Below are 144,179 nucleotides of genomic sequence, written 5' to 3'. Positions count from 1 at the left end.
AAAACTAAAATAAAGACAACCCCTACCCCCAAAGAGTTTACAAATATTTGAGGTTGTCCCTTTCATGAGGTCACTGAGGATACATTTGAAATAAACAGTGGATTGATTTCGATCCTTATCGGAGATCTCTGTCTGACTTGTATCTTTAAAGACATTGGGATAATTTCAGCAATGTGATATCTTGGCATCTTCTTGCAGTCCTTGGCAGTTTGACCATCCAGTGCTAATCTGTGATATAAAGAGATTCAAGATTCAAAAAGAGGAGGTAGAAGCAGGTCACGTTGCTGATCTTTGTGATGAAGTTCTAAAGAGCCTTTCTGGAAATAACCTGGGATGACTCTTTCCCTGTCATAATTTGCTAGTGTTTCCTCTCTCAACTGTTTGAGGCCTGTAATACTATGCAGTACAATGGCAACTGGAGTAGCTTGAAATGATATAATCCCATTAGAGAAGGAAGGCTAACAAAAAAAAACAAAAAAAAAAAAAGTAGTCAAGTATCTGAATATGTGTCAGGAAGAAATTTCAGCATCTTTCAACTGAGGTTTTAGAAACTTTTTCCTCCCCTGGAGAGAGGCCCTTTGCACTATTGAATAGTAAAGACTGATGACATTAAAGAGATTCTAAGTATTAAAAATATCAAAGGAGTTCATCTTCAAAGTTACCACACAAAAAATCAGATTCACATCTCCTTACAGTTTTCTTAGGCTAGGAAGGCTCACTCCATAGTGTAATAAATAACCTTTGCTGGGAGGCTTGAGACATTACATTTTTATTCCTTGGTGGCTTCCTGACAACATAGTGCTAGCTTTAGCTTATCAACATTGGTTTCTACTAAGTAATAAAAAGAAAAGATTGCATGATATTCTTCTCCTCCAATAGGTCTGATTCTTATTGATGTTTAATGCCCCATTTTGTACTTCTGTATTCACCACTCTTTAATGTGTGGTGATTTCATGAGAGTAATACCAAAATAAACTTGAAATCAGCAATAAATAAAAGCTAGACTCTTTGACTTCCTCATATGGGGACTGAGGTAAAAGGATATGACAGTTCTAAATTATTGTTTTTCTTTAATATTTCCAGATCGTATCCTACCTAGACTGTAAGCAATGTCATGAGCATTAAACTCATGCAAAAATTATAGAAGTGGGGGGGAGAGAAGAAATTACGGTACGGAAGTGAAAAGCATTCAAACATTTTTGAGTGAGTGTAAGTCTGCAACCCATAGGTATAGTTTGATGTTTTTTGTTAACTCTTGCTCACAAGTGTTTGAACATTTCATTACCAACTGACTAATTTCACTAATAATCCAGAAGATAAGAAAATGTTCATCTTGTTTATGAGTTTGGGGAAACTGAAATGTGCAGAAGTACCTGAATTCCTGAAAACATCTGAAACATCTTTCTTTGACCCATATATCATTGTATTGCAATGATATTATGATTGAATATAAAGGCTCACATGCAGTTGTGGAGGACAGAAGGAACTACTGGACAACAAAAGGCCATTTGGTCCAACATACCATTTATTCTATTCATATTTACTTTAATCCCTTTTCTCTCCTCCTTTTTCAATGTACCTTCAATTCTCTCTCTCCCATATAAAATGTCTTGCTACCTGTTAAACTCACTTATGTTATCTTCTTTCATGGACTTTCTTGGCAACTAATTTTATATATTCCTTTATGAACACCATGTTGATTTTTCACATGTATGACAATAATAAGCAACTGCAATTGTATTTTTTCAATCAAATGTACTGTCCCTCTGGCCTTCCTGGTGTTGTCTGAATGTCAGCTATAAGAAGTGGGATAAATAGGTAAATTCTTGAGAGACAGAAGCTTTTGCAATTGGGCTCATCAGCTGGTATCATTTTGTTTCTTGCCATTCTTTAGTTTTCTGGAACTCAATTAAGTCTTGCAATTCTTATTCAGAATTCAGACCTGATTCTTAAACCTAGTCAGTTTTGAATACATCACATTTTACTTAGACATATAGTAAGACCAATCCTGCAATCCCTTACTAATGTGCATGGTCTTTACTCTCATGAGTCACTGGGGTCACTTACATGAGAAAGGGGCTACTTGTGTGATTAGGAGTTTCAACGACTGGGTCATTTTCTATTTATGTGACCTCTGTTTATAGATACTGTGAGGCAGATTCATGGTTGTGTTCAGGTCAGTTTATCCCACGTTAAGGAAAGTTTACGCTAGTAAACTTGATTTAGCAACTTGACGGTGATAAGTGTGTACTGAATCAATCTCCACCTCTAAAGACCACCCTTGGTATGGTCTACACTATGGGGCAGTGCGGCAGATAATACTGCCAAGACAAGGGGCATGACCAAAGGGAAAGGAGACATTGCAAGCAGGGCCAACCCTAGACCAAATGACACCCCCAGGCAAGGAGTGTCTTCAGCACCCTCCCTCCATTTGTTAAACTTTTGAATACCTTATTTTTATTGCATTTGTAGCCCATTTCATGACTTTGATGCACAATTTGCATGCATGATTTACCCATCATACAAGACAATTTGCATGCTAGGATTTGTACATCTGTATTTATCCATGCCATATATAAGCAAATAAAAAAATGTTTCCTTTAAGCTTATAGAAACTTTTTAAATTTTAAGAATAATTGAAATGTACTAACGTCAAGAAGTTGAACTGTGCACCAACATTGGGTAAAAAGAAGAACAGGAGTACTTGTGGCACCTTAGAGACTAACAAATTTATTAGAGCATAAGCTTTCGTGGACTACAGCCCACTTCTTCGGATGCACTTCGAAGAAGTGGGCTGTAGTCCACGAAAGCTTATGCTCCAATAAATTTGTTAGTCTCTAAGGTGCCACAAGTACTCCTGTTCTTCTTTTTGCGGATACAGACTAACACGGCTGCTACTCTGAAACCAACATTGGGTGTTACAGTAGGTGACAGCCTTAGAATCCTGAGCCTAGTCCTTCAGTTCAAAACATCACTTTTCTCCCCTTTGCCCTTGCGATCTGAAGCACAGCATCAGAGAGTTCCAAAGACTGGTCTTTATCATTGACATATGGGGAATGTTTGGATGTCAGCATCTGGTGAAGTCCGTACAATTGTTCGAGAGAGTTTTCCTGTCCTTCGGCAGTTTACTAAGGTCATACAAAAAACACCAGGTCTTTTTGCGGTGCTTCATTTATCCGAACCTTTCTTTGATGGACCCTCGAGCAGTGTCAATGAGCAAGCAAAAAACCTCCCTCTTGAATTTTTCTTCTGAACTTCCCATCACCTCATCTTTGCCCTCATAACCAAACTGTCTCTTCTTCCGATGAATGAGTTTCCTTGAAGACTGACTCACCTCCTAAGTTTTTTATCATTTCTTTGGCAACAGTGATGATGTCTTCAAATCTGCTGTCTCTGTAGGCCACAACAAAATCAAGGCAGCTTTTTATCAAAGTAGTAGCAGTTGCGATGTCCATCAACTGAGTTTGTAATGCCTTGCTTACAATGTTTACGTGGAACAGGTTATCGTGCCAAACTACAATTGAGACCAGAAATTTGAAGTCAGCAGGTTTTGTGCCTCGTATCGACTTCCGGCCTTGGCACTGCCCAAGTCCAGCACGGAGGTGGTCACCTGCCCTAAATCCAGCCAGGGTCTCTCTTAAGTTATGGAAAACCTGGTCATTGATCTGCCCATAATCAAGGTGTAGAATAGAGTACCCAAAAGCTTCTTGGTGTGGCTACAGAGAAGGCTCTGATGGAAGGCAGTCAGACAGATAGGGAGTGAGCACCCATGACATAAGAAAATTGTTATTCCTTTTTTTACCTGAATGGCTAGTCAAAGTTTGGGGCTTTGAGGGTGTTCCAATTGATGGTAGAAATTGACAATGGAAATTGCAGAGTTGTCTATTTACAGGGAGTGTAAAAAGACCTGCTTCTCAGAATGCAGGGGAAATTGAAACAAAATGAGATAATGTATTTGCTTATAGCTGCATGCCTGTTCAGCCAGCAGCAGATCCAAACACCCCATATTTAGCTTTTTCCAGAATCATACACCATGCTTGTCCAATCTGTCTCAGCCTGTCCCTTTCAGTATGTCTTGTTTCAGAGTGTCATCATTTAAATACAAGGTGGAACAAATTGTTAAGCATAAGGAGTTAATACATGTTGCAACAGGCCATTCAAGGTGAAGTGGGCAGTTAACCCCCTGTAGTCCTAGGGCAAAGGATGGCTAGTAGATTATAGATTATTGTAATGAGCCATACATCCAGTGTCTTTTCTGAGTCAATGATTTTTAGTGTTTAGCAAAGTTCTGAATTTAAGTTCCCAGACCTGTCTTTCAAAGCTATTGTGCAGGTTTTTCTTTAAGGCTGAGGACTGAGTGGTCAGATATGGAGTGCCCATTTTGTGAAAAGTGTTCTCCCACAGATATGTTTTTTATCGTTGATCATTTTACTATGTGAGTTCATCTGAGAGCGTAGGACACGGATACTACATGGCGCCCCAACATCATCCACTTATCAAGACTGCCCCTAATCAGAGCCTAATCTGTATTCTCTAAGAGACTGAACTTCTACCATAGTAATATGTGGAGATCCTCAAAGAATTCTTTCACAACACCACCCATAACTACCACATCCCCCCGTCACACAACAGTCATACAAAAAAGAATCATCTGGCTGGACACTCCACAGTGGATAAAACTATGCACTCGATCATTACATTATTACTTCAGGAAAAATACTGAGTGAAAACCTTGACAAATATCCTATCCACCACACTCTCTCCAGCACTAAAAAGGACAACTATTCAGTCCCTGAAATTCAACCACAGATAGAGATCAAACTAGCAGACAAAGGGGGCACCATCATAGTCCTCAGCAGGGATGACTGTCAACAAGGCCAACTGACAACTCTGCAATACCACCTACTATAAATATACTTCTACTACAAAGAAGACCCTACACCACAATTCACCCAAGAATTTAGGGTGATTCAAAATCCTTCCCCAAACAACTGCAAGAGAAACTCTACAAATTCATCCTCCCCCGAGCCTACCCCAGGGACCTTCTACATGCTTCCCAAGATGCACAAACAAGGGAGCCCAGGAAGACACACACTATCTGGCCACTGCATTCTTACTAAAGGAATATTGGGACTCACAGAAACAATCCTCAAACCACTCACCACACAAAGGGCCGGTTTCCTCGAGGACCACAATGACTTTCTCAAGAAACTCTGCTACATTAACAACCTCTCTCAGAATACCATCCTTGATACCATGCATGTCACTTCCCTATACACCAACATCCCTCCCATTTATGGAATTGCTGCCTAGATCAAATATTTACAAGATGATGGACAATACTCAGATAACCATCCCAAACACATTTTCAAACTCATCCATTTCATCTTCACCCAGAACAGTTTTACATTCAACAACACTGTCCAAATCATGGGAACAGCCATGGGTACTAGGATGGATCCCCAATATGCCAACCCCTTCTTGGGCTACCTTGAGGAAAAATTTCTGAACAAATGCACCCCAATGCCAATGATGTATCTGAGATGCATTTTTTTTTAATTCTCTGGACAGATGATTTAAACTTCCTTTATAGATTTCCACCACAACTTCAATAACCACTACCCATCCATCAAACCCTCTCTAAAACATTCCCACACTAGTATCAACTTCCCGGACACCACAATCAACTTCAACAATGGAACCCTACAGACAACTATATACAAGAAACCCGCTGATCACCCACACCTACCTTCATAGATCCAGCAACCACCCCAAACACAGCAGGCACACAAACACCACAGAATATGCTCCAGGGAGAATGTCCGGGCTACACACCTTAACACACTTAAAACTACTTTCACAAAACAAGGACACTCCACCAGCAAAGCAGAACCCAAATATTCTGAGAGACCCTGCTGTAGTACAGAGAAGAAGGGAGGGGGGAAATCTGACTCCACATCCCTTGTCACCCATTGATCAAAGTGGCAGCAGACCCTGCAATGACAGTTGCAAAACCTGCAGACATAGCTTCTCTGCTACAATGATCAATATTTCCTACAACATACCTTTCATGGTCCTACACATGCCCATCACAACATGCAGTGTATCTCATCCAGTGCACTAAATGTCCCAATAACTCTGGGGGTGAAACCAGACAGTCACTATGCTCTCAGAATAACTCACACAGGAAAATAACAGACAAAAAACACCACATTGCCCCGGGTGAACACTTTTCACAAAGAGGTCTCTCTGTATCTGACCTCTCAGCCCTCATCCTCAAAGGAAACACCTACAAAAGCCAAGCCTGGGAGCTTAAATTCATAACTCTCTGTGAGACAGCAAAATTCATGGACTCAGTACAGACTCTGGTTTTATGGCTTATTACAACAAGCTGTAATCCTCCTTTGACCTAACACCTGCAGAGGTGGTAACTGCCCATTTCACTTTGAATGATCTCTTGCAACATGTTGCAACTCCTTATGCTAAACAAGGTAGAACAGATTGTATTTAGCTGTGATACTCTGAGTACATTTCCCTGACCCAATTAAGAGCTCTGTGTGGCTCCAAAGCTTGTCTCTTTCACCAACAAGTGAGTGTTAGTCTAATAAAAGATATTACCTCACCTACCTTGGCTCTCAAATATCCTGGGACCAACACAGCTACAACACTGCAAACGTACTAATTGGCACTAATTGACTCCTTTGTTGCTAAGCAGAGAGGTCAAGAAGTGGCTTGGGTGTGGAGAATACACTACCCTTTGTCCCCCCCCCCCCATTCCCAAAGAGTAACTTAGGGTTAAGGAACATCCCCAATGCATCATATGACATCTGGAACTGCTGCTGTCCATGCTATATTTAGCGTGCGGATAAATGGAAGATTTTTGTGTCCATTGGTGACACTCTGACACACTTGAAGTGAGGTTCTTACCCATGAAAGCTTATGCGCCCAATACTTCTGTTAGTCTCAAAGGTGCCACAGGACCCTCTGTTGCTTTTTACAGATTCAGACTAACACAGCTACCCCTCTGATATCTGACACACTTGAAGCACAATTCAAACAAAAAGTTTAAAACTTAAAGAAATAAGTCCCCAAACCGTATCATTATCCTATACCTTGACTTGTGTCATTCAGTGCTTAGGCACAACAGAGTGAGAGTGCCATTAACGCGGAGTCTTTGGAACGTTCAGTTTATTTCACATGGTTCTATTTAACTGTTCAAGTTTGTTACTGGCATGCGACACTAGCACTGAAAGAATCATTCACTGCTGAATACAATGAGAGAGAAGCATGCTTAATCGTATTTTCAAGAAAACCTCTCCTTTGGTAAGTCTTCTCTTCTCCTAGTCCTCCTCTTCTTTCCAAACAAAGACAAAGATTTTAGAGAAAAAACATGTATGTATTTCACCTGCCAACTCTCCTGCTGTCAAGAAGACAAAAGACTCTCTCACAGGGAGTAAATATTGTCTAAAAAATGTCTTTTAAAAAAATAAACTTGTTTTAAAAAAAGCACATTCTGCACAGTTTGGCCTTTTGTTTGTTTGCTGTCTTCCCACAAGAGTTCCCCTTGGCATCTCCCTAATCACCAGCATTAGTTTCTCCTTGTGCCACACTGGAATGCAGACCTGCAAGTCAGACAAGGTTAATCTGGCCAGCTGCCTCTGTGTCAATGCTCATTCGATGACAGTTAGCTTGCATCAGCCCAATTTAAGGCATTCAACTGCAACCAAAATACCCTTCCTCTGTTTTTCTTTTTCATTCCTTTCTGCTCTTTTTCCTCCTTTTGTTTCCTTTGGAAAGATGCTACTAGTTACCCATTTTTGATGACACAATTGTCATGTTTTGCAGATTTGGAGGCGGAGAACTGATATAAGCAGCCATGCACCCCATACACAATTGCATGCTATGTTTTAGTTCCAGGGAGAATAGTTCTCATGACATACGCTCCTGGCAGGGATTCTTCAGTTTTCATCAGTCTTCTTATTAACACGCTGCTGGTGGGTAAGCAGTAAAATAATACCTGCTGGAATCCACTGAAGAATTGTCTGCTGGCACTTCAGTTATCATGGTTCTAGCTGATGTTGGTGTGTATCATGTATATTATGGTTGCAGCTAGAATTGAGCCAGTTTGCACACCCTTTGTGCTATGCTCTGTACAAACACCATAGAAAATGACAATCCTTGCCCCAAAGAGCTTGCAGTGCCTTAGACCAGCTAACAGGTGGCGGAGAGTAACAAGAAGCTCAGGGTGGAGGAGGTGGAGACAGGGTAATAAAAATAATAGTGTGTGTGTAATTAGTAGCTAGGCAGTAATCACAATTCACTATCTAACTGGCCATGATTGGGTTGCAGTTTACTGTATTCATTGTGGGGGGGGGAAAGTGAATTTGAAGAAGGATAAGGTGATGGTGTTACAGGTTTTTGATTTGGAGTTCTTCCTCTAATAAGGAGTGGGATGGGAGAAAGGGCAAAATGTGTTTGTGGCCGTTATATTGGGGGTGGGGGGTGAGGTTGTGTAGCATAGATCTTGGGTGATCAAGGCTGCCATTACCCATGACCTTGCAATAAAGTAAGAGAACACATAGGTAGGGAGGAACGAAACTGTGGAGGGCTTTGAAAGTCAGGGAAAGAAGTTTGTGTTTAATGAGGTGGAAAAATAAGAGCTTCTGCAGAGACTTAAAAAGGGGGGAGGGAGGGTGACATAGTGAGAATGATGAGCCAGGAAGATGCTCTTAGCCGCAGCAGTTTGAATGGATGTGAGCAGGGTGAGATTAAAGGCACCAAGGACAGAAAGGAGAAGATTATAGTAGTCTAGGTACAAAATCAGTTTGACTGTCCTGTCTCTGTGCAAAAAACAAGACACGCAGGTAGAGATTATAAGAACATGATCAGAGAGCAAATGAGAGCCCTCATCGAACCTGATAGGAAGAGGGAACAAGAGGAAGGGACATTACATAACTGGCTAGCAGAAAAAAGACAAGATAGATCCAGATGAGAAAGGAAGAGGGAAGGCAATGTAGAACCTGAGGCGAAGGGAAGACAACTCAAAGATGAGGAGTAGGATCTCTAAAGTCCAAAATTTTCAAATGTGACCCCTGATTTTGCCTGAACTTGCTCATCACCTCTGAAAATCAGGTCCAAGGCATCTCAGGCTGGGCACCCAAAAACTAAGTGATCAAAAATATAAGGCTTGAGTACTAACTGTCAGAGAGACAGGTTTTTTTCTCCATGTGACATCATAGCAGTTCAAAGAAAGAATGAGGAGTACTTGTGGCACCTTAGAGACTAACAAATTTATTTGAGCATAAGCTTTCGTGGGCTACAGCCCACTTCATCGAATGCATGTAGTGGAAAATACAGTTCAGTTCAGCTGGGACACCTGAGTTAACAGCCCTGAGATGCAGACAGCTGAAGGAGAGTAGAATGATGTTTTAGGTGGAGACCTTCCTTCCCCTGGTGTTTCAGCAAAGTCTGAGATTGTTGATGTTTAGGTCACAGCAGAGGGTCAATCTCTCTTTTCAAGGGGTTGTTGAATTGGAGATCTTAGGGTTGTCCTAATCTTTTGCTTTTATTGAAGGAGCATCCAAACATGACTTTAGTTAAATTCTGTGTATGTGAACTAAAATATGTACATAAGGGGCACCTGATGCAAATGATTCAAAAGGTATTATGTCATCACTTTGAATTCCCTCATCTAAGATAAGGGTTATTAAGTATTTAAGCTTTTTCTTGCTATATACTGCTCCTTTGAGGGAACTGAATAGCTCAGCAGATTGGCAAGGGGCTATATATGCCCTTTCACCACTAGGTCACTGGTTTGAATCCTAGAATGATGGCAACTGGAAATCATTACCATTTGTTAGGTATGCTGTAGCCAACATGTCATGAGTTAATGGTTTCAGTCCAGGTTCCCCTGTACAAGTGTCTACATTATAAAAGACACCATTGCTGTTAGTCTTTGCTGGCAGCCTTAGCAGAGAGCTCCACTATGAAAGTGTGAATTACCATTTCATCCTGTGATCGGGTTTACAAACCCCACACGAAGCCAGGGCAGGGCTGGAGTAGTACTGGGCCTGGAAGGCCCTGCTGAGCATACACCTGCAGAGAAATCCAGAGTAAAGGGAGCTTCAGCAGCCCTAGGCACGGAGGGAAGAGGCCATTTCCTGGAAGAGCACTGCTGTACAGCAACAGGGGCAGAAGCTTCTACTGAAAGGGTCAAGCTGTGTGTGTGTCTCTCTCTCTCTTTCTTTCTTTCTCACCCCCTCCCCCCCAACACTCCCCAAGAGGGAGAGAGAACCATGGGCTAGGGGCAAAAGAAGGCTTCAGGAATTGGCCATAGACTGGGGGCGGGGGGATCATGTAAAGACTTGAAGTCAACTACAAACATACCCTAAACTGAGATGCAGGGTGTGGTAGGAAGTGGCCCAGCCCAGGGGAAGGTGAGCAAGGGGCTGGCCAAACCTAGACTGTCTCACAGTGTTGCATTTTAAGGGCCGTAGGCCAAACCAAACAACCTCGCTACACACCCCTAGAGGGCTTCTGTCTGGGGGATGACTGCACTGCTGCTGCTCATGCTATACCACATCTGTAGATACTTAGGAGATGTCAGACACCAGGCCTGTCAGGCTGGTCTCCTACATCAACAGTAAATTACTTTTAAATTATTTTAAGACATAATAATAAAATGCCTATTTGTATATTGCCTTTTATGAGCATAGCTAATACTTTTCCAAGCGAAGCTCTTGAAAACGTAGAAGAAGGCCACAGAGGATTTGTGTGTAAGATAGTCTGCAGATGGCTCAACTGTGGTAATTGTACAGCTGTGCAGAGCTGACAATGCAGGCTCTAGATTTTCCATTTGTGGTGGGGAGGGGGAGTTGTAGCAGAAATAGAGAAAGGAAGACGTTGCAGTGGACTATACTAGCCTTATTCCTTAACAGAAACAACACTTAAACCAGAGCTACTCTTGCTTCCCCTCCTTAACCCATCATTCATGATCCCTCTGAATAAAACTATGCACATCTCCAGAGAAGATCGTTTTCACTGGATTTAAATACCACTGCCATTAATTTAACACTACAAGTAGTTTAGCAGGCTGCCTCCTTTACTTGGGCCCTATTGTCTGTAGTTGCTGCTTATGTGAATGTGAGCACCAAGGACTGCAGGGTGGGCTGAGAATTCCATTCCTCTGCCCTGGGCCTTTGGAGCGCTGGTGTCTGAGTACACTGCCCATGTACCAAGTCTGTGCACTCTTTCCCAGAATCTGGCCTCGTGTGCTGCGTGGTGTACATTTTATTAGCAGGTGCACTTAAGCAGGTATTTATTTGTTTCTGTTGCTCACAAAATCTCTTCTTTTTCCCTCCTGAATGGTCAAAGATATAAACATTAAAATAAATCTCAAAAGAATAGTACTTTTAAAGTAGCCTTTTAGAGTTTAGTCTGTATTCCCATTCTTTACTTTACATTCTGGCTCTATGTTCATAGGGTAAGGATAAGGGGTCAGAGAGACACTAAAAGAATACTGTAGTGGCAGGGCCGGCTCCAGGGTTTTGGCCGCCCCAAGCAGCCACCAAAAAAAAAAAAAAAAAAAGTCGCAATCGCGATCTGCGGCAGCAATTCAGCGGAAGGTCCTTCGCTCCTAGCGGGAGTGAAGGACCGTCTGCCGAATTGCCGCCGAATAGCTGGACCTGCCGCCCCTCTCCGGAGTGGCTGCCCTAAGCACCAGCTTGCCAAGCTGGTGCCTGGAGCCGGCCCTGTGTAGTGGTGAATGATCCCTGCCCTCTTTCTCTGTTGCTGAAACACCAGCTTCATTTCTCTCTCTCTCTCTCTCTCTCATACATACACTCACTATCCTAGGTTGTCTTCTTCAGATCTGTAAGTTTCTGTGTTTGAATCTGTTGGGATATTGCTATAGCTTGAGACTTTTGTACTCTGCTGTCCCTAAGTGACAGCAGCGGTGTACAGTATCACTCTAGTTACAATGGTTGTGTACAGTAGTGAATAATCCTAGTAATAGTGGTGGTGTACAGATTGTATTTTCCTGTTGCTTCGGGATAGTGGCTTCGGTTTTGCTTAGTGAGGGGCAAATCTGAAATTGTTTGAATGTGTATTTCAATCTGGATAGGCACCCCAAAATCAGATTGCTCATCCAACTACACAAACTAATTTGGTCTTCATTGTTGAGCTGTGAATCATAGGGAACAGATTTTCTCTTGGGATTTCATATGCTTTCTGTCAATCCAGAAATATTACGAGCTGGGTGAACAATGGATTTAGTGGTTCACAGGCAGTTCTGAAAAAAAATGTTTTGGGTCAACCCACAAGCAACATTTTTCTGAATTTTTGGCAAATCAAAAAGTTGGGGAAAAATCAAAGAACAGTCGGGTCACACAAAATGTCTTGTTCGACCTGAAACAAAACACTTTGTTTTGATTTTTGAGCTTGTTTTCATTTTTAAATTTAAAATATCAAATTACATTAAGGTAATTTTTAAATGAAAAGTTGTTTCAAATCAAAGTTGAAACGTTTCATTTCAATAATGTCAAAGTGAAATATTAAAGTTCTTTTGGAACTTATTTTTTTAAACCCAAAACAATTTGCAGAAATCAACATAAATCTGTGAAATATTTAAATCAATTTGCATCTGCATTTTTCACTAGAGAAAAAAAAATTGGTCAAAAATTTCACCCAGCTCTAAATATGGGTGCAGCCTTTTCTCAGTGATACATGTCTCTAGTCTTGGCCCAAACTAGGAAGTATGGAGTCGTGAAAATTTAAAAATAACAGGGAAAAACTGTTAGTTGAACAATTTCAAATATCCAAAAAAAAAAAATCTGTTCAAACTTAAGTGAAGTTCTGATTGATTTTTATTTTATTCTAGCCTGTTTGCCCATCTCTAGTTTTGATCAGTATTTTTGACAAGCTATATTTAGAGTATCAGGTGAATGACTCATTGAAAATTGAGTGTATGAGCTTAGGGGGAAAACTCCATAGCCAGCAAGCTTGGCTGTGGCTCTGTTAAAACCATCTCACTTCATACTTGCAATGAAATGTTAATATAAAGAGAAGCACTGACATTTTTTACCCTATCATGCTCTCATTTTCTAAGTTTCCTTCAGAACTGAACATGCTGAGGGTGACAGCATGTTCTAAAGAAATTGTTTAGAATGGAGTTCAGCGTAAGGGCACAATAAGCAGTAGTATTCTTTATTGACGATAACCTTATACAAGGGAATTTAATAGCAACAGTGCAGAATCTTTTATTTTTTAAATGGGTCCTCTTCAGCCGTACAGCATAATAAATGGCAAATGGCAGTGATAACATTCAGGATTTGTGTCAAATCGATGTCATTTCTTGGACCGGAGGAATAAGTACTATTTCTTGGAATAGGACCTTGAAGCTATTTGGGCTTCAAAAATCTAAATATCTGAAGTATATAAAATGCACACTTTGCGCTTTTGAATGAATCCTCTTTCTCTGATGTGAACTGCCATCCCTCCATTATCAATTTTATGGCTTCCTATAAAATAGAAGCCTGTCAGCAGCATGCATAATACTCCTGTGGTTACTTAAATGCTACCTAACAACCGCACTATATAGATAAGTATAGTAATGTTTGTTGTCTAAGCTAAATAATGGGCCAAATCTCGATGCCCTTAATCAGTTATTTTTTTTATTTAAGACTTACATAGGCAAAACTGCCACTGGCTTCATTAGAAGTTATCTGCATAAGGAATAAGTAACAAATGAATAAGGATGTTTTAATTTGTCTCCACTGATTTTTGTTAAAAAAAATTAACTTGGCTGTGGTGTGATTGTCTTACATTGTCTGCCTGCACAAAGTGGTCCTAAGAACACTGCAGGAACCCCCCCTCACTCCTCCCCCCACACACAGAGTGTAGGGAAGATAGGTAGGTGTCTAAATGAGTCAGCTGGGGATGAGCTTAAAGGAGTTTAGAAGGCATCATGGCCCTGTGAAGAAGACACTAGATTGAGACTCAGGGTTCTATTCCTGGATCTGCTATTGACCTGCTGTATAACTCTGGGCAAGACATTTCTGTTGTGATTTTGCTTTCCCTTTCACCTTCAGTCTGTCTTGTCTTTTTAGACTGGGTCTTTGGGGAAGGGACTGTCTACCTACATATGAAAACTCATATGACTGTTTTCAGGCAGTTGTGAGCCAGAATTTTTTGCATCAAAACTTATATTTGTTATGCTTATATTTGTTAAGTCTTTGACAAATGTCTTCAGTGTCCCATGAGTGATGCTGGAAACTTGTGGGGCCTTGACTACAGCAGGAGAGAATTAAGTTCCAGCATAGAACGGATGAAAGCTGGCATTATTCCTAACACTCTACTTGGGATGTAGTGTTCCAGGATAGAGTGGGTCCCTGTTGGCACTAAGCCTAGCTCTCTTATGCGTTGTTTAGAAATAGCTTAAGGCCTTAGACCTTCTGGACCTGTGCTCCGTAGGTTTGCTTGTTTATTTGACTGTTTGCTTTGCCTGAACTTTTATAAAAAAAAATTAACACTGCTTTGGAATAAAACAAAGGACTCATGAGGATTTTTGGCTATATTCTGATGGTATTTTATTTTTAGCAATACTGTTAAATAAAGAGCTGATTAACACGTTTCATGGCACTTTGGTCATATGGAGACTACAGAACCCTACCAGCAAAGCTCAGTAGCAGTGGAAGGGTCACTATATTCTTTACATTTTTCTGCTTCAGGTGGAAAGCCTTTTGTGTTGGCAGTCCTGAAGTTGGAAAGTCAAAGTTGTATTTAAATAGTAAACAAGTTAACTGCAGAAATCTGTACGTGGAAGCAATCATAATATTATTTTTGGAGGCAAATTACATGTTGAATTGCGTGTTTGCTGGCATGATAGAGTGTGCAATGGCCTTCAAAGTTGTGTTTATATAAATCAGAAGCATTACAGGTTTCTCCATACTATTTTTACCATAACATCATATATTTACATAACAGTCCTATCAGTACCAACTCTGCCAGGAGGTAACTGCTACAATTGTACCCCAAACCTATGAGAAGGGAAGTCAAAGTCTGTTATTGAAGGTGGTGTAGTGGGTTAGGGCAGTAGTCCTTGGAGAGCTGTCATACACTCAAATTTGAGTTTTGGTGAAAATAGGTTTGGGGGCCTTTCAACCCAGTCCCATGCTCATAATTAGAATAGAAGATGTGTTGAAAATTAAGCAAGAAGTATATAGGCAGAGAAACTTGCACGGAAAATGCAAAATACACCACTACCCCGATATAATGCAACCCGATATAACATGAATTCGGATATAACGCGATAAAGCAGCATTCCGGGGGGGAGGGGTGGCGCTGCGCACTCTGGCGGATCAAAGCAAGTTCGATAGAACACGGTTTCACCTATAACGTGGTAAGATTTTTTGGCTCCCGAGGACAGCGTTATATCGGGGTAGAGGTGTACTCTGCTTTCACAGTACCTTGTCTCTCACTTTCATGAGTACTAAATTCAGCCATATTTTTGTTTGTTTTGTTTTGTCACTTATTGTAGGGTGTAATGCCTACAGCAAAAAGAAAGGACTATTGTTCTGATTATTATAGACAAGGCTGGTAGAACCATCTGTCATTAAGGTTGCTTGACACTTCCCATTTTAAGCCATAGTTTTCCTTTAATAGTTTGGGCTACAAATGTTTATATTATTGTCTGCCTCAGACAGAACATTTTTGGAAAATTTCATCCAAAGTGGTTCAGCTATTTCTGAGAATGAAACTAAGGGTATGTCTACACTACGGGATTAATCCGAATTTATATAATTCGGATTTGAAAAACAGGTTGTATAAAGTCGAAATGTATGCGGCCACACTAAGCACATTAATTCGGTGGTGTGCGTCCAAGTACCGGGGCTAGCGTCGATTTCTGCACCGTTGCACTGTGGGTAGCTATCCCATAGCTATCCCATAGTTCCCGCAGTCTCCCGCGCCCATTGGGATTGTGGGTTAAGATCCCAGTGCCTGATGGGACAAAAAACATTGTCGCAGGTGGTTCTGGGTACAGCCTCACCTCCTCCCTCCCTGCATGAAAGCAACGGACGGCAGACAACCATTTTCGCGCCTTTTTTCCTGGGTGAGTGAACACTGCAGACTCCATACCACGGCAAGCATGGAGCCCGCTGAGCTCAAGACAGCAGTCATGAACATTGTAAACACCTCGCGCGTTCTCGTGGAGTTTATGCTCAGCCAGGACCAGAAAAACGAGGCGAGGAGGCAGCGGCGGCGGCAACGCAGCGACAAGCATGATGAGGACATTGACATGGACATGGACACGGACACGGATACAGAATTCTGTGAAACCACGGGCCCCGGTGCTTTGGAGATCATGTTGTTAATGGGGCAGATTCTATCCATGGAACGCCGATTCTGGGCAAGGGAAACAAGCACAGACTGGTGGGACCGCATAGTGTTGCAGGTCTGGGACGATTCCCAGTGGCTGCGGAACTTTCGCATGCGTAAGGGCACTTTCATGGAACTTTGTGACTTGCTGTCCCCTGCCCTGAAATGACAGAATACCAAGATGAGAGAAGCCCTCACAGTTGAGAAGCGCGTGGCGATAGCCCTGTGGAAGCTTGCAACGCCAGACAGCTACCGGTCAGTCGGGAATCAATTTGGAGTGGGCAAATCTACAGTGGGGGCTGCTGTGATGCAAGTAGCCAAAGCAATCACTCAGGTGCTGCTACGAAAGTTAGTGACTCTGGGAAATGTGCAGGCTATAGTGGATGGTTTTGCTGCAATGGGATTCCCTAACTGTGGTGGGGCGATAGACGGAACCCATATCCCTATCTTGGCACCGGAGCACCAAGCCACCGAGTACATAAACCGCAAGGGGTACTTTTCAATGGTGCTGCAAGCACTTGTGGATCACAAGGGACGTTTCACTAACATCAACGTGGGCTGGGCGGGAAGGGTTCATGACGCTCGCGTTTTCAGGAACACTACTCTGTTTAAAGGGCTGCAGCAAGGGACTTACTTTCCGGACCAGAAAATAACCGTTGGGGATGTTGAAATGCCAATAGTTATTCTTGGGGACCCCGCCTACCCCTTAATGCCATGGCTCATGAAGCCGTACACAGGCAGCCTGGACAGGAGTCAGGAGCTGTTTAACTACAGGCTAAGCAAGTGCAGAATGGTGGCAGAATGTGCATTTGGCCGTTTAAAAGGTCGCTGGCGATCATTATTGACTCGCTCTGACCTCAGCCAAAGAAATCTCCCCATTGTTATTTCTGCTTGCTGTGTGCTCCACAATCTCTGTGAAAGTAAGGGGGAGACCTTTATGGCGGGGTGGGAGGCTGAGGCAAATCGCCTGGCTGCTGATTACGCGCAGCCAGATACCAGGGCGATTAGAAGAGCACACCAGGAAGCGCTGTGCATCAGAGAAGCTTTAAAAACCAGTTTCATGACTGGCCAGGCTACAGTGTGAAATATCTGTTTGTTTCTCCTTCATGAAAACCCGCCCCCTTTATTGACTCATTTTCTGTAAGGAACCCACCCTCCCCCTTCCCCCAGCTTTCTTTCAAACCAAATAAAGTCACTATCATTTAAAAATCATTTATTCTTTATTAATAGATTAGAAAAAGAGGGAGGGAACCCGGGTGGTATTTGGGAGGAGGATTGCTGGGAAGGAAAAAGCCACAAAGAAAAGGTTAAAAAAACGACAGCATTTTGCTTGGGCTGTCTACTGGGGTGGAATGGGAAGGTGTACGGAGCCTCCCCTCCCGTGTTCTTACACGTCTGGGTGAGGAGGATACGGAACATGGGGAGGGTGGAGGGTGGAACAGGGGCTGAAGCGGCAGTCTGTTTTCCAGCAGCCGTTCCTGAAGCTCCACCAGACGCCGGAGCATGTCTGTTTGCTCACGCAGCAGCCCCAGGATTGCATCCTGCCTCCTCTGGTCTTCCTGCCGCCACCTCTCATCTCGAGCGTCCCTCCTGTCCTCACGTTGGTCCCTCCTGTCCTCACGTTGGTCCCTCCTGTCCTCACATTCACTGGCTTCTTTCCTATACTTTGAAACTGTTTCCTTCCACTCATTCAGATGAGCTCTGTCACTGCGGCTGGATTCCATAATTTCAGAAAACATCTCGTCTCGCGTTCTCTTCTTACGACGCCTTATCTGTGATAACCTTCGGGATGGAGGAGGGAGGCTTGAGGAATTTGCAGCTGCTGTAGGGAGGGGAAAAAAGAGAGAATTGTTTAAAAAGCTACATTTTGCAGAACAATGCTTATACTCTTTCACGGTGACCAACACTATTCACATTACATAGCACATGTGATTTCTGTGCAAGGTCGCATTTTGCCTCTTAATGCTGAGTGCCTGTGGCTTTGCTGCTAGAGATCACAGGTCTGGGCAACAGAATTCGGCTTGCATGCGGCCATGGTAAGCCATTGTCTTACAGCTTCTGCGCCCTCCTTTCCCACATACCAAGCATAGCCTGTAGAGTGCTGCGGTTTTTCTGTTAACATTCAGCAGCAGCAGCAGAAAACAAACTAACCACCCCCCCTCTCGCCATGAATTCTCTGGGATGATCGCTGTACCCCTCCCCCCCACCGCGTGGCTGGTATCAGGGAAGATCCCTGCAGGCACCAAACTAACCACCCCCCCCCACCGCCGCCCCCCTCCCGCCATGAATTCTCTGGGATGATCGCTGTACCCCTCCCCCCCACCACGTGGCTGGTATCAGGGAAGATCCCTGCAGGCACCAAACTAACCCCCCCCCCGCCGCCGCCCCCCTCCCGCCATGAATTCTCTGGGATGATCACGGTACCCCCCCCCCACCGCGTGGCTGGTAACAGGGAAGATCCCTGCTAGCCAAACGCGAAAAACTCAGGGCCAATTTCCCATCTGCGCTTGGCTAACTGCAGGGAAGGATTTATTTTCCGCCACAGGCAAACAGCCCAGTAGGAACGGCCACCTCTGTCCCCTTAATTAAGTTCCCGTATTTCAACCAGGTTACCAGGAGTGATATCACTCTCCTAAGGATTACACAACAAGATAAAGAACGGATGTTGCTTGAATGCCAGCAAACACCGGGACCATACGCTGCCAGGCTTTGTCAGGCAATGATACCAGATTACTTGCTGCAAGCATGGCGTGGTCAAGTGTCCTACCATGGAGGAGGGAATAAGGATGCACTGCCCAGAAACCTTCTGGCAAGGCTTTCGGAGTACCTCCAGGAGAGCTTCATGGAGATGTCCCTGGAGGATTTCCGCTCCATCCCCAGACACGTTAACAGACTTTTCCAGTAGCTGAACTGACCGCGAATGCATCCCAAGTCCTCAGGGCAAAGTAATCATTAAAAACCGTTTGCTTTTACAACAAGTTTTATATTTTAAAAGGTAAACTCACCTGGGGTCCCTTCCATGGGGTCAGAGTCTTGGGTACTGGCTTGGGAGGCTTGGGAGGGTACTTCAGTCAGGGTGAGAAAAAGATCCTGGCTGTTGGGGAGAATGGAGTGCTGTGTGCTCTCTGCAAGCTCATCTTCATCCTCCTCCTCCTCCTCTCCCCCATCGGCAGAATCCTCAGGCGTCGCTGATGAGACTATCCCTGACCCAGAATCCACGATCACAGGTGGGGTAGTGGTGGCAGCCCTCCCTAGAATTGCATGCAGCTCGGCGTAGAAGCGGCATGTCCGCGGCTCTGACCCGGAGCGACCGTTTGCCTCCTTTGTTTTTTGATACACTTGTCTGAGCTCCTTGACTTTCACGCGGCACTGCTCAGAGTCCCTATTGTGGCCTCTCTCCATCATGCCCTTGGAGATTTTTTCAAAAGTTTTGGCATTTCGTCTTTTAGAACGAAGTTCTGCAAGCACTGAATCCTCTCCCCATACAGCGATCAGATCCAGTACCTCCCTCACGGTCCATGCTGGTGCTCTTTTTTGATTATCAGCCTGCATGGTTACCTGTGCTGATGAGCTATCTGTGGTCACCTGTGCTCTCCACGCTGGGCAAACAGGAAATGAAATTCAAATGTTCGCGGGGCTTTTCCTGTCTACCTGGCCAGTGCATCCGAGTTTAGATTGCTGTCCAGAGCGGTCACAATGATGCACTGTGGGATAGCTCCCGGAGGCCAATACCATCGAATTGCGGCCACACTATCCCTAATTCGAAATGTTAAAATCGATTTTGGCGCTACTCCGCTCGTCGGGGTGGAGTACAGAAATCGATTTAAAGGGTCCTTTACATCGAAATAAATAGCGTCGTTGTGTGGACGGTTACAGGGTAAATTCGAATTAAAGCTGATAAATCCGAATTAAAGTCGTAGTGTAGACCAGGCCTAAGGCTACAGCTCTACTAGGCACTTGGTGTGTGATTTCCAGCTTGAGGAAACATACTTGTGCCAGCTCTCATCAAGCTAGCGCACTAAAAATAATAGTGTAGCCATGGTAGCACGGGCAGTAGCAGGAGTGTTGTAAGCAAGACACAAGAAGTAATTCTTCTGATCTCCTCCACACTGATTAGGTTTTAACTGGAGTACTGTGTCCAGTTCTGGGCGCCACATTTCAGGAAAGATGTGTACAAATTGGAGAAAGTCCAGAGAAGAGCCACAAAAATATTTAAAGGTCTAGAAAATGTGACCTATGAGGAAAGACTGAAAAAAATGGGTTTGTTTAGTCTGGAGAAGAGAAGACTGAGAGGGGACATGATAACAGTTTTCAAATACATAAAAGGTTGTTACAAGGAGGAGGGAGGATAGAACAAGAAGTAATGGGCTTAAATTGCAGCAAGGGAGGTTTAGGTTCCCTAAGGGTGGTTAAGCACTGGAATAAATTGCCTAGGGAGGTTGTGGAATCTCCATCATTGGAGATTTTTAAGAGCAGGTTGGACAAACACCTGTCAGGGATGGTCTAGATAATACCTAGTCCTGCCATGAGTGCAGAGGACTGGACTAGATGACCTCTCAAGGTCCCTTCCAGTCCTATGATTCTGTGAAATGGCAGAAGGGGCTCGCTGACCCATACACCCTGACTGGACCCTTTGGGCACATACTCAGGAGAGTAGCCCAAGCTCTTGCCCATGCTAATGCAGGTACACTACTATTTGTAGCACACTAGTTTGTTGCGAGCAGCCATGAGTATGTCTCCTTGAGCTAGGAATCATACCTAGATTATATGTCAAAGGAAATTACACTAAATAAAAATACACTGTTTTGTCTGTCTGCGTTAAAACATTCTAGTGATCTTTTCTTTGAAAAGCTCTATTGCCCTCCCATGCTTTGGAGTAGGGACTTCAAATTTGACAGAGGCTGGCTTTGTATCATGAATGCCCCTTTTGCTGTCCCTGTGACAGTAAATTAAACACCTTTTAATAAAAGTGTAGTTCTCACATGCTCAGTAGAGGTTTCTTAGTTTTTAACAGCTCAAAATCTCCAAAGATTCCATCCTCTCTAATCACGCTTGAGCTTCTTACAGCTCCTATGTGTGATCAAACTGCACACGCACCATGACCACCGAGTGACTGAGCATGCTGCAGTCCAGGGCTACATTGGCGAAGCTGGACTTTCCCTGTAATGTCTGCTCCAAGTCAGACTGGGGCTGGCATCAGGCATAATAGAGGTGGAAGTTGTCTGATTCAAATGCATAGGGAACAAAAGCCAGACCATGGGATGGGGTGAGGGGAATAAAAAGTAGACTGGGACAAGCATTTTGGTGAGAATGGGACTAAAGTGTGTGTGGGGGAGGGGGGACTGACTGGGAGTTGGAGGAGGAGTGACTGGGACTGACTGGGCAAGGAGACTAGGATTCTTTCTTCATTCAGTGCATAGGATGGGCCTGCTCTGGGGATGAATCAGGGTTGTGCTCTAAAAGGAGCTTGGTTTCTGTTGCATAGGTTGGAAGATTTGTAGTCAATGAGGCAGGTGCTTACATGAAACGAAATGACTGTCTGAGGGTTAAGGCAGTTGAACTGGATTGTATCTTTGCCTGTGCTATAGTGTTCTTATGTGATGCTGGACAAGTCACTTAAACAAAACTTTTCTCAGGTGGTCATGAATTGTGTGTTCCTCATTTTCTGGGTGCCTAACTTGAGACCCTGGGGTCTGATTTGCAGAAGTGCTGAATAATCACAGCTGCAACTGAAATCAATAGAGCTGGCTGGAGAAAAACAGTTCTGTTTTGCAACAACTTTTGAGGTTTCAAAATGTTATTGTTCCACATTGGAATGAAAACACAACCTTTCAAACATTTTTGTAAATCAGAAAGGTATCAAAACATCTCAAAACACCTTTCTGAACTGCAAAAAAAGGTCAGGTTTTCAATTTGAGCATTTCTTTCTCTCTGTCAGCCTGTCTGTCTGTCTCTAACTGGAGAGTCAACCCTAGACCTCAAAAACCTTACTGGCAAAATTGGAACGTTTCCATGAAATATTTCAGCTTTGACAAAAGCATTGCTAAGCATGTGCTATACAACGCTAAGTACTCTGGAAAATCAGGTCCTAGGTATCTCAAATTGGTCACCCAAAATCAGTGAAAACATTTAATCTTAATTTTCCTGTGTCTCAGTTCCTCATCTGTACAATGGGGATAATACCACTCCCTCACCTCCCAGAGTGTTATGAAAATAAATGCATTAACATTTCTGAAGCACTCAGATACTAAAGTGAGGAGTGCCATAGAAATTTATAATTCTGTATCAGAGCAGGATTTCAGTAGTGTACAGTAAATAAAACCTGATGCCATATATTGAACAAGGAGGATAGAACAAAATATTGAATAGCTGCTCATTAAATGAACACCATCCATCCTGTGCACTGACTGAAACAGGGGTTCTGTGGGAAAATATGTGATCATGTCATTAAAGATTGTATCATAATGTGCAGAAAGGTGCTGAATTAATGTTGCCCAGGAAAATATTGACTTGCAACCTTAATAATCTTTTCATGTGAGGGGGTAGGGCAGAGAGGGTTATCTGTAAATACAGTAGAACCTCAGAGTTACAAACACCAGAGTTACAAACTGACCAGTAAGCCACACACCTCATTTGGAACCAGAAGTAAACAATCAGGCAGCAACATGGACAAAAAACACAAAAACAGAGTACAGTACTGTGTTAAACATAAACTACTAAAAAAAGGGGAAAGCAGCATTTTTCTTCTGCAGAGTAAAGTTTAAAAGCTGTATTAAGTCAATGATGAGTTGTAAATTTTTGAAAGAACAACCATAATGTTTGGTTCAGAGTTACAAACATTTCAGAGTTACAAACAACCTCCATTCCCAAGGTGTTTGTAACTCTGAGGTTCTACTGTAATTTAAATTTAATTACTGTTATAACCTTTTCATAGAAGGTTTGCCTTTAGAAAATATAGATATCATAAACAGATTTTAAATGGCCATCAGTGCTGAGTAATAATCTAAGGAGAGGGAAAGCTATAAACATATCTATCAAATTTTCCTTTCATCAGGGTTCCGTGATGAGATACAGGTCACTGGAAAGGAAATGTGATTGGGTTTATTTTCTCTGAAAGCATATTATGCTACCTCCTCCATATTATGCTCACACTTTCATCCATTCATTCATTTATTACCACTCCCACCTCCGCTAGTCTATAATCTTTACACGGTTTTTAGAATGTCCTGTGTGAAAAATCATGCTGACCCGGAAACAGATTGATTCTTTATAGTCTCACTCCCCATCAAACATAGCCATTCTATTTCTAGGGCTTTATTTATAAATCCTGGTTTTCCATTAAAGATACCCAGGAAGGGGAGTAGAGAACACATTTTCCATTTCAAAGTGTAGAACTGAGTGAGTCCCTTGAGTCTCTGAACTGATTTCCATCCCAACGCAGGTGTTAAAACCATTTCTGTAGGTAGTGACTTGGGTAAAATCAAAGGCAATGCCTACTAGCTCTTAATCCCAAAGCTGACATCTTTCTTCGAAATGAAGCTCTGATGTGCTGCCGGGTGTGAAACCTCAGTAAGGAATTATATGAATTATTCTCACTGGAAAAGAATAGTCGTTCTGGATTTGTTTTCAGTAGATGACCTGTTCTCTCTTAGACAGCATCTGTACTGAGGCATAGTGTCTGCTGAGCTGATTTATAGCTCCTAAAGAGACACGAGTCAACAAGGAAATACGGAATTCACCATCAAAGAAAATATTCTCAGCCATGAACACACATAAAAAGCTGATGAAAGCCAGGCTTAACAGTTTGCTAGAGTAGTCTGGGATATTAAAAAAGGAAAAGAAGAAAAAAACTTTTGTAAGTACAGCGTAAAACAACAGACAAAAGCTAAGGAATGTCAGGCTTCACTGAGAGTTTATGCAACCCACAGTGTGGGATAATCAATGTTTGGATCTTGTATGTCCTAAGTAATGAGTAACACAGCCTAAATGACAGTGTTTTCCAGATTTGTGTCATGCATGGATGTAAAAAAACCTTTAAAATATAGCAAGCAATAATAATAATAAATAAATAAAGTACAACAGGCCACATTACGAGAGCTGGTAAAACACAGGAACACGAAACAAGTGGTGGCAGAAAATTAGCCATTGAATTGAAACAATTTTGATCATCTGAGAGCTCTAGGAGGTAATCAACCCATAGCACAATCAGGTGTGGTCTGTGACTTGAGCTCCTAAGTGCTAATATAGTACAAATAATGATCATTGTGAATATTTCATCTGATTTCCCCTCCATTTTTTAATCAAATTTCACCCATAGACAATTAAAAAGTAATGAAATACCTGTCAATAAGCTGTTGATAAAAAGCAGCTAAGATTATACATTAAAGAAACTGAACATCAGCAAGTCTGGCTGATATGTCTGAAGGACTTCAGAGAACAGCTAACAAATTTAGGGAGACACTTGCAGTTATATTTTTAAAGTCAGATAGGATGGGGAAGTACCCAACCATTGGGGGGAAATTGTGAAAATGCTCTTCAGAAAGGGGGGAGAGAGGGAAAACACCAGGGATTGCAGTCTTGTAAATCTAACTTTAAAACTGTATAAAAATGGAACAAATGTAACTCAATACTATATATGTAACTTGATCTATCGGTCTGCCCCTCTGCTGCAACAGGATTTACATAAGATTCTAAAAGATAAGAAACCATCACCATCATGATCAATGAACTGCATGTCTTTGTAAAGAACAATTTAGGTCAGGCAAGTATGATTAACATTTGTCAATGAATTATGAATTAGGACCCAATCCTTGGAATTCCCAACCATCTTCAACACCACTTGATATGCCCCCCAAATCAATTGAGGGTGCTCATCACCTCTAAGTGCTCAGATCTTTACGGAGTTTGGTACTTCATCAGTGAAGAGAATGCATCAGATTAACTATCTAGACTCTACTAAATTGTTTTATATAATGTTTAACAACGTGTTACATTAAAAAATAATTCAAATAGCTTTGGAAATGACTGAGCACAGTCAGATGGATTGAAAACCAGCTGAAGGACTGTAAGCACAGTGTAGTAATAAATAGCAATGTGCGTGTTTGTTAGGTATCTAGCAGATGCTGCAGCGATTGATTTGAAGCCCAGTTTTATTTAATATCCATATTAGAGGTAAAGAAGAGGTAAACAGAATATTAAATTAAATTCACTAAATTGGAAAGTGTAGTAAACCATGACATTGGAAAGGTACTAGAAGGGTCCCTAGAAAGGTTACAATTATGGAAAAGATGTTTTTAAAAATGCAGGCTGGCTGGGGAATAACCATCTGAAATAGATACTTAATGGGAGAGAGATATTTCAACAGCAGTAATACTGACGGAGATTGGGGAGGAGTTGTGAACAGCAAATTACCTATGCACTTCCTGTTTTGCCACCCTATTGCATTGCACTATGAGTTTTGGCCAGTTTAAATGAATGTCTTGCAAATGACAGGAAGAATGATTAAAGGACTAAAAACACTGACATATGAGGAGAGATTTAATATAATGTCACTCGTGGCCAAAAAATAGATGATGACTGGTTACAAGGATTTAAAGAGTATAAACATCAAGAAAGGCAGGAATTGTTTAGGTTGGTTTAAGAAAAAGAAATATGTAGGCTGAACACTAGAAAATGTTTCTAACAGTATTAGATTACAGTCTCACAAAGGAAAGGGTAGAATCCCCATTGCTTGAGCTTTATAAACCTAGCCTGGACAAATCACTGAAAGATGCACCAAAAGGAATAGCAGCATGTTGGACTATGGAATGAAATTGTTCTTTTCTAGCGCTGGTCAAAAGTTTTACACCCAATTGAAAAATGGCCTTTTTTTAAAAACGAAACTTGTCATTAAATTGTCACCATTATTGAACTTAAAAAAAATTGTGGAAAATAAGCATATTTTCAACCAAAATTATCACAATTTTTTGTTTATTGAACACTGAGATTTCTTACTGAAAACCCAGTTTTCAGTAAAGGAAAATTTTCTGTAATTTCAATTTAAAAAATTATATTAAAAAGTTTGGTGAAAATATCATGGCAAATGGACACATTTCAAAGCTGGCAACATGGACACAACTTCAAATTTTCTAAATTTGTTGCCAAACTGCATTTTATGACTACTTCTTTTCTTGTCCCTCTATAAGTTCTGTGATCCTCCACAGTATTCTTCATTTATAAGGCCAAATGGGGATCAGTGTGGAAACCACAACATGACTCTTGACCCAGTACTTTATGAATTTATTTATTTGATTTGATTTTTGTAAATCTCTAAGATGGCCAATGACTTCATGAGCCATGAAAGTTCTTTGAGCTTTCCCCAGTAAAAATGAGAAGTGGCATAGGGCTTGTAATCAAGTGAAGCTCACATCTTATTTTGAACAGAGTGCAACACACCATGTATATAATCCAATTTATCCCCTTCCTTGGGTATGACTTTATTGGTAAGTTTAAATAACAAAATGTAAACCTCTCCCAAAACTTGGCTGCTGTTAGGGATTCTTTGCAACACTTCCTGTGCCCTAGGACCTAGTAACTTGTGTCCCATTTCTTTCAATTAATTTAGGAACTATATGGTCCTCTGATTGAACCAAAAATATAGAGTTCTTCTTGCCCACTCCATCTTGATCATGATATAAATACAGCTGTGCATATTTTAAAAAGTACACTGATATATGGGATAGTGTAAACAACAACAGTATCTCAGTGTGAGGTATTCTGCCTCTCTGCACCCTGGTAGACTACCGAGTAAACTGGCATGGGTCACCCAAGTACTGTAGGTCCAAAGCCCACAACCCAGTTTTCCTGATAAATCTGCAGGGGTTGAGGACCAGATCAGGAAGGATTAAGTGGCAACAACTGGGGGTCATTAACTACAGGGCCTACTGCCAAGAATAGAAAGGACAAACGGGGCAAAAAGGATTTGGTTGTGAAGGAAAGTCTGGTCTCCATCTGAGGAGATGTTGATCTTCTATTTTTCTACCTGTTTATACACTGGATATGGAGGAAAAATCTGTGGTTTTATTTTTGTTTGTTCATTCAGTGACCACTGGAGAGGGAGAGTCCATCCAGTGACATGCAGCCACTAGTCTGCTTACCCACCTATCATATCCTACATACCCATTTCCTGGATATGAGGGACAGTATATTGGACCAAGTATCAGAGGGTAGCCGTGTTAGTCTGTATCTACAAAAACAACAAGGAGTCCGGTGGCACCTTAAAGACTAACAGATTTATTTGGGCATAAGCTTTCGTGGGTAAAAACCTCCTTCGGATGCATAGAGTGAAAGTTACAGATGCAGGCATTATATACTGACACGTGGAGAGCAGTATATAATGCTCTCCATGTGTCTGTATATAATGCCTGCATCTGTAACTTTCACTCTATGCATCCGAAGAAGTGAGGTTTTTACCCACGAAAGCTTATGCCCAAATAAATCTGTTAGTCTTTAAGGTGCCACCAGACTCCTTGTTGTTTTTATATTGGACCAGATGCTCAGCTGCTGTAAATCAACGTAGCTCCAATGAAACCTATGCACCATTGTATTTACATGATGTTTTATATCCTGCATAAATGTCCTAGATACTTACTGTTCTGAAAACTAGTTAGAATAGAAAGTGCATCTAAATGTATTTCCTGAGCTATTACAAATAACAAGGTAAACTATCTGTAGAGAGTTTCCAGGCTGTAGTAAAGATACTGCACACCCCACGCATAGTAACAGTCCTGAGCATAGTCCAGGCACAAGCTAGGCATCATCAGAGCCCTGAGGTAGAAGAACTTTAGTGGTTCCATTTACCTGATGAAGTGCTTGGTTTTAATTTGTTTTGTTCATGTGTCTTTTCTTCTCTTGTCAGTATTTTAACATTTTTAATATTAATGTTTTAAAAAATAAGAACATCAGAATGGCCATACTGAGTCAGACCAATGGTCCATCTAGCCCAGTATCCTGTCTTCTGACAGTAGCCAGTGCCCGATGCTTCGGAGGGAATGAACAGAATAGGGCAATTTTGAGTGATCCATTCCCTGTCATCCTGTCCCAGCTCTGGCAAATAGAGGTTTGGGAAGGTGTATTACTCGATAAATTGTCCTGTTCTGATCACTCCTTCTGAAGCATCTGACACCAGCTTCTCTCAGAAGACAGGATACTGGGCTAGATGGACCTTTGGTCTGACCCAGTATGGCCATTCTTATATTCTGAAAGTCCAAGTACACTATATTGACTGGAATTCACCCTTGTCCACATGCTTGTTGACACCCTCCACAAAGAATTCTAATAGAGTGGTTAGGCATGATTCCCTTTTCAAAAGTCATGTTGACTCTTCCCCAACATATCATATTTATGTGTGTGAAAATTCTGTTCTTTACTATAGTTTTGACCTATTTCCACATAAGAATGGCCCTACTGAGTCAGACCAAAGGTCCATCTAGCCCAGTATCCTGTCTTCTGACAGTGGCTAGTGCCAGATGTCCCAGAGGGAATGAACAGGACAGGTAATCATCAAATGATCCATCCCCTGTCACTCATTCCCAGCTTCTGGCAAACAGAGGCTAGGGACACCATTCCTGCCCATCCTGGCTAATAGGTCCAACAGTGGCTATCCTCCATGAATTTATCTAGTTCTAGTTCTGGGATTTATCTAGTTCGGTACTGAAGTAAGGCTTACAGGCCTGTAATTGCCAGAAGCACCTCTGCAGCTTTTTTATTTTATTTTTTATTGGCATTACATTAGCTACTCTCCAGTCATCTAGTAGAGAGGATGATTTAAGATAGATGATTTATATACCTACTACTTCCTGTTTTGAGATTCCAACAATGCCTGACCACAACATAATAGTGTACCTACTATGTGTTTACAAATTAACACAATTATTGAATCACATATATCACACAAGCTAGTAGCCAGAATCAGAATTCTTATGCTATAGGTCTGAAAATACAGGCCTCTTCAATTTAATTGTAAGATATGGCAAGATCATAGCTAAGGTGGCATAGCTGTAAAAATTTGAAATAAATTGTCCTACATTTTCATTGTTGTTTCTTCACAGATATGAAAAATTTCCTCCCCAATTTTCATACGTTTGTTTTCTCACCAGAAACATTTAAACTCAAAGGAAAGTCAAGTACAGAAATGAAAAACTATTTTTCTTTATTTGTACATGAGCCAATCAAAATTCACAGATGTTGGTTCCCAGGGAAAGACTACTATGAATCAGATGATTCAGTAAATTTCAAGCACTTTTTTCCATAGGGGTTGGTTAAAACTTAATGGGTTATGAAAGATCATCACCTTGTGTTCCAGATGTCCAGCAAATCATTTTCAAATATTATAACAGTGCTTGGTTGGAACCCTTCACATGTGCTCTGGCAAAAGATTCTATGAAAAGCTTTTGAAAAGTCAGTTGTGATTCATGGGAAAGTTTTAGTCCAGAAGCAGAGAAGTCAGTGTGGTGACAATGAAGTGGTGCAGGCAGCATTTTCCACTCTTGGTGGAAAAATTTACTAGGGGAGTGACCAAGAGAGATTGATGGCATGAAAAGGGGTAGGTGCTTACGGTCCTGACTGATTTGATGTGGAAAACGATCCACCTCACAGTGAAACAATTTTTTGTGTGTTTTCCAGCCAAAAATCAACAAAAACTGGACAAGCTTCCATGAAATTCAAGGCACTAATAGGCTCCATGTTGAGAACACACATGTACATTTATAAATAAATACTAAGTCTTTTTTAAGCTTTAAAATAACACATTGTTCAATTAAGCAATAACTACATAGCCTCACTGCCTCCTCCAAACATTATCACTTCACAATTATTAACTCTTCCTCCCCCCACCCGTTCATCCACTCAAAGGATGACAAAAAAACAATAAAAAACTAAAAATGTAGGACTTGCAGATGAAATAGATATTACAGTGCAGCAGAAAGAGAAACAGAAGGAAAGCAAGGGAAAGGACACATAAGCCTTAAAGCCAACATTTACATATATAAGTGTCCAAATTTAGGTACCTGCATCCATATGTAGGTAGCTAACTAAGCAGCCTGATTTTTCTGAGATGCTGAAGACTGACGGTTCCCATCAATTGCATACATGATATTTAGATTGAGACCTAGTTTCACAGCCAGCTATCAAGGTAAACTTTTAGCACAACCTCTATTTTGTGTTTTGTTACTTACTATGAGTTTACATCTGTGCCTATTGAAGGCAATGGTCAAATTCCTGCCAACCTCAGTGGGAGCAGAATTGGGCTTCTTTAGGCTCTGTGTATATGACAACTTTTAACCAATTGTAATCAGTTATTAACACTGCTTGCTGTCAATATATGTTGCATCCGCACATTATATGATAAGAGCTTGTTTAGTAACTGTGGTGGCTGACCGTGTGTTGCCACAGCCAGAGGCCTAGGCTGCCACATGGACATCTTCCTCGAAATAGTTCAACACACTGCTTTTTTTTTTGCTGAGCAGACAGGATCCCATAACCATGTTTGTGTAACTGGTTTGGCCAGTCCTGTTTTCTCAGAGCAGTCTGTCTGGTAGGGTATTCCAGAGTGCATCACTGCACATGCTCTTGTTGCAAGTTCTCTGTTCTATCCTCTACTAAGGCAGTGTGAGAGAGCTGCCCAGGTTTTCCCAGTATACACTGATAAAACCACTTTTAGGCTGCATAGTAACAATGGTTGCAATGGCAGAAAAGCTACTATGTGGACACAAATTGAAGCATGTTACTTATAACTGATTAAGGTGATCACACATCCTACCAGTTATAAATTTGTGATTAAAAATTGTAATCAGGACAGGGTCTTAAAGTAAACAAACTTAGTACTTAGAAAGATGTTGTGTCAAAGCTTCTTGAATTTTTGAAACTAAGGATTTTGGATTATTTTTCATTGCCAATGGAGTTTTCAATTAAAATTGTCATAGAAAACTCAAAATTTGTAAAGCTCTAGTGTCAAAATGGCAGTCAAAAGAGGAGACTGCACTTCTGGATTTACCTATAGAATGGGCACGTTATGGCAGCAGCATTATCAGTATCACTACACCCTCTTGCCCATGTGTCTCAAACCTGGCCTACAGAGACCACTGCTGGAGTTAAGAAAGCAGTTTAGTCTCCATGCCTAATAGGGTCCCTGCTGAGGGAGCCAGGGAGACTGTCAATTATGGTGGTGTGTTTTGTGATTCAAACAACTGTCCACAAGGTATTGGACAGAGACCACCCACTCTTTTCTGATAGGCCTCCAAACAGTCATTTGGTGGCAGTGTGTTTCAGCCAATTAGAGTAGGTATTTATTTTATTTATTTCATTTACTCCCTTCTTGATTTTCTAGTGAGCTTAAAGCATTTGGAATAAGATTGCCACCAACTTTGCAGTGGATGCTATTTGCTTAGGGTTGCCAACCCTGACTGAAGCTATTCTGGGAGATATCCTATTAAAATCTCCTGGATTGTTTTCAATAGTCACCAGGAGATTGATGCCAATTCCAGGAGACTCCAGGCCAATCCTGGAGGGTTAGCAACCGTTTTTTTTGCTTCTTGTGCCATGGACTGGAAAGGGGGAGCCCTTTCTCTTGAAGCTTCAGTACCTAGCAGTGGGGAATATGTGCAAGATCCCCTTGAGTGAGAAATTACAGACAAGAAAAGCTTATTGTATAAAAGAAAGAGGGATAATTTCCTATTCTAATGTGGCACAACACTCACAAATGCTGCTGAATTATTTTAAAACAAACAACACACATTGAATCGTTCCCTTTTATGCAGGAGCACTTTTGGCCATAAGTGATACCCAGATGATGAACGAATAATCAAGCTGTGATGAGGTACAACAAAAGGTGTGTGATTGTCATGAAATAAACCCTTCCCAGGGGTTTTTAAAGCATCAGCTGCAGATGAGGCCCCCAGTCAATCAGACGTGTGATTGCATCATGTAAATGACACCCTCTAGACTTGCCTTATTTGCTCTTATAAAATTCCTGTCAGTTTTTGCAATAAATAATTCAGGTAAATGGCTCTGGTCACTGCAAGCTGCCAATTATTACAATGCCACCACTCGCCATCACTCATTACCATGGTGTCAGCTATGCTATTATAAGTCTTCCCACTTCCAGATGAGGAAAAGATTACTCAGGTTTTAGCTTGGGGGAGGGCACTAATTTTCCAAATTTCCCCCTTTGTCCCAAAATAAATGAATGAATGAATTTAATTGAAATAAATACATTGATTTGGGTCTCTTAAATTTATAGAAATTTTAAAATATCTGGAAGTCTATAACTGAAGATGCTTTTTATGGGCCCAATCCTCAGGTGTAAATTGACAACTGAAGCCAATTGAGTTACGCCAGTTTATACCAGCAGAGGATCTTTCTATACTTCTGTAGAGCAAGTGTTCACATTTTAATGAGATTAAATTAAATTTGGCTTCTGGTTATTATTATTAATTTGTATTGTGGTACCCACCTAGGGAACACTAGATCAGGACCCCAGACACTGTACAGACACAAAACAAAAAGATTTGTCCCTGCCCCAATGAGGTTACAATGTATAGAGACAACCTATTTATCTACCATGGGTACTTATAAGGACCCAATCGCTATAGTGTCTGAGCAGCTCACACTCTTTAATGTTTTTACCCCACAACACCCCTGTCAGGTAGGTAATATTATTATCCTCATTTAACAAATGGAAACTGAGGCACAGAAAAGCTAAGTGACCTACCGAAGGACATGCAAGGTAGTCTGTGGCCGAGCAGGTTCTTGAACCCAGCTCTCCCAACTAGAGCCTTAATGACTGTGCAACCCTTCCTCTCAAAAGCATTCTGGAATAAGCCATGTCTGATATTTTGTATTTTAATCTTTGATTTTCAGAGAATGATAAATGCTCTTTGAATACTGGAGGGCTCATGGAAATTGCCTCCTTTAACTCAGAAGTGAAATGATCTGGCATTTCCATTTTAAAGGAATTCATCCAACAAGATCGTGTAGATTAAATGAAAGCAGACAGTGGCTAGAAGAGCTGTATTTTGGGAGTGAACATGGTGGTTTTGCCTGAAGACTAAAGTCAGCTTTGATAGACCTAAAAGCTGCATGACATGTTGCTAAGTCATGTTGCTGACATTGAGCTAGTCCCCCGGCCACGAGCAGTGAGCATAAACAGTGGCATTAGTGCAGTTTCACCAGTTTGATATACAGCTCATTTCATGTTATACCAGCTCTCTCTCTCTCTCTTCCCCACTACATGCATTCTGATATTGAGACAAGCTTTTAAAATAATAATCAGGAAGCATTTCTTTTAAGACTCTCTTGTTTCTGCACACACCGCTGGTGGCTTAAAGTGTTGATCTTTATGGAAAAGTTCAGTGTAAATTATTGGCTTTAATAAACCTTATTGGATGAATTGTACCGTTTCTGTTATTAAAACACCTGGGTACAATAATCCTGAATCTTTGTTTCACTTTGTGCGCCTTTGTGGAAAAGAAAGAGTTCTGGGCTCTGAATTAGTCATTGACCTTTGTTCGGTAGCTTGAATGGCTATTCTTTGGTGATTAAATGATGCTTCACGGACTACTCAGCCAGAGCCAGTCAATAAGCTATTAGTTCCATCATCACTATTGTGTCACAGCTCAGACCTGAATAGTGTGATTAGTTCTATTATCAAAGCCTTAGCAACCCCATGGTAAAAGCACACTCAGTGGTTTTGAAAAATTTACATGGTATTCAAAAGAATCATGGAGCCTTCCCAGTGTCCAATGTGTAGAAATCTGGCAACCTTGCCACACCGGTTCAAGACTTTAGGTTTTTCATCTGTTGGATGAACTGTACATTGAAATCAATACGTCCAGCGGGGGAGGAGCGGGGGGAAGGGGCGGAGGAGAGGAGAGATTGTAGTGGGGCAAGAAGGTCACTTTGCTAGGAAAAGCAAAATTGTGGAGTGACTGATCCCTGGGCAGAGTGATGAAAAAGAACAACAAAGGTCTTGGCAGTGCTGATTTGTCCCATGCTGGTGGAAGCATGATTGGTTATTAGCAGAATATTGCTTTGAAGCGGCCTTGTGGCTCCCCATATTAGTGTTTTGTCAAAGGATTAATGATGTGGTACAGGAAGATGAGTGGAATGAAGGGACTGTAAAATATTGCCATTCACTTAGTTGTATACTTATCCATAGTCCATCTGCTATCTTCAGTTTGATTACTGCTTATAACAATACAATAGCCATTAGAACTGTAAAGCTAAATCATAGAAAGATACCAGAATTTGTGTTATAAGGTGGGCATCCTCACTGAGAAGAACCTTCTATGTCTCTTCAAACTAGGAGTTTCTTTGTCAGAACATTCTTGTTTGCTGTATCACAGTGAAATACAAACTGTGCTTGCAAACTCAGTGAGTTCCTCTCCAGTGACTTCTCTGGAAGTGCCCCTAGCAATAAGCTACATTGTGTCTCATGTAAGACAACTTTAAAATAAGATGCCTGGAGAAAAAAAAAACTTGGCTAACGTGTATTGCTTTATGGATTTGAAATACTGAAAAGTCACGTAAGGAATCTCTGAGATTTTTTGAGGGCAGGATGTGGTGATGTTCTTTGAATTATGCTGGAATGTTCTTGTTGTTGTTTCCTTTATACTTTTGCTTTCATTTCAGTAACTGACAGTTTGACAGGGCAGTTTTGACAGGGAAGCTGTCCAAAAAAATTATGAAGAAAGGACATTTACCTTGAGGACAGTGAGTGCAGTTATTTTTTTGATATGTGTGATTAAGCATACCTGCCACATGGGCTAAAAGTCTTTGGGATTGCCATTTTCTGCAAATGTAATCGGTTGTCATGGCCAACTGTTTATGTGCGCGCACGTGTTCAGACACACTGAATCTTAAGAGAATGCAAACAATATATTAATGCACCCATCAGAAACATCAGGTTTGCCACCAAGCCAGCTGATATATAATAATTGTAAACTTTGCTATATTAAAAAACATTGATTTTACTTTTGAAGTTGATTTCCTAGCAAAAACTTCATCTCTTTGATCCACAGGACCTTGAAAACAGTACATGGCTCATGTATCCAGCTATATTTCCTCCAGATATAAAGGTCTATTGTTATTCCTTTTGAATCTGTTGTTAGTAAAAATACTGAATTCAAAAATACAATGTTGCTTTTTTTATCCAATTCACTAATCGTATGATTCATCATCCATACTGAACATATGGAAGTATGCCACTAAAGAATATATACTTCCCTTGATCTTTTTATAAAATTCTCATTGGCATGAGTGTTCCTGTGTGTCTTTTTCTCATCTTTCCATTCTTAAACAAATGCATGTTTTTTTTTTAATTGTAACACTGAAACAAAGAACTAAGATTAAAAAGAAAGTAAAGTGTAGAGGAAGAAAGGCCTTGTCAGAAGGCAATTTAACATGAAGAAAAACATTGTTAGAAAGATTTGCAACTACACTGGCTCTTCAATGGAAAGGATGGCACAGAACAACATGTACTGTTTTGCAGTCCCACCCATCCACTGCCAGCCTTCTACAGTATGCAAACCTTTGTTCTCTCAATGAGAAAGGGGTCAAAGCAATGTCATTTCAGAAAATGGCCAGTATTGAACTGTCTGTTCCTGATAGAATCATGGTGATTTGGAATCTGTCTGGGCTTGATTCAGCTATCAATAAATATGTTGCCATCTGCACATCTAATTTAGAAATTAAGTCCATATAATAGTGCAATACATTTTCTGCATCCAGGTTATAACCAGACATGCCAACCCCCCCACCCCCACCCCCCCCAAAAAAACAACGCAGAAATTGGGCTTGTTTTTGGCTTAATTGGCTTGTGAGTTGCTTGTTGGCTAGTTTTTGTCTTGTAGTTTGTTGCTTGTTTGGCTTGTTGCTTGTTATAGCTTGTTGCTTTTTTTTTTTTTTTTTAAATCAGCTTCCGGCAAGCAGGGGCAAGGGGGGGAGAGAGTCAGGGGTACACAGCGGGCCCACCACAGTCCCAAACTACATGCCAGGGGGATCTAGTCACATAAAGTATTGGGGTTCTTAGGGATTGGCTTGTTTTGGCCTTGTTTTGAAATGGGATTAGCTTGATTTTTGGCTTATTGTGAAAGTCGGGGTGCTTATTTACTGCGCGAAAGTTGGCAACTGTGGTTATAACTGGCGGTGGCCCTTCAGTTTAAAATAAATAAATAAACAAAATCTGAAGAAGGGTTGCATAAAATACTGCAGCAACCAGATAAAGAAGAGATCCAACCTGTGCTGTGAAAAACCGTTGCAGGAAGAAAAAGAGGATTCGGGGCTGGGGAGGGGTGGCATGGGAGGGGGAAATCCCAGTGAGGATTTTCTGATTTGTTGGGATTTGTTGATGGGATTTTTTTAAACTTTTTTCCCCCAATTTTTGAACTGTATGTCACAACATCAGTGATGGAATCTATATTTGAAAATTTCATCCTAGAAACATTAGGTTCTAATTGCAACATGTAAATAAAAAATTTGGAACATAAAATGATGAGAACATCAACATGCTTGTTATGCATATTAAGTCTATTAGGAAACCACAAGAAATGTTTAGAACTCTCTCTAGAGTGGAACTATCTATTGACATAGAAGAGCTGAATATTGATGGCCCTACAACTGAGACAATGTCAATGCTATTGCCATCATCAAAGCACAAACTTCAGAGATCATCCCTGTTCCGGACCTTCCAGTAGCTCTTTAGCATCAGTTTCGTTCAAAGACATCCAAAAATGCCAACGTTCAGTCTGTGATAGTGTCATAAATACAAATGGAAAGCATATATTTGAATTTGAAAGTTGCAGCCTTCTTTTATGTGAACATCATTTTCAACATAGCACAAAATGAACAAATTAAAGAAATTATTCCAATTTGCCCTGGTAATACTCTTCCAGACAGGTTTAAACTCACAGGTCCACTACTACATGCTGCAAATGCAGAAAGAGAGGAAAAAATAAATGAATGATAGTAATACAAGATGCTTTATTAAACCAAACAACAGTTACAGGCATCTATGCAGGCAAAATTCATTTCCACTTAATGCAATTAAATCTGCATTTCAAAGGAAACCTGCAAAGTAATGCAAGTTGCTGAAGATGCCATCCAAGAAGGAAGATTAATGTATGGCAATGAGATCTTTGTCATGTGCTCAGACAGCAAAGACACAATGAAAAAGATGGGAGAACTACTCAAGTGTAATCAGCCTAAACTTCTGACAAATGGATAGCTCACAATTAGATCTTGTTTAGAAAGAAGTTAATACATAACAAAGTCCTAAAGTAGATCATGGGAATTCAAAAACATCTCCACAATTACCATCATGATTGGTTCAAAAAAGAGGAGTGATGCCCCAGCTTTCCAATGGCATTCAGGGGAACTCTCAAAGATTTTTGTCCAGGTCCTGGACTGTGCTGCAGCTGCTTTGTGCTGCCAGTGCAAAGAAGCCATACAATTAGTGCAGCTAGCCACAGGTAGATCACGCGAGTCTAGAGTGATGATCTGAAGCTAAAGTATCAGCCTCTGCACCATCCCCTCTCTCTGAGGACACATAGAGGGCATGGCCAGGGTTCCCTGTGCCATGCTGAGTGATTGCCACCCTCTCAAGCTCTAGCAGCCAGTTCAAATTAGAACAGCTTGAGAGCTGCTCTTAACTTACCCAAGGGAACTGTCTCAGTACACAGCCAGATCAATAAAGCACAAAGATGGCTTACATCTACCATTCTACTGAACTGCATTGTGCCATTCTTGGACAAAGCTGAGAACCTGGGTCTGAGTCTTCGTTTGTACCCAGCTTCCATAAGAATGCTGAAATTTGTACTGAGCATGAGGAGAAAGTTGACCTAAACAAGGAACACATTACCCATAACAAGGAACGGTGCGAAAGCTCTAAACTTACAAAAGCAATTGAAGGAAGCTTCACAGGAACTTCATAGATTCTAGTCTGGTTAGTAGAGCTGGTTGGGAATTGCAGATTCATCAAAAATGAAAACATTTGTGGAAATGTGTTGATTTTTATTTATTTTATTTATTTATTTTAGGGGTGGGGAGGAAACTTCTTGGAACAGAATGTTCCAATTTTCCATTTCAAAATTGACTTTTAATTTCAATTTTTAAATGTTAACTTTTATTTTATATTATATAAATATGAAATTGGAATGAGAGATTTCGATCAACTCTGAACAATTTTGGGGGAGGGGATTTTGTTTCATGGGATATTTTGGATTTTTTTTTTTTTTTGGTCTGCACTCCATTTTGGCATGGATTTGTTTTTTCAAAATTACAGAATTTCCCATGAAATAGAAAATCCGATTCTCACCCAACTTTACTGGTGAAAGTATTGTTGCAGCCTCAGTGGGAATCTGGATTGATCTAATTAACTACAAAGAACTAGACCCACGCAAAGAAAAAATCTAAAATTAATTCAGAGAGGGTATGGCACATTAGGCATCATGACTGATCCTAAATACAAAGGTTATTCATTAGTTGTATCTAGAATGGGAAAGAGAAGCTGAACCTGTCTAATTATATGTAATCCTGAGTGCCTTTCATCTCTTCTGTTTGTAGCATTGGGCCCAGGATATGAGAGAAAGAGAAGGTAGGTGAGGTAATGTCTTTTATTGAACCAACTTCTGTTGGTGGAAGGGACAAGCTTTCAAGCTTCACACAGTTCAGCGCAGATCTGAGGAAGAGCTCTGTGAAGCTCGAAAGCTTGTCCCTTCCACCAACAGAAGTTGGTCCAATAAAAAGTGTTACCTACCTACCCTGTCTCTTTCCTTCTCTTCTAGCATTTAAAACTGAAGATCCAGATTTCTACCTCAAATCTGTGTTTGTGAAGTGGATTGTATCACAGTTTGTTGCATCAGAATGGTGGGAAATTGCACAAGAAAAACAGAGAAAACAAAATAGTTCAATTCATCCTTTTGTCCATTTTAAAAAGACCTGGGCTGCCCCCCAGAAAAATCAGCATCAATTGAGTGTGTTTTTATCAAAGTTATATTAGTTGGGTAGAACTTCATAATAGTATCTAGGTTCTAAAAAAGCAATACATTGGTATGTGTATTGGTGTTTATGGGCAAATACAAAGGGGTGTTAGGCCTAACTAGTTTAATATGTAGAGAGAAAACTCAATTGTGTTCTTGTGTTTTATTTGTAGAACCAGACAAAATAAACCAGGTCAGCATTAATTAACATTAATTGCCACTCTCTGTACAATGAATCCCCAACACTAAGAGGGCTGTAAGTGTCCAGTGGAGGTATCTTGAGATCGTGGCTCCTAATGGATCATACTGTCATGGGAGGAAGAAGTGGTGCAGGAAGGTGTGGGGAGGCACTGGGCTCCTGTGCAGACCACTCTGTCCCTGAGCGCGTATGCGTCTTTGGAGGGCTTAACCCTATCTCATCCCTGTCCTCCCAATAGAAAGATTAGATGGAAACTCTGCAATTTGAGGTGTGTGCAGTTTCCTGCCTATACACAGGTTTCCTGCTTTGTAGGGGAGCATCTGGCCCTGTGTTGTTGTTTTTTTACTTAACAATATATATAATAAAACTTGCATCTGGCCTGACCACTTTTATGCCAAGTTTCAAAATGGTGTGAGTTGAAAAGGGTTAATTTACATGGTCAAATTCTGGCCTTTGAAATACATCAAGAACTTTGAGGACAGTATTTAACCTTATATCCCATAAAATGTAGGATCAATTCAATGTTTGATATACTTTCTCTAGCAGTTGACTATGTTATTCTGCCAGTGGGGTGGGCTCTGATCTAAATAGGTCTTTTTTCATCTTCTATGCTAAGTGAATGTGTAAATGGGGGAATACATTCATGTTATTTTTCACACATCTGTTATTAGCTTGTTCTTTAAATAATGCCAGGTGAACAGAGCTGAATTTCACAAAATTGTTGGAGAGACCTATAAATAGGCATTAGCTTCCCATCATTACTGTTTTTTAAATCAGGCAGAGACTAAAATGCCTGGAATATAATTACAGTAACTCCCCACTTAATGTCCTCTCGCTTAACGTTGTTTCAATCATACGTCCCTGCTCAATTACAGAACATTCTCCATTTAAAGTTGTGCAATGCTTCGCTATAACGTCATTTGGCTGCCTCCTTTGTCCACAGCTGGCAGCCCCCCTATCAGCTCCTTGACACCCTCCCCAGTGCCTCCCACCTGCCAGCAGACCCCGCAGATCAGCGCCTTCACCCTCTTCCCCTCGCCTCTTGCCCATGGCAATCAGCTGGCTTGCAGCGTTCAGGACGGAGGGGGGAGGAGTGAGGACTCAGCGTGCAGGCTCCCCCTCCCTCCCCTGCCTCCCGAATGCCACAAACCAGCTGATTGCCGCAGGCAGGAGGCATGGGAGGGAGGGGAAAGCCTGCGCACCGAGTCCTCACTCCTCCCCCCTCACTCCTGCGCCCTGAACATCGCAAGCCCGCTGATTGCCACGGCAGGAGGCGGGGGGGGGGGGAGAAGGGAGGAGCAAGGATGAGGTATGCGGAGTAAATGGGGAGGAGGGGGAAAGAAGAGGCGGGTGAAGGGATGGCGTGGGTGAGCCGAGGGTTGAGACCCTTGCCCCTGGTACTTGCAGAATAGGGGAAGCTGCCGCTGCTACTGCACAACATGCTTCTCCTAGCCTACAGCACCTTCAGCCTTCTTGCGTGCCTCATTGTCCCCCTGCGCCAGTGGGCTGTGCCTGTGTGGGATAAGGCGGGGGCACCTCCCAACTATTGTACTGTACTGTATGGCAAAAAAAAAAATTCCCTGGAACCTAACCCCCCTCCATTTACATTCATTCTTATGGGGAAATTGGATTTGCTTAACATCGTTTCGCTTAAAGTCGCATTTTTCAGGAACATAACTACAATGTTAGGTGAGGAGTTTCTGTATATTTTACTGTTCCCAGAAAGGAATTTTAAACAGCAAACTGCACACAAATACTTTTATAGCAGATTTGTAACACTATCATAAACAAAGCCAGAAGAACTGATGTACAGATGTCAAAGAGCAAAGTGGCAACCCATGTGGGAAAAAAAAGTCTTGGTTCTATTAATCTAAGGTGAATGAATTGTTCTTAAAAGCAAAGGTTTTAAAATGCTACCTGATAGCCATTACAAGTGATTCTATTTGAATGCAATGTTTATGATACAAGAGGATGTAATGTAATTTGATCATTTGGGGGTAATGTGCCAGAAGAAGAGCTTTAAAGTTTTAATTATGGTCTTAATTAAATTGAGTGGTGGGGGGTTCATCTCTAAAGCCCCTATCCTGAAAGCTTATTTACACTGAAGGAACCCTGTGCCCAAATGGGGTTCTACTGAAGTCGATAGAGCTTTGATGAAGATCTGGCCCACCATTTAGATCTCGCCCACCAGTGTCCCTTTAAGGCATAAAGCCATATAAAGACATTTGGAGTTATAGGTCAGAATATTGATTTCAGATATGATTGTGAAAATTCACAGTAATTGAGATTTTGGCCCATGGCGTAGTTGTGGTTGGAAAAGTATATTTGTATCAATGACAGCATAGTGCCCCATATATCAGTTGATTCTTAGCAAATGTACTCAGATTACAGTATGCTTTTGAAGCTAAACCATAGGACTGAGAGGTCGACACAAATCACAGCTCTGTCACAGACTTCCTTTGTAACTGCTGTGTGCCTCAGTTTTCTCACCTGTAGAATGGAAATATTAATCATATTGTCACCTTGCAGGGGTGAGGTGAGGTTTAATTACTGGATTTTTTAAAGCACTTTGAGATGAATCGTTAGAAGAAGCTCTAGAAGGGTTAATAGTAGAGATGAAGACAAGATTTTTCTAACTACCAGCCATGCCAGATCAATCTGACAATCAAGCTCAGTAAAAACCTGGGCATAGAAGCTCAGGATTTGTCATTATTATAAAATAATAATAATCATAATTAGCTTTTTATATTGCTCTATTTTCAAAGCCAAACACAAACTTTAGCTACAATAATTAAGTCAAACAACTACAAAAAAGGATGAAGGTTTTGAAAGAAGAAAGTCCGCTAGAAAACGATGTGAGTAAATTTTCATTTAAAACATTTCCTACTGTGTTTGGTTTTTCAAAATTTCTTTCCACCATCACAGTGACTCTTGCACATGAAGTGTGTGGCAAGGCTTTTATCCTGAACCTATCACAGCATTCTGCTCTTATTCTGTTGACAAGTAGCAAAGGTGTAACCAGTATTGTTTGGTAAGCTATTTAATGTCTGCTATGATATTGTAAATGATCTCACTTGAGGTACAAGTTCTTTAAAAATTGATTGATGTGTATTCTTTATGCATTATGTCCCTCCTTCTAACTAGTCCCTATGGACCATTTGATGGTGGCCCTTTGAACAGCTGGAGAGACTTAGAACAAAGCTGTTGTCTGATCCCTAACTTGAATGAAAATCTGTTTATAGAATTAGTCTAATTAAATAGGAGATTATAAGTGATGAAATACAGGGAAGTCCTGCTGCATGGAAAGCCATCGGTATTGAATACTAATAGCAGCATTGCACACAGTTAAAACGTTGATGTTAATTGTATTTGAGGTTTCCTCATTAACCCTAAAAATAATCTCAAAAAAGTTTGGGAAATATTTTTCTACTTCCCCTTTTGTATATAAAATAGAATTTTATAAGGAACTTGGACAATATAATTTTTAGAGGGACACAGAAGGATAACTATGGTTCTGATCCTGCAAAGACCTTACACAAATGATTACATGCATGTACTGTGAGTAGTCCCACTGTTTTTGATGTCACTATTCAGTGTGTAAAGTTAAGCACATATAAGTCTTTGGAAGGCCTCAGCTAGTATCACATTTCACAAAATAAAACTCAGTTTTGCAAATCTAACAAGACTTCCTGGTGTTCCAGAGGAATTTGTTCAAAGTTAATTTAATGCATGTAGGAAAGGAATAAATGTGGGCTCATGTTTTAGATCTAAGGAACTTGGACAATAATGTGTTACATTTCCAGTGTAAATGGAAAATGGTAATTTGTAGTAGAGAAAACCTTTTAATGAGAACATGACACACAGAAATGCATTTAAAATCAGAGGTTCGTGTTCCAAGGAGGGAGGTGTCTCCTTTTCACATCACTTAAGGAGATTGAAGTTGGACATTTTCAGGTTGATAGACCATTGGTCAGATCCTTGCTTCCCCTGTGGCCACTTTATGGCAGGTAAAAGAGCCAAGGTAGCATAAATTGGCTCTAAAAAAAAGTCCCAGATCCAAGAGAGGGAGGATTCCCCCAAGGCACTGATGCAGATAGCTGTAAGACTTTCCTCTGAAGACTCTTCAGATGGGACACCCTAGGGGCAGGAAGGCATGTTGGGAGTGGGGGAGCTGCATCATGTAGTACTGCAGAAATTCTGGGTGGTGCCAAAGTCTGTAGGGCAGCTGCAGGTGGCTGCGATAACTTAGACTGGGCCCCCACCGCTTGAGCCTTCTCAGGCCTTGGAGAAGCCCAGGAATGGGAGGCTGCAAAGATAGCTTAAAACCCTTTACCGAAGGGGTGCCCAATCTACGGCCCACAGGCTGTACACAGCCCACCAGAACATTTCATAAATCCTGCGGCCTGCTTCAGCACAATATACTAATGGCCGATTCATTTGCGTTTTGTCATCATGTTTACATCATTTTAGTTCACAGAAGTGTGTACATAGAAACAACCTATGTACAGTATTGTCTATCTAAATACATACAAACTAAACTGACCTTAAAATATAAGTCAATGTCTTATTAAAATATGTAGAATCTGTTTGGCCCACACAAGGTTGTGCTTAGGTCAGGTGGCCCTTCTGTGTAATAAGGTTGGGCACCATTGCTTTACTGTATGTCAGCACTGCAATAAAACATCTGGGGCTGGCCTGGGTCAGCTGACTCAGGCTTGTGGCGCTCAGGCTGCAGAACTATAAAAGTGCAGTATACACATTTGGGCCCAGGCTAGGAGATCGCATGAGGAGAGAGGTTCCCAGAGCCTGGGCTCCAGCCCTAGCTCAAACATTTACATGGGGGCCACAATCACCTAATTCAGTAAGGGGCTGAATATTGGCAATGTTAATTATCACACACACTGGGGGCACAAATACACTCAAGGGAGGGACGAGCACACACACAGCTTGTGGGAGGGAATGACAGACAAACACTGGGCAAAGGAGTGGTGCGCGTGCACACACACATACACCCTGGAGGGAGAAGCAGGGAGCGTTCAAAATCAAGACACCCCCACCCCCCACCAGCCTCCAGGCCCAGAAGAGAGGAGGGGTCCCTGTTCCAGCCCCACAGTCCCACAAGGGGGAGAGGGACAAGGCACCTCTGTACCCCACAGTCCCACAAGGGGGAGAGGGACAAGGCACCTCTGGGCAAGAGAGAGGGAGAGGGGACACCTGGAGGGAGGAGCAGGGAGTTTCCAAAATCAAAAGATGCCCCTCCACACCCAAAAAAAGGCAAAAGATTTCGGCCCAATCTCCTAGTTTTGGGTCTGGCTCACGGTATTTGAACCCTCAGCAGGGAGATGCAGGCATCAGGGCTAACCCCTGCGGAATCAGCGGGGCCAGCACTTGGGTCCCCCTTTACAGCGGGCATGGGCGGTGGTAATGGACCCGCTCTCCTTCTGCTAGGTGGTCATGGGGTATGTGGCCAGGGGAGCCCCTGGGCTCAGAAACTCCTCCCTGTGCAGCCTGAGCGGGCTCTGGGGCCAGCAACTGGTCCTCGCGCCCTGCACCCCACACTGCTGTTCTCAAACTCCAAAAAAGGGCACCAGAATACAAGTTCACCCAGGGTGACATTTTCCCTAAGGCCAGCCCTTTCAGTGTAGACACAACCTTAGAGATGCAGCATAGAACCGCACTCTGATCTTTAAAAGTTTTCATGGAAAATGTCACCATATTAATTAGTGAGTTTAACCATTAGAATAACAATAAAACAAAACCTGTTAGTGTGTCTTATTTCCACCCTGCTGGATTGAGAATCATCACAAAATGTTGGTGTGCACGAGATCTAAGTTTAGGTGCTGAGGTCATTCCCTTCGCATTTGGACCAACAGGAGCTAAGAATGCTGCCAGGCCCCAGTTCACCAAAGCACTTAAGAATGTGCTTAAATCCCATAGGAATTAAGCATGTGCTTAAGTGCTTTATTGAATCAGAACACAGAGGCAAAGAACATTCAGTCTTTGAAGAGAAAATATTTTGCTTTGCTCTCAGATAACTTCCACCACACCCACCATGTGGCACCACCCAGAATTTCTGCAGTACTATATGATGCAGCTCCCCCACTCCCCTGGGGGAGGGATAGCTCAGTGGTTTGAGCATTGGCCTGTTAAATCCAGGGTTGTAAGTTCAATCCTCAAGGGGGCTGTTTAGGGATCTGGGGCAAAAATCTGTCTAGGGATTGATCCTGCTCTGAGCAGGGGGTTGGACTAGATGACCTCCTGAGGTCCCTTCCAACCCTGATATTCTATGAATTCTATGTTCAATGCTGCTTAGCCACATGGAGCATTGCTGTGAGGAGTGGCCTTTCAGTATGGGGTGGGGAAGAAAAATAAGCATGCAGGAGTGACATTCTATACCTTGGGGGAGCGTACTGTAACCCCCATATTCTTCATTCTCATATAATTGTGATCTTGTATATAAAGCATGACGGAAATTCCTAGGGTTGTGTCTGGGACCACAATACAAGGAGCAGCTTATATGCCAGAGGCTGTGCATGAACAGCCCAGTAGTGGGGGCTCTCACAGCAGAGCAGGGTAAGGCTGCTCCCAGAGTCAAGGATTGGCATGACCTAGCAGATCACTGGTCCAGATAACACCAGGGGAACATCACAGGGGGTCATGATGGACCACCAACACTCAAAAGTGAAAGGTGTTGAGAAAAGCTATTATAGACTCATAGACTTTAAGGTCAGAAGGGACCAGTATGATCATCTAGTCTGACCTCCCGCATGATGCAGGCCACAAAAGCTGATCCACCCCCTTTCCCTTGACTCAGCTGTTGAAGTCCCCAAATCCTGTGATTTAAAGACTTCAAGTCGCAGAGAATCCTCCAGCTAGCGACCCCTGCCCCATGCTGCGGAGGAAGGCGAAAAACCTCCAGGTCCTCTGCCAATCTACCCTGGAGGAAAATTCCTTCTCGACCCCAAATATGGCGATCAGTAGAACCCCGAGCATGCAGGCAAGATTCTCCAGCCAGACCCTCATTGACCATTGATACTATTTACCAGCGACAGCACGCTGTTGATTAATTGACTAAAATCACTTTATCCCATCAAACCATTCCCTCCATAAACTTATCAAGCTTAATCCTAAAGCAAGAGAGGTCTTTCGCCCCCACTGTGAAGAAGATCTAACATCTACTATTTTATTTATTTATTGTCATCTCTTATTGTTATGCCTAACATAGATCCTAACCACTTTGTTAGATCAACCCGTGTTACTATCGTTACAACATAGTGGTCCCCTGACGTAGTGAAAAACATGATTCAGTTTGGAGGTACAAATGGGTCTGAAACATGTTTAACCATGTTACAGACTTAGTATCCCTAGCTACAGCGTAGTTCAGGGATATGTTTAAATCATGGTTTACTCCTATTCAAGCTATGAGACTGAACCCCATTTTCAACACGTCTTGAAAACTACAGTTTTTAACAGCGTTCCCTGACATAGCTGATTTCATCATGTTGTTAGGAGTTTATCTTGTAATTTATTTAAGTCAAGGACCTGTCACTTTCATTTATCTATAAAGTGATATACCCACTTGTAGCACAGTATGAAAAATAACAGGTATGAATGGAGAAGAAAAAATTGAATTTTAAAAGACAGCAATGAGAATCAATATCACTATTATGCTATAACTTACATTGTTAGGAAATAAAATTACACCTCCTGATTCCTTACAGCTCCTGGATAAAAGGACTTTCTCTAAGTTTAAGCTAAGAATTATAGTTGCTATATGTTACTGTGTAAAATTTCTTTTCCTTTGAAAGACTTACTCTTTTGATTCCTGCTGGAAACCGTAACTTTTAAAAATCAATCCTTCAAGTGGTGATGAATTTTTAAAAACATATCTGATTTTTCTAGGTCCTAGCATAAACAATATTGTGCATGCATGCTCTAACAAAAAAGAGCACATGTAGCTGTATTTATCCTAAGAACTAAATAAAGTCAGGTCTTTGCTTTTAAAATAGAAATTACACTGGTCTACAATTTTTGAGAAGTCGTCTGCTTCAGAGATAAAATGTGCTATTTATTATGTATTTTGATGTGTTGAATTCAAATATGACAATTAAAACAACTGATTGGCTATTGTTTCTAAGATATTTAAGTTTTTACATTTTATGTCTATGTATATTGTGTAGATAGTAGAGTTTTAAACATAAATTGTAAACCTAGGTCTTTTCATGTGTTTATGTTGCTTTACATGATAATATTTCACCTGTCCTGTTTATGTAACACTTTAAAAATCAGCAAAAGGGTTATATAAATAAAATGTATTATGAAACAAAAGGCAAAAAACTATTATGTACTTAGTTTAGTCCTATTCAGTGTCTACTCGGCGCTTCTTGGCTTGTCTCTTGTATTCATTAAATGGAGCATCTCTTGTCACTGTCCAGCAATAGTCTGCAAGCATTGATGGGCTCCATTTGCCCTGATAGCGTTTCTCCACTGTTGCAATGTCCTGGTGAAATCGCTCGCTGTGCTCGTCGCTCACTGCTCCACAGTTCGGTGGAAAAAAATCTAGATGAGAGTGCAAAAAATTTATCTTTAGTGACATGTTGCAACCAAGGCTTTTGTATGCCTTGAGGAGGTTTTCCACCAACAACCTGTAGTTGTCTGCCTTGTTGTTTCTGAGAAAATGTATTGCCACTAACTGGAAGGCTTTCCATGCCGTCTTTTCCTTGCCAAGCAGTGCATGGTCGAATGCATCATCTCGAAGAAGTTCACGAATCTGAGGACCAACAAAGACACCTTCCTTTATCTTAGGTTCACTTAATCTTGGAAATTTTCCACGGAGGTACAGAGTGATGTAAGCTTCATTATGATTACATCATCCATGACTTCTAGGAATAACATGATGCAATTCATATCATGTATGATGCAATACCAGCTTCAGATTGCATCATTCATTGTTTTGCCTAAAAAGCAAGTACTGTCCAAACCCAGTCATAGATTTATTCATAGATCCAGTCAAAGATGTATTTTAGTCATTTCTGGTTTTAATTGAGATCCCTTCCATTTATATGATTAGTTCCAGCAATCCAATGTATAGAGATACCAGCGAGAGTTATTTCTATAAGTGGTTATCTGTGAGTAAACAGAAATCTTGAATCTTACTCTGAAGTTTATGTATTTGTGTTGTTGGGGGTGACACTGTTACAAGCATCTCACCCTGTTGTAATAAAATCATCAAGAGCTAAATACACAAATACTTCCCTCCATGCTGTGTTGTTGAAGAAGGGAGCTGGCAGACACTAGGTCAGCTCACACTAGGTAAGCATGGTCTATAGTAGGGGTCGGCAACCTTTCAGAAGTGGTGTGCCGAGTCTTCATTTATTCACAAAAAGAAGAACAGGAGTACTTGTGGCACCTTAGAGACTAACAAATTTATAAGGTGCCACAAGTACTCCTGTTCTTCTTTTTGCGGATACAGACTAACACGGCTGTTACTCTGAAACTTGTCATTTATTCACACTAATTTAAGGTTTCGCGTGCCAGTAATACATTTGAACGTTTTTAGAAGGTCTTTCTATATGTCTGTAATATATAACTAAACTATTGTATGTAAAGTAAATAAGGTTTTTAAAATGTTTAAGAAGCTTCATTTAAAATTAAATTAAAATGCAGAGCCCCCAGTGTGAGTGCCACTGAAAATCAGCTCGCGTGCCGCCTTTGGCACGTGTGCCATAGGATGCCTACCCCTGGTCTATAGAATAGGGATCTGTTTCAGGAGAAAGGGAGAAAATATCCAGGAAGATCAGCCAGATCTGATCAAGAAGTGAAGTCCTGTTCCCATTAATTCTAAGTTTTGGTGTCTTTAGTATATTATCATTTGCTAGCCCTGATGCTGTTGCAGTTCAAGAGAACGCCAGACTCTTCTGCGGACATCAGTCATTTGGAAGGCTTGAGAGTTCCCTCATCATACAGATGGTCAAAGGCACTGAGGATTAGTGCTGTATTTGGGAGAGTTTATTCCTGATTTTTGGTGGGGGGTTTTCCCTTCAAACTCCAAGTAACAACTGGAACTTGTGTTGCACTTTGTTTCTTTTCTTTAAAGAAACCATATCTCCTTCTTTCTGTGTTCAATATGGTGTTATGTATAGTGTTAAAGAGGTGATTTACCATTAGGGCTCAGTATTCCTACTAATCGTTGAGAGTTTATTTAAGGCATTATAGTGGCTGTGATCTGCAAAGCAAGATTTGTTCCATATCAAAGGGAAACACATTAACCAAGATATTGAATGAACCAAGAAAGGTTGTATAAAATAATCTTCAGCTCCGTTATATTTGTGGCACCCGCAGGCATGACAACAGGCACAGTGGGTGTATGCATGGCAAAAAAAAAAAGGGCTAGTGTGATCCTTGGATGTATAAACAGGGGAGTGAGTTGGAGTAGGGAGATGATTTTACTTCAGTCTATACCATTGCTGAGACTGATACTGGAATACTGCATCCAGTTCTGATATTCACATTTTGAAAAAGATGTTAAAAATTGGAGAGAGTGCAGAAAAGAATCACAAAAATGACTGGATGGTTGGAAGAAATACCTTACATTGAGAGACTTAAAGTTCTCAATCTTTTTATGTGTATCAAAAAGAAGATTGAGGTGTGATCTGATTTCAATGCATAAATCCTTCATGGGGAGAAAACACTGGACTCTAAAGGGCTGTTTATTCCAGTGGAGAAAGGCAAAACAAGAACCAATGGCTGGAAGCTGGGGCCAGACAAATACAAATTGTAAATAAATCACACTTTTTTAACAGTGAGGGTCATTAATCTTTGGAACAAACTATCAGCTAAAGTGGCTTCTCTGTCTCTTGATGTTTTCGTATAAAGACTGGATGCCTTTCTGGAAGTTATGCTTTAGTCAAACTCAAGTTATTTGGCTTAAAATAGGGGTATAACAGAGTAAAATGTAAGGGCCTGATGACGAGAAGGCAAAATTGGCTTTAAACCACCTTGGTGAACCCATATACTGGGGCCAGACAAGCACTTACCCTGCCCCAGTGAAGCTATTCTAACTTATGTTCTACTTCCTACAGCCCTGCAAAGTATAGAATAGCTCTAGTGAAGTGCACTCTGGTCAAATGCCCAATCCACCTGCTGTGGTGATGGCTGTGAGCAGAGGCATTATAGAGCCCTTGTGCCAGCTCTACACAAATCAGAAAGGCCCCTTCATGAAGGGTCCTTTCAGTGTCATAATGTGCCTTAGCATAACTGAGGATGGGCTGACAATATCTTTGGGAAATAGGTATTTCTGCTTGGTGATACAGATTCTCTGGAATCCAAACTTGCAAATCAATTTGCAGAAGTTGGTTTGGTGCCAGCCCATGCAAATACTCACAGAGTGAGACAACTTAGTGGAGTACACATACTCCTAGTTGGATGCATATATTTGCTTCAGATCATTGGAAACAATTGGTAACTTTGGTATGTAATGTAACTCATAAATTGATAGACTTTAAGGTCAGAAGGAACCATCATGATCATCTAGTCTGACACATTGCAGGCCACAGAACCTCACCCACCCACTCCTGTAATAGACCCATAACCTCTGGCTGAGTTACTGAAGTCAGTAAACATGTCATTTAAATGAACTTCTGTACCAGAAGCTATGAATGGATGGTGATTGCCTCTTCTGTTCATTCCCTCTGAAGTACCTGGCATTGGTCAGTGTCAGAAGACAGGATACTAGGTTAGATGGACCTTTGATCTGACCCAGTATGGCAGTTTCTGTGTTCCAGTTGGAAAGATTTGTCTAGTCTTTAGAATTGTGTTGTTGGGATTGGGGCAGGGAGAGAATTGTTTGCCATCTGGTATGCTGGTAGAATAGACCTTTTCTCAGGGACAATAAAGACAATGTCCAAACTTTCAAAAGTGATTAGCGAGGTTAAGTGCTTTGGTGTTTTGGGTGCCCAACTTATGACACCTTGAGGGGGCCTGAAGGTCAGTCCCATTCAAGGTATCTCCAGTTGGACACCCGAAATATTAGACACCCCCCGCCCCAATCACTGGCCATTTTGGAAAATGTAGCTATTGATTGAAAGATGCAGATTGTTTGGGCCTTAACTGAACAGACAGTAAACTCGAGCCTTATGCCCATTGCTTTAATATTGGCAGGAGGTTGGGGGAGAAGGAGGAATGGCAGACACAAAGCTGACTGTTTTCTTCTTCTTCCTAGATTACTTTTGTAACACCTGTAGTAGTAACTCTCATGATATTTGTTTGGTAATTGGGTAGCATGCAGCACTGAATCCATAATGGTTCAACAATGTGCTTGACAGTGTTGCCTTGAAGTAACACGTCACATTTGACAGAAACTGTTCTTTAGCTTGGATGAGCACATTTGTGATGCTTCTTTAGGCTTGTTTTTAATTCAGAACTATGCTGTTCAACTCTGAAGAGAAAGTCTCATCTCTGGTGCAGACAGTGAATATTCGGTCCTTACCACCAGCACTTTCACATGAGTTCATGACCATCAGCATTAACTGGCTCACTTGTTATCTGGAGCCTCACTTAAAAGCTTGAAAGCGTGCAAAGTTTTATCTGTAGATTACGAATGTACAAGGACTTTGGTATTTGACTGGGTTGCCTCCACAGCCTTAACAGTGGTGCGAATATGTTTCAAAATCTGTTAAAACATGATAAGCAAAATGTATTCTTTCATTTTGAAGGGAAAAATAAATTTACTTTTGTATCTGAGATAGCTGCTTTCCTAGACCGGCCTTTCAGGCAATGCTGATATGGTGGTGCTACAATTCTAGCGCTGTTCATGTAAAGGCTTGATGTGTAAAACAACAATTAGTTTTGTGTAAAGACCTAGGTGACAGGAATAGCAAGGTATGAAATGCCTTTACCTACCCCTTGTTTGCTCATGTCCTGGAGGATGGCAGTTTTGATGAAGACTAATCATTGTTTGTTCTTCCCCTTCACTTCCACAGCAGGTACATTTCTGCATTCTGAGGCTGTGTAGTGGCTGCAGCACCCATGTAAAGGAAAGGGACAGAAAGAAAGACTGAATCATTTCCAATGTGGGATAAGGGCCTAAAAGGAGAGAGCCACCAAAAGCCCAGGGTGAAATCCTGCCCCATTGAAGTCAATGGGAATTTGCGATTGACTTTAGTGGGGCCAGGATTTCACTCCCTTGTTAAAGACATATCATGATGTCTACATTGCTTTTAATACATTGGTATTAACGAGCTTCTCTTTAGCCCAAATTTCACTGCTTTTCTACTGACAAAGCCATGACCATTGTCAGTCCATGTAAGAGTTTTAAAATTATTCTAAATGATGTCCTCCCTCTCCCTCTCGCCCAGTATGTCTTGCCTTATTTCTCTCTCTTTTGGAACCTGATCTTACTCAGACTGAAGTCAATGATGAAATTCCCCATTACTTCAGTGGGAACAAGACCTTGTAATCTCCTTTGTGTAGAATGTCTCTATTCTTTGTCTTTTACAGTGCCATCCATTTTACCAAATAAATAAAAATCATAGTAATTAACTGTGGCATTTTTCTCAGGGATCAGCTGCAGTGTGAGGTGCAAACACACACAGAGCCAGTCTTGAACTAACTTTGCTAACAACAACCAGGAAGAGCAATACACACGAACATCCTTTAGCTTACTATCTGCAGAGAAACATCATTAGGGGGAGCTCTAATATGCATTTCAGTGCGTCACATTAATAACAAAATGTATTAGTGAAGTGAGCATTCAAAATGAGGGGCAGTTTTACATAATGGAAAAGATTTATAAATCATGATCAGTGCACATTTAAAAAGTTGGGGAGAGGTGTTTATTTTTCAAAGCAAGACTGTCAGTATAAATATTTTGGCAATTTCCCTTCACGGGATAATTATTGCATCTGACTTGAAAATATTGCATTTCTAGTGTAAAAATAAATAAATAAAATAAAAATGGGGGGAAGCAATTTACTACATATTCCGTTTCCAATTAAAAAAGAATATGGAATAAAGTATGAAATATGGAACAAAGTATGTTCTTGGCAGGCTTTCAAACTTTAAAAAGAGTATTTTATTGTTTCTAAGCAACACAGTAAAATTTGCTATTTGTATTTATGGCCTATTGCTTTTCTAGATGCATAACTTAGGAGGATATGAGCCTGTATGATCTGAAAATATGCTAGATATCTTTTATCTGTCTAAAGCTTTTTACTGATGTTTATGGCCCATCCAAGACTGACCAGGTTCTTATAAAACATGCCTTATACATATTTAGTTGAAGTTTTTAAGCTGAAAGAAAGACTCTTATGACTAGATATGATACTGGAAGCGGGTATATAAAGAAAATATTGTTTAAATCATAGGGTTTAAATATTTTACCAGGCAGATTGGGTCTGAACATAGATATACTGTGTAGTCTACTCTCAGATACAAAGGAGTATATTTTGGGGAGGAAGGAGAAAAAGAGAGGTTTTAAAAAAAAGACAAGAAAGGGTTTACCTTGCATGGTGGCTTTTAAACTGAGGTCTACGGAATCACTGGTAGGCTGCATTCCACTTGTGGGTGGTCCATAGGAAAGTGGCAGGTCACGCTGGCTCCTCTGACTTGTTTCCAGATGCTTCTACAGATGTTCAGGCTCTTCTTTGCAATGTTTACTACAAATGTGAATTGCATATCTATTGTGTCTCAATTATTTCCAGATCAAATTTGCTCTCTTCACAAGTAGTGGTAGTTTTTCCAATTCCCAGCAGGACAAACTCATCCTGGGAACTGAAAGTCAAGCTGGGCTATTTCCTTCTCACGCATCATTACTTGTCATTAAAAGTTGTGCATGACAAATTGTATACACAGTTATAGCTGCAGAACTTCATTGTCTTCCATCAGCTATACTCATACAAGCTCCCATTCTACTCAAGGAGCACCTCCATTGAGTAAGGTTTTGCCATTTATTTTTTAAATAAATTTAAATACATTTAGTGTTCATGAAAGGTGCAATTGTGACAGCCCTAGAAAGGCAATACAAGTGTCCCTGACTCTCCCTTACCCATATTCTTCAACCATGATCTGTAGTGGCCACCCCTGTTGAATCAGATGGTTCAGTGTGACCTCAATCGTCTCCACTGAGCCCAGCCTCTTCTGTTGACCCATTAGGACAGTGGTTTTCAACTTGTGGTCTGCAGAGCCCTGGGAGTCCGCAGACTATGTGTAAGATTTCTGAGGGGATCTGACCTCCATTCAAAATATTTTAGGGGTCTGAAAATGAAAAAGGATTGAAAACCACTGAGTTAGGAGATAGATTGTCATCCTCTCTCTCTCTCTCTCTCTGAGGAGGCTAGTGTCAGCAGCAGTACTAACCTGCACTCCCCATCCGAAAAGCTGACTGATTGTCCTTTTGAATTCCATCCTTAAAACTTTCTTTTGCAATGAGGCCTACAAAAAGAACTGACACTAGTTAGGCAGCTGGTGTGCTGAAACCACTGCCTATCATGCTGACCAAAACTGTCTCATATTTTGCTTATGCTCCTCTGTCTGTCTGTATCCCCGTCTGTCTCTTGTCTTATATGTAGATGGTAGATGTCTTTGGGACAGACACCATCTTTTTGTTCTGTGTTTGTACAGTGCCTAGCACAATGGAGTCCTGGTCAATGACTGGAGTTCCTAATACAACTATGATAATATTTAATTAATTAGTCTTGCGCACACTAGAGGAATTCACATTTGTAGGGGTGGGGGTTGAAAATGTTCCCATCTTTTCTAACTGAACCAAAGCTAGCAACACTGGGGGCCAAATACAGTAAACAAGAACTCAGTTAATGCACTGCTCAGTGATATGAAATAGTTCTACAACAGAAATCTGTAAGTGGAGAAAAAAACACCACTGAAATACTTGCCAGAAATTTTGCTGTGTTCTACAAAATCTAAGCTGAGGGTGAATAGCATGTGGCCCCTGAAGACATAAAACGCAAACAATAGCTACCCTCTCCCAGTAACTGCAGGGGGAGGACAAAGCAGATTAATTTCAGGCGTTTATTGCTTTTGAACTCAAAGAACAAGCAATTTCTATTTGACTATTAAGGAAGCAAATACAAGCAAATAGTATGGTTGTGTGCATTTATCTCTGAAAAACATTATGTACATTAACATGCAAATTAAGAGCAGCCCTTGGTTTCACTAAGACTGAGCAGCACTATCAGAGTTTTCATTGAAATGAAAACAAAGAAGCATTTTCCTGTCCTTCTGGTTGTGAAGATATAGATGATTTCATACTGTAAATCACTGTATTGTACTGCTGTTTTGTTTGCTCTGCAGCAATGCAGAATGAAATATGTATCACCAGCAATGGTATGAACTACTCTTCCCTGCGCCCTTTGTCTAAAGTGAGCATTAACTTCTTAGCCTGTTTTTTGACCAGAATGTTTTTACACTTTTAAACGAAATCAGAAACACCAGCTCTAGTCACTGGAACATAATTATAAAATAATTCATGTTATTAAATTATGATATAGGGCCAATTTCCATGTTAAAAAATTACACATGATAGTATTTGAGCAGAAAAATTAACTAGAGAAATATTTAGCTTGCACATGGATATGTGGTTTGCAGTTTCTAACCTCTTCACTAGTGTGTTCTTTGTTGTGAAGCACGCTAGGGCATTGTTCCACTGTAACCCAGAGTGGCATGCTGTACTTAGCTGGGGAGACAGCTCCTGACATGAAGCCAGGTTTTCATCACATACCTGGTTTGTGAGGCATCAGAGGATGAGGATCTAGAGTTGAAGGTAGTTCAGACTATCCACCTGAATTCCTCACATATATGTCAGCAAAAGGAGTTGTAAAGCGATCCCTTTTGAAAGCACAGCTGAATGTTCTGCAGGTTCTCTAGAATTTTCTAGACTTCTTGCTTGCTTTTTTGTGGTTTTGGAGTGGGAAAGTTTGCAGATTTTCTTGGTTTTCCATATATTTTTATTGACTCATGGTGTTATGGGCAAGATCTGGGCTTGCTCTGAGCATCAGCCTCCGGGAGTAAGGAGACATGAAGTGTTCTGTGTGGGCTACCTGCATCGCAAGACATAGCACTGAGAGAGAGCATCCTCTCTGCGGGGCTTCTACTCCCACCTCCATGCAGGTGGGTTGGGATGGTTAGAGCCTTGACTTCACCCCAAAAAGTACCAGCTAACACAGCTGAGCCAGTACAGAGGAGGAAGTAATCTGAACCAGGTAAATGGCTGGAGCCCCTTACTTTTCCCTTGAATGAAGGGAAAACCAGAGACTAAATTACAAATTTTTAAATCACAGCTCGGTCCTATGTCTGTTCCTGAGGCAGCATGGCCCTTTACAAATGCTTCTAAATGACCCTCATTTGGCCTTTCAAATGATTTCTGGTACTAAAGAAGAATAGAAAGCAAAAAGAAACATCTGCCCAGAAACCTCCCTGGTGTAAGATAAATACTTTAATAATTTGCATAGATTTGAATAGCCATTCTTCCTAGATTTTTGGCAAAATTGCTTATAGATTTATATTGTCTTTAGTCCTAAAAATGTTCATCTATCAAAACCAACTGATTTCTTTTCAACAATAAAGTTGGTTGACTTTCATGGGCTTGGATTTGAGGCTGCAGGTCACAAAAGTTGCGCTAGAGGGTTTAAGAAGCTCTTTCTATCCTATTTTTCCAATTCTCTTTTGAGCACTGGGTACCCTGGCATTGCCAGGCCTCTTCTGTATTAAAGCTAGCTTCACAGCCAGATTTTCAAAGGTGGATACCCACAATACTTTCACACCTAACAGCAACATATACAGCTACATAAATGTTATCTTGCATATTCAAACTTCGCTCCTTCTTCCATGTTGAACGCTTGACTCAGTGTTTCTGCCTGGCTCTGTCCCCTCTATTCTGCTAATTCCCTCTCTCCCATTCTTCTTTGCCCTGACATCAATCCCATCTCCCTGGCTGATCTTTCTATCAACTTGCTCTCTAGCATTGTGACTCCTTTATTTTTACAGAGGAAGGATGAGCTTTCAGATTTCCTATATCACCTTGTCTGAGTTGCTTAATCTCTCAGTGACTCTGTTCCCAATCTGTAAATGGGGAAAATATCTCACAGGGTTGCTGTGAGGACCAATTAATTAATTAATAATGTCTATCAGATCAGTACCATAGAAAAGTCTCTCTCTCTCTCTCTTTCTGTTTATATATATATATGTATATATAAGGATAGCATTGGTGGGCTGACCAGTCTTCAAACAGCACTGGAAACTGGTCCCCGTATCATAGCAATCTCCTCCCTGAATATTAGCACAACATCTGTTTCCTTTCACAGCTTGGACAGATCAGATTGAGGCAACAGTTCTGGATAAAGCACACAATTGGCAATTGTTCTTATGGCAACCCTAGAGAGCCCAGGAATAGTAAAAAGCAGTGGCAGAGATGTGTGTGTACACGTTTCTCATCCCAATCTAACAACTGTAAGGAGAATTTCCCATTGTGGCTTCAAATCTGCTGATAACAAATGAGTCTTTGTTTAACGCCATGGTTCTCAAATGGTGGTCTGTGGAGCACTGCCAAGTAATTTGCACATCTGCTTCTGTCACAGTGATGAAGCATCTTCCAATATAAAAGCACTGAAGATTCCTTCCAGTTGTAGCCCAGTCCAGGCTTCTATTAGGTTTCCAGAGGCATTTGGGGGCTGATTGACCTCATATAACAAGTTTCTCCCTGAACCTTGCACGTTTCTTTCTCGTGTGTGTGTGTGTGTATATTTGCATTTGGTGTGAATTCAACCATGATAAAACATATGGCCCATGCTGCTGGAGGCACAGCAAACATAGGAAAAGAGAAACAAACTGCAGAGGGAGCTGGAGAGAGTAGAAGCAATAGAAAGTACAGAAAACAATGAGGGGAGACTCCGTCCTGGTAAATGTGAAGTTCTACTTTGAGGAGAGGAAATATAGATACAGTTCGGCGGTGCAGAGGGGAGAGAGAAGTGACAAAGAGTCACATCCATCACATAAAAGCAAGTTTAATTTCATTTTGACTTCTTAAAATTGACCTACCTTCACTCGTGGATAAGACCCCTAGATTGAACTCTTCCACTAAGAGCAGCAGTGAAGTGGGTGCTGTATCAATCCGTGCTAGCAAAGTGGGAGCTGAGTTTTTGGACAAAGTTCTTGGTTTACAAGTCGATCTACATCCCCATCCTCACCTATGGTCATGAACTTTGGATAATGACCAAAAGAACAAGATTGTGGGTGCAAGTAGTGGAAATGAGGTTTCTCTGCAGGGTGGCTGGGCTTACTCTCTCAGACAGGGTGAGCGGTATTGGCTATTCAGGAGGGCCTTGGAGTAGAGCTGCTACTCTTCTGGATCAAAAGGCGCCAACTGAGGTGGATCAGACACTTGATAAGGATGCCCCTGGGAGGCTTCCGTTGAACTCTACCAGGAACATTCCACTGGGCGGAGGCCCTGAGGCTGACCCAGGACATGCTGGAGGGATTATATCTCCTGGCTGGCCCGGGAACACTGGGGAATCCCCCAGGAAAAGCTGGAACCTGTTGCAAAGGAAAGGGAGATCTGGTCCTCCCTATTCTCTGTTCTGCCACTGCAACCCTCATCAGGAAAAGTGGCATAAAGGGGAAAGAAAGAAGAAAAAGGACCTAATATTTTTTCATATATCCAAGCACTCTCCATGCTTGGAAGGTTCTCCAAAGGGAATTTGAATCCAAATGAAAGATGGCCCACAAGAAAACATCTATTTTAAGTAGTCCACAGTATGGTTTAGTGTCATGATATTATAAGAAAAAAACCTCAGCCCTACTAATTAATCTCTTGGATCTAGAATTCTTAGAAAATTACACTCAGTGATGGACTAATGAAAAAGTTTGTCCTTGCAACATTTTGGTTTTGAGACAGGTTGAAGTTTGCAAATCACTGTAATGGGTTAAAGTACAATTGAAAAGTGATATTTGCTGCCATCACACATTTGATAAAGAGCTCAAAAGACTGCCATGAGAATTCAGAAGTGTATTGTTTTTCCTCTAATGTTTTCAGATTAGGATTTTTTTTTAAATTTGAAACAGTTGTCTCTGCAGCAAGAAATACAATGCATGCTATACTTCCTTTTCTATCAATCACTGCACCTCCAGGTGCATCTGATTTGAATCAAATTTATTGAGTAGGTTCTCAATAAATTTGATTCAAATCAGATTTCTCAATGATCAAAATAGCAATTTTTGGCTTTCTGGACAATAAAAGTGTTATCAGAAGCCTGTTGGAGTCAGTTGAAGTCTTTCCATTGATTGCAGTGGATTTTGAATCAGGCCCTAGTCTATATAAAATGAGGAATTACCTCTGCCCCACTCACAGCCTGGCACAACCAGCTAAGTACATTATAGAGAGGGAAAGTATTTACATTTCTCTGAAGTATCAGGTGTTGACCATTATCAGAGGCAGATTTGATGGATTAGTTGTTGAATGCATTGTGTCAAATCCTATATTTCTAAGAAGAAGATCTTAAACTGTCTCAGATATTGATGGAATTATGGTGACTAATCTCCTTTCCCCTAAATGTTAACAAGATTTACATGCATACATTTTCAAGAGAAGATGGCTTTCATATTAGGGACTGTGATGGAGCATGTATCCCACACAAGCTCTGAAAGGAAATGAGGGCTTGAGAAGCCAGTTATGTTACTTGGCTGCACCTGAAGGGAGAAGCAAATGGAATTGAATATGAATCCCAGCTGGGGAGGGAAGGAAGGAGGAAGGTGGGTGGTTACTCTAAAGGAAGATCAGAGCAGAAGGGGGTTATTTAGGTAAAAACATGGCTAGAATGGTAATAGAGAGAGATTAGTACCACACCTAGAAAGAAAGAAATTCATAGATGGAATACGAAGTGGGTTCAGAAGAGATAGAATGTGATTGACCATATTGTAAGGATAGAGACAGAAGCATACACACACAAAAATCATGAGAACCAAAGAATTCATGATAGTAACATTTCTGGACATAGAAAAAGTCTACAGTGTGTTATGCAGAGAGGCGCTACTTCATAAAATGGCCTTGTGGCAGGGCAGGGGTAAAGTCCCCTTTAAAGCCCTGCCAAAATGCTGACTACAGCCTGATCTCTGGCCAGAAGGCCAGGTGTAGCGATGCAGGTACTCAGCAGGGAGCCCAGCGGCAAGCCCTAACGAGTGCTTGAGAACATGCTGAGCCAAGTAGTGACAGCTGGGCTGGAGCAGGAGAGGGCTATAAAAGCCCTGGGCAAACCTCACTGGGGAGGCTAGACTGGGAGGAGACAGGAAGGCAGGATCACTGTCTCTTTACCAAAGAGGGAAGCCTCAAAGGCAGGAGACCCTGGGAAGGGTCTGTGGGGCACTAGCTGTTGGGAGATTGGGGAACTGCATGAACACTGTAAATAAAGACACTTGGGTGATCTACCAAAAGAAGGCGTAGAAGACTCTTTATTATGCCAGCCTAAACACAGGGTGCAGGCACAAAAGTGGGAGAGCCTGCACCGACCCTGTGACAGGCCTCCATGGGTATTATAGGAAAAATGTACAGACGGATAAGAGAGTTCATAAGCTAAAGAACTATAAAAGTCTGAAGAGGGAAAGTTTTTTCCAGCATATATTCAATTGCAAATGGAACTGCACAGGGGAGTGTAATTAGCCCATCGCTCTTTAATATCATGATAAATGACTTCCCTACAGAAATGAGTACAGGAATAGGATTTCTGATAACTGTGCCATATGGACCAAAAGCCGAAACCTTGAAAGCACCACCAAAAGAATCAATGCTGCACTTAAGGGCAGAATGGGGAAACAGGTGGAGCTTTAAATTCTCCATAGACAAAAGTAAGGGAATGATCTGCACATGGAGGAAAATCCAGAAAGATGTAAAGTTATGTCTATATAACCAATAGATAAATATAGTGGAAAAATTACAAATTCTTACAAGTAATATTTGATTGCAAGATCACTTGAAACTATTAAAGTTAATGGCAAAGGTAAAATTAACTTACTTAAAAGTATTTCTGGAACATCCTGGGGAGTGGATAAGAAAATGGTGGTAATGCTAAACAGAGTACCAATTACACCAATTAGTGAGTATGTGTGCCAGGCTTTTAGCTTAGCAGTGATCACAAATCTGAGAAAACTAAACTATATCCAAGCACAGGCATTATGTATTACATATGATGCCTTCATTCGTATGTCTCTGTGTGTACTACAGATAACAGCTAGTGAAAGACCTATGACTCTTAATGAAGCTCCTAAATGCAACCTTCTGGGCCAAAGTACTAGGTAATAGCAAAAAGGACAACATGAAGCTAGTATATAATGATTGTTGGGAATTAAGTGGAAGCTGGATAGGACAAAAAAATCAAAATTCCCCATGTATGTTGGGTTCAGAGGTGGCTAAAGGATTTTAATTAAAAGAAAGGATTGAAAGAGACCAAAATCTATAGCTATGGGAAAATATCACTGGAAACCATCCCCCCCCCGATATAGACATGGAATTATATAATGAAATAAATAAAAGGAGAAGACTGATAAATCTACAAGATATCACAAATCATTATATTTGTGAGAAGTGGGGAGACTATTGCCATATATGTACAGATGGCTCCAAAGAGGAAGGAACAGGAAGAGTGGGAACAGATTTCTAGGTGCCCTGGTTCAGACTCAAGAAAGCCATAACGCTACTAACTTTGTATCCATCTTTACAGCTAAGCTAACAATGATTATGCTATTGCTAAATTGAGCTTTGGTATGGAGCCAGTTGCCATGGCCATCCTCTCTGACTCCTTATCAGGGCTGCAGGGAATTTACAGTGGTAAGTCTGATAACAGAAATGAAATTCCTAATGAAATATTACTGCTAGCATCTGAACAGGTGCAATTGGATATAACCATAGTAATAGCAGGGATGCTGGCCCATGTAGGGATAGCAGGCAACAAACTGGTGCACAAACAGGCAAAAAGTGCTATTAATCATGAACAAGTTGACCTAGGAATTTCCTTAGGTATTTAAATTCTAGTTTGCTTAATCAAAAATGAGCTCAGGAAGGAATGGCAAGAACTGTGGGGAAATGAAACAAAGAGGAAAAAATCTGAGAAGTATGCCCTACAGTTGATCATGTCAATATAATCCACGGCCCTGAGAGGAAGAGTGAAGTGGCTGTATTTAGAATTCTAATAGGACATTGTGGATTAAATAGCAATTTATTTTTAATTAACATGAACAAAGATGGATTATCTGTGTAACATATAAATTCCAGGAAATGATAGCTCATATCCTTTGAGATTGTAAAGACTCTATCAGCGAAAAGAGGTGTTTACATAGAAAATGTAGAGGCCTTAACGTAACAAATTTTCCTTGTAACATCTATCAAGAATACAAGGACAATAGGGCCCAATAAAAAGAGCTCTTTGGCAATTCTTTAAGAATACTAGGAAAGGTGAAAGACTCTAAGTCACGAACAAGATATAAAGTGATCATAAACTCAGGAAGCGATTGTGCTATGCTACAAAACCAAAGAAGAAGAAGGGGGCTACAGATAGAGACTGAAGAAATCTATATTCACTCTCTGGAACTAGAGGGGTTATGGGAAAAAAGCTCCGGGGGAAAGTTGGCCCTGGGATCCTCTCCTAATTAAGGAAGCCTGACAAGAGTCCAGGAGAGATGAGGCAGCCACTGGGAGTGGAGCGGGTTCTGGTGGTAAGCTCTGATAAATGGACAGGATCTGGAACATCGGGGGGAAAGAGCCCTGGGAGGTGCTCACTTGAGGTACAGAGCAGCAGAGAAGGATGAAAGGTCAAGCCTAAGTAGGGCAGAAATTGGTTTGAGTTTAGACTTTTAGCTTTGGATTTTTGTTAGGGACTCCAATGGAAAGCCCTGAGCATCTTGGCCCAGAGAGAAGGGTAAGCCTAAAGAGGCTGCTGGGGAGAGGGCATAAGAAGGGTCACAGTAGGAAGAAGTCCAGGGAAGCAGCAGCAAATCGAAGGACCTGACCTTGGCTGCTGGTTGTAGGGTCCCTATGCTGGAACCTGGTGTAGTGGGAGGGCCTGGGTTCCCCTTCCAAACATCAAAGAAGAGGCTGAAAGGCCCCTAAGAAGGAGTTATGCCAGCTGGAACACCTGAGGCAAGGGTGTGCAAGGACCATGAGGTCCAGAGTTGGGGCTGGACACCTGATATAAGGACATTGGACTTTTATCTGTGGAACTCTATTATCCTAGAAGAGGTGGATTTAAATCATGACCTGGCTGGAGGGCCAAGTCACAGATTGAGGCAAGCCATCAGGGGACAAGAGTGGCCATTGGCAAGGGACACCAGATGAGGAGAGAACCGCTACACCATACCTGGCCACAAAGAGGTGTTTGAGCAGGGACCTGTCTATATACTATTTCTTGGAAACAAGGAAAAGTAAGAACTACTATATGTATCATTTTCCTTCATTTACTAATGAAAATGTTCTCATATTTAGTTCTAGTTGGTAGAGATGTGATAAGCCATATGGCAAAAGCCATATTGTGTATGCCAGTCAATAATTAGGTTAGAGGCTTTTTCATCGGTACAATATAGACTAAAGATGATTGTAACAACACAGCAATTGAGATAGTAAGCTAATATTCTCATATTTCTTCTACTGACCTGCCTTAGAATAATTGATGAGCATCTTGATTTATATTTGATTTCAATCTGAGCAATGCATTTTGAATCTCCCATTTTTAAAAGAATCTCTTCTTTCTCAGACAATGAGTTGCTAAAAAAAGTTTTTGAAGCAATTCTTCAGTACCCAAGGACCATTCCATTATGAATACTTACTTATTAAAAGCACAGTTTCACATTTGTAGAAGTTCTAACCTTTTAGCTATATCCACTCTGTATTTTAGGCAACAAAGAATGGCCTTTGGTTTTTTTTTTTTCCCCCAAGGATTGACCGGTGATGATCCTGCCGGTAATAGAAAATAAGCAGGATTTCACTGTGTCTGTTGTTGCTATGCAGCAGGCTACAGGCTTGTCACTGGTATGGCACTTCAATGTTTGTCTAACGAATATTCATAAGCAATTATGTCTTTGATATAATTCATTTATATTCACATCCTCTTGCAGATACAGCCAGAAAAGGCAGAGCATGCCCAGAATTTCCTGAATGAATATCATAGCTAGTGATTGGCAATATATTTTATTGTGGTTGAATTTCCACCATACACGCATACTGCTAGTATGATGGGAAAGCATAAGTAAGATGTCAATGGGAGCAAGGCTAAGAGTCAGAAGCAACTTGCATTCTAATCCCAGCTCTGATACTAACTCCCTCAGTAGCATTGGAAAAATCTATTAACTCTAAATTGGAAGACCACTCTTGTCTTCGGAAAGCCATGCAGTAGATAAGGTCGTAGCTGAGTCAGGAATAGAAATTCATCCTTAACTGAGGAAATGTTTGCCTTTGTCATTCTGCACTAATGTGTAATTCTAACTTTACATTAAACCACTGATATTATTAAATGGAGATGTTTGTACTTAATCATGTGCTAGTTGAACTAAGAAACACAAAGTTTCTTTTTTTTCCCATACAAGAAAGTTGACACAAACAGCTGAGAACAGCAGGTCAGTCTCCTAAATGCAGTAAATCAAGTGTTCGCCAGTATACTGATAAATCACTTATGACAGCTCTGGGTTTTGCTGAGCAGAACAGGGTGGAAGTATTAGGCTGATGGAGCAAACATAATCCAGTACCATGTGTAATCCCATCATCTCTGAGAAACTCAGTACAGACAACCAGATTCCTGCATTGTAATGGATAGTTATGGCATTGGAGAAGGCAACAGTCTGCTACCTCCAATGTATATTTTTTTCATAAGTTTGTTCTCATTATTTTTAGTAGTTCAAACTTGAAAATAAACTATATCAAAAGTTTTGGTCAATTATCTACACCAAACAAGACACTAGGGGCAGAAGTGCTGGAACTAGGGGTGCTGCCACACCCCCTGCCTTGAAGTGGGGTTTCCATCATATACAGGGTTTGGTTCAATGGCTCTCAGCACCTCCACTATAAAAATTGTTCCAGAACCACTGTTGGGGGCGGGGGGTCGAGTAATATCTGAGATATGTATTTCATGACCTTAAGCAGCAGTTTGAAAACTTTTTCATACTTCATAAAATATTTTCCGCATGTATCAACTTCCCTTACAGACTCTCACATTAGGACATGTAAGGGAACATGGTGACTATAATCTCACTAATGCAATGGATGCAGTTGTTTGAAACATCCTCGACACCCGCCCTCCCCCATTCCCTACCCACACATTTTGTAACCACCATCATGCATAAGGGTGACATAAACTGGCCCTTTCAAACTGATGGCAATACTTGTAGAGTATTCACTTTTCAGTATTAATAAGGAGAGTCCTTAGTACCCTGCTCCTTGAGTCCTCTCACTCACTTCATTGGGAAAACCCAGTAAAAGGGTAGCAGAAACAGCTCCTAAGAAAAAGGAGAGCTGCTATGCCCACTTCAGCGAAATGGATAAATGATATTTATGGAGTAAACTGGTGAAAATATAAACTGAAGTCTGATCCTTTCTTATGGGTGGCACCCATATGTGGAACTTTCTAACAAAGTGGAGTTAATAAAGGTGAGAAGCACCACAGTTTTATTTATTATTAGTAGTCTCTAGTAGCACTCATAACATATTAGGAACTGTACAAACATAAATGAAGGCAAGAGCTGCCTTATAACAGAGAAATGCTTGAGGTGTTAATGCACTCTTTTTTAAGAGCACCAAAAGGCAAGGACCAGGATATGTTGTCAGGACTACAGAGTGCTGCCTCATGAAGAAAGCCAAATATTTTCTCTACTGTGTCATAACAATTTACTTTTATTCTAAATCATATTAAAGCTTGTTTTTGATTTTTGTGACACACAAGACAGTTTTGACAGTGTATGTAACACTTCCAGTAAATACTACTATAAAACAAGACACAGCAACAGGTTGATAAACAAGGATCCTTTTTTCAATATAATATTTTTCTGTTTGGCTTTCCTGGCACAGGAGACATGTCACTGGATTGTAGAGGAAAGGCAGCTGGATTAATGTTTCTTGCCACTCTGGAGGTTCATGAAGTTTTTCCCATGGACCCAAACATTCTCACAAATATCTCTATAGGATGAATCAAATATAGAATAAGCATTAAGGGTGTAATTTACCCCAGTGTGGCCCACACAAGCACTTAATCCTGATTTCAGAGCATAAATGGGGTTTAAATGATACATAGGGCTCTCTGCACTAACAGGAGTCTTACCCTAAAAAAGTATGAGGTAGCTTCCCAGTCACTACTTGCAGTGAGTGATGCTCTCTGCTTTATGTCACACACAATCACTGCAAAAATGTAATCCATCAGATTTATTCCATTTGTGATTTAAATGAAATTTATAGAAATCCCAAATCAAGCAAGAATCTCGATATTTACTTTTCTTGTTATCTCTGATATTTGTTCTTTTCCACTAATATGATCATGTTATCAATAGTACTTTAACCTTTTAAATAGGAGTTTATTTTCAAAAGTTTTGGTCAATTACACATTACAAACAAAACATTGGTGGGAGGGTGGGTAGAGAGAAAGCTCAAAATGATGAGCGGATAGAATGATGAGCGGGCAGACTTCCAGGCATATCCATATATATAAAGACAGAGTCAGAAAATTGCTAAGCTGATCTAATGGAAGGCAGCAAAGATAACACTCATGTCTGAACTGTCTGACAATCTTGTCTGATCCCAGCAACATGAAGTATGTTTGCTAATGCTTTTTCTTGGGGGGCAGGAGGGAGACCCATCAAAGTACACTAGTCTATGTCAAATTAAAAGTTATTTTTAACCTTTTCACTAAGAGTTGCAATAGCAGTTGTCAAAGTCTCTTACACTCACACAAACACAGAGAGAGAGAGAGAGAGTGAGTTCTGCCTCCACATCTTGGTAATAAAATAATTTTAATCCTACTTCATCATTGTGTCAAGGTATAGGAAGGGCACACTGTAGTACTTTTCTGGCATGAAAGTATTATCCATCCATATTCATTATTTAGGCATTTTCAGTATAAATAGAAAATTGCGCCACATACACACTTCCCCCAAACAATTTTCAGTGGAGTAAATATATCTCTGAGGACAAAGTCAACAATGAAGAAGTCAATTCATTTGGAACAATGAGAGAAAGTAAACATATTGTAGCAAAATGCTAACTTCCATGCAAACTAATTTTACATATAAAGAGGCATGTGAAATTTGAAAGTTTCACAATGTGGACAAAAGTTTTTACTTTTCACATGATGCCAGCTGTTGACTTGAAAGAGCTTTTTTTTTTTTTTTTCTTTCTTTTTCCCCGTCAGGAGAACGAAAATTTACACAAATGTCTATTAGGGGAGCAACATGAGAAACAAGCAAGCTAGTCCAATACAGTATTTTTACCTAAATTTGAGATGGGCAGATGGGCTATGTATTCCTTCTGGAAGCATCTCAATGACAGGTGGAGTCTTGGGAAAATTTGCCTTTGGAAATTCAACAAATTCCCTGACATGACAGAAGTGATCTTACCTTGCAGATAGTCTTCTTAATTCTATTCCTCCAGGGATGAGTTAAGCATAACCTCTGTTCCAGAAAGTTCTGAAATTTTCCAGATCACACAACATCCATGTGCTATCAAATCCCCATTAAACCAAATTATTCAAAATGGAAAATCCTCAAAGAGCCAGTTGTAAGTGTTTGCCAAAGGGAATTTCATGGGAAAATATAAAAGAAGATATTTTTCAGCATGCACACTCAACAAAAGTACAATAGGGCTTCAAATGTAAATATGACCTATTCGAAGAGGAGCATTTCAGGTTCCTCAATAACTTTCACTACACTGTTTTACTGAGCAGCGATGTTAATTGATCAGCTTAGACCATTTCAAAGTGTTATTTACTGACTGTTTTACGGAGAAAAATTTTTTTTCTTTCAAGTCAGGCTATGTTGCACAGAGATGTACAGTACTTTACAATTCCAGTGATCTCAGTTTTAAAATGAATTTTTTTTTGTTTATTTGCATATTGTGCATTCATGTTGTACACATAAAAGAAGCTTCAGTATGTGGCAATAGCTCCTGTCAAACATTTAAAATCCTAAATATTATTCTGAAACTCTTTCATAATGAAAGCAGAACTTGTTCTGTTGCACATGTACATTTCTTGCAGATTAACTATTGAATAGCTGATATGTGCTACCATTAGTGAAACTTGATAAATCACAGTAAAAGAGAAAGAATGAATATAAAATACCATTAAATGCTATAAATTTACTAGCCAGAGACCAAATCTGGCTTGAAGTTACATGAGTGTAAATTCAAAGAGTGAAATTCTGGCTCCAGTAAAGTCCATGGCAAAATTCCCATTGACTTCAGTGGGATCAGGATTTCAGCCAAGATTTATTCCATTGACTTTATGGGAGTTACTGTGAGCTTACACAGATGTAACTGAAGAAAAAAATTGACCTTAAAGCGGGTTATTAGTCATATTGGTTGAGTAAGGTGAGGGCTTTCAGCAATTAAACCATATACATTGGTTTACCTCTTTAGCCCAGGGATTTCCTGACATCATCAACATTATTAGAGCAAGGTGAAAAACAGAATTTTCTTTATTTTTGTTTTTCATTGAAATTCAATATTTTTATTTTGACATTTTTTTCAGCCAGTTTTGTTATTTATTTGTGTTACAGCAGTGCCTGGAAGTTGCCAATCAAGATTGGGATTCCACTATCCTGTTATACAAGTATACAAAAAGGCAATCTGCCCAATTTTTTATTCAGTAGTTCTGACCTAAGGATGTGGTGGAGCCATTTTTTGTAGGACAATGCTCACTATTTGGCAGCTGTGAACCATGAGGAGTAAAATGCTTAAATGAGGTAGATTCCTAGATCTGTAGGAGTTAATATGAAGTAGTGATCAACAAAAATGAGGTGTGATCAACTAACCTATAGTAACACAAGCGGTAGCTACTATCCACAACAGTATAGCATTTGACTGCATGGCTATAGGTTAAGATAATAAATATTACCTGACCTGCTAAATTTTCCATTATATTGTCTTCGCCAGACAGTTAAGCTGTAGCAAATTTAAACCCTGATTCAGCAAGTTACTTAAGCCTGTGCCTAACCAAGTATGTGAGTAGTCCCAGTGGCTTCCAGGAACCTACTCGCCCTCCTTTAACCATGTATGTGCTTAAATACTCTCCTGAAATGGGTGCCTTATATATTAAAGCCCCTATCCTGCAGAGACTTATGCGTGTGCTTTGATTTTGATACACGTTGATTTCAATGGGACTACTCACAAGTGCATAAAGTTAAGCTTGTGCCTATGGGCCCATGACTACATTCCTTATTCCAGAAAATCTCCCGTTGACTTCAGTGGGAATTTTGTCATGGTAGGGACTGCAGACTTGGGCCCATCATGGAGGAGACCATGATATAAGGTAAATCAATACATGTTTTTATTGACAGTTAGATGACCATTAAAATGAAAGAAATGGGATATGGAGAGGCTCTGAAGGCCTCACACACCCTAGTGCAGCATGGATCACTGTTCTAGGAGAGCTCCCTGCATGCTGTTACATATGGGACATTGACTGAAGGTCAAGGGTTGGCAGAGAATCAAGAGTCACGATTACATGGCTCCACTGGGTGTGGCCTCCAAGGAGCAGAAGTGCAGTGACCTTAGAAATTACTGCAACTTCAGGACTGCAGTGAACTGTGGAGGGCTCCAGAAACGCTCCACTACTAGGGAAAGGAGATTGTTTTATCCCCCCCGTCCCAGAGGAGAATCTTGCCTGTGCACTGCTTTCCAAAATGCTTGTGTGAGGTTTCCCTACAGGGGAAGAGAAAGAGGGAGGGAATTGAAAAGCTTCTCCTCATTATTAGATGGATGAATATCACATAGACTTCAGGCATATGTGCATTCAAGCTGCGCAGATAGGAGGAAAGATTGTTGAATGGTTAGGGAACTAGCCTTGGACTTGGGAGACCTGGGTTTAATTCCTTGTTCTGCCACAGACTTCCTGAACATGACCTTGGGAAAGTCACTTTAGTCTCTCTGTTCTTAGGTTTCCCAAATGGGGATGATAGGAGTGTCGTGAGGCAAAATATACTAAACCTATTGTGAGATGCTCAGATACAACAGTGAAGAGGAACCTAAGATAGACAGGTGTAAGTGAAGATGGAATTTTGGCTTCCTGATATCAAAAGGAAGGCTAGGCTGACTGCTTAAAAGTAAACCTGGGTTGGGATCAGTGGCATTACATCAAAACTGAATTTGCCCTCAGATTCCATCACAAACTGGTGTGCTTGCTCTCTGTTTGCTCCCCTGTGGTCTTTAAATGGTCAGCCAGACTTGATCTTTTTAACACTTTTTTTTTTTTTTAAAAGGACATTTTTAAAATATTTTTTAGTGTTGCAATTTTCAGTGTCTCCCAAATTGCTGAGCTAGATCGCTGTTTGATTTAGTTGCAAACTGACATTTAGGTCTGAAAAAAATAGGACACTCCAGTGACTTGAAATATCTCTCTGCTATGCTATGATTACTGGAGTTCTTCAGATGCTTGTAAGTGCTTGACTCTGAAAAGCATAGGAGTTCTGGGGATGTACCATAGGTCGAGTTAAATGTACTGAGCTACTGCTTCAACTTTTTAATCAGTTCTTTAGTTAAGTGATGAGGATCCTCTGGGCTTGACCATGGCAGAATGATCTAAAATTATGTGAGAGATAGGATGATTTAAAATCCAAGGAGTTTCTCATTCCCAAAAATGTGGTTACAGTTACAGTGCCACAGTATTTAAAAAGTCTGGGAATGATTAGAACTCAGATGGAATTTTATTTTCTTTACTTAAAACTGTTTTATCCCTACATCTATAATAATGATAAACAAACAGCGTTTGCTGTCTACTGTTTGCACTGTAGATACTGGAAGAATAAACATTACAATAGTAACACGCACCAATGCAGTTTATTAATAAACCAATGAGGAGACTAACACTTAAGGCCACGGGAAAAAATGTAAAGGAATGAGCAAATACAGATTCTGGGTTTTTTTTTTTTTAAAGGAAGTACTGTGTAACTATCTGTTCATGTTTGGAACTAATACTGAATTATGCATGAATACCATATGCTATCTTAGCTATCCAACTTTATTTAGGTGTAGGACCTACAGTAAGTGTCATATTTGGTTTTTCTTTGTTAATATTATCTCAATTTTAAAATTAAAACACTGAAAGATAAGCTCATTGAGCTTAAATGACACAGCAAAATGACACAGCTCTACTGAAGTCAAGGCAGCTATGTTGATTTACACTACTGAGGGCCTGCCTGGACCACTTTTTCTTATTTTAATATAAATGAATACCTGTGTGGGCTATCTTTAATAAATTGTAGTGTTGTGACATCAGTGATGCACACGTGAGGCACACCAAACCAAGCGGAGTTCTTCCAGCAGCCATACCTATAAAGGGAAGGCAATTTTAGGCCAGACCTTCAGCTCATGTAAATTATTATACCACTGAGGATGTGGCTCTTTAAGAAATAACTCCTAGCAGTGAGTATTAACTTATTACAAACCATCCAGTTCTTTTATGAGTTAATGTATATTACACCAGAAGACAAACAGCTTGCCTCTTCATTAGTCAGCCACAGTTGCCCATCGTTCCGAGATCTGCGCAAGATGACTCTGTTTTCTCTTCCAAGCACAGGAGGAAAACACTTGCATCAGATTCTCTGTAGAACTTGGAGAGCTGCATTTCCAACACAGCATTCCCATTCCTGAGTGGGTTTGGCAGCGACAGAATGTACGCAGGGTGGAGTCAGGGCCTCCTTCACTAGTGTAGGCCAAAAATTTGTAGGGGAGTGGATGAGACCAAATGTGACCCTAGCACTGTGAATCTGCAGGCCAAGGGGCAAAGATAGTCACTGGTTCTGGCCTTGACCTTGCTCCTTTTTCCACTCCACCATGGCAATGCACTTAGCACACTGCTGGAACTCCTCAAAGGTTGACTCCAATGGGAACAGAGTTAGGCTCATTCTGAATGACTGGTCTTGAAAATCCCACCTGAAGAGATTAGCTAATTCTGCTGCAAGCACCATTGACAAATCCCTTTTAGGACTGCAGACGTGAGGCCACAGAGGAAGGGGATCATTCCAAGGAAAGTGGCTTTTACTCACCTCCTCCCCCAACCTAGCCACTACTTCATTTCCTCTGGTCGCTGAGCCATGTGAATATTTGCTGAGAGGCTTCCATAAAAGCAGAAGTGTGAGGCTCCCACCGGGGTTATGTAAGATTTGCAGATTCATTATTTAAGGTTTAAATGCAAGGGACCGCAAGGATGATTAAGGTCTCATTTAAAAATTCCCTGTGTGCCAACCCCTGTCTCCTTTGCCTGTCTTGTCTATTTAGATTGAAGATCTTTGGGGCAGCATCTGTCTCTTAGTATGGGTTTGTAAAATGCTTAGCACAATGGGGCTCCAATCTTGATTGGGGCCTCTCATCACGCCTGTAACAGAAACTAATAATGATTGTCATATCCTTGCAAATATTCATGTGTGACCCTTTTGCCAACATGAGCTGCAAGTGGCCAAAGGAAGGGAGCATATAGTTCACTCTTCGAAAAATAAGAATGCGTCAGAACATTAGGGATCCTGAACCCTGACTGGCTGCTGGGGGAGTAATGACTTCTAACACACTAGAAAGCAGACTAGGAAAAAAACGTAGTGCCCAGCGCACAGAGACAAATAAAACTGCTCTGGGTCAGTGGTAAAATGCATGAGGAAGGGGCAACTGGTATGCTGTGTGCGTGACAGCTGCACATACCTCATCAGATGCACCTGGCATCCCAGTTTCCAGTCACAGCAGCATCACAGCTGAAGGAATTTGAAACTGAGAAGATTCCAAGCAGCCGCTGCTGCTCTGAGATCATAGTGTAGAGGCTTGTCAATTTCCAGCCAGTTCAGCAATTGTGCTGTGATCGGATACATCTGGTTTATGTGTGGGATGACACAAGTGGGAAAGGGAGGCCACAGAGACAGAGGAGTAGTTCAGAGGAAAAGAGAGAGAGAACTGCTGAAAGGAAAAGAGTAGGAAATAGAGAAATCAAAGGACACTTGAGAAAGAAAGGCAAAAGGAGTCTGCAAGGAACGGAGAAAAGAAAAGAGAGAGGATATCAGAAAATGGGGTGAAATGGACACAATGAGAGAGAGACAGACAGGGACAGAAATGGAAGAAACAGTAAAGAAATGCAAAGCAAAAATTGAATGGATACCATAACAAAAGAGAGAGGAAATATTTGGGGAAACAAGAATAAAATAGGGCCACTTCAATACTTTTTGAAATTTTGAAGAAAAAAAAATAAAAAATGAAATAATTCCCACAGAATTTTGATACTGTTTTTTTTTTCCAACCAGCTTTACTGCTTACATAATGTTTACAACAACAATGTGTCAAGTCTTATGAGTCTGTTTTCTTAGCTACATATAAAACCACACCTGGTTACTTATCTGGAACTTTACCTATTAACCATAAAAAAAAAAAAACACCAAAGAAAAAAACAACCACAAAAACCCAACCCCCCTGATGTTGACATGAAAATAATGAGGCACGGGCACCATAACATGGTTAAATGCAGAAGCTACAACTTAATTTAAAACTTTAGCTGGTGTAGCCATCCCAAACTATCCAGCAGGGTTGTTCCAGTGCAGTTCTCAGTGTTCACTAATAGCCTCAGTAGACTATAAACCTGAGGAGGGATGTGAAAGTCATGCCCCCTCTACACCCTCAGGACTGGCCAAGGAACCCTGACTGGAAGCCAGATTCCTACACAACTCCCCTCTTTTATGCCAGAGGTAGGAGAGCTAAGGGATGCTACAAGTTGCATGAGATGCAGAGATGTTCCCCACCCTCATCATGCAGGGTCATGCCCAGGGCCAGTTTCCAGGCAGCACATTGGGTTCAGGGACCTCAGTCAGACACTTTCTAATGCCCTAACGACAATGGAACCCACCACATTTGTGACCATTGTAACTTAATCCTCTAAAATCAGACCTCCTTGATTCCAGTTGGGAGGTGAAAAAAATCCAGGTGGGGGAAGGGTAAAGAGAAGACTAGCCCCTGTACACAGAAAGGAAAGGGGGCATATTAAACACTGCATCAATTGTTCCCCATCAAGATCACTTTCCACCAGCCCTGTCCAAAAGGGTAGTTCCACTGCCTGCAGTGTGACCAAAGCCCCACCCGTTTAGCATAATAAAGCATTATTTTTAGGAAAAAAATGTATTTTACAGTTAAATTGTGCCTTTTTGCATTCTCCCCGTCATTGTGTACTTATGAACAGTAAATTAAGCCTTGTAATAAAGAAATGAGGCCACTATATTTTGCTAAACTTTTTTTGGTTTTCATGTTGTAAAGAAACACTAGCAGATGAAGAGTCCCGTTTTATTTCTCTCTCTGAAGACGGCTAGTTTTCATGAGCCATATGAGAGCAGAAATAGTTAATGTACCTTTTATTCCTGACTTTAAAAAAAAAAAGTCAAGTAAAATTTCAAGCTTCACACCCAATTAGTATAGCAGCTGGTGTTTTGCTCTGTAGGACACAGACAGGTGTATGTGTGAAAGTTTGGGGCTAGAGGTGTGTGACGCTGGCAGATACCAGCCGAGCACTGACAAATTCATTGCTGAAAACCAGTCTGTTTCACCTGTCTGTTAATATGGTTATAACAATGAAATGCTTGTAAGTTTGCATTAAGCTCCCTTATAGTATCTTTATCACATGCTATAGGTAATTTTTAAGTTTTTGCTTTATGACTGTAAAAAATGTTTGCTCTGAAATTGTGAACCAGACAGGAGGGATGGACTTCTAACCATCAAGAAGGCCCATCAAAACTAAATAGGCCATTGTAGGCCATCACAATACTTGTTAATTTCCCCTTCACATCCATAGGAGGCTATGTGCAAAAAGGCTTGTACGGTCAGCTTGAATTCTGGAAGAAGGAAATAAAAACAGCTGACAAGAAAATTTTTCTTCTCTCACTTTTGCTACTTGGACTCCCATGAGGCTGGAGCAGGGCCGCCCGGGGGGGGACAGGGGGCAAGTGGGGCAATTTGCCCCAGGCCCCGCAGGGGCCCCGCGAGCCCTGGCCAAGAATCCCTTTCCTCACCCGACGGTGGTCCAGGTCTTCGATGGCACTTCGGCGGCAGGGGAGCCCTTCAGTCGCTCTGGGTCTTCAGCGGCATTTCAACAGCAAGTCCTTTAGTGCTGCCGAAGATGCGACGCGACTGAAGGACCCACTGAAGACAACTCAGAGTGCTGCCCTGTGAGTACAAGTGCTCCCCCACTTTGCCCCAGACCCCTGAATCCTCTGGGCGGCCCTGGGCGGGAGCTATGAAACAGAAGCAGAGATCCCCAGGGTTTGCCTGAGTTAGCCCTAAAAGCTATTCAGAGCTGAGATTATTACAACTCTATTACCCCTAGAACCATAGACTGCAAGTCATTTGTGTGTATACGTTTTCTTGCTTTAACCTTGTAATAACTCATTTAGTTTTCCTAGTTAATAAATCTTTAGTTAGTTTATTACAGGATTGGCTACAGCATTGTCTCTGGTGAGAGATCTAAGGTACATATTGACCTAAGATAAGTCCCTTGGGACTGGAAGCAACCTGAATCTGTTTGTGATCTGTGGTGTATAGCAACAAGCTATCACTAAGTCCAGCTTGCCTGGTGGCAAGATAGACTGGAATGCCCAAGAGGACTGTCTGTGACTCCATGGTAAGACTGTTACAGTGCTTTAGGAGTTCACACTTATTACTGGGCTGGAGAAATCGAATTATAGAACATACAGTCAGTTTGGGGTCTCTGTCCTTCTTCTTGACAGTCTGCCCTGAGGTTGCCACTCACGGTGGTGAACCACTTCAGACAGCTTGACAGGGTGCATCTAGCACATCTGTGTGTGCACTGAATAGCATCAGAGAACATACATTATTTGCTCATAAATTACCAATGGAGGTTTTTCTTGGTAAGTGTTTATCAAAAGTAGAGCTCAGATGTTAAAGACCATCTCTGCAAAAACCTCACAAGTTTGGCAACATATGTGACATATTCATGGTCAGTCTACTTAAGGGTAACAGTTTTAGGAAAAGCATCTTAATTTGCTTGAAAAGTGAGGCCAATTTGAGGCTTAACGGTGGCCTGTAAAAGGAAAAAAATGGGTTTGTGCCACCTTTTGTGCTTCTTTATGTGATATAAATTGTGATGGGTTTTTTGTGTGTGTGTTTATTTTTTACATTAGAAACTCAGGGTTTGGCTAGCCTGGGAGACCGTCTCATGCTGAAATGCTGACATCACAAGAATCAAGAGATTGAAAGTTGACTGTTTAAAACTCATTGGTTTTTGTGTGGTAACTTCAGCGACTAATGAACATTTTGGAGAAAAGATATTTTCACTAAAGACACAGCACCCTCACACCTGCAATTAAGATGCAATTAATCAAAACACATACCTGAGATATCCAGCAAAATCAAAGATCAGACTTCACATTCCTGATATTACCAAGGCATTAAGCAAGAAGGAAAAAAGCAAACAACACAACTTCTCAGGCCTTCTCTGTACTTTACAAAGAAGGTGTGGGGAGAACAAAGATTTTAATACTTTTCTGGTCACTATTTAGGCCTCAGTCCAGCAAGATACTTAAGTAACTTTAAACATTAGTAGTCCCACTGACCACAATGGTACTGCTCACATGCGTAACTATACACATGTGCTTAAGTGCTTTATTGGATCAGAGCCAGAGTGTTCAGCACCTTGCAGGGCTGAGGGTTTAGACCAGTATCCACTGATTCTATCTCAAAATTCAAAATGGTGCTGATCATCCCCAGACACTTATTTGGTTATACTGTTTGATTCACGGTGCATGTTGAGCCTATGGATGACAAGCAATCTAACTAGAATACTTAATTTAAAATAACCATAGAAGTCAAAATTCTCTGTAGATCCCATGGGATTTATGCAGATCTCATGTGATCCTTTGACTGCAGGAGCTGAAACTCCTACCTTTCCCCCAGGAGAAGCAAACCCTTACTCAAAGGGAAAACACGAAGGAGACAAATCAAGACTGGGTGCCTTCCTGAAAGAAGATACACTTTAGTCAAACACAAGTTACTGGGGGTCAGACTCACTACAGAGTAACTGGGTGAAATTTAATGGTCTGTATTATGCAGGAGCTCAGACTGTTTGGTCTAATGGTCCCCTTAAAATATCTGCAAAACACCAGAGAGGGAATTTCATGGCATAGTCACATAGGGGATGATGTGATTCAGAGTGACTGTGAAGAAAGCATCTGAGTTTGGAGAGGGGACCCAGTTCTCGGCAGCCTAGCTTTCAGAGTGGGAGGTTAATCTCTCCAGGGGAGATTTTCAACGGCAGTGGCAGTTATTATTTGTATTACCATAGCACCTAGGAGCCCTAGTTGTGGACCAGGATCCCATTGTGTTAGGGGTTGTATAAATCCACAACAAAAAAGACAATTCCTGCCCCAAAGAGCTTATAGTCTAAGTATAAGATGAGAATGGATGTTGACAGATTGGGGAGTACAAGGAAAAACTGAGACAACATTGTATAAATAGATAAAACAGAAACAAGGTGGTGGAAAGGCTATATAACACACCAGTTGAATGAATAGTGGGAAACGCCATGGTAGTGCCATTTTTTTTTTTAATTTATTTAGGGTGGATTTACTTAGATGATCAGCTACATAGGAAGGGATGTGAGGCAGGAGAGGAGTGGGTAAGAGGAGCAGGTGTGGCAAGAAGCTGGTATGAAGAGCTTGAGGGAGAAGGGGGGTTGCAGCAAACAGCCAGTCCTCACAGGGCAGAGAAAGTCAAGAGAACATTCTAGTTTTGACTGGAGTTTCTAAAGGTGCCTAACTCCCATTGAAAGTTAATGGAAGTTCGACACTTACCTGCTATGTGTGCCTTAGAAAATTTCCCCCTCTCTGAAAGACAAAGATTTGACTTTAGCTATAAAAACATTTTTTTAACTAAAATCATCCTTCAGAAATAATGAAAATATGGATTTATATGACAGGTGAACCACGATCAAAAACAATAATCTAAGGTTCAAAACACACCCAAAACAGCTAGAAAATCTTGAGGTTCACCCATCTCCTGCAGCCTGGAACTCTTAGATGGAAAAGTTCACCCATCCGTGCTCCTGAAAAATGTTTCTACAACAATGCTGATTAGCATGTCAGTCTTCATATGCCATTCACTTGCTCTACATAGCTGCTGTAATATTACACAACTTTCTTCCATCATAGCCTGAAAAGGAAGTTAATAAAGTAGATTTATTAATAACTGTTTGTTTTAGAATACTAGGCTAGGAACTATATTTTCTTTTTCTTTTTTTTTTTTAATTTTTAAATGAATGTTTCTTGGCAGCAAGCAGTGCAAAGCAATCAAAGGTAAAGTGTCTGCTAAAGCTCAGGTATGCATACTAGCACTGAGCACAGTGTGTCGCTATATGAAACAATAATTCATAATGTTATGGTATAATCAAAAGCCTTTTTATGTATCTCATAACAATTATGGCATAATCCAGCTAAAAAATAGACCGGAAATTCTGTGACACTAAATTACAATATAGAGATAAAAATGGAACACTCATCAAGCTAATAACAGGAGGATGATTGGAAGCTCCAAGCATTTTATCAGCTGCCTGCTGTTCTTGGAACAAAGGCCAATAATAAAAGGAACATGACTGCAACACAGAAGCCGTCTTTCCCCTTGCATTCTAAGTGTAAGATTGCTTAGGCTTTTAATTTACCTGATCAAAAACAATTTTTTTTGTTTCATTTTCCCCTGAAAATGTTTTTACTTTCAGATTTTTAAAAAAACATAAGTGTTTTCAAAAATGTTATATAGAAGGCAATCTTAAACCCCATTCTCTTAATTTCCTAGCATCTACGTTTAGCTAGTCTTGGAACAGAGCATTCAGATAATAGTGATGGGTGTGGTATAAGAATTTAGATATACAGATTATTTGTCTAAACTAAGATTTTTATAAATAGCTGGATTTAAAAATATAAAGAAGAATTGCAGTTTTGTTATTTTTAAGTATCATTGTCATCCTTTTCCTCATGCAAATAGCCCAGAAATTATCACTGATGGCTCAGTTTACAAGTTTGGTACTGATTTTTCTTAAAAATCACAGATTATTTGGTGTTCCATTCAGCCACGTATGACTGGCCTTTGAGGCTTGTGAAAATCCTGACCACACAGGTTCCTTGATTTCTGGAAGCACCATAGATCAGTTTGTGGGTGGGGCAGGGAGGGGAATGGCTGTGCTGCTCAGACTGCTTGTGATGGCCATGGGGCTGACACATATTCCTTCCTAATCAGTTGCCTGCAGCTCAGCCACTCTGCTGGGCAGACTAGTCAGCACAACCTCTGCTCACAGGAGGGACAGTTCAGTAGCATGAGAAGGAAATACTAGGAACACAGCTATGTGACTGAATGCAAAGGGTTCCTGCATTCTAAATCTAGTGCTGACACTGATTCCCTCTGTGCCCTTGATCAAATCAATGAAGCTTTCTGCTTCATATTCTCCAGCCGCAATTAAGAAGTTAGGTTTCAGAGTAGCAGCCGTGTTAGTCTGTATCTGCAAAAAGAACAGGAGTACTTGTGGCACCTTAGAGACTAACAAATTTATTAGAGCATAAGCTTTCGTGGACTACAGCCCACTTCTTCGGATGCATATAGAATGGAACATATATTGAGGAGATATATATACACACAAACAGAGAGCATAAACAGGTGGGAGTTGCCTTACCAATTCTGAGAGGCCAATTAAGTAAAAGAAAAAAAACTTTTGAAGTGATAATCAAGATAGCCCAGTACAGACTGTTTGATAAGAAGTGTGAGAATACTTACAAGGGGAGATAGATTCAATGTTTGTAATGGCTCAGCCATTCCCAGTCCTTATTCAATCCTTTGTTGATTGTGTCAAGTTTGCATATCAATTCCAGCTCAGCAGTCTCTGATTGGAGTCTGTTTTTGAAGTTTTTCTGTTGTAATATAGCCACCCGCAGGTCTGTCATTGAATGACCAGACAGGTTAAAGTGTTCTCCCACTGGTTTTTGAGTATTATGATTCCTGATGTCAGATTTGTATCCATTAATTCTTTTGCAGAGAGACTGTCCGGTTTGGCCAATGTACATGGCAGAGGGGCATTGCTGGCACATGATGGCATATATCACATTGGTAGATGTGCAGGTGAACGAGCCCCTGATGGTATGGCTGATGTGATTAGGTCCTATGATGATGTCACTTGAATAGATATGTGGACAGAGTTGGCATCGGGCTTTGTTACAAGGATAGGTACCTGGGTCAGTGGTTTTGTTCAGTGATGTGTGGTTGCTGGTGAGTATTTGCTTTAGGTTGGGGGGTTGTCTGTCTCCCAAGATCTGTGAGAGTAAAGGATCATCTTTCAGGATAGGTTGTAGATCTCTGATGATGCGCTGGAGAAGTTTTAGTTGGGGGCTGAAGGTGACAGCTAGTGGTGTTCTGTTATTTTCTTTGTTGGGCCTGTCTTGTAGGAGGTGACTTCTGGGTACTCGTCTGGCTCTGTCAATCTGTTTTTTCACTTCAGCAGGTGGGTATTGTAGTTTTAAGAATGCTTGATAGAGATCTTGTAGGTGCTTGTCTCTATCTGAGGGATTGGGGCAAATGCGGTTATATCTTAGAGCTTGGCTGTAGACAATGGATCGTGTGGTGTGTACTGGATGGAAGCTGGAGGCATGTAGGTAAGTGTAGTGGTCAGTAGGTTTCCGGTATAGGGTGGTATTTATGTGACCATCGCTTATTAGCACAGTAGCGTCCAGGAAATGGACCGCTTGTGTGGATTGATCTAGGCTGAGGTTGATGGTGGGATGGAAATTATTGAAATCATGGTGAAATTCCTCAAGAGCTTCTTTTCCATGGGTCCAGATGATGAAGATGTCATCAATGTAGCGCAAGTAGAGTAGGGGTGTTAGGGGACGAGAGCTAAGAAAGCGTTGTTCTAAGTCAGCCATAAAAATGTTGGCATATTGTGGGGCCATGCGGGTACCCATAGCAGTGCCGCTGACTTGAAGGTATATATTGTCCCCAAATGTGAAATAGTGTGGGTGAGGACAAAATCACAAAGTTCAGCCACCAGGTTAGCTGTGACATTATCGGGGATACTGTTCCTGATAGCTTGTAGTCCATCTTTGTGTGGAATATTGGTGTAGAGGGCTTCTACGTCCATAGTGGCCAGGATGGTGTTTTCTGGAAGATCACCGATGGATTGTAGTTTCCTCAGGAAGTCAGTGGTGTCTCGAAGATAGCTGGGAGTGCTGGTAGCGTAGGGTCTGAGGAGAGAGTCCAATTAAGAAGTTAGTTTCCTAATACTTTTTGAGGATCTGGGCCTAACTCCCATTTAAATGAATGAGAGTTAAGCATCTGAATACCTTTGAGTATCTGGGACTTAATGTTGATAAAGTAATGTATGTGCTAAAATTTACTAGAATGCCGCACAAAATCCTCCAGTGGAGGGAGTGAGGAGCGAGCTGTGGAGAACAGAATGGGGACTAAAGCCATCCAAGTCCCACTTTATTTAGATAATAACCCTAGCAAAATATTTTTAAAATTTGGCTGGCACCTATGCACAGGCCCCAGTTCTGCAGCAAAAGGCTGTGTGAATACAAGGACAAACTTGAAGATGTAAGATACTCAGCTATATTTGGAATATGTCCCAAAGAATACTTCTCATCCACAGCCTGGTCCTCTGCCTAATGATGTGATGATCATTATGAGCAGAAGTCACTCACAGAAGCTGGCTCTACCAACAGACCTATATAAGTATCATGACACAACACACCCACTAACGAGATAACACAATGTACCTCCAGTCCAAGTTTTAGCTTTCATTTACTCAGTATGAAATTTGTTTATAAGGTAAATTGCTCACAAACCATATTAATTTAATGTTGTATTTAAAACTTTTACCTATGAAATAATTAACATTGCTGTAATTACTATTCACTGCAGCACAAAACAATGGAAAGGAAAAAAAAACCCTCACAATCCTTACACTGCCCTTTTGTATAATGGAAAAGTAAGATTGACAATATTAACATTTATAAACAATGTCACATTAGTTTGCACATTTGTCAGACACTCATTTACTGTTCAAATTATCAAATAGGACACGTAGTGTTGCTGTTTATCAACACAATACAATGATAAAATGTTTAAAAATGTATGCAAAGTTACAGATCAGTTATTGGTCAGTCAGAGGCGGATTTACAATGAAACACACAGTTCCCTGGCACGGGGGCCCTCCAACCGCTGCAGGGTCAGAAGCTGTGGGGGAGAGCAGGGAGGGAGCCATTTAAGAGCGATGCTGGAGGCACAGCGTGCAGTGAGCTCTCCCAGCTGGTGAGCCACGCTCCTGCTGCTGGTTGGTGCTGGCAGCCAGGTGAGGCAGGCTGGTGAGGGCCTGGCTGGGGGCGCGCTCCCCTGGTGGGGCGTTCGTCCGCACCTGTCCTGCTGCCCTGCTCCTCTAGACGCCAGGCAGCACAGGTGCAATCCCTGGTGTGTACTGCTGCTGGCAGACCTTGGATAAAGGCCAGGGGGGCTCAGCTCTCACGTGCTGCTGCCGCCACAGCTCCCTTTGGCAGCGAACAGGAGCAGTGGCGGCAGGGCAGGGACATGTCCACCAGCCAAGAAGGTAAGGGAACCCAGCGGCTGCGACTGGGAGTGCCCCAGCCCCGAGCCCCCCGTCACTGCCCCCTACACACACACCAGCCCCTCCCCTCACCCCTGCACTCCCCCCCCACACACACAACCCCACACACACCTCCGCTCTGAGCACCAAACGGGAGCTCCTATACCACTCCCCCATCCCCACCTGCACTCCTCACACCAAACAGAAGTTGCCCCAGGTAAGTGCTCCACACCCCAACTCTCTGCTCCAGCCCTGAGCCCCCTTCCACATCCTAACTCCTGGCCAGACCCCAGACCCCAATGTTTTTTTACTTTTTTTTTTTCTTTTTTTTTTATAAAGCGCTCTTATCCAAAGAACTTTACAATAGTTAGCTAACAGTACAAACAATATTTGGAAAGATCATTAAGTGATCCGCTAAGACTCTTAGCAATTTTCAAGTGGTCGGGGGTGGGGGAGTTAAACTACAAAAACAATCAAGGTACCTCACTTTATTTTCATTTACTTCCTATTACTTATAATACAGTAGGAGGATGAAGAAAAAGAGAATGAAAAACAGGGAGGGAGAGATAAGAGAAAAAGTTCTTTTTCTTAGCTGGGTCCCGAGAGGGGGCCCAAAAAAATGAAGCTGAATGAAAAAATGAAAAAAATGGAGCACAGGGCTCCACTAATTCTAAATCTGCCACTGTGGACAGTGGAGGGACAGAGTAGAAATATAACATTTTACCATACATCTGAGCAGTGGTACTGACTAATAATTACAACTGCTTGGCTAATTTACTTTCAAGCAATAATTCAGTGAGTTTAGTCCTTTGTGCAGAGGCTGATTTTTTTTTTTTTTAACACCACAAATGTATTTGTTGTTTGATGGACAGTTCATGCAGTAGTAGCTTTGGAGAGGCTCATACATTGCACTGTAATTTCAATGATGATTTCATCCCTTCCACGCCATATAGCTCTTTCCCCCCAGTAGTCAGGTTTTGGCACTAAAGTTGCCCCTCAGCCCTGCAAACTGATCCACACAGGTAGACCCTTGTGCTCACACACAGCCCCATTAAAGTCAGAGACATGGATCAACCCCTGTTGAAGTAGCTTGCAGGATCAGGGCCTTACTGAATGAAAATCAGTGTAGCAGATTTAGTGTGTCTTAATGATAGCAAGACACTTAATATGGTTCCACTGCACAGTCTCTCAGGAAAACAACAAAAAGAATCTACTATGAAAGGAGAATACAATTAGCTACTGAAAACCAAACACTGAGAATAATTATTAATGGCAATGTGGTCTGGGGTTGAGGGCATTAGAGGGAAGTTAGGAGATCTGCCTTCTGTTCCTGGCTCTACCAGTGTCCTGCTTTGCAACCTTAAGTAGATCACTTCACTTGTCTGTGCGCCTGTCTCCCCTCTCACCCTTTGTCATGTCTATTTAGATTGTAAGCTCTGGGGCAGGGATGTTTTCTTGCTATGTGTTTGTACAGTGTCTGTCACAATGAAGCCCTGATCTTGGGGGCTCTGAGCACTACTGCAATACAAATGGTTCACTGTCAGATTAGAGAGGTAATTATTCTGGACCCAGATACTTAAACAACTTAAAGGGGAGAATGCGCTAATCAAATTTAGGGCTGTTATGGAGCCAGGAAGGGTTACAATTCAATTAATACAATATAGTCTTGAGAAACCGGAGACAAGATTTAAATCGATAAAGTCAAGGTAAGCAGGAGATTTCCTCAACTTTATTATAGAGGAGATTATTCTGCCCAGAAGCAAGAACCTGGATGATATTGTCCCCCTGGGAACTTCTACAAAATTTCAGACCTTAGCCTAAAAATCTCACCTGCTGAAGATCATCTATATCATTTCTCCCGGGATGGCCATGCTCTACCCTTTCACTCTTTTTTCCTACTCCCACCCCTTCTTCCAAGCCTCCCCTCTCTTTCTTCTTGCTACTCTTTTACTTAACCTAAAGCACAAAGGGGCCCATAGGTGCCACAGCAATATAAATAAATAAATAAATAAATAAATAGAGCATTCACTTCAATAACCTCACTGAACTGAAAAGTGAACACATCCAAACTGTGGCTACGTTCCATTGCATCAATGTAACTCCAATGAAGCCAATTAAATTATACTAGGATAAAACTGGTGTAATAGAGAGGATGATCTGATCCATGGTGCCAGATCTCTTATCCACAGGTTTAACACCATTATGGTCTGTGTGCAAGTGAGATCAGAATCAGGTGTGATATGTAATCACCTTGTCTATTTTGTATTAATGGCTTTATTAATGGCCTTGGTGGAAGTAGTTCAAATAGTGGCCGAACTGGCTAGGAAATACCAAAGAAGGATCTGAGTTTTGTATGGATGATAAATAAACATGAATCAACAATATGATTTGGTCATAAAAGAAAGCAATAGAACCCAATATGACATTTAACAGGAGAATCAGGAGTAGACAAGAGTAATTATTTTGCTTTACTTGTTACTACATAGAGCTCACTTGAAGCAGAACAATTAGTTTTGGGTACCTCATTTTTAAAAACACAGACAAATTGGAAAGAATTCAGAGAGCAACAAAACTGATCAAAGCTTTGGAAAATACAAGTTATGAGGAAAGGTTATTCTGGGCACTGGGCATCACCAATCCAAAGAAAAGATGAGGAATGAGGTAATATACGTTAATAATCAACCTATCCATCAAAAGATGCTAATAAGAAATTAGGGATCAGTTATTCCTTCAGTCAATGAGGACAGAAGTTATGGGATTACGGTAAATACTGAGAGAGAAACAATGAAAATAGGAACAGTTATTCAATGGAGCCAGCTGCCAAAGGAGGCTGTGGAATTGCTGTCAGTGCACATATTCAAGGTTAGTCCTGACACTCATTAATTAAAAAAGGTTTAAGAACAATTAAATTAATCCTGCCACAGAGAGATGGACTAGATGTCTGTTCCTTACCAAAAGGATTCTGTGAACTATTTGAGCCAAAATTAATGACATGCTAACATTGTTGCACAGAAAGTATTAATATTCATTGCTTATCTGACATTCACAAACTAGAGAGAAAGAGAGAGAGACTCTCCTTTCAAGCAGACAATCAATCTGCCCAGGTGTCTGAAGTACAAAGAACATCTGCAATATAATTTGGATAAGAAAAAGAAAGTAAACATGGAAAGTGCTAAATGGAAGTTGCACAGTATGTGATTCATCCTGCCAGGTCAGCTGTCACCAAGCAGCTTGAGACACAAGAATTATGTCTCCCAAAAAGAGACAGTTATTTCCATCCTATTGGAAATACCTCATTTGGCAAAACAGAAGAAGCCAGAATTGTTTATCCTCCGGTTGTGCAACTCCTGTACCTTTTTGGGCAGCCTTAGAGTTTTCTGCACTGCCATGTACCCAAGCTGTGATTCAAAAGAGTGTTATCCCTTTTGGCCTGAGCAATTAGCCAGTATCCAAGGTCTCGTGGGTTGTTTTCAGTAGGAGGAGAAATTGATGATAGATATTTTTCTGATGCAATTCTGTTGATTTCCAAAGAATATACATAAAGTCCTGTTTCTCTGAACACAGTAGGATCAAACAAAAGGAGGCAGGTTGCTCACAATTCTACACTTGCCTTTCAAGCCAGAACTCTGCCCAAAATGCTCTCTCCTGGTTTTCTCTCAAGGCCACACTACAAATGCTTCTCTTGCTGTCTCCTGGTTTCTGCTTGCCTCTTTTTTACCAACACACAGAAAGACGGTTACAAGCAAAAAGAAGAACAGGAGTACTTGTGGCACCTTAGAGACTAACAAATTTATTAGAGCATAAGCTTTCGTGGACTACAGCCCACTTCTTCGGTTGCATCCGAAGAAGTGGGCTGTAGTCCACGAAAGCTTATGCTCTAATAAATTTGTTAGTCTCTAAGGTGCCACAAGTACTCCTGTTCTTCTTTGTGGGCTGTAGTCCACGAAAGCTTATGCTCTAATAAATTTGTTAGTCTCTAAGGTGCCACAAGTACTCCTGTTCTTCTTTTTGCGGATACAGACTAACACGGCTGTTACTCTGAAACTTGTCGGTTACAAGCAAGACAATCCCCAGTCCCTGCATTTGTAATCAATCTAGTCTTTGGGTGGTGGACTCCATTGTTTCAGCTACAAAGGGTCATTGTTCTTTCATTTGACCTGAATGGAAGGTGCTAACATGCCCATCAGCTGAATGAGTTCTGTGACAACCCATATAGATCAAAAAGAAGAACAGGAGTACTTGTGGCACCTTAGAGACTAACAAATTTTAGTCTGTGTGATATGTAGATTGTAAAAGAAAGCCACCCAGCTTTTAGCATAACAACAGCATGTGGAAAAGGCTAATGCTTCAACTGCCTTCTTCCTTTTTTGACAGCCAAGGCATGAAAAACAAGTTACCCACAAACAAACAAAACTGATATAAACATGGCTCAAGCAGTGGCTTCTTCCACATCCTGATTTGTAAATCTTTGGCACAACAGTGTAGTAATCTATATGCTTGGCTTGGCTGGTAAAATGTATAAACAAACTTGTCCACTGATGTGCTCAGTACCCACAGCTTGAATGACTCCACAATAGCTGTATCCTGCAGGAGGCACTCAACCCCTTGTAAGTGTCATTTACTTGGGGACTTTTCCCTGGTCTAGAATGTGTATTCAAACTAACAACAACAAAAACTCTGTACAAATTGTATAGCTACATGTAATGCAAAGGATTGCGAATGTGTTATAATATATAGCTGCTAAGTGGTAAAAATGTCTGTCATCTCATGATAAATATACTGTCATATGACACAGGAAATACTTTGTAGCAAATAGCAGGCCAGGTTCTCAGCTGCTGTACATTGGCATAGTTCCATTGACCTCAGTGGAATTACACTGATTTCCACCAGCTGAGAATGTTTCATTCTGTGAGGTAGTGAGTAATTATCCATGTACGCCTCATACTGCTTTCTCTCCTCAAGCCAGAAAAATCTCTTTTCCTCCCAAAGCCTAGTTAGAGTCTGTAGTTTTGAAGTTTACTAGTCTAGTATCCTAATGTTTTTATTAAAAAGCATGTGAAATCTACAGCTTTGACATTCTAGGATGTGGGTGGATGTAGTATATTTGTTTTGACTGGATGGATATAATTTTTAAAGGCAGAGGCAATTCTAAGACAAACAGAAGGTCTGTTTCTTACCTTACACCAGTGTAAATCAGAAAGTAACTCAGCTGAAGTAAATAGAGTTACACCAATGCAAAATCAATGGAAAAAGAAATTAGAATCAAACTCAGGGTGAAGGCTCAGACTCCCCTCTATCTGGAAAGACTGACTTTAAGGGTCCGATTCTGATTTCACTTTATATTGGTTTTACACCAGTGTAACTGCTTTTCTGACTATAGTAATTCCTGATTTACATCATTGTGAGATCAGGCTCAGAGGACATAACAGAAAGTTTAAGGCCTGATTCTCCTGTTACTTACAGCAGCATACATCAGGAGTAACGCCAATGAAGAGATTTGCAGAAATGGATGGATTCTAAGTCCATAGGTAGGCCTCTAAACAAATGGCATGATGACTACCTAAGAGCCACCCGTTTCTGAAAATCTGAGCTCACAGCAGCTCCCACTGAAATCATTGAACACCAGTAGTCTGGTAAATTACAGTGTAGGTAAAGCAGTAACTGCGGTTTTGTTGATAACTCTAACTGTGTGTGGATGAAGGATGCCTATCCTCCTCCTTTAACAATATCCCACTTTCTTTTGTCATCCTCCATCACCTCCTTTTGAATTTAAACAAAAATAGTATTTTCCTAAAATCAATATTTGTAAAAGATTTTAGAAATGTATTGCATTTTATTGGGAGTATATATGTAATTAGAGGTGTCACCCTTACTGTAGTAATGATTCATATTTGCTTGTGAAGATGAACTAAATGGAGTAATAACAAAACACTATATAATATGGATAGCATGTCAGTTAATAGTGAATGCCCTTCCTCTTGAAGTCACAAATGCTCTTCTGCATATCAAAAGGGAGCTTAATGTGTCACAATACAGAGTAGGTTATATAAAAAAAGCCATTAAGCATTTTTTTCTGTATAAAATCCTTGAAAGTCTGGCAGGAAAAAAGTGAAAACATTTTATGAATGGGTTATCTTGCTTGAAATATTGATTATCTGGTTTTAGATGAGACACAGTCCAGCTCTATTTAGAGCAATTTCCATAATCAAATGTGGACACAGTGTTTTTTATCAGGCTAGGTATTTATACTCTACCTTTCACTGCAGTATGTGAGGCCCTGTCTACAGTAAGGAAATTTACATTGGTGTAACTGATGTAGTCTATGGTGATGGCATGGATGTCACCCCGGCCCTGCTTCAGTTTCCCTTCACTCAGGTTATAAACAAGTCTAGACAGACTTTTTCATCAAAGGCCACCCATTAACAACAATCATAAGCATAAGTAGGACCTTACTCAGATACACCCAGGGATATTCATCATCTCAGGCTCAGTCCAACTAGCAGTCTCAGGGTACTCTTCTTTTCTGCACCTGGAAAGAGTCTTTCCTTCTGGGACCCTTTCCAGTTCCTTCTCTGGGTTACTCCTTTTCAGTCCTTCCTTAACCAGGAATCTCCAGCTCTTGCCTTTGGAATGGGACTATATTAGTTTGTCCCACACTCTCTTTTTAACCAGGAGTCATCCCCTTCAAAGTGGGTTTTGTTAATCAGCTCCTCTGGTTCTTTTTAAGTAGGAGCCCTCAGTTCTCCTTTCTGTAGCTGAGTTGTGGGTTATCCAGCTGAGGGGTCTTTGCCATGCCAGCAGGGCTGGCTCTGGCTTTTTGGCCGCCCCAGGCAAAAAAAAAAAAAAACAACAACGGGGCATCCAGAGCGCAGGTGCAGGGGGACTGGCTGGGGGGGAAGGAAGAGGGAGCAGGCAGGAGAGAGAGAGAGAAGGGGGCGGCCAGGGCTACATCAGGGGCGCTGCCACACGGCCCCTCCCGCTGCCCTGCCTTCTGCCGCGAGGGCTCCGCTCCGGTCCGCGGGGAGGGAAGGAAGAGGACTGCCCTGCAGGGCGCTCTGGTTCTCTGTGCCACCACCCCCTACAGGGCAGCCAGAGTGGAACAAGAACAAAACAAAAAAAAGCGGCCGTGCCGCCCTAGGATTGGGCGGAATGCCGCCTAGAACAGTCTGCCGCCCCAAGCACCAGCTTGCTCAGCTGGTGCCTGGAGCCGGCCCTGATGACAGATTCTCCCTCAGTCAGCCTTTTCCTTTATTAGCCATCAGGCTTCAGCATGCAAGCCAGCCTTTCCCCGCTGTTATCTTCTAGGTCTACCCAGCTCTGAGGAAGGAAGGAAGCTTTATACTGGTCCTCTTCTCCAAGTTCATTCCCAGTTGGTTGTGTGAGCGGGGATCCTGGCCCTCTGTAATGCTACTGGCCCCAGGCCCTTAAAGATATAGCAACAGGATTTGCTTCCAAGCAGTACTCATTCGCAGGACTGCTTCCTCTCTATCTATAGCCCTTAGGTCCTTACAGTTATATTGATCTATATCTATGTAGATATATGGGACCTTTCAAACCCTTAGGAGGCCATGCCACATAGCTGGCTGGGCTGATCACTAGGAACTATTGCCCCTAAGGGCCAGACTGCCCTATCACATTTCCCCTAAGTAGATGTGAGGCACTGGCACAAATTGGGGGTTACAGTTGTGCAGTTTACGCTGGTAACATGGCAAAGAAAGCTGCACTGATTAAACTTTGCTTTGTACCAGTGCAGCACATCAATATGAAGGGTCTGTGCAAATTCCCTAAATATAGGTCAGGCCTGAGGCTCTTGCAAAATACATTCTTTCCATGTGAGTAGCCAACACCTAGGCTTGAGCATGTCTGGGTCTCCTGTTGTATGCAAGGGAAGATAGTCTCTTCTATCAGGGCAGAGGGTGGGGAGACAAGACAAAAGCTGGTTGGAATTTTTCATCTGAAACTGTTTTTAAAGTGAAAGGTGGCCTTTTTCAGAAAACTTTTTTCAACATTTTTAACTTTTTAATCAGAACAATGAAAACCCCAAAATCCCATGTTCTATTTTTCAGTATTGTTTCCCCTTTCCTCTCCACGTGTCCTCCTTTCCCCTTTTTCCCCTGGTCAAAGGGAAAGGGTGAAGGAGGGCATAAGAAAAGAGGAAAGAACAAGTTCTGAGAAACTGGAAAAAAAAAACCTTTGGTATTGTTTTGATTTTTGTTTTTGTCAAAAATTCAGAAAATTTTCAAAATTTTCATGAAAATTTTGGAGAAAATTTTAAAAGAACAAACAAAAAAGCAAACCATTTTTGACAAGGACATGCCATTCTTCCTTCAGTGCTCCTACCTATAAAATGGGTAATGTTTACTAGGTCAGCTGGGAGTGGGAATGCCTACTGAATGTGGACCTTATGCTTTCCAGCATCTAATGATCTCTCTTCAGTCTTGTGTTTTGCAATACTGTGGGTGCTGCAGTGCTTTTACCACATGAAAATGTGTAGGAGAAAATATACTTGTCTGACTCCTATGGGTGTTGTGAGGCTTAATTAGTGTTTGGAAAGTAGCACATGGATGGAAGTTGTGATATAAATGTAAAATATTAACGACCTTAATGTTGGATCACAGCGTTAACAGCAAACTTCAATTTGTGACTAATAAAGAGCACTGTGAATGTACAGAACATTTCAGGTGCCTGTTTATTAACAGTGCAAATGTAATTGGGGGGTGTATGCCTTTTCTGGTTCCCCAGAGCCTAAGGAAACTCCCATGTGAATAATTCACCTAGGTCGGTGTCAGAAGTGCTGTAAATCAGACAAAAATTGTAGGAGGGGCAGCTGCCTTAACCAAGTTGGGTTGGCAATGAGCTAAGGGATCTATTCTAGACCAAATTTTAAAAGTATTTATTTAATTGTATTTATTTAAGTCCTGACTTCTAAGGTAATTGCTAAGACATATTGACTAATGTTTCTGGAAAGAAGAAAAGAAGCATGCCTTGCTCGATTATCTTTGTTGTGTTGCACTGGCAAAAGCCCACGAAAGAGAGAGAATAGTTAAGGGCTGGGATTGCATTAGAAAATATCCTCTCAAAACTGCTTTCTGGGATTGCTTTGAACTCTCACTCATCATTATTTCATGCGCCGAATCTTCTTTGTGCTTGTGGAAGGGAGAAAAGAAAAACACACGAGATTTGCCTTTAGGATCTTTAATCAAAGCTACTGCTCTCCTGATTGCTGCAGTAGATTTTCAAACGCCAAAGCAAGTGGGTAAATTAAAATCCCATGTTCCTGTGGGCTAGGAACAGAGCCGTTTGAAATGTTCTTTACGAGAAGAGCATGTTCCTATTGTTTCTCTTGCCCTAGCCGAGAAGTTCCAAAGAGATCCTATATCCAAGGACACCTCGCAAACGGAGACAGAGAAAGTGAAATTAACTAAGGGGAGAAAAGGGCTAGGCTAGGGTTGGTTGCTCTTTCTTATATCAAGCTGTTTTAGGACCTGATCCAAAGCCCACCGAAATCCATTAGGAGTTTCCATGGATTTCAATGGGATTTTAATCAGTCCCTCAATCGCTAGGCTGAGCAAATGAGGGGCCGGGAATTCACACAGGAAAAGGGGGGAAAGCTGTTAGCTTTATCGGTGCATCTTGTTGTGCATCTGCTCAGTGTTTGCAAGCAACGCACAGTCCAGAAAACAAGAGAGCCACATCTCTCCTCCGACCCATTCTTAGAAAGCGACATTCTGGTTGAAAAAGAGAGGAGTCCAGACTCCGAAGGAGACTTGCAGGACTAGATCCTGAGACTACACAGTAGCGTTTATAATCCGCCCCAACCCCAATAATTTTGGGAATTCAAAACAATGAGCATAAAGCGAAATTTTCCTCCTGTTAAATGTAGCCACTTATTTGCTAGGTCAGATTTTCAGCCAAAAGTTCTGTGCCGATTCTTTGTTGTTGTTATTTAAATTCAATGTTAGCCCAAGAACTGGACAACAATGTAAATAATAAAACGCCATCAGGAGAGGGAAGGAAAACAGATTGTCCGCTGGCAGCAAAACATCTGGAGAAACCTGGCAGAGGCCGGGGGGGAGGGGACGACACCCGTTGAAACTGCTTTGCGTGCTCAGGTTATAAAAGGGCTGCGGATACCTAAATAAATAAGGGGGTTGTTGTAGGCTCGGTCGGGGGGCTTTGATATTGTAACACGCTGCCTGCTTTTGCTGAGGAAGTCTGATACTATGTCGTGAACAAGTGTGAGGGGGTTGTAAAAGGCAGGCAGAGTACATTGAGGCAGTGCTACGTAGGCCAGTAAAAGGCTCCTTTGTGCAAAGCCTCGAATGGGAAGGGCTGGCGCGGCGATGCCCAGCTGATCATCCAGATGTGCAGGTACATTCCAGCGGTTGCAGGAGCCACTGGCAGGAGTCTGCGGACTTGAGGAGGTGGAGAAACTGTGCTGCTGCTCCAGTGTCCCTTGGAGGGGGAGCAGTTTCCCAGGAGGGAGAAGGGAATTATTGTGCTCGCTCGCTTCCCCCTCCGCCCCCATTTGTTTTCTATAGGTAGCGGAAAGATCACGCTGTCATTAAAGGCACATCCCCTCCCTTTGTGCCGGTGCCAGGAAGGGAGAGACAGATAAACAGTCACTCCGAGGTGGTGGGGGAGTCCATTGGCGCCCCAGATGAAGCCGATCGCTCGCGGAGGTGTCATTATGAGTCCCACCTTCCAAGGGGAAAGGGGCTGCTCCGTTGTCCCTGCCCTCTCGCTCTGCGAAAGAGCTGAATGACGCGGTGTGCTCTTGCTGTTATTGTTCCAGCTGGCAAGCGTCAGGGATGAAGACACGGGGATGTTTGTGGTGAGTTGTTTGTTTTGTTTTGTTGGAGTCGGAGCTCGGGGTTTTGTGTGTCGTCAATCCACCTGTCTTTAGTTTTCGAAGGAGCCATATGTGGCAAGGAAGGAAAACATGCTAAACAATCCAGCCGGACATCTGAAATCACTTACATGTTTGCAAATTACAAATTGCATCTGATAAAATAAACACCTCTTGCTCTACATTGTTTTCAACTGATGTAACCCTGGAGTGTTTCAAGAATACTATATAGGTCTGCAGCACTGGTCTACGTAGTTTTCACTTTTTAGCTGACAACAAGAACAACGAAGGGTCAGTTATTAGCATTTATAGGAAGAAAGGGCACAGGGTCCAGGGGGCATTGATAGGATCCAAAAGCTAGTACGTGTGTGAGAGAGTATTTCTGTATTCCAGACAGTGCTGGGCTTCATTTCAGGAAGCCCTAGAGGAGCCCTAAAGAAGGAAGAAGTGGCTGGTGTGCTTCCTTTTTTGCATTGACAGTTTGATGGCAGCTAAATGCAAACTCAGGCTGCGTTAGGAAAACCGAAGTGTAACCGATGGCAGTAATTGCATTGCTTGGAAGGGGGGCGGGGGAGTCCTAAGCATTTTAGATAGAGATGGCAAAGGTTTTAAAGCTTTCTTGGGAGTTTCTGGCTAATGAGAGGTTAATTTTGTTTCGAAGGGAAACTTGTGCCGGTTTCTTGAGATAAATGGGCAGGAAGAGCATTACCTCCCCGTTTCTGGCAGGCGGTTTCCAAATGCTTTCTGCACCTGCTACTTTCAGGCTTCTTAGTCAGTATTTGCAAAGTCCAGGACCACGTCAATATAGTGTCTAGGTCCAAGCAATGAACGCTTCCTAGGCCTTCCGAAGACGGACATAACGTTTTTAATTATCTAATATACAGGTCCTAATTTGCAAAGTATCCCATCTTCTAGGAGAACAGGATGCAGCGTTGACTCCAGCGATCCGCGCAACACCCTAAAAATTAAATATGATGTAAGTACAAAAATATTTAGAAGTCGATTTATTAAGTACTGATTGCTGATGCTTCTACCTTAGTTACACAGGCAAAGAAAAAATAGTGGGGAATATAATGACGTGTTTTGCAAATTGAAACCCCAGGTTTGATTCCCAACTATTCTTCCTCCACATACACCAATGTAATAAGCAGACCAAGAGGATATTCGTGTTGTATTTCTGGAAACGGAGATTATATCAACAGGGGAACAGTTAAGGCATCACACATACCCTTTTGGAAAATAAACCACAGTTTGTTTAAAATGCAGTAATGCTTCTTGCATGTGGTTGACTTTTACCCAGTTACACGTTCATTTAATTTCTCTTTTTTTGCTGGGTCACTGCTTGTTTTGCTATTGTATCCTTTTTTTCCTCGGGGTAAAAGAAAGCGAGAAAGAAACTTCCCAGCCTTTAAAAAATATGGACTTATTTTCTTGTTTTACACTTTCAATTCACAGCTGGGACCCTCGTTTTGGTGATCTGTACTTTCATGGGTTATAACATTAAATGTAAACCTAAAAAATCCATGCAGACAAATCTGATACTGTTTATAAAAATAAAAAGTTTGGGTGGATTTAAATTAATTAGTAATTAACTTTCATTCTGAAGCCTAGCGCACACTAACGATGACCTTTCCACGCCAATATCAAAGCTAATTTAATATCCTGACACTTCAGACTGGGAACTATCTCGCAGTGTAACTGTAAAAAGTAACATCATCTTCCGCTGGAGGACTGTAGATTTTTATAATACTAAACATGCAAATACTAGGCATCTGAATCTCAGGCTTGACAAAATTTACAATTAAACAATAAAGCACCTCAGATCAAAAATGTAATTTCTCCTTTCAATAAACATAGTTACATTTCATGACCCAAATATTTGGAGTAACTCAAGCGCGCCCTCTATTGTCAAAGAACCGCTCATTGAACAGACCATACGAGCTCAGCGAAAGAATTGGAACAAAACCAGAAGTCCTCATAGGCAAAGCCCCCCACTGACTTTAATGAGAATGTTGCTTTAGCAGGGATTTCAGAATCTGGTTTTAGCCCGATAAATAACTTAAGAAAAAACCTACATTAAAACGGTAACTCAAAAAAGTCAACACAAGCAAGAAAACCAAGTCACTATGAGTTTTCTTGGCGCAGAACTCTGCAGAACTAGCATTCAATGTTTCTTAAATGGGTCACCAAATGGGAGAAGTTAAGGATGTAGTGAAAGATCTATCTTCGAAATTCGTGATTTTTGTCCACTTAAGTCGCATGTTTTGTTGATTTTTTTAACTAAAAAGAAAATCGCAAAGCATAATTGTATATAACATCTGATATCACAATTGCTCCAAAGGCAATGATTAATGTCCGACTTGTGTATAGAACAAGTCATTCCTATGTGCAATACTGGTGCCACTATGATGAAGATGTGGATGTAAAATGCAAGATTTGAATTGTGCCTTAGGGGTAATCAGATTTTTGTCATGGGCACAACTACAGAATATAGCCGTGAGAAAGGACACTGTAAACACATTTAGTTTAATATATAATAAGGCTCGCTTGATAAAAGTTAACTATGGCAGTCTTCGTAATTCATAGCAAATAGACATGGAAAAGTTACCATACTTACACGGTAGTTTGTACAGACATAGCTTTATATATATATAGAGAGAGAGAGAGAGAGAGAAATTGATTAGTCCAAGAAATGACTCAACTTTTTTGTTAATTTCTTTTTTCGTGCTTCCTAATGCCTGTTGTTGGGGTGGAGATATGGGGGGGGGGGAAGTGTATCACCGTGGCCAAACAAATTTCAGTACAACTTAAAGAAAAGGAGGTGAGGGAATTGCTGTAGAGCTGATCACTGCAAACTTCAATCAAACACCCAGGGGTGGTGGAACAATTTTTATAGTGTGGGTGCCGAGAGCTACTGAAATAAACTAAAAACCCTGTATATGGTGGAAACCACTTCAAGTCAGGGCATGTAGCAGAACCCCTAGTTCGAGCACCTATGCAAACATCCTTCATTACATGAGGCCTATTGGATAGACCTGCCAGTTTTTAAAATCATAATTATCATCATTAAAAGCACGAACAATAATTACAAAACTCCCATTTTGTTCGGTATGCTAACTCCTCAAAACAGAGCAGTTCTGGGAGGAAGAGAAAGTGGATTCAAGTGGTAAAGCAATTCATGAAGATTAGATTTCACTTCACACCCCTACCGATAACAAAATTGGACGCTATCAGTCACAACAATTCCCCCCTGTAGTTTGTGTGTATTTCCTCTTCTTCGGTCTCCTTGTCTGAGTTTCCTCTACATAATGAGGGGCCTACTTGAGCGCATAGGAGCCAGTCAGCAGTTCGCCTACAGACTACAGCAACTGCACGCAAATTAGCAGCGTTACAACTGTGAGATTCCTTATACTTAGTCTTAGCGATGTCGCTAAAATCTTAAATTCTCCTAAAATAATCAACATGTTAAAATTCGCCCAGTCTAGAGTAAACTCAAAGTTCACGAATTCGACCTGCTTGTTTAACCACAGCGTGCGGATGCAAGGCGTTTGTCCCCCTCAGGCCCATAAAGTGTTTCGATATTAACTTAAGGATAGAAAGTCACCGGAAACTAGCTACAGCCACGGACAAGAAGGTGAAGTCATTCCCTCGGGCGGAGTCCAAGGCTCCATTGATACCCTCCGCAGCCAATCACAACCCCGGCACCGCTGCGCCTGCATTCAGATTAGGAACTCTGGCAAACCCAACGTTCCAAATCGGAATGCTTGGCGCAGTGGTCCCAGGGATGTGATTAGCTGCTGCGAAGATCAATACATCTGAATCACATGATTTTGGAAGGCATTTCTTAGATGATACAAAGCAGGGCCGGCGAAATTCCTCATTTACAGACTGGACTGAATTTGTATCCGTTGGAAAGCAGCATTTTTCGAGGCAGGGATCCCAGCAAGAAAGGGTTTTGGGGGGAAGAGCACTAGAGTGGCTAAGGGTCTCTCACCGGGAAGAAAGACAGTTGAGAAGCGAAGGGAGGTGCCTCAGCACAAGAAAGCGACCCACGCAAGGCGACAGATCCCAGCACCCGAGCGGGAAACAGGCGGGAAAAAAAGCGCTCTTCGCACTTTTCGCTCCCACAGGGGCTGCCGTGTGCTTCTTGAAGCCACAGCACGAAAACAATAAGCCCAGGAGGCGGAGAAAGCAGGGCGGGGACCCGCCAGCAAATCACCTCAGCCTCCTCCGCAGTCCGCCCAGCTCCCTTCGGGGAGGAGGGGGCTTGGCGGAGGTAGGGTGGGAGGGAAGTGCGGGGCTCCTATGAGACTCGCGTCGGGCTTGTTGGACGGGCTCAGCCAGCCAATGGGAGCCTGGAGGGCGGGGTCGGCGAGTGCGGAGCTGAGATTGATTGGCTGGCCGGGGGAGCCGTGCGGGAGAGGCGCAGGCCGAGCCCGAGAGCTCCGCGCGGCCCGGGGGGCGAGCCTCACTCTTTGTGTTTGTGTCTCTCCCCGCAATGCTGCGCTGCCCGGCTGCGCTCGCTCCCGCTCGGCCTGCTGACGGCCTCTCCCCGCCGTGGGGCTGAAGGAGGAAGAGGAGGAAGCGAGGAGGCCGGCTCGCCTGCTCATGCAGCAGTCCCGTCCCGCCGCCGCCGCCGGAGTCCCGCAGACCTGCATGGACGGGCATGGGGAGAGCAGCACCTTCCTACGCCGCCGGGGCTGAGCAACGCCGCCGCCGCCGGCTGCACCCGCCGCCGCCGGCCGCCCTGTTTCTCCTCTTCAACGTCGGGTTGCTGCTGCGCACAGGTACCGCCGCCGCTGCTTTCCCTGGGCAGTAACGCTCCCTCCCCGCCTGGCCGGGCTGGCAGCCGGGCACGCCCCGTGCCTCGCCAGAGCTCCTGGCCGGGGCGGAGTTCGGATCGGGGGGGCCGTTGTCTGGCTGGCACGTTACTTGTGCCCCCGGGGCCAGCCGTTACTGGGCTAGTCTCTTTGTTTGGGGGACGGGAGTAGCCTTAAACGGGGAGCGAAGCCCCTGCTTGATCGGCTTGTGGAGGAGTCTGACGGCTTCCCCCCAGGACATAAACCTTCGGGAAACCCCCGCTCCCCAACCTGCTTAGTAATCGTTAGGGGGAGGGGAGCTGTCTCCGTTTGGGGAAGGGGGTTTTGTGTGAGCTTTAGACCCACGGGGCTTTATTGCTCACTGCGGTGATGTTTACTGAAAGTCAGGGCTGAGATCAGGTTTCTCTTTCCACCACCGCCTCCTCCGTGGGGGGAGAGAGGGAACCTTGTGCTTTTCTTCTGTTCCCTGCAGCTGGAGTTGGGGGATGGTGGGAGGGGGAAACAAGCTCTTAATGAAATGGCTTTAATTTTCTCTGCCGGTCTAGATTGATTTTTAAAGTTTCTAAAATCGCCCCTTAATACTGATGGTAGTTTCATGGTGTTTTGCCGTTCTCTAGTAAAACTTGATCAGACTGGTTTAGTTTGTTTGGGTCTGTAGGGTTAATGCCCATCAGCTGTGCGCCATCCATCACATTTGTGATGTACAGCTTCCTTCAGGGTTTATGTTTCTTCTAAAATATTTCTTAGGGGAGTTACATTCCTCTGCTGAGAAATGTTCTGATGTGTGGAGTAAGGGAGGAGGAAAAGTAAAGTTCTTCAGGATGGAGGTGGAGTAAAGTTTAAAATGAGTTTTTAACAGGATTATATCCTAAATGTGAAATTGATTATTAAGATATAAAAATGAGATTTTCAGTTGTTAATGGGAAGAAATACGATTTAAAGCTATACATTGATTATAGGTAAGAGACTAACTGCAGCCCATTGCAAGAAGGTGTCATGGAAAAATGCACATTGTTTAAGAGATTCAGAAAAGTAAATGTCACTGAATCTGTCTTTGTTCCCTAAAATACACACTCATATTAATGAATTAAAATAATTCTATGAATTCATTACTGTATTAGGGTTAACAAAACAAAGAAATTAAAGATCAGCCCTAGAGTGACAATCCTTAAGAAGCAGAAATCTGTATTTGAAATCTTCTTCTTTAGATTGAATTCTAAAAACTTTTTATATGTAAAAGAGAACTTGATCTCCCCTCCCCTCCCCCCCCCCCCCCCCCCCCCCGTGTATGTGGAGAAGCTGCTTTAATGATAATATTCAGAAAAAAAATTAGAAAGAAAGCCATGTATGGTGGCTTTTAAATTGTTCCAGCATTATTTTTTTAAATCATTTTAGAGAACGAGGTATACTCTTATCAGATCTCTTCAGGAATGTCTCCTAGAACTATCTTAGTTGGTCTTTGACCACTTGTATCTCTCATTATTTGTGATAAAATTATATTACCTATTTTTAGGTACCTAAATATTTCTGTGCTAGAGTGATGGGCAAAAGTTATATGCCATGTTCATTTGAACTGCCCCTTAGGTGATGCAGAGTGAAAAGCCAGCCATATTCTACTAATAATATTTTAGCAAAAGTCCCAGTCAAATAACTGGAGGCTATGTAGAAGACAGTGATAAAATTCATCTATTTACTAGTCCACCAGTGATTAACTGGTGAAATTTAGCTGAGAAGTTAGTTCTATTTTGTTAAAAGAACTACTTGCTTATCTTAAGAAAAGTTGGAAAATGTAACATTCCAAAAAGCATCTTCATTAAAGTCCATATCGTTTTCAACAAGAAATTTGCTAGAGTGATAGTTTTTCTGTGAAAGAATGTTCTCTTTATCTAGTAATTTTTCCAAAATATCTATAATTTTAGTTGAATTATTCACATGCACAAGTGTTTACAGGACAGCATCCTTCAGATTAATAAAATCACTTGCTTACTGAACCTACTGGCAGTGATGATCCTCTCCGATCAGTGCGTTTGAAATGAAATGGTTTCTGCATATTTCACGGTGCTTAGCCAAGTGTAGTTTGGGCAGACATATGCTTTTATTACTGCTCCCATGTCACTTGCCTCATCACCATTATAGTTTACCTTACATTGATAACACTTCTGTGATGCATGTTCTTATAACAATAAGAATGTATAACGTGTATATTGATACTTTTTAAAATCTGCATTGTCTTGGCATTATGACGAGGTTCACCAATAACAGGCGAAGTGTGCACTGTCATTATAAATTCATGAAGACTGGATATTTCTGGGTGTACGAGAGTTAGAGGCTCATTATGGGTTAGGAGACGAAACTAATAATCCCATTTTCTCTCCCCTCTCTCTTTTGACTATCAGGTAACAAATAGGGCTTGCTTTCTCCCCCACCACCTTGTGTCTGTATGTGTTTTAAGAACACTTTTTAATCAGAATTTTGAAGACCACTAATCCCCGCTCACCTTGAAGCCAAGGATACATCTACACTATAGGGGGGAGTCGATTTAAGATACGCAAATTCAGCTACGTGAATAGCGTAGCTGAATTCGGCGTATCACAGCCGACTTACCCCGCTGTGAGGACAGCGGCAAAATCGACTTCTGCGGCTTTCTGTCGGCGGCGCTTACTCCCACCTCCGCTAGTGGAGTAAGAGCGCCGATTCGGGGATCGATTGTCGCGTCCCAACGGGACGCGATAAATCGATCCCCGAGAGGTCGATTTCTACCTGCCGATTCAGGCGGGTAGTGTAGACCTAGCCCAAGGGAAACAAGGAAAAAGTAAGAATAGGTATAAAGAAGGTTCGATGGGTGGGGAAAGGCTATTTAAAATGGTATCGTATTTTTGCCTTTTCTCCCCCACTCCCCTGAGCATGCACATATTTTCATAATTTATGAAATTATGCTCATATTTTATGATTTTGTAATTTCAAACAAATTTATACACAGCTGAATTTTATAGCTCATAAAAAGAACAAATAGCCAGAACATATTTTTAATGGAAGCTGTTGGTGCTTGGACAGCTAGCTATTGTGTGAAGTCCTAAACTATACATTACTAAGTTCCTTTAACCATAATGGTTGTCTTCAGTTCTTTGCCTCCTTTCCAGTATAAATATGATTTTTAAAACTCTTGTTCCCTGGAGTAGATTTAAAGTAGTGCATGGGTAGTAGTGGGTCAACTCAGGGATTTTCTAGTTTGAATTAGAAGAAACATACCTTTTATTTTTATTTTAACTGTTTAAAACTCTTAATACTATAGGGTTAATATAACTGGAGTGTAGGGTATTTAAACTAACATTGTCAGTTTTTTAATAGGAAATGTATCCAGCTCCACACTCCAGAGTGGGAAGGAAATTTATTTTTTGGTGTAAGGAAGGTGGAATAATATTTCAGATGTTTCTTCTTAAGTTTCCCAAGACGGGAATGTTAGCTTATGGAAAGCTTGAGTGTTCATTAAAAGCATTTTCATCTTGAAAGCACTTATACCTTCCTGCTAAAATTTGGTGGTAGATAGGAGTATCTAAATACTGGATATAAGCCTATAGCTCTTGGTTTTTTAACAAGATGCATAACACAGTATTCAGTAAAAGATTACCAAAACCCGGGTAACCTATAGGATATCAATAAGTATTAATCTAACTTTTCCCCTTCCTTACACCCTTCCCTCCTCCAGGATGTTAGGTGAATAAACAGACACTTTTCACTTGTTTTTTCTAAATCATAGTGTGTTGATTCTTCCTAGATTGTAAATTCTTTAGAGCAGAGATTATGGTCACCGCACTTTAGTATGCTATAGATGACACCAAAATAAAATGGTATGTAGATTACTAAAGTAAGGCACCTAATGTAACATTTTTTTAGATAGATGTATGTGTAGCCCAGTAAGTGTTGCACCAAAGATGTCTCTCTTGAAAGTTGGTTTCCAGTTAGTGGACACAAGGCATTCAGATGGAATACCTATTTGCTTTTCTTGCCCAAGTCCTCTTCACCTGGCATTGAATAGCTGATTAAGTCCCCCACTCAGTGCAATTTTAAAAATAGGTATTATAAGAATGTTCCAGTTTATTGCTTCAAATAAATGTGGTTTGATGTTTTCTGCAGTACAATATGGTGTATATTATATACAGAACCAGGTCTTCTGCTTCTAATTGCAATGAAATCTGTCTGCCTTCATACCTCCTTCAGTACTACATGCAGTTCTTTGTCTTGTTTTCCCCTCCCCCGTGAGTTGTTCTGTGGTAAGTGTTGTGTGCAGAGTAAGGTTGTTAGAATATTCGAAAGCATGATATTAAGGGCTGAGTGGGCAGGGAAAGAGAGGGTTAGGGGAAGCAGTTACTTGCCAGGATTGTAGTTATACTTCCTCTCCAGAAGCCAGGTGACCATGGCACTGTGTGAAACTAGTCTGTTATTTATAAGAACTGAAATGTATGTCTGCCACCTGCATTTCATGATCTGCTTCTGTTTCTCTCCCCATACATGCCCTCCGTATCCCAGGTAATAAGGTGCTATTGCAATGCTTGGTTTCCACAGTTGACAGACCCTTACCTGTAGTTTCAAAATATAGTGTAAAGGGTTTTTCATTTGTATAAAGAAAATGACTGATGAAGCACTAGCTGTGGCAATGCCCAAGAATGAAAGTAAATTGAGTTTTATGGCCTGCATTTTTCCCCTTCTTGAAGAGGGTGTAAATGTGATCTCTGCACCGTGTGGGTCACTTCCTGCAGTAGAAGGCTTAATCTGTACGTTTAACTTTATGGCAAAATCTCCTCTCATCTCAGGAGTATGATTTACCAAAAAACCAAAACCTTTAACTAACTTGTGATGAAAAACATTAGAAGACTGATGGAGATATAGTTATGGACTAAGTGATTAATTTAAGCATGGGTTTGCAATATCATCTTGATATAATATGGAGACGAAACACTGGGTTTGTATTTGGCAGGATATAATGTTGTTTTTAAATCAACTACCTGCCATTGTTTTCATGGAAACTAAGTCTTCTGTGGGTCACTTCAGCCTTTTGGGAGAAGCAATCTATAGTGCTACTTAGTTTTCTAAACTGTTTTCTTTTAAGCAATATGGCAGGAAATTTCCCAGTGAGAGAAATTATCTTCTGAGTAACCTTCAGGTTACTGTCTGTAGTGTTCAGGGGGGAAAAAATGAATTGTTCTCTAAAATGTTTGATCTCTCTCTCTCCCTTTTATTCTTGTACTTAGGTGACTGCCAGCTGCAAACACCATGTCGAATCCAGAAGTGCACCACAGACTTTGTGTCATTAACTTCGCATCTAAACTCTGCTCTTGATGGCTTTGATTTGGAGTTCTGCAAAGCCCTGCGGGCGTATTCTGCCTGCACCTATCGCAATTCCAAAGTCTGTCGTGGAAACCTAGTTTACCATTCTGCTGTGCTAGGGATCAGCGACCTCATGAGCCAGAGAAACTGCTCCAAGGATGGGCCAACATCTTCTACTAACCCTGAAGTTACCCATGACCCCTGTAATTACAGTGGCCGCATAGGAGCCAGAGAACTTCGGGGAGGGGAGCAAACCCCTCCTACTTACCTCTTTTGTGGTTTGTTTGGTGATCCTCACCTTAGGACTTTTAAGGATCACTTTCAGACATGCAAAGTGGAAGGTGCCTGGCCTCTCATAGACAATAACTACTTATCAGTGCAAGTGACGAATGTGCCTCTGGTGCCAGGATCCAGTGCTACTGCTACAAATAAGGTATGGATTGTTCTCTCTTTTCTCTCTTGCCCACCACTCCCCTCAGTGTTAAGTGGAATTTGAAGATCAAAAGTACAACGCAGACTAAACCATTTAATACTCCTACTTTTAGACTTATGGGGTCGAGGTGTTTTGTGCAGTAGCTTCTTGATGCATGGATGACCGGGCTTTGCTCCAGAAAGCCCCTCTAAGCAAAAGGGCCATTTATTTAGTTTTTTAGTGGAGGAACCACTCACCTCCTCAAAAATGTTTGAGATCCGAGATTAACACTTAAAGTAGCCATGGGTGAAACTGGATGTAAATTGCAATTCTTTTGAGGTGTAGGCGGGGGTGACTGTACTAGCTGCTTTGAGTTAATCTACAAAACTGCCAGGTATGAAAGAGTCGTGGGACAGTACTGTCCCACCCCCCAAAGACTGGTGCAAATGGAAAGGTACAAAGGAATAGAGAGCTCTGAGCTGAGACGGAGGAGGAAAAGGGGCTATAGAGTACATTTGAAAGGAGGAAGATGCGGAAAATGCAGCGGTCTTAAGAGAGACCAAATGGTAACTGAAATGGCCCAATGAATTCCATGAAAATGCAAGGAGCAGCACTTCGAAAATCTCACTTATCGGAACTTTATTACAAGGGACCCTTAAGATTGCTGTTGCTAAAAGTGGTGGAGTGGTATGGGGAAATGTCAGTTTCATTTTTGTTGATGGTGCATGCCCTGACCCCCATCTCAAAAAGGGTGCTTACCAGTAACAGAAGAAAACTGAAAGGGAAACCAAGTGAAAAGGCAGCAAGCAGGTGTGTGTCCAGGGAGGGATTGGCATGGCCATGTTCGATGTTGTTCTTAAATCATTCAAGGCAGCATAGGAGCAAAAATATCCTTGTGTATCTTTTTAACTACAGAGTAAACTGTTTAAAGGGAGGGTGGTAGCTTTTTTTCTGATATCTTTAGAAATTAATAATGGGGGGGGGGGAAGCAAGCTGACTGTGTGCCTTTAATAGCACAGTGGTTCCTAATGGAAATGACATACAATGGTGGTATGATAGCCATTTAAGGCACAAACTGGGGGAAAGTACCTTAATGTTTAAGCTCTGCTTATCCTGCCCATATACCACCACCCATAGTCTAGTCTTGGGGTGTTCTCTTTGCAGTCGTTAGGTATAGAACTAGATCAGGATCTGCAAATTTAACCCCAAGGCAGCTATGCCGTAATTATAATAAATGAAGAGCAGCCTTGTTGTTCAGTTCTGTGATGGCATCCAATGTTGACACTAATACAGGTGAGATGAAATCTCTGGGTTGGACAGTAGTGGAGTTATGTAAGAGGAACCAGTACTGGACTGACAACTTATCCCAGGTTCTGAATTTTTAGTGATGAACCCTCATGTAGAAGCACAATCTGCATGCCCAAATAAACCTTGAAAGATGCATACTTTCCATAATCTGCTTCTCAAAATAGACTTGTAACTTTTTTTAAAGAAAATGCTTACTGAAGCGGATTCCTTCAAGACACTTTAACATAGGAATACAAGAAGGGAAAATATTCAATAGAATACAAAATACCTTTTCATACCAAGTTTTGCTAGGCAGCTGTAGAAAACATCCTTGCAACAGGGAGGTTCTCTCGGTTGGGATGGAAGAAGGCGAGAACACCTAGGTGTGTATACAGCTGTGTGTATATTCCAGGTGAAGTTCTGTGTTAAGATAACAAATGTGGAAGTCATGTGAGAGGGTAAATCTCAGTAACATGCTGGGGTAGAGGAACTTGTTCATTTCTAAGCATATGGTTCTTGTATTACTTCCAGTGTAAAGCTATATAAGCAGTATTCTCCTCCTGCCCCCTAAGTCCTTTGGAGGAGTGCTGTTTGACGCTTTCTCTTTATAATAAGTATGTTAATGTTAAAATCTGACCTAAGAATTCACCTCAGCACCCACAGGGATGTTAAATATGCAGAAGCAGTTAATAAGGGGGCTGCAAGAAGGCGTTCATTTTAAAATGTTTGAAAGTGGTTTATTGGCACCAGTGATAGATGCTGTGCAATACTTGAGGTTTTTCTTTCTTTGCCAGGCAATCAAATTTTTATCAGAACACCTCTTTTTGTGGGAGTTGAAGGCTGTTACCTACTGCACTGGAAGCATTGCAAGATGTATGTTGTGAACTAATGCATCTTTCTGAGCCCTTGATTTCTTTACGAAGCACAGACTCCTATGAGTGAAAGAAAAGGCCTCTTAAGTTATCTTGTCAGTGCAGGATTGATCCCTACAATATATTTTCTATTAGCTTGTTCCATCTAGTTTCCAGTTTCCCTTTTGGGGGAGGGATAGCTCAGTGGTTTGAGCATTGGCCTGCTAAACCCAGGCTTGTGAATTCAATCCTTGAGGGGGTCATTTAGGAAACTGGGGTAAAAATCTGTCTGGGGATTGGTCCTGCTTTGAGCAGGGGGTTGGACTAGATGACCTCCTGAGGTCCCTTCCAATCCTGATATTCTATGATATTCTCTATGAAGGAGCTTCTTCCATTTTGTGGCAGAATTTACTCTCATCATAGTGGATATTACTTAGTTTAATTTTAAAACTAATTACTGGTGTTGCTGATTACTTAGATTTAAAAAATTCACTTTGAATCTAACTTTTCACTACTTAGACTGTTTGTTTGCTGCATTTCTCTCAGCTTAGAGCATTAAAATAAGCTAGTCAGTTTCTCATCAGCCTTACTTTCAAGACCGCATATGCTAGCAGTCATGCAGTGTTTTGGATTGCAAACAGTCCAGAGGAATGTTGTGGGTTTTTAATAAGGAGAGATTCTTTTTCTCTATTGGCTTTCAGTTTTGCAAAAGCTTGTTTTCAACAACATTCTGAAGTTTGGATCAAATGCCAGCTGATAATGAACCGCTTGACCCATTCCAGGGGGAAACCAATGAAAAGGGGAAATGGATGCTCACCTTGCAGTTTCCTCTGCATGCTTTTCTCGAGAGGGGAGCGGTTTGGAGCATTACATAGGATTAGGATGGATCTAGGGCGATGATTGGTCCATTTGATAGATTCTACCTGTACTCCCCCTTGGTAGCATGGCTCCCTCAAGAGCCATACAGTTACTGGTTGTGTCTACTTACCCTACTTTCCTGCCACCTTGACAGGCAGGTAGAGGGACATGTGACTTGATGAGCCAGCGCTAGCTTACAGATTTATTTTGGGAAATCTCCCTGCAGTTTAGGTGATCATGGCATGTATAACGCTTTGCCTCCTCTTTTTCCCTTCCCCCAAACCCTAACTGCAACAGAGGGAGAAAGAACCTGCTGGGGTGGCATCCTTTTGCCACTTTTAATTTAGGGGGACTCCCCCTGCTTTTCTCGCCCCTCACTTCTCCTCTGTGGTATGAATAAAAGAAAGTATGGGGCTCACTGTTCCTGTCATTCCTTACATGAAGGCTATTTCCCAAGGGTGGAAGGAGTGTGCTTATACACTTAGTGCTGTTGGCAGTTTCAGTTTTGTAGGTGTCTTACATATTATTGCTTTTCATGATGCAGACAGCAAGGAAACCTTTTTCTTCAGAATTAACTAAATTAAAGGCATTGCATAGTCTGTAGCCAAGATGGGAATAGCTGGGACTTGTAACTTTGCTTTCTTTCATACCTAGTCTTTATTTATACTGTGACCATCAGTGTGGGAACCCAGTGCCTTTCAGATGGAGGAGGGAGGATAGTCCCGTGGGCTAGGGTACTAGCCTAGGACTCAAAGACTTGGACTCAAGACCCTTTTTCACTATGGACTTCCTGTGTGACCTTGGGCACATCACTTAGCCGCTCTGTAGCTTTGTTCCCCGTTGGTAAAATGTGTATAAATAGTACTTCCCTCCCTCAGAAAGGGCAGGGAGCATAAATATATTAAAGATTGCGGGAGCCTTATAAGTACCTTGAAGGAAGACTCTACTCTTTTATAGTGATTTTTTTTTTTTTATTCTATGGGAGGAAATGTTTACTTACCACATCCTTTCAGTGAGTGGTCTAGATGCCAGTAATGCATTTACTCTCTTCTCACCAATACTTTGTCTCCAAGCCCCTCTGATTAGCAGAAGAGAATGATGTAGTGTAGAAGCACAGTTCCATCTGTGCTCCTACATGGGAAACTTTTTTCTGATGTAGCAGTGATTAGGAACTGACAAGGACTGTTCTCTATAGTTTGGATGGGTGGGGAGGGGAAGGCTAGTGGTAGAGAAGGGGAGGAGAATTGATAGTGGGAGAACACAGAGCTTTTACTACAGTAGGCACAGTTAAAAGCCTTAGGTGATTGCAAATACAAAGAATCTCGATCAGTTGCTTTAGAAGTGTAGTGAAACATTGATAAGTTAAGTGGTCTGTCTTCTTGCTAAAATCCTTTCATATATTTTGCAGTCTGGCTTCTGTTTTGCAGGAAGAGCTTTCATTGTACTGAACTTGCTCTGCTACTCCCTTTGAATAATTAACTGGAATGAGAACATTCTATTGTCATTCTAAGGACCATGAGATTGTCAGCCATGTAAAATAATACTGACCTTTATATGCTTTTTGCAGTGGTGCTAGTGTCTGAAGTCAGGACGAACTCAGTTTTAATTTTCAGAAAGGGCAAAACTTCACTCTGTAGAGTGAAATATCTAGAAGGAGTAAAGTGTGTTGGAGCTGATAACTCCAGCTTGATCTTGTGTAATTGCCAACGAAGCAAATCCCTTTAAGAGGGAAAATAGTGTGCAAACTAAGGGTTAAAAATGAAGGGTCTGAGACATCCTGCCTGTGCAAGTAATTAGAGCAGTCAGGCATGCAAACTGGGTAGTAACCTGGGCAAATGGCTTGTTAGGCACCAAACATTCATTTGTGTGTGCACTTAGCTAACTCTCACAGGCAGTCACCAGAGCAACTTTCATACAGACCTGGGCCTCAGACTTTTGGAAAGGTTTTTGTTAATTTACTTAAGATCAAGAGCTCCATCCTGAATGAAAAGAAGTTCCCATGTATGTTTATGCTAAAATGAACATGCTGGCTCTTTAAAATCTAACTGAATCCTTGTTTGTGAAGGGTCAGACTGGCAGCTCTGCTTGAGACTGAAGTCATCTGTTTACCTTCAAACAGGTAAAGCACAGGCTTTGCAGTGAAAGGTTCTTTCTTTCTAGTACCCTCTCAAATGTGCTTCAACCTAAACCTAGAAGAGCCACCTCTAGTGTCGAATGAGCAGAGATTATTCGGTCTTTTTTTTTTTCTTTTTGGTTATTTGTCTTTGCGGACGGGGAGGGAGGGATATCTAGGGAGAAAATGTATTGGTGAGTTCCCAGCTCCCACACTGTCACTTCCTTAGGAGTGGAAGGGTATTGTCCTGGATCCCTGTTTGAGGGACCCCGGTCTTTCCTTTCAGCTATGGTAATTAAGCGACTGCTAGCTCACAGCATGGAGTGTGAGCAAGAAAGCCGTTAAAAATGAATGTCTAACTTCTTGAAGGCCCCATAGAAGTCCATATTAAGGATCAGTTTGAGAAGGTGTGTGGCAAAAGCACGAAGTTATGGGAGAAGCAGGCAGATATGGTACCGAGGCTGACTTTGTAAGCAGGAGCAGAAGCAAAAGTGAATCTTTCATTGTGCTAAGAGCAGTTGCAAAATTCTCAGTGTTGCATGTTTCCTTGCCAATTATTGTATATAGCATAGAAAAATGGAATTTCACAAGGAAGGAACATCTCATACTTAGAGTTAGCAGTGAGGTCAAGATATCTCGTCACCAAACTTACTGAGTACTTCTGTCAACATTATCAGCCTTCAGGGTTTCCCTTACTAAATGGCGTTTCTTGTCTTTTCCCTCACTGAGCTCTGCTTTATTACTGTTCATGAATATTGTGCTCCTTGCATCATTTCTATTTCTGAGGGGATAAAACTGAAGCATTTGTTGTTGAGGATGTGTGGAAAGTGCACAAAGAACAGTATTTTTTTCAAAAAGACATGGGTGGGGGGTAGAAAAGGTAGGTCAGTCTAACTTGGAGTCTTCTAACCTTGACCATGTTACTTGATTTTGCTTAATAATGCTTTAGAACATAAAACTGATGTACTGGGTTACATCAGTAGTTCGTCTAGCTCAGTGTCCTGTCTCGACATTGGCCGTTACCAGAGCTTCAGGGGGAGTGTACCAAGCAGGGCAGCTTTCTTGGCCTCCTGTCTTCTGGTAGTGAGAACTCCCTGGACATGGAAGCTATAAAAACCTTTGAATCTGTTAACCCAAGTTATCTAGTTTCATGAGGTCCTTCGCTGAAATTCTAGTTCTGTAACTTCTTAAACCAGTGTTTGGTGAATTACCCCAGTGCATTAATAGGACTACATTTCTCTTCACACATTGCTCCTACCCCCCATGTCTCTTTTCATGGGCTGGAAAAGCAGCATCCTAAATCAAGATACTGCATTTCCTTCCAAAGATGCCAATAGATCACGCACTTCAAACTGCAGATTTAAACACTAATGATAAATCCTAATTCCAAGATGCAAGAAGCACAGATAGTGTTTTCTGCTGATTCAAACTGCATACTCAGCAGTCTGTCTGACTACAGAGCCTTTGCTAAGATATATAGATACCTCAGGTAGATAGAACTGTTTCTGGATCACATTTATTTGTATGCCATCACTTGCCAAAGGGAACTCTCTAGTAAAGTGTACAGTATTCCTTATGGCACAAGGGTGATGCTGCTTTCATGTTTTAAATATAAATTTAAAATGCCTGCACCTTATGCAATTATTCTAAGTTTCTTATTGCTGTAGCCTTTGTTCTTCCACATGTGTAACTTCTTGTTACATATCTGAAATCCACTTGTAAGCCCTTCAAGGCAAGGGATCCCGTGGCTTCATTTGTGATGGCAGGCATCTATTAATTCTTGTATTACAGTAGCATCTGCAGGCCTCAGTTGAATTTCGAGCCAGTAGTAGTAGGCTGCATGCAAAGGTGTACAATCCCTGCCTCCAAGAGCTAATGGTTTAAATTGGCAAAGGGTGGGATGGGAACAGGCACAGAAAGATTAAGTGACTTGTCCAAGTCACAGGAGGTCCATGGCAAAACTGGCAATAGAGCTTGGTCTCATGGCTCCCTCCGTGATTTTTAATTCTGTAAAATAATACTTAGTTTGGACTATTCTGTAGCAATATCTACATTCAAAATGAAGGGGTTTTGGCCTGATCCCATACAGCCTGTACAGGCAAAAACTTTGACTTCTGTAGGGGTTTTGCCTGCAGTAGCCATAGAAGATTGGGCCCTTAATGTTGCATTCTGATATGGGAGCTGGGTTGTACTTAATCTGTCTTCCTTGTTCTTGTGGGTGGGGACGATCACAGGGGATGAAATATTGAAATTGAATGAGCAGAGCCAGAGAGTTGGAGGTGGGGGGAGGGAGAAATGTTTAACAAAGGCATTGATGTTTTAAATGCACAGCAATACAATCCATCAATAATAAATGGTGTGGTATAGTGCAAATGTGCCAAATTGAGTTATTGCAGCATATGGATTAGTTTATAGAAACAAGTAAGCAATACAGATGGTGTGTTGAGGTTCACTCTTTCAGAGACTAAAAAGTTTCAAAGGACACCAGGTAGAAGAGTGTGCGTGGTTTTGTGTATACGAAATGTGCTGTTTCTATAACTCCTAAAGAGGAGAGGTGAAGGGAAGATCTGATGTTCTCAGTGATGAGATAGCAGATATGTAACATATTAGTCACATTGTGTAATGCACTCCTGGAAGGTGTTGTGATATTTTGGTAATGAGAGAGGTATAAGAATCTATATACAATAGAAAACCAGATATTAGGGGGAGAGAGGAAATGACTAGGAATTCCATGGAGGTGGCAAACAGACATAGTAAAGGAAGGAGGTGGGTGTTTAAATGTTGGTACTTGCAGTCTTGATAATGTTCTCTTTTTAAGAGGAAAAACAGGAATTAATATAAGCCTGTGAATACTACCTGTTAGTAAAAAAAGTCTTTCTTAACACTTGTTTGGGCTAATAGTTTGCATGTCTCTTATGCACAATGGAGGAGATGATACAATACAAGCTGCAAAACCTCATGTATAAAGTAACATTTTTGCATTTGGTAATGCAAGCTGAGGAGCTAACTGCACTAAAGTTAAGATATTAAAAAAAAGCCAAGGTTCCAGCAGCAATGCTAGCTCACTCATGTTGCACATACTATTTGTTTTACAATCTGCTATGAACATTTCCCCCCTCACACCCACACAAATTGGCTAAATTCTGCTCCCCCCATGTGCATAACTCCCTTTTCAAATTAATGTGACTTTAATTTATGAATCTGAGAAGAGAATTTAGTACGTTTAACGTGGCTGAGTCTGGGTCCTTAAGGAAGGGGAGCTCTTCAGTTATCTTTTGGGTTGAAAATGTAACTACAAAATGAGTTACTGCATTGAATTTCCCTGGTAGTTGTCATATGAGTGAAACAGTCTCTTTGCTTCCCTGTGGTGTTGCAGTTACTAGTACTTAAGAACATTTGAAGGCTGAATGCAAGAGAGTTAAAGTAAAGCCTAATAAGGAGCTGCAGTACTGGTAATCTTATTAAAATCTCTCCCTCTTGAAGGGGGAAGATTAAAATGTTAGCTCCTTGTTCCAGTTGTGGAAAATTCAAGTGTGCACAGCTGTGGAACTCTGCAATGAAATAGCAGCACCAAACCACTCCAACTAAACTCAGATTCTAGTACCGTAGTTGCATTATGGAGCTCATCTGGACTAGGATTAAAAGTATTTTTAAAACGTGTTGGCTGAAATGTTTTAGCTAACATGGATAAAAAGGTATATACTTTTATAAATAAGCCCATGGAGAAGCAGTAGCTGCTCTGTATTTGAGAACCCATAGAATCTTCCTGTATTTACTAGCAGCTTGGGAAAGTTCCACCTTCAAAAACTCAGCTCTTTGTGAGGTTTTTATGCAGAAGAATTTGTTTTTAAAATATATATTTTTTTTGTGTTCAGCAAACTGAAAGTGGAGAGGATTTTGCTCATTCCAGAAACACATTTGTCTTTCATATGAGATCAAGCAGTGGAAAGTTTCGGCCCAAAACATTGAGTAGAAATTTACAATTTTTGTACATAGCCTTTATGTAACTGAGGCTGGTTTAGAGTGTGAATAGGAAGTGTTATTTTTGGGGTGGTTCATACTAATAATTGCAGTAACTTTTGAGAGCGCCACACATGCCCAGAGCACTTGGTTGGCAGACTGACTTTGCTTTATGAAAGTAAAAAGAACAGGAGTACTTGTGGCACCTTAGAGACTAACAAATTTATTAGAGCATAGGCTTTCGTGGACTACAGCGTATGCATCTGAAGAAGTGGGCTGTAGTCCACGAAAGCTTATGCTCTAATAAATTTGTTAGTCTCTAAGGTGCCACAAGTACTCCTGTTCTTTTTACGGATACAACTAACACGGCTGCTACTCTGAAACCTGTCTTTATGAAAGTGTTTCCTTCATACAGATGCAAATGCATTAAGGTACTTCCGGCACTTGGAATTCCTTTTTGGCTTTTTATTTTTCCTGGGTTTTGAACGCTGTTATAGATCAACAGCTGTGTGTGGGAGTTACTTGTGTTGAATCAAGTGTTATATGTGCACACAGTAACAAATGGCAAACTTAGATGCAAAAATTTTGAAATGATAAATATCCAACTGTTTTTTAAATACAGTTTGATGCAGCAGAGGTGCGGAAGGGAGGGATTTAGGGTGAAATTCACCTCTTCCCACCCCACCCCCCCAAAAATGGCCAGGAATGGAGAAGTCTACAGGTGAGGGTTACAGAGAGAATCAAGAGAGAGGAAGTTGGGTAAGGAGTATTAAATCCACCACAACCCTACAGATCTCCCTTTTCACTATTGGACTTTGTGGACTGGACTGGATGTTGCAGCCTCTCCTTGCCACCACAAGTGGGTATTCTAGCCAGTGCTTAATTTGTAAAGAGAGGTCTGGGGCGCAAGCCATTTTTTTCATTCATAACTGATGCAGGAAGCTCAGCGGTGCTGGGGCTATGAACTGCCAAGCCTAGAGATGCCGGAGCTTAGCGGTGGCAAGCGCTGGCACAAATTAAACACTGCTTCTAGCCCACTGTATCCCTAAGTGTGAAGCCTGGCACATTCCAGTGGTCTTCTCTTTGCTAGCCAATTTGGGGACATTGTGGAGACCTCACAGAGTACATACCCTGCCCTTCCATAGCTTTTCAGCTTGTGCTCCTTGGGCAAAACCATTGCAGGGCTGCAGTGGGGTGGAGGCCTTTCTCTCCCTATGCATGAGATTTACCCCGATGAAGAAAGCAGAGTCCTAGTGAGAGCAGTTGGTGACTGTTTCTTATTTCTGTTGTAGCTTGCCAGAAGCAGAGTAGAAATGTTTGTTTCCTTCTGTCATATCCAGATTTCCTCATGGTCTTCAAGCAGTGAAAGTGTCCCTCTGCACAAGCAGGACCAACTGATTGAAATTTCGGTTTGAGAAACTAGAGACAAATTACTCAGCGCTTAGAGAAGCATTAAGTCAGTCATGGAGCCTATTGATTGGGAATTAGTGTGGGTGGTTATATGGAAAAGCAGGTTCTGTGTGGTGTCATTAAAGCCATCTGATCTATTAACCTCAGACTCAGGTGCTGAGCAGTCTTGCACAGAATTTTCCTTCAGCTGGGAGATAAATCATTCTTTTCTTGCAGAGTGTCACGAATGGGCCTAAAGAACACTACCATTGCTGTGCCATTTGTGTCCAGCGCCATTAATTAATCTGTTTTGCAGTCCTGTGTTAAAGCAGCTTTGTGGAAGCTTCATTTATTGAGGCACAGGGATCAGAGGCACTGCAAATTACTCATGAGACAATGTGCAGGATATCTTCCTTCTGGGCTGCTGGACTGAACTAAACATAAAAGATTGGAAGTAAAGTGGAATGGTGGGCTCACTACCCTAGACAAAAGCAATGACTGTCTAAGGGGGGTAAGTAATTGGTATATTGTCTGGATTTTGAACAAAATCCTTCTATCTCAGCTGTGGCTCAGGCATATGAATTTCACAGATTGCTTGACTACAGCTGGTCCCAAGCTTGCTGTATAACTTGATTAAAGCAAAGAAAAATCGTTGGAAAATTCCAATCAGACTGTACCAGTGGGAACATGTGGAACTAAAATAGTGAGTGCTCTGTCTGTATGTGTGAGAATGTAATGCTAACTAACTGGGGCAGATGAAACATTAAAACTAAGTATTGTGTGTTTGAAGAAACAACAAGGAGTCTGGTGGCACCTTAAAGACTAACCGATTTATTTGGGCATAAGCTTTCGTGGGTAAAAACGTCTCTTCTTTGGATGTGTTTGAAGAGGGTTTGGACTGAGGAGAGGAGGTGATAGTAAGGGAAATCATCACTTTCATTTACTAATAGCAAGAAGGGCACACAGTTAATGTTTAATCTTCCTCCTCCTAGAAGGGAGAGATGGTGTTCCGATTCCCTGTAATCCAGCTGTTTATGAGCCTTAACTCTTGTATTTCCAAGCTGAGAGGTAAGAAACAAAAGCTGCTGTGCCCTAGTGTGGTGGCTAACTGAAACTAAAACATTCAAGGGCTGCTAGAAACTGAAGACATTCATAGGGCTGGAAATGTTCACGAACACATTTTGGAGTACTTTAAATCTCTTGGCAATGTACTTAAAATTGCTTTGCAGTTTGTCATTTTTCTCTTGTTTTATGATGTGTATATAGTTTGTCAAGTGTGAACATACAGATACAGAAATAAGCAGTATTTTAATATTTTTAAAAAACCCTAGCTTGTTCAAGTCAGTATTTCCTCTCCTCTTCACTGTTGGAAGGAAGCTGCAGACATGCCATTTGTTTAAATAAAAATAAGATACCTCTACAGAGCTCTAGGGACCCTAACAAATAATGTAACAATATAACCTGCTTGCTTCCCCTGTGAAGACTGGAGGATCTGATTTCTATTGCGTGTGGACTTTAAATAACAAACATTTAAGATTTAAGAGGCCATTCGTTAGCATCATAAAAAGGTACAAACTTCCAGTGCAAGCCACCTCTTAAAGCAGGGATCGGCAACCTTTGGCCCGCATCCCACCAGGGTAAGCCCCTGGCGGCTGGGCCGGTTTGTTTACCTGCCGCATCCGCAGGTTCGGCCATTTGCAGTTCGCTGTCCCAGGCCAATGGGGGCTGCGGGAAGTGGTGCGGGCTGAGGGATGTGCTGGCCGCCGCTTCCTGCAGCCCCCATTGGCCTGGAGCGGTGAACTGTGGCCAGTGGGAGCCGTGATCAACCGAACCTGTGGATGCGGCAGGTAAACAAACCGGCCAGCCTGCCAGGGGGCTTACCCTGGCAGGCCACGGGCCAAAGGTTGCCGATCCCTCTCTTAAAGCAAAGTTTGCTCTGCACTTTTATTATCTTGTTCAGAGTAGTGCATTTTCTTATAAACCACCTGTTTTATTCCCCTTCTGCCTGTAATACATATGTTCTGTAGCTGCTAGTGGACTGGAGGTGTCAAATCTCTCAGTTTATAAAGGCTAAGTCCAAACACTGAATAACAAAATGCAGATTGTCAAATAATTACAGAAGAGAGCAGGCGCAGCTAGTCACTGATTGCGTATTGAATTGATGGCTGAAATAATAGTGTGCTTTTTCTACAGCATTTTCAGGTTGTTCAAGGATTAGCTATATATTAGAGGGGGTACAATGAATATTTTCTTCATATTCATGTAGTCAGTGGCACCCCTTGCACTCTGGTTGCTGATTGCATTAGAGCACACTGCTCTCTCCATGGAGAGAAACTGGTTGTGCCACAGAAGATAGTGGCATGGGAATTATTTGGCACATACAGCTCCATGAGATTGCATTCCAAAGTGTTAAGGGAGCATTAGGAGAGGGAGTTGTGGCTCTGTTATATATACAGTCTGTTCCCTTTTTGGCCTCTTTTTCCAGTTGCTGTCTTCCACTATTGTGGGTTTCCCGCTAATGTAAGAACTCCATTTAAGTCGCCCTCTGCTAGACTATGTATTAGAGTTTTGGGATTGGTGCACGGTTAGAGATAATTTTCTGTAGGAATGAACGATGGGCTTGGTGGGCAGCTGTTCAGCCCTTGATCGTTCTCAATCTACAGTGGTGATAATGATTTTGAGATGAATTTCCCCTCTAATTTCCCTTGTTTTCTTCCAGATAACTATTATCTTTAAATCATACCAAGACTGCACAGAGCAGAAGGTGTACCAGGCAGTGACTGATGACCTACCGGCGGCTTTTGTAGATGGCACAACAAGTGGAGGTGACAGTGACACCAAGAGCTTGCGCATAGTGGAGAGAGTCAGTGGCAGATACGTGGAGATGCACGCCAGGTACATCGGGGCCACTGTGTTTGTGCGCCAAGTTGGACATTACCTAACGCTGGCCATTCGCATGCCAGAAGAGCTGGCCATGGCTTATGAAGAAAGCCAGGACCTCCAGCTGTGTGTGAATGGCTGCCCCTCGAGTGAACGCATTGATGATAGTGGTCACTTACCTTTGCCCGTTATGGGGCAGCTTCTTCCACATGCTGCCTCTACTCAGCCCCGGTCTGTGTACACACTGGAGAGTGCCACTACCAAATGCCATGAGAAGATGCTGGTGAAGGACATCTATTTTTACTCTTGTGTGTTTGATCTGCTCACCACTGGTGATGCTAACTTCACGGCAGCAGCTCATAGTGCCTTGCAGGACGTAGAGGCACTGCACCCCAGGAAAGAGCGCTGGCACATCTTCCCCAACAGTGGAAATGGTGATATGGGCAAAAATAGCAAATTGTCTGTTAGTCTTGGACTTGTGTGCTTAATCCTTGTTGCGTTTTTGTAGGGTTTTTTGTCTATAACAAAGTTTTAAAATATATATTGTCATAATATATTGAGTAAAGCTAAGAGTATATATGTATATACCATGTATATGAAGGGATGTTTGTCTTGGGACACCCGCCAGATTGTACATATTGTGTTTGTTTTACATGTATGTCGGATGTAGTATTCTTTGATTGTATCAATTTGTTTTGCAGTTGGTGAAATGTTTTATAATGTCCCTGCATTGGGACCTCATAGAAAGCACTTTATTTTTTATATATGAAATATTTATGTGTGTAGCTGGGTAATATGTATAATACACCTGTACATACACCACCCCCAGTGCTCCCTCTAAGTATTACATAGTTTAAAAAACTTTTATATGTAAGTACTTTTTCTGTGTTCCTCTTCTTTCGATCCTTAATTTCCTCCCAAGACCACCAGGCATTCTACTGTGAATACAGCACTAACTTGCTTTCTCTCTAAGTGAATCATTCAGACTGAGTCTGCTTATGATTTATGCAGCAACGTGCTGTATGTAGAACAGTCTTGGGTGTTTCTGTAGCTCACTTGACATGTTTTAATTGCATAGCATGACATTGAATATTGCCTTTCCCTCAAGACTGCTAGTTTTATTCTGTGAATGAGTTGAAATTGAGGGATCATTTGGTTGCCTAGGCTCAAGGAGAGCACCTGAGATTTTTTTTAATTGCCTAGGTTGTATCACTAGGATATCAAGGGGCATGCTGGGAGATTTTCCCTACGCGTGCACCCTACATAAACACACTTTTCCTTAACAGTCCCTGTCACAGCTGTCCATCTTCTTTTGGGGCTGACTGATAGCTGGAGGGGTGCTAAGTGACCTAAGAAATTCCCTTCCATAAGCAGTGCTTCTACCAAATGTGTTAGAATATAGGGAGAGGGTTATTTCAACAGAGTCCTCATGCATGGTAGGGATAAAGTTCAACCACTGGGTCACTGAATCAATCTAGTGCCTTAAATTTTTGCAAGAAAGAGGTAACATCTTACATAGTAAAGATTTTCAACAGTAAAAATACCCACATGTGCTACACACACAGCCCCCGCCCCCCACTGTCATGATTGCTAATTGGTCTAAGTGTGTGTTTGTATTCTGTTTTTCTCTTGGAAACAGTTTAGTGTAGATTAGTGAGTCTCTAACATTCCAAGGGTATGTCTACACTGCATTTTAAAGCCTGTGGCAATGAGTCTCAGAGCCCAGGTCTACGGGCTTGGGGGCTCACTCTGTGGCTCTTAAAACCGTAGTGTTCTGAAACCCACTCACCTCCAGGCTTCAGAGCCTGAGCTCCAGACCTAAGCCTGAATGTTTGTGGCTATTTTTAGTTCCGTAAGTGAGCCCCGGTCTATAGACCTAGGCACTGAAACTTGCTGCTGCAGGTTGGTGGGGGGTGATTGGGGTTTTCGGAGGGTGCTGTGTATACAAGAATCCAAGACTGGAATAGTCTTGCTTTCATTACTCTAAAGTTCAGTAAGTAAATTTTACTCAATGCTTGTTGGGTAGTGTGAGAGGTGATACGTGAAAGTTAAATCTCTCCTCTTTTTGCATGGAATGATGAAGGGCTAGACAGATTAGGGATGGTCTCCTTTTAGCAATTGCTGGGACTCTCTTTTGGCAGAGAGACTTAACTTGACACTGGAATGGGTGGAAGATTTACATGCCACTTACATTGGGCTGGGAATGCTGTTTTGAAAACCAATTAAGCTAGCTTGGTTTGGCTAGCCAGTGTGGAAGGCAAAACGATGTACTAGACAAGAACACATTCTAATGTGTTCAGATAGTTTGCCCCATCCCTTCTGCCTGGCCACACTGTTTAAACTGAGTTAGCTGGAAATGGTTTTCCAAATGCTCTAGGTAATGTGGTTTCTGGCCTACTGTCAAATGGGGTAGAGGAAGGGAGCTTTCCTGTTTTGCTGCTCTAACGTGGGGAGGAACCCTTGTATTTTGGGTGGCTGAATTTCCCCATTAGTGCACTGAGTTTAAAAGTATTGTGAAAGAATTGTAGTGGCTGAGCCTAGAGTTGCTGCCCCAGTACAAGTACATAGTAAATGATGCAGATCTACTAGCTAGTTTCCTGTCCCCCAGTCCCACAAATATGTGTGTGTGTGTGTGTGTGTGTATGTATATATATACACACACACACACGTGTATATATACTAGTAGCGAATTGTGAGCCCCATAGACAAGTAAAATTTCAGAAATGTTGTGCTTCCTTCAAAGCGTTTTCTTGTTCCTGCTGTGGGATTTCTTGAGAAAATGTTATTTGCACATGTTGGTTCTTGAAGTCCACACTAGCCAAAAGAGTTTTATTTAATGCCAAACATCTGGATATTTTGAAGCTTAGTGAATGGTCTCTGGGGAGAGCTTACGCTTAGAGGGAACACTGGTTTTCACAGACACTCCAAATGGCTGTCTTTTTTAGAAGGCTTCAAATTTTATTTTTATGCTTGGAAACCCCACAATGTGTCAGTCTTTGCAAAACCTTCTTGATGTGGTTCATGGATATACCAGTAAGTATATGTTTGTGTAAAAGAGTGACTGTGCAGTGTGTAAATACTTTAAATTATTATGATAGAAGAATAAAGTTACATACCATGCTGTGGAATGTTTGTAATGTGGTATTAGTGACCCCTGGTGGCTTGACAGAAAAACTTGTGCACATGCAGTTATAGTCACTGGTAACCCTTAACCAAAGCCCTGTGTTTATTTTCTGCTAGTCATTTGCTGTACAAGACTGTGCTGTACACAACCTCCATGCTCACTTACACAGTTAATTTATAAGAGGCAAATAAATTAGCAAGTGTAGTGAAATTTATAACCAGTAATGGCAAAACAGGCCAATTTAAATGAGTGGATAGTGTGTGGCAGCGGATCTCCGGAAACATCCACTTAGCATCTCACTTATGTACTCTTCCCCTGCACTGTGTGGAGACATTTGGCAAATTGTAAATCCAGTGGTCTCCTTTTGCTGCTTCTGTTTTGAGAAAGATTTATCAATTCCATCAGTGTTTCCTATCCTGCAGCTATGCAATGTCTCCCAAATCAGGAGAACCTTTGAAAGATGTAGAAAATCCACGACTAACTGTATATGGATGTTGACATTTACAAAATGTACAACTCTAACTTTTACATAAGTTCATGATATTCTGTGAAACTGATTTACTAAACAGTCATGAAAACATAATATATTAGATGCAAGTCTAAAAATATGTTGCACCAAGCCCCCACCCCCACCAAGCTTGGTTATATTTGATGCATTAAAAAAAGTGAATATCCATCTTCTGGTACTACTCACTAGGGCTGAAAAGTAACATTTAATAGGTGGCAGATGCCCCATTTAGAAGAGCTATAGATGGAGGAGACTTTAAATGTACATGTGTCACTACTGTGTACAGCAGGACAACAGGTGCATCACTAGAGTATAGTTGCAAATGTGCATGATTTACCACTGCTAGATTTGTAGAGGGTCATACATAAGACATCAGCAGTTTAACTTGTACCAAAGCTTAATTAAACTGAAAATAGCCACTGTTTTTCCTTTGCACTTACTTGGATTTTTCAAAATGTGTGGTGTCTTGGATGCTATTGTTTATTCATAGGATTAAATATTAAGCATGGGCTTTTTTGTAGCACTTGTCACCATGAGATCTCCCAAACCTATGCTGATTTATCTTCATAACATTGTGAGAGAAACATTATCTCCATTTTACAAATAGAGAAACTAAGGCACAGTGACTTTCCATAGGCCCTACAGGCAGAGAACCCAAGATTTAGTCCTATTCCAGTGTCTTAACTGTACATTCAGCACCTGATGCAATAGTTTCTGAGTGGAGGCCTTTGGGTGCTTCTGTAATAAGAATATCTTCCCTGTCCCACTTCCCAAAAAGCTTGGTAAGATAAATTAAGCCTTGCACTGTGTAGACTCTCAACAGATTGTGGTTCTTGTGGAGCAAGAGAGAAAGTAAGTTCCAAGAACAAGGCCATGTCCCTGAAAACACACTGGCTATGGCCCCTTTGTGGTTAAACTTTTTAGCTTGAGCACCTTAGTTCATCTCATTGTACAAGAGAGCAATGATCTTTTTGGTAAATAGAGCCCAAGTTATTTAAATGGGCATATGTTGTTGATTGTGTATTGCATATTTATTCATGGCTTCTGAGGCCTGGAAATGTTGTAACCTTCCTGCTGAGTTAGTTTTTTTAAAAAAAAAAAGCCACTTTCAAACTACCAGACTAATCATTGAGATTTGCAACAGTGGGAGTTCCATCAGTAGACAGGCTTATAGAAATCTTTTGCCACAACTCCTGGATACTCACCAGTTTCCAATCGTGTGATCCAGCCTGCTACTCGTCTGTCTTCATAAATGCATTTTGTAACTGTTTTCCTGTGTTGGGATGGTTTTGGTATGTATTCATGTCTCAACTCAGAAATAGCACTTCCTTCCCTTTCACCAGACTTCTATTAAAAAATGTCATCTATGTAAGGAGACAAGGTGGGTGAGGCAATATCTTCTATTGCAGTAGTTCCCAACCAGGCGTGTACACAGAGGTCTTCTGGGGGTACATCAACTCATCTAGATATTTGCTTAGTTTTACAACAGGCTCCATAAAGAGCGCTAGTGAAGTCAGTACAAACTGAAATTTCATACAGACAAAATGAGACAGTAAGCAATTCTTCAGTAACAGTGTGCTATGTCACTTTTGTATTATAAGTGAGTTGAAAGTTGGGGTATGCAAGACGAATCTGATTCCTGAAAGGGGTACAGTAGTCTGGAAAGGTTGAGAACTACTATATTGGCCCAACTTCTGTTGGTGAGCGAGACGAGCTCTTGAAGAGCTCTGAGTAGCCTGAAATCTTCTCTTTCACCAACCAAAGTTGAAGATATTACCTCACTGATCTTGTCTCTCTAATATCTTGGGGCTAAGATGGCTACAACAACGCTGCAACTAATCTAGGAGCAGGTCTTCACTGGGGGGGGGGGGGGTCGATTTAATATACGCAAATTCAGCTACCCGAATAGTGTAGCTGAATTCGACCTATCGGAGCCAACTTACCCCGCGACGAGACGTGATAATTTGATCCCTGAGAGATTGATTTCTACCGGATGATTCAGGCGGGTAGTGTAGACCTAGCCTGTGTAATGCTCAGAGATGCATGTTGATGACTTGATTTTAGCTATTCAGTGTTTTGATCAGTTTTCTTAATGTGCTGCTAGGTTCCCTCCATCTCAAAAATAAGGATAATTTGTGTTAGTACCAGACACACAATAAGCTAAAATTATGCAGACATTTATTATAATACTGGCAGAAACTAATCACATCTGATCTGATTCAATTCATTTGTAAATTACTTTGGGACTAAATTCTGCTAATTAGAGAATCAATAGGGAACAGGTAAAATGGATTACAGCCCTTGAATATACAGAGCCATTAACCACGTATTAAAAAACCCCTTCACTATATGCAATTTTAAGTGTTAGTCTCAGGGATTGTTTTTAATCACCGATGCTACTTTTATGACAATTTGTGTGTACAAACTATGTAAAGAACACAAAAGGAACAATGATACCTGCGCTCACATTGCCACATTTCTGGGTTTTTGTATGGGATATGCCATTTTTCAGTATGGCTCAAGAACTGCCTCTGAACAGCACTAGCTTTGCAGAATGAACCGGTAGACAAGGCATCAGCCATGGATTGTAGGTAATAATGGGTGTTCACTTTACATTGTATGGGGGCAGGGTGGTCCGTACCTTAACACCCTGGAGGTTTCTCCATGGAGGAGAAAAGGCAGTGTCTTGGGAATGTGTGTGCATTAGGGCCTCCTTTCCCCAGATAGATATGAAGAAACCAGAAACAATGGGAGGATATTGTGTATTTCCATGTACATACAGGAGAAAGCCCTTGGCCCAAGCTGAGGCCTGTGAGAGTAAGGCAAACTAGATAGTGGGGCAAGAGGTGGAAAATAAGAGATGGGGCAGTAATGTTGGTTGTATGGGAAGTGAGACTGAGAGGGATGGAGGAGGTAAGGATTAAGACACATAAGATAGGTATAAATTGCAACCTAGTATTAAATCTAAATATCCCAGCACTTTACAATTAGCTTTGTCTAATGTGCCTCACTGTTTTGTGTTACCCATCATGCTGCCGTTGAAGCAAATACCCATCCCTCCAAACCAAGCTGCTGTATCCATCCCTGCTCCCTTCTTTCCAATGTTAATTCCTACAACCTCTTGCATCAGATTTAGATTATAAAGTGTTAGGAGATGGCAATATCCAGGGTTGCTAGGTTTGTACTGAGAGCTGCCTGAGTGCAGGGACTGGCCTAGCCAGTCAGCATAGGCTTAGGGGCAGGTCTCCATTACAATTTATGTTGATATAACTTACATTGCTTAGGGTGTGAAAAAGTCAACCCCTCTCCCCCTCCCCACCAAGCAATACAAGTTGCACCAATTTATGCCCGGCTGTGGACGGCTCTATGTCCTCAGGAGACGCTCTCTTATGGCCGTGAAATAATTATGCTGAAGGAGAGCTCTCACATGTTTGCATGGAGTGTCTTCACCAGCCATACTACAGCAACGTAGCTGCATCAGTGCACTTATGTTGCTCTTCTAGTGGAGATTAGCCCTAGGTTTGTAAAGCACCTTGTTAATCTGTGAGCTGGAAGCACAAAGAGTCATAGGCATTGCAATGCCTAACTATTAGACACTGAGAAAAATCAGTGGAATAACACTGGGCTCCACAAAGGTGCTTAGGCTCCCTGTACAATGCACAAGGAGAGACAGGCAGCCTAGGAATGGGATCCCTGCAAAAAAAAACAAAAAAAAAAACAGTTTGCTAGGTGGGGAGCCACCTAAGCGAGCCAATACAAGATGCTGACAAAAGAGGTATATCCTAAGCCTTATCCCTCTCATGCAGTTAAGCACCTAAAATCTGAGCTGCAGGGAAAGCACCTGGCTCTGCTTGTGAGCCACATCCAGGAACTGTCTTCTGGAGTCAAGTGGTTTAGGCATCTAAGCCATTCCTGCAAGAAATGCCAGAAGAGGTGGTACTACCTCCCTTATAGCTTTTAATCCCTGGGTAAGAACACTCACCCAGGATGTGGGAGACCCAGGTTCAAGTCCCCCATCTGCAAGGGAACTGGGCCCTACCTCCCAGCCTGTAGAGGCTTTCTCATGCTCAGTTTTAAATGACTATTTAAGTATTTATCCAATGTGAAACAGTAGCGAGTGAGGGAGCCCCAGCGTACACTATCCCATAGTCCTGTGGTTAGGCAGGCAAGTGCCCTCTGTTCAATTCCTTTTGCCCCCCTCAGACAGAGGAGGGAATTGAAGATGGGTCTCCTATGTTTCTAGGCTAAAAGTTATAAAAGGGGTGGCATCACCTCCTGAGCCTGTTTTTCTAATGAGGCATGAGCAAGGACGTGTGCTCTGACCCCAACCTACCAGATATAGGGCTGCAGGCAAGATAGGCAGAGGAACGGCTAGCTTCCCCATTTGTGGATTGTCCTACATTTTAGGCATGAGCTATTCGTACAGATGTCTAAAGTGAGGAAGCAGTGCACATGCTCAGAGACAGACATAAGCATCTAGGAGACTTTTACAGTAAAACTTTAGGTGCCAAGCAAATTTAGGCACCTACAGGATTAACCAACAGTGACACAGGGGTTGTGTGGATCACAATGGTACCAAAAACCTGGGGCTTGGACCCCTAAAACTCCCTTTGTGGAGGAGAGGGCCCATGCTTTTGTATACATTTTGAGGGGTTCCTACCAGTTTCCTCCATACTTAGGCTGTCTAGCACCTTCCATTATAAAAGATGTGTGACCCTTTTTTTCAAAAGTGCTTATCTCCACTTTTTGCAACAGGCTTTTGAAAATTCAACAGGGAGAAAGCCTGTGGGCTAGCAAAGTGCCTCATCTTTGTCTCATTAAGTGACGTTTTATTCTTGGGAACAAACGTTTGAAAACTGTCCTTTCCCTTCTGTTGCTTGTCTTCCTCAGGAAAGCTTTGGCAGCATGCCAAAATCATAACTGAGCGTGAGTATTCTCAAAGAACCAGGCCCAGACTCCAGCACACACTGTACTGGGAATGCCAGGCACCTGCAGCAATGGAAGACGGGAGAGAACTGGGCTAGATTCCCAAGGACCAGCTCATGGACCCAGCAGCCCAGCCCCCACTTTGGGAACACCAGGAATCAGATGAGGTGGGGAAGGGGCTGGTACTCTTCCAAGTTCTGTCCCCAAAATAAGGTCTGCCCATATGTGCCAAAACCACAACTGAGCCCACTCACCTTAGAGTGTACAGCTTGATGAGCTCCGCTAGGCTCCCCATCAGTGCATTTTGCAAATACCCATGGGCTCTGCTGAGATCCCTGGACTTGGGTTCATGGGGGAGGGGGGAGGAAAACGTGGCAGTACCACCCAACCACCACCCTGGTAGCACCAGATGAGCGGTCACTACAGTACATTGTGCCGATCTGTGACCAGCCCACCCTCTCTCACCCTTCTCACATGAGGAAAGCGCTAGTTAACAATGCTGCCATCTAAATCATCATCATTAGTCCTCAATGTTGATATCTCACTGAGATGAGCTGGACAGTTCATAGCTTGCTGTGCTATTGTTCCAGGCTCATTGCAGACTCACATTGACACCATTTGATTAGATCATTTTTGTTCAAATTTTTGAAGTTTTCTTCATAACCATAACAGCTAGACCCTTAATTTAAAAAAAATGAAAGGCGAGAGTCTATAGAACAAAAGAGCAGATTCAGAGAGGTACTGGTAGAGCGCATAGGTGCTGAGTTTTATTTTTCCCCCTCTCAACCCTGAGGCACTGCCCCTTCCCTTGAGGCCCCACCCTTGCTCTGCCTCTTCCCGCCCCCCCCCAGCTCCAACCCCTCCCCCGAGCCCTCACCCGCCCACTGCTCTCCACCCTCTCCCATCTGCCACACAGTGGCTTGAGCCCCAGAGCACCCACGGAGTACAGAATATGGCTGTTCCCAAGCACTGGTAGCTACCTCACTGGCAGAAGCTCTCCTAAATTACCAGGGAGCTGGTTGGGGTGGAGTGGGTGAACTCAGACAGGAAAATGATAAAAGACAAAAACACCACATCACCTGTGGGTAAACATTCTTCACAAAGCAATCCCTCCATATCTGACCTCTCAGTCCTCATTCTCAAAGGAAATTTACACAACACCTTTAAAAGATGAGCCTGTTAGCTTAAATTAATAATTTTGCTAGATACTAAAAATCATGGACTGAATAAAGAGACTGGATTTATGGCTTATTACAACAATCTATAACTTACTAACAATACCCCTCTACAAGCTTCCATTCTGCCCCGCTCTCTGTTCTTTTCCCTGCTCTGAGCGGAGGGGTGCGGCGTTTTCATGCCCCTGAGTGACGTAGTTTTACTGATATAGGTCTGTAGTATAGACCTGCCCTGAGTATGTTTCCCCAACCTGAAAAGAGCTCTCTGTAAGCTCAAAAGTTTCTCTTTCTCACCAAAAGAAGTTGGTCCAATTTCAGATATTGTACTAAGATCATATATCAAAAAAACAAGACACTGGACAATCAAATTGTGGGTTGCATGTACCAGGCATAGGAGCTTCTAGAAGACCATCATTTCCTATGCATATAAAACTCTGCAAGGGTTACCTCTTCTTGAAATTCAGTCCACCTGCATGTGTGTGTATTTAAAGAGATCAGTAAATATCTATATCAGGACACTAAAGTTGTCCACCAGGCCTTAGGTGACTGGTAATTACATAGCCACGCATGTTGGGCTAGTTGAATTCTTTCAGGAAGCACACAGTACTGAATATTTTAATCTCAATAAGCCGTATTGTGTCCATCACTGATACCCCTCTTTACAGAGTTATTTTAAATCATTTAAATCATATTTTAAATCATCAAAAGATTCTGTGATGGGGCGGCTGCCCCTCACGGGCAGAAAAAGGTTAAAAGCAGCCCTAGGGAGGCTGCGCCAGAGGCAGCCAGTTAGAAAGGGTCTGAGAGGAGTAGCCAATCAAGTCCTGGCAGATTCATATAAGAAGGTCTGCAGGGCAGAGCAGAGGTCACTAGCTGACTGGAGAAGACCAGGTTCCTAGAAGGAGGAAGAAGTGCCAGCACTTGGAACAAAGCAGTGCTGCAAGTAGGGACTAGGGGAGCTAGAGAGAGTTCCTGGCTGGTTGCTAGGGCCTGCAAGCTGAGGCCCTGAGGTAAGGGCAGAAAAGGGGGCTGGAGCAACATGGGAAGTGGCTGCATGACAAAGGACGGTAATTGTCACTGAGTTAGTGGCTGGACGGAGATTGTAGGTCCCCCGGAAGGGGAGAATACAAAGTACGGCACAGCTGGAGAGCAGTGTCACTAAAGAGGATGCCGCAGTCCTGGGAGTGGTGCGGGTCCTGGAACGAAAGTGACAGCATCGAGGCACCACCAGGGGAGGGTGCCCTGGCGAGCAGACCTAATTCCCATGACAGCCGGCAGGAGGCGCCAGAGTGGTGAGTCCAACCACATCACAGATTCCTACTACAAAACTTGAGTATTCAGAGATATAAGATGAAACTGTTAAAAGAGCATGAAACAGCCATCCTGGATTATGGCTCAACATTTGGTTTTCACCGTGGCTTTATCATTTAATTTCGATCAGCTTAGATAAACTCAACACTATTGGTGTTCCTACTTCACATAGAGAATAGAGCGCTTTAAAAAGTGAAGACACTTTCTACATCTGGGCTTAGGTTATATGGTAAAATATCTAATTTTACAATTATAAAACAAGAACTGAATGGACCTTTGTTCAGCTGTGCTGCTATTGACCCTCTTAATGCTGGGGAACTCCACTGGGCTGGCAGTGCTAAACAGAGGATTCATTCAATAACTTAAAAATTCCCATGCTGTGTGACAGCTCTTTGTTTTCTTACTCAAGCAACTTGTTTTGCAAGGGAACCAGTGGGTAAAATTATAGCAAGCAAGAGGAGAATTCATACCATGATATAACAACGTTCATATTATGGTCCAGAGGACAGAGAGCTAGATGAGGACTCAGGAGACTTGGACTGTATTCTCAGCAGTGCTCCTGACCTGCTGTGACCTTGGGTGAGTCTCGTCACCAGTGCTTGCCTTTTTCCACTCCAACCTGATGTCTGTCTTGTCTATTTAGCAAAACTGACATATACCGCTGCAACTACCTGGATAATAATTTAGGTTTCATTTTGAGTCATTTAGCCTCCAGCCAAGTTCTCAGAAATTCAATGTTAAGGATCAGTATGTAAAGTGGATAGAATGGCTGCTTGATTTTTAGATTCAGGGTAAAATTTTCAAAAGGAGGCAGGGTCCAAACCTGCAAAGGTCTTTAGGTGCCTCTCTCCCCCTTTAGATGGCTAAATCCATCATTTAGGCACCACTGATATTTTCAATACTGCCACTCGGCTGCCCCTAAGTCAGAGAGGTAAGTACATTTCTGGTGGTTGGCATTCATGAGCTGCCCAAGTCCTGATACTATTCCACAGCTAATGAGCAGCTCAGAGCCCAAGCTCAGGCTAAAGTTCCAGGGGCTCTGAGGAGGGATTCTCAAAGTGGATGGGAGAAAAAGCATCTCACCAACAGGGCCCGGTACTTGGGTACTGTGTGTGCGCTCTGAGCTGATACCTATCAAACCCCTCAGGAGGGCCAGATACAGGCCACTGAAGAGAACTGTCAGCTTAGCACCCACACAAAAGAGAGCCAGAGCACATGGAAACACAGGCTGTGTGAGTGAAAGAGAAACAGTTTCAGCAGCCATGGCATGGGGGTACCTAAGCAGGTGTACTGGCTGAAGTATCTCCAGGAGAAGATTCAGGCAAAATCAATCCTTGACCCTGAGTTATTAACTTTAACTAGGATATTTTCCCTGTCCTCCTCCATCTCATTCACAGGTACTTCTTGTCAAAACACCAAGAATAGGATTTTCATTTAGAGATTCAAAATGCTAATTTAGTTCCTTCCTTACCCTGAGCAATCATTTCAGGGAATTTCTGGAAGCTGACGTGGCTATCTACTCCTCAACTCAGGAAAGCAGTCACAATCCCCTTCTCCCTGCCCATTCCCACAATTTAAAACATAATTTAAGCCAACAACAAATATGAAACCCACAAGAAATGTGCCACACTTTACTGTTCATTGAGGCAGCTTTTTGTCACTTCCTCATATCTGCATATTGTCTACATAGATAGGTAGTAAGCAAATCAGAACACAATGTTTTTCTACACAGTTAAAATGCCTACCACATTATTCATGTTATGTAAATAATCATCTTGCCAAACAAAGGAGGAGGATGGAAGCACCAAGTGATGGGATTATAAAGCAAAAGATTGGCAGTTGAACAAATTTTTGCCTTGGACATTCTCAACACATGGCCTGTTCCATTCATACAGTGGTCTTTTCATTAATATACACTATTATTGATCTAAACTTTTAGAAACTCAGTTTTATCTTTAGGCTTGTCCTAATAAAAACAGTTTAAATTAGCCAGGCAGAAAGCCTCTCTAGGGAGGTATGATAGCATAACTTCTTTTCTGCCCCAGCTGAGGCTAATTTGGTTGGCACAGAGGAACCCTGCAACTTGGCTTTTAAGCCCACCTGCCACCAGGATTTCATGCCAAGTTGCCATCTCTAGAGGAAGAGGATGGATTGGTGCCACTGAGGCCAATTGTCAGTATCTCTCTGGCTGACAGTGATGCTGATAAAATTATAGTAGGGTGGTTTGCTGAGGAGCACTTTGAATCGATTGCCTACAGGGGTTGAAGGAAGTGGGAAATGCTGGGCTCAGGTGGTTCCATTGATGAGGTCACAACCTTTGGATACTCATGACCCCAATTTAAACATTTGTATTTATGGTTGTGAGTTCTGCACAACCCTAAAAGAAATTAAATTATCAGGCCTGCCATGGTAATAACCTAATCAAGTTAGATTTATGCCACAGGAAGGATACATTTATTAGAGCTTGTTTGCCACCATCCCCTGGAATAGCATGTGGGAGTTCATCAGGAACAAAGGTATCTTCAGTGACTAAAGCAGAAAACAGATTGGTTATTTTCAAAGGATTAAAAAACAACTCACTCTCTCTCTCGCTCTCTCACACTCACACACACACACACCCTAGAGTAGAAATACACTAGTTTAATCTGCTGACTACAATGCTCAGCATAAAGAAAGAGAAGATAATATAATAATGGTTATACTTGGCACAAGTATTCTTCGGAAGGTGTCTTTCCACTTTCTTTCCAAAGTTCCTGCTAAGTACAGTATTGGGCCCCACGCCTGTAAACTGTATGCTTAAATTTGCTACGGTGAGTGGCACCGTTGATTGAAATGGCCCTCCTCACAGTAGTAAAGTTTAGCATGTATGTTAGTGTTTGCAGGATTGAAGCCTTATTCATTAATGCTGTGGAGTAATGCGGAGAGCAGTCTCAGCTATTTGTTTATCTGAATTTTCATCTAGAGTTTTGCTTTGTGTCCCAAAAGCCACCTTTAAAAGTTACAGGTTTATTGACATTGCTATTAGTCCAGGGCTTGCCTGTAGAATACTGCCAAACACACATTGTACAGTTATAATAGATACCAAAGGCAAGGAAATTCAGGCTGCTAATGTGGCTATAACTCACTCTGTTGTGCCTTGGTATTGTAAGTGTCTCAATGCATGCTGCAATACAATATCTAGTAAGTATACCACCATCAATTAGAGTCAGAGCCTTAGCCTTGAATTTCTTGGCTTTTCTGTGTGCCCATATTGTGTTCCTTACCACAATGCTTTGCTTTTCTGTGTGTGGGGGGTGGGGGTGGGGGGGGCGGGGTGTGTGTGTGGCAGGGGGATTGGGGGCATTTGGGGGAAATAAGGTAACAAAACACAAACTGAATATTAGAAAAATGTGAATTGAATAGAAAAATATAAACACAGAGGCAGAAATAAAGCAAGACTGGTTTAAACCAAGTAAGGATCTGGCTCACAAGCTCCTAACACTGGAATGGGCATTTGAAGAAAAAAACACTTCCATTAACAGCCTGTTTAGTCTGTGGTTCATTCAGATCCAGAGTAAATCTGATGAAGTAATTACGATTCACCCACTATATGATACTCCTCACTTGACTTCATATAAGATGGACTTGGTCAGATACAATATTACAAGAGCCATTATGATCCTTCCATTGACAATAATGTAAAGATTCCAATGATAGCTTCTCACTGCTCAGAGACGAGCTTGTGAATCCAAAAGGTTGCAATCTGATTTAATTAAGATTAACAACCTAACAATTTCAAACTCAATTCTTCTTACCAATATGCAAATCTTGTAAAATTAACATGTGCAAAAGTGCAGTAACTGATTTTACAAGTTAGCTGATGTGCACTTGAATATCAAACAGCAAAATCTAGTCCCATTTGCAGCAATAAAAAATGATTTGAAAAGGAACTGCTGAATAGGCGGACTGAGACCTAGATCCATGAAGGTTCTTAGGTGCTGCAGTGCTGAGCATCACAGCACCCAACTTTTAGGCACCTATAAAATTACAGGACCAACACTGTGATCCACAAAGCAGAGTTAGGCACCTGGGCTCCCTGTACAATGCCTGGGGAGAGATAGGTACCTTAGACTGTGATACACAAAGCCAGCAAGCTAGGCGGGAAGCTGCCTACACTAGCCAATGGGAGATGCCAACCAGAGGGCTGTGTTCTAAGCTCTTCCCCTCTCACAGAGATGTAAGTCTGGGTTTCAGGGAGGTGCTTAGCTCTGCTAGCCACTCATGAACCAGGGGAAATTAGGCATTTGGCCACCCAAGTTGAATTTGAGGGCAATACTTTGGTGTTAACATTTTAATGTTGCTTTCTAATGCAAAAGGTTCACCAAACTCCACTGAAGTGCTAGGTGCCTATGACATTGCAATTTTTAAAATTTACTTAAAGAAGGGATCACAGAAAATATTTAGAACTAATAATTTTAAAACACCACCCTATACTTACCTGAATCAAGCTATTTTGGGAAGGATACAAACTATGCAATCCAAACTAAAACACATAACACGTTTTAATCAGACAAACTAAAATAGCAGATCATATTATGTATTTCCATGAAAAATTTGGGTTTGAAATGTAAACAGCTATTGATCCTCAAGTCTAATGGCACCTATGGAATTTGCTCCTGAAACAAATGGGGATAAGAGGAGATCACAAAGCAATAGTGCGATGTGCTCATATTCAAATTTGTTGCTTAGGAAATAGGCTAGTCAGTGTTGCTTGAGATGTAGCCTACGTATGGCAATTATGTTCAGCCCCACACAGTAAACTGTAATAATCGAACCTGAAAGTGATGAAAGCATTGATCCCAGGGGATTGGTCCTTGTCTGAGAGCAAAGGATGCCGTCAATGGAAGATTGAAGAAGGCGTTTCTTGCCACAGTTGTAATCTGTCCAGCAATAGGGAGGAGTCCAGTATCACCCCATTCATGGTCTGATACCCTCGAGGCCAGCGATGTTTGACTATTGGCCAATGACAAGAGGACAGGTGTATATATATTGTCCTAATTATTTTGTTCCATTTCTAGTTATGGTAGACAGTTTAAAAATCCCATACTTCTCAAATTACAATGATTTTACCATCAGTTTAAATATTAACATCTTAATGATGTAGTCAGAAAAACAGGGACAGACTGTAAACACTACATTCGAAATAGCAGCTAAAAATCAATTGAAGACCAGAAAATAAATACATCAGTATGGCTGGAAAAGGGCAGTGCTTAATTTGTGCCAGGGCTGAGCCCAGCACCTCTAGGTTTACTGCGTCAGTTATGAAAGTAAAAAAATTGTTTGAGCCCCAGCACCTCCTTTCATTACAAATTAAGCACGGGAAAAGGATACTCTTACTTTATTCCATTGTATTCAAATAATGGCCTTGGGTAGGGGCCATGCAAACATGAAAAGGAACAAAAAAAGAGTATGAAATCAGGAGCATCCCTAGAAAAATAGAGATGTAGCTCTCTGTCAGCTGTAGTAGCAGATATTGGGGCAGAACCCAGTTTGGCAGCTAGCTTCTATCAAAGGGCTGCAGGGGAATGAAGAATCCAAAGCCCCCCTTAACTTGTGAATTTAAAGTCACTTCATCCCCTGCTCAAAAGGGAGCAGGAAAGAGGAGACGCATCCCATCTGATAAAAGAAGCCTCAATGGCCTCTGAAGCAAACTTACATTCCACAGTTTGAGGGCCGAAAGCCTCAGCTCCCCACTACCCACCTTTCCCCTGGCACTTTCTAAACATCAGTTCTCCGTTTAGATACAAAAACCAGCAGCACACTGAAAGCCTGGGGGCAGCAGAAAATGAATTAAATGTATAGTAAAAGAAACAAGGAACACTGTGCTGTTTGGATTATTTATTTTTTTATTTAATTAATTAGAAACCTCAATTTTTTTAACTGACTTTAATCTGCCACAGACTTTCTGAGGGAGTTGCTGCAAACACAGGGGACAGCACCACTACACTTAGGTTCATCTTAATGCAGAGCATGGGGCCTCGCTCCTGAGATGCTTTGGAGAGCTGGTTTGAATCTTGTGGACTTTAGGGAAACCATGTTGGGAAGTAGGTGGGCTGGTGGCTTTGTGGTTGTAAGGGGGCTTGAAGGAGAGCAGACTAGAGGGGTAGGGCATAGGTGGGACCAAAGAAGGGCCAGTTCACTTTAGGAAAAATGTAGCTTTCTTTTGCTGTGCCATGCCCCCCATTAGACTGCAAGATCTTAAGAGCAGGGAATGAGTCTATCTATATTTTCTATAAGGTGCTGAAGCATTAAAAAAAGTAGTAAATAACAATGAAAATGATGTTAGAATGATAACCTTCCAAAAGAATGGAAGGGAGCTCTGCCACTCAAGTATTGGAAAATTTGAGTGGCTGAAGTGCTAGCAACAAATCAGCATTTGCAATGGGACAGATGAAAATCCTAGACTACTAGATCACTGCTGGAGGTGCTGCTTCTCTCTCCCATTCATTCCTTTGCACTTACAGTGTTCAGCTCCAGGGCAGTGCAATAATTCCAAGAGACTCTACAGTATGAAGAAGCTTACTAATCCCTGTCCAGGAGCTGAGAGATGAGAACTCCACTGTGAGTGGCTTTGGAGGTGATAGGGACAGGGAAGCAACTACAACAGAGGAAGGAAGTGGGAGGGAACAAATTGCTCCTTTCCTTGGCTTCTGTGGGGCCTTAGCATTTGAGTAGGATTCTGCCAGTTTTTCCCCACTCAGCTGGTGTGGTGTGATCCCTTCCCCCTCTGGGTCATGCTCTACCAGTGGGTACCTGCTTGCAGCCTACCTTACGATCACACCCACCGGCTAAGAAGCACTGTACTAAATGATCCAGTAGGTCTTTTCCATCTCTAATTTTTGCAATTTTTACAATCTAATATTTGAAATTTCTAAGGCAATGCAGTGATAGTTTCCCTAGAATTATAAACTTGTAAATTAGTTCAGCCACAGATATAACTGATCCCCTCTATTTGTACTACTGAGATCATTTAGACTAATTTTCAATATGAAAATCATGTAGCTATTTCGGTTTATGATTTTAGCTGAACATATTGGCTCCACCATCTTCAAAATTCCGAATTCTGGAGTGTAACCAAGATGATCTTTCTGCTCTGGAATTCAAAGCATGGCTAAATTAATTTTCCTTTACATACGAATTAGGATCAAGAGCAAATAGACACTAGCACAGGCCACACGGAGCATAAAAACCTTCCCTGTTGGAACTGGAACATTCACTGGGCTTGTAATAAAAAAGGAAGCTTATGGTTAATCTTCAATATTTCACTATCTGACAAATCATTGCATATCCTCAACTCTTCAGGAGAACTCATCCATATTAAATGCCAGGTAGCACATTTTTGGAAATTATTGCCCAATACAAGTAAACTATTTTTTTAAATCAGTATTTTACTATACAGGCATAACTATATAAGCAAAAGTTAGCACCTTGCCCCTGGAATTTATTTAGGCATTTTAAAGAATAGTCTTTAAAAAAAAGGGACACAGATCTGAATTTTCTATGAGATATGCTTAAACCAGGCTATTGTTCAGCATAGTAACTGAAAGCATACTACCCCCTAGTGGCTCACAGGGTTCACAGTTTGGTTCAATGGCTCTCAGCATCCCCACTATACAAGTTGGTCCAGCACCCCTGGTGTGGGATGATTCACAAGACATGCTCTCCTTTAAAATATGATTTACTCTGTCAGAATTTTGGTACCACCTTGTGACAGATATGCAATTTCCTGCAATATCCTTGAAAAAACCCTTATTGAATTAGGTTTAAGTATCTTTGGAGCCAACTGTATTAAATGCAAAGGTTATGTATTGTTGTGAACATGTATGTAACCCCTGTAGGGGGGAGATGGGATGTGAACCCAGGGAAGTGACAGACAAGCAGCATCCTCTCAGGACCCTGGCAGTGAGGAGTATCTGCTACATCAAAGATTGAAGTACCACTCTCCCAAATTTGGCATCTGATCTAGCAGCTAGGTCCAGTGCATAGTGCTTTACAAATACTCTATAAGTGTATTGCTCGACCTAGCAGCCTCGTAAATTTCAGATATTGGAACATTTCAGAAACTGGCTGAGGATTTTGCTTGGGCTCTGGTCAAGTGAGCCTTAATAGACAAGTGGGAGAAAACACGGTTACCTACCTTTCATAACTGTTGTTCTTTGAGATGTGTTGTTCACGTCCATTCCACATTAGATGTGCATGTGCCGCGTGCATGGACGTCAGAAACTTTTTCCCTTAGCGGCTCCCGTCGGGTTGGCAGGGGAGCCCGCCAGAGCGGCGCCTCCATGCCGGTGCATCTATACCCCTGCTGACCCGACCCCCCTTCAGTTCCTTCTTGCCGGAGACTCCAACAGAGGGGAAGGAGGGTGGGAAGTGTAATGGACGTGAACAACATATCTCGAAGAACAACAGTTACAAAAGGAAGGTAACTGTTTTTTCTTCTTCAAGTGCTTGTTCACGTCCATTCCACATTAGGTGACTCACAAGCTTACCATAGGAGAAGGAGAGAGTCATGGAGCAATTGATTGAAGAACAGCCCTGCCAACCACTGCATCATCTCTGGCTTGCTGCTTGACTGCATTGTGGGCTGTGAAAGTGTGCACCGATGACCAGGTGGCTGCTTTACAGATCTCCTGGATTGGGACGTGCGCCAGGAAAGCTGTTGAGGACGCCTGTGCCCTCGTCGAATGAGCTGTGATTGCCAGGGCTGGAACCTTGGCAAGCTCATAGCAAGCGCGGATGCAGTCTGGAATCCACAATTAAATGCATTGCGCCGAGACTGGAAGCCCTTTCATTCTATCAGCTATGGCAACAAACAACTGCGTCGACATGCGGAAAGGTTTAGTTCGCTCCAAATAGAACGCCAGGGCCCTTCGGACATCCAGAGTGTGCAGGCTATGGTGACTCGGGTCCATGTGTGGTTTAGGAAAGAACACTGGTAAACAAATGTCCTGGCCCATATGGAATTGCGAGACTATTTTAGGGAGGAATTTTGGGTGTGGCCTGAGTTGCACTTTGTCCCTACAGAAAACTGTATAAGGAGGCTCCGAGGTTAGGGCTTGTAACTCGGACACCCTCCTCGACGATGTAATGGCCACCAGGAATGCCGCTTTCCAAGAGAGGTGCAGGAGAGAGCAAGAGGCCAGAGGCTCGAATAGGGGACCCATAAGCTTGGAAAGGACCAGATTAAGGTTCCAGGGAGGGACCGGCGGGCACGAGTAGGGGAACACTCTCTCCAGTCCCGTGAGGAACCGCACCACCATGGGGTTAGAGAACACAGAGCATCCGGATTCCCCCATGTGGAACGCTGAAATGGCAGCTAGATGCACCCTGATTGAGGAAGGAACGAGACCCTGATGCCTGAGGTGCAGGAGGTATTCTAGGACGACTGGAATAGTGGCCTGGAGTGGCTGTATCTGCTTAGGCTCACACCAGCAGGAAAATCTTTTCCACTTAGCTAGGTAGGCCGCCCTAGTGGAAGGTTTCCTACTGCTAAGGAGAATTTGTCATACCGGAAGAGAGCACTGGCTCTCCATAGCGTTTAGCCAGAGAGCTTCCACGTCATGAGGTGCAGAGACTGCAGATCCGGGTGGAGCAGGCACCCTCTGTCCTGCGTGTTGAGGTCCCGGTGTAGGGGCAGGGCAATCGGAGTGGCCACTGACAGCTCTTGCAGGGTTGTAAACCAGTGCTGCCGAGGCCAGGCTGAGGCAATCAAAAGTATCATCGCCTGGTCCCTGCGAACTTTGAGTGGGAGCAGAGGGAAGGCATACTTCAGACTCCCGCTCCAAGGGATCATGAAAGCGTCTGCGACCGAGCCCGGACTGTGGTTCTGGAACAAGCAAAACCGCGGACATTCGCTGTTGTCCTTGGTGGCAATGAGGTCCATTTGGGGAAACCCCCACTTCTGGAAGAACGACTGCAAGATGTCCAATCTTATCGACCACTCGTGCATGTAGTACGACCTGCTGAGGCTGTCAGCTAGCTTGTTCCATTCTACCAGGAGATATGACGCTATGAGATGGATGGAGCGGGCTATACAAAAGTCCCACAGAAGAAGGGGCTCTCGGCAGAGGGGAGAGGAGCAAGCTCCGCCCTGCTTGTTTATATAAAACATGGCGGTGGTGTTGTCTGTCAGAACTGTCACACTGTGACCTTCCAGAGTAGTGTGAAAGGTTTGGCAGGCTAGACGAACTGTCCTGAGCTCCTTCATATTGATGTGGAGCAACATCTCGGCCTCAGACCACAAGCCCTCCGTCCTTAGGTCTCCATGTGAGCTTCCCAGCCAAGGTCTGACGTGTCTGTCACCAGCGTCTGAGCATGCTGTAGTACGGTGAAGGGGATACCCTCGCATACTACCGGCCGATTGAGCCACCAGCGCGGGGAGTCCAACCTGGGCCAGAACCGTCACGACAAGGTCTAGGGGATCTCTGCCTGGCTGATATGATCAGCCAAGCCACGCTTGTAAAGTCATGAGCCACAGTTAAGCATATTTGACTATGTGGGTGCATGCTGCCATGTGCCCTAGGAGCTGGAGGCAGCATCTGGCCATGGTAGTGGGGAACTTTAGCATCAAGTTTATGACCCGCTGGATGGCCAGGAACCTGGATTCCGGAAGGCTCGCTTGTGCCTGCACCGAGACCTGCACTGCCCCGATGAACTCCAGCCTTTGGGTTGGTATCAGGGTAGACTTGGGCAAGTTGACTAGAAGGCCCAGCTTGCGGAATGTATCTAGGGCCACCGTCACATGGGAGCAGACCTCCTCTTCGGACCGACCCGCGAGGAGCCAATCGTCTAGGTATGGGCATATCCATATTCTCCTCTTTTGCAGGAAGGCTGCCACTACTGAAATGCACTTCGTGAAGATGCGGGGGGCTGTCACCAGGCTGAACGGGAGGACTGTAAACTGGTAATAGTGCTGGTTTATGGCGAATCATAGGAACCGCCGGTGAGCGGGGTGACTATCGATGTGAAAGTAGGCATCTTTCATATCGAGGGCAGCATACCGATCCCCCGGATCCAGGGACAGGATAATAGTGCCTAGGGAGACCATACAGAGGTAGACCTTGACTAAGAACTTGTTGAGTCCGCAAAGGTCTAAAATGGGCCGAAGGCCCCCCTTTGCCTTTGGGATGAGAAAGTAGCAGGAGTAAAACCCCTTTCCCCTTAGTTCCTGAGGGACTTCCTCCACCGCCCCCACCTCTAGGAGCAACTGTACCTCCTGCATAAGTAGTTGCTTGTGAGAGGGGTCCCTGAAGAGGGATGAGGAATGGGGGTGGGTAGGAGGGAAGGAGGAGAACTTTAACGTGTAACCCACCTGTACTATGCGTAAGACCCCATGGTCTGACGTTATACAGGACCATGCCTGGTAGAAGTGGGAGAAGTGGTCTGAGAAACGTGGGGAAGGGTCTGGGAACTGGGTTGGTACACTGTCCTCGAGCGCACCTTCAAAACCCCTGCTTGCTGCCAGGCTGGGGCTTGTCCTGGCCCTGGCCTTGACTGGGCATGTTATTCTGCCTGTGCCTATGGTCTCTGCCCCTCCTGCGGTAAGGCTCCTGCCTAGGGTGGGACTGGTACTGACATTGTTGCGATGATTGGGGCTTGAATGGCTTCCTCTGAGTCACTGGGGTGCATGCCTAATGACTTGAGGGTTGCCCAAGAGTCTTTAAGGCTATGCAGCCTGGCATCCATCTGGTCGGGAATGAGGCCAGACCTTTCGAAGAGGAGGTCCTAGATGGTGTTCTGGACCTCTGGCGGAAGGCCCAAAGCCTGAAGCCACGCTGAATGCCTCATCACCACACCTGAGGAGATTGTTCTGGCTGCTGCGTCTGCTGAGTCCAGAGAGGCTTGTAAAGAGGTCTTGGCGACTGCTTTTCCCTCTTCTACTAGGGTCGTGAACTCAGGCTGAGAGCCCTGGGGCAGTGAGTCTTTAAATTTGGAAACTGCTGCCCAGGAATTAAAATTGTGCCTGTTTAGGGTTGCCTGCTGGTTAACAATCAGTAATTGGAGGCCCCCAAAGGAGCAGACCTTCCTGCCAAAGAGGTCCAAACGTTTAGCCTCCTTGGCCTTGGGGGCCAGGGCTTGCTGGCTGTGACGCTCCTGTTTGTTCATGGCTGAGACGACCAGCAAACAGGGGTTCGGATGAGAAAAAAAGGAAGTCTTAGGGCTTAGTATGTCCACCATAGGATCCTCCTGCTCCACCGTTTCCTCTGTCTATAGGTCCAAATTTTGGGTGACCCTGTGGAGCAGCTCCTGATGTGCCCTGTGGTTGATTGGGGAAGGCCCCGACGCCGCCGTGCCCGCCATGGCCTGGTTTGGGACGATGAGGAGGTGAGGGCCTGCTGAGCCTCCTCCATTTTTTTCTTCCTGCCCTTCAGCATATGTCAGGGGCACATCCGAGCCCTGCCTGGTAGATTGTCCCTGAGATGGCCCGGAGCTCGGTGCCACTTCCGCTGGTCAGTGTGCCGGAGAAGTGTCTGGCGGCCTGGATACCGTAGCCTCCTTGGGCATGTGTGTCTGTGTGGGGACTGGGACCGGTGCACTGAACGGCCAGACCTTGAAGCTGGAGGCGGTCCCTTGCTGTTGATGATAGGCCCAGGGTGTCCAAAAGGGCCATTGTCCCAGCGGTCCCCACTGGGGATGCCACACGGTCTGGGGCTCCCTGCTAGCCAGTGCTCTGCGGGCATAGCTGGAGCGGCCTGAGTCGACCTCGGATTCCGAGGAGGCCCATCTCAAAGGCCAAGGCGGTGCCGTGGCCTGGAGCCATCGGGGGGGCTGGAGAGCGGCTTCTCCCTGACCGGGACTGTGATTGGTACCGATGCTCTCGGGACCAGGCTGCCTTCTACCTGGAGCCGGGGATTGCGGGTCTTATGTCCCCTTGGTGCCGGCTTATTGGCGGTGCCAGGGAGCGGTGCGCCGGGGGAGCAGGTGCAGTGCCCTGGCTCAGTTCCAGTGCCATCGAGTCCTGCTGAGTCAAAGGTAGTTGGGAGTTCACGGAGACTGAGCTTGACCAGGACCGGTGCTGGGGGGGTGACCTCGAGCGGCGCACCATTGCCAGCCTGCTTCTGGACGGCACCCTTGGTGATGGCGCTGGAGGCTGCTCCTTGTCAGGGCGGGGACTTGCCACTGACAGCTCGATGAGGTCTCTTGCCACCTCAAAGGTGTCTGGCGTGGAGGGCTGTTCTAGGATGTCCTCCAGCCCTTCTTCTGTACTCGACCCACTTAGCCCAGGGCTCGACGGGCCTGTGGCGCTGGAGCTACCGGTGCTAGTGCATGTCCTGGGGCCGCACTGCCCTTTTGGGTGCTCAGTCCCTTGAGAGGCACCACCTTCTTATGTGGGGAGCACCCTCTATCGCCTTTCAGCTGCCCCTTTGACCTTACTGGAGAGGTCAAGCGGTGCCTGGGCTTGTCCTGTTGTTTCAGTGCCGCATGCTTGCGGTTCCCCACCTGTACCAGATCACGGATTGCACTCTGCACCAAGGATACCAGCACTGAAGCCAGCTGGTCCGCGGCCGCAAGTTGTAGCGCGACCTCTATGAGCAACTGCTTGAGGCAAAAGTCTCTCTCTTTCTTAGTTCTTGGCTTAAAGGCCTTACAGATCTTGCAGCGCTCAGTCTGGTGCGCTTCCCCCAAACAACAGAGACACGAGTTGTGGGGATCACTAATGGGCATAGGCTTGCGGCACGTGGCACAAGCCTTAAACCCTTGGGCCTGTGGCATGCCCCGCAGCCCAGGGCTGGTGCTGGAAACAACTTCCAGACACCTAAAACAAAGGAAGCTTAACTATCTACTATTAAGAAGTGCTAACTACTGATAACTGTTACAACTGTGCTAAAGGATCACTCACAAGCGAGAGAAGAGTTGTTCCAACGCCACCACGGACGGTAAGAAGGAACTGAAGGGGGGTCGGGTCGGCGGGGTATATATGCCCTGGCATGGAGGTGCTGCTCTGGCAGGCTCCCCTGCTGACCCGACAGGAGCCGCTAAGGGAAAAAGTTTCCGACGTCCGTTCATGCAGCGCGCACGCACCTAATGTGGAATGGATGTGAACAAGTACTTGAAGAAGTAGTACACTTGCCAGCTGGTAGCACAGTTAGATACAATGCATTATCCATTTTGATGAAATAGCCTGGGTCTTGGAACAGCCAGCTATAGTCACAAATAGGCATGGGAACAGTGTGAAAGATTTGGTCCTGTAGATGTAATATCAAAGAGCTCTGGAGATGTCTAGAGTGCATAGCTGCTTCTCCCTTTGTGAAGAATATGATTCAAGGAAGAACGTAGGTACATTTAATTGATTAATTTAAGTGGAAGATGGAAACCACTTTGGGAATGAATTTTGCATGAGGTCTCAGTACCACTTTATCCTTACGAAACATATGGACTTGAACGTGAGTGCCTGCCACTTGCCAACTCTCCTGTCTGAGGCAATGGCCACCAAAAATACCATTTTGAGGGCGAGATGGTGGATGGAGCACTTCAAGAGAGGCTCAAAAGGACACTCCATCACAGCTTCAGAAGGATGATATTGAGGTCCCATCCTGTAGCAGATTCTCTGACTGGTAGGTAAGTGTGTGTTAGGCTTTTAAGAAACTTGAAAACTGATGGATGAGGGCAGTGGCCCAAGACAGCAAGCGAGCCAATTTTTAACGGCATGCTGCTGCCTGCCGGGACTCCAGCATGCCATTAAAAATCCTGCCCAGCCCGGCTCGCTTTCCTCTGCCCTCCGCTCCTCTCGCAGGGAGCAGAAGCATAGGCGTGCGTACGGGGTGGGCAAATAGCCCCACTCTCCCGGAGCGCCCGGCCGAGCGCAACAAGCCACCAGCTCCTCCCCCGCCTTCCCCCCACCCCCGGAGCTCTGTCAGCACTACGTGCTCCTGCGGGGCAGTGTTTGGCTCCGCGGGGAGGCAGACACGCTCCCCGCTCAACCGGAGCCATGCCACCCCACGCGCAGCACTCTGAGAGGCGGGGCTGC

General features: G+C 42.3%; 1 protein-coding gene across 2 annotated transcripts; it reads left to right on the top strand.

Moving 5' to 3' along the window:
• Positions 1–92,595: 92,595 nt before the first annotated feature.
• RGMB (repulsive guidance molecule BMP co-receptor b) lies at positions 92,596–121,256 on the top strand. Of its 2 annotated transcripts, none has more exons than XM_054032267.1 (5): positions 92,596–94,218; positions 95,149–95,209; positions 98,803–99,020; positions 104,303–104,811; positions 117,968–121,256. In XM_054032267.1, the coding sequence occupies exons 2-5, from the start codon at positions 95,205–95,207 to the stop codon at positions 118,634–118,636; spliced, it is 1,401 nt and encodes a 466-aa protein (XP_053888242.1). In that variant the 5' UTR covers positions 92,596–94,218; positions 95,149–95,204; the 3' UTR covers positions 118,637–121,256. The 2 variants fall into 2 exon arrangements, with proteins under 2 accessions (XP_053888242.1, XP_053888240.1); XM_054032265.1 differs by having other exon boundaries at positions 95,118–95,209.
• The last annotated feature ends 22,923 nt before the right edge of the window (positions 121,257–144,179 follow it).

Source organism: Malaclemys terrapin, chromosome 6 (assembly GCF_027887155.1).
Source record: "Malaclemys terrapin pileata isolate rMalTer1 chromosome 6, rMalTer1.hap1, whole genome shotgun sequence".
NCBI classification, from domain to species: Eukaryota; Metazoa; Chordata; order Testudines; family Emydidae; genus Malaclemys; species Malaclemys terrapin.
The sequence above is the reverse complement of the archived record's forward strand: the minus strand, read 5'-3'. Positions and strand labels throughout refer to the sequence as shown.

What these genes read in the sequence shown, in the direction of transcription:
- RGMB (XM_054032267.1), top strand. An exon ending in CGGGTTGCTGCTGCGCACAG is followed by an intron (nt 99,021 to 104,302) that starts GTACCGCCGCCG and finishes TCTTGTACTTAG; the next exon opens with GTGACTGCCAGCTGCAAACA. An exon ending in GTGCTACTGCTACAAATAAG is followed by an intron (nt 104,812 to 117,967) that starts GTATGGATTGTT and finishes GTTTTCTTCCAG; the next exon opens with ATAACTATTATCTTTAAATC.